The 144,179-nt window shown below is 41.7% G+C and overlaps 1 protein-coding gene across 1 annotated transcript; it reads left to right on the top strand.

Moving 5' to 3' along the window:
* The first annotated feature begins 48,306 nt into the window (after positions 1-48,306).
* LOC132815231 (chondroitin sulfate proteoglycan 5-like) lies at positions 48,307-142,973 on the top strand. The gene is made up of 4 exons (XM_060824044.1): positions 48,307-49,337; positions 98,401-98,589; positions 133,361-133,436; positions 142,818-142,973. The coding sequence occupies exons 1-4, from the start codon at positions 48,307-48,309 to the stop codon at positions 142,971-142,973; spliced, it is 1,452 nt and encodes a 483-aa protein (XP_060680027.1).
* Positions 142,974-144,179: the final 1,206 nt, after the last annotated feature.

Raw genomic sequence — 144,179 nt, 5'->3', positions numbered from 1 at the left:
CCTATTTTTTCATTTCTACGCTGGCTAGCACGTGGCACTGGTAGTAATCCCGAGATCACTACCTTTGAGGTCCTCCCCTTTAACTTCTCTCCTATAAGACCATAAGACATAGGAGTGGAAGTAAGGCCATTCGGCCCATTGAGTCCACTCCGCCATTCAATCATGGCTGATGGGCATTTCAACTCCATTTACCAGCGTTCTCCCCGTAGCCCTTAATTCCTCGAGAATTCCTAGTTCCCTGAATTCTTCTTTCAGGACCTCATCTCATTTTTTACTTATATCATTGGTACCTATATGCACCAAGACAACTGGCTGTTCACCCTCCCCTTTTAGAATGCTCTGCAGCCAATCAGTGACATCCCTGACCCGAGCACCTGGGAGGCAATATACCATCCGGGAGTCCCGTTTTTGGCCACAGAACTGTCTATCTACTCCCCTCACAATAGAATCCCTATGACTATGGCCCTATGAGTCTTTTTCCTGCCCTTCTGAGGGAGGGAGATGACCATAGGGGACACCTGCACTGCCTTCCTATTCTTTGTCTGCCTTTTGGTCACACATTCACTATCTCCCTCAGCAACTCTAACCTGCGGTGTGACCAGTTCACTAAACGTGATATGCACGACCTCAGCAACGCGGATGCTCCACAGTGAGTCAATCCAGAGCTATCATGTGGTCAAACAAGAGCTGCAGCCGGACACACTTCTTGCAAGTGTAAGAGTCAGGGACGTCAGCTCTCACATCAAGCAAGAGGCACATGCCACGGGTCTGAGGTCCCCTGCTGTTTTAAGCTTGGCTTTATATCAACTAACTAAAACCAAACAATGCACTTAAATATATGAAAAAGAAAGAATAAAAGCCTTACCTTAGCGTCTTTTTCATGTAGTATCTCAGGTTTAGCCGCTGCCCAAATATATATTAAGTCCTAACCTTCCCGGTAGCCCTTGCTTCGCTCCTCCTCCTCACCTTGCTGCTCTGTCAAAATTTATGCCTGCCATTTTTCAAAGTGGCTATTTGGATTTTAGTTTTTATTCAAGGAAAGTAAATCTAGTTTTTTCTTCATATTAAAGTAATCAAATTGTCTGGAATCATGTCAGAACGTTATAACCAGGCAGGGAAGAACTGGATAACAGTGATGTACGCTTTATACAATCACTTTAATTCCAGAGACACACAATGTATCTCATACTAAAAACTCCATCATTTTTATTAAGCTACTATTCTAAATCAGTTTGTTCAGAGATGTTATGATACATGTCTGGAGCAGGTGGAACTTGAAGCTGGGTCTCCTGATTCAGAGGTCAAGATGCTACTACAGTGGGTCAGTGGTCAGCATTGCTGCCTCACAGCGACAGGGACCTTGGTTTTGATTCCTGCCTCAGGTGACTGGCTGTGTGGGGTTTGTACGTTCTGCCTGTATCTGCGTGGGTTTCCTCCCACATTCCAAAGATGTACAGGTTAGGTGAGTTAGCCTGGCTAAGGTGCATTTTTTGGAGTAAATATAGGGTATTTGGGTGGGTGGGTTCCTCTTCAGAGGGTTGGTGTGGACTTGTTGGGCCAAATGGCCTGTTTCCATACTGTAGGGAATCTAACCTACACCACAAGTGCACCCTTCCAACTTACACCTTTTGGTTTGCTGCTACAATAACAAGTTTGTGAATCTTCAATTAATACCCACTGCATGAATGCAGTTAATATCCAATTGATAAACAATTAATCCTGTATTGCCTTTCCTGACTTCACATATAAATCAACTAATTGGAGACCATGGTGAATTCTTGGTGGTTAACAGGTGAAAGAATAAAAACACAGGTGATTAAAAACATTCGGAGGTGTGTTATAGCATCTATGGATAAAAGAGGAAATGCTTTTTAAAAATTAACATGGGGAGGGGGTTGGTTGATGTGCAATGGTAGTGTCCCTACCTCTGAACCAAGAGGCCTGGGTTCAAGTGCCATCTGCTTCAGAGTTGTGTCATAATATGCCTTAACAGGTCAATTACAAAATATCTTTTAAAATATCTGAACAATTAATAAAGGGGCACTTGTGGGACAGTGGGCTTGCTGTGTCATAACATCTCTGAACAGGATCATGTGAAAGTATCTAAAGAATTAACATGTGAGAGGGCTCTTTGTGATGGTAATGTCCCTAATTCTGGGCCAGAACACTCATTTCAAGTCCCACTGGCTTCAGATCTGTATCACAACATATCTGAAAAGTTGATTTAAAGATATCTGAACAACTAACACTTGTGAGAGACTATGCCTGGGAATGTACTTGAGGAGAAGGAACTGGATGTAGGGAGAGAACAGGAGAAATAGAACTTGGAGGGGAACCCATCCCCTGTGCATAACAAGCAGAGATATCTTCAGTAACCTAGCAACAATTGTGGCTCTCTGATATTTAGAGGGTGAGCTTTGAATTAATGAAATAAATTGTATATAATAATAGAAAGATATTTTGTTAATTTTCAGGTTTTTAGTAAGGAATAACTTGATTAATAAGTAAGGATTAATGAAAAACCAACAGGAATTATTTATGATCTTTTGAAGAAGTAGATGTCCATACCCATTAGATCTGTTATAAAACCATTAAGACAGAACTGCTTTATCTAGGTCAAATGCAGTTGCTGTTCATATCAATCAGTATTCAGTGGGAATAGAGGACTGGGGACTAACAGAACTTCACAACTGAATAATTCTGAGGATAGTTTTAGTAAGCTTGTGCCTAATGGCATGAGTTTTTCATGCAATTTCTGATTCTGTCACTGCACACGTTTGGAATTATTTGTATTCACATCTCTTCATCAGAAGGTTGTGAGTTTGAATTCTACTCCAGAGACTTGAGCTTATTGTCTCAACAGAAACCCTTGTTCAGTACTGAGAGTGTGCTGCATTGTCAGATGTCAGTACTAAGAGTGTGCTGCACTGTCAGGGGTCAGTACTAAGAATGTGCTGCACTGTCAGGGGTCAGTACTGAGGATGTGCTGCTCTGTTAGGGGTCAGGACTGACAGTGTGCTGCACTGTCAGGGATCGGTACTAAGGATGTGCTGCACTGTCAGGGGTCAGTACTGAGAGTGTGCAGCTTTGTCAGGGGTCAGTACTGAGAATGTGCAGCACTGTCAGGGGTCAGTACTGACACTGTGCAGCACTGTCAGGGGTCAGTACTGACACTGTGCTGCACTGTCAGGGGTCAGTACTAAGGATGTGCTATACTGTCAGGGGTCAGTACTGAGGATCTGCTGCACTGTTATGGGTCAGTACTGAAGGTGTGATGCTCTGTGAGGGGTAAGTACCGAGGAAGTGTTGCACCATCAGGGGTCAGTACTGAGAATGAGTTGCACTATCAGGGGTCTGTACATAGTGTGTTCTGCTCTGTTAAGTGTGAGTACTGAGGATGTGCTGCTCTGTCAGGGGTCAGTACTGAGAATTTGATGCCCTTTCAGGGGTCAGTACTGAGAATGAGCTGCTCTGTCAGGGGTCAGCACTGAAACTGTGCTGCACCTTCAGGGGTCAGTGCTGAGAGTGTTCTGCTCTGTTAGGTATCAGTACTGAGGATGTGCTGCACCGACAGGGGTCAGTACTGAGAGTGTTCTACATCGTCAGGGGTCAGTACGTAGTGTGTTCTGCTCTGTTAGGGGTCAGTACTGAGAATGTGCTGCACAGTCAGGGGTCAGTACAGAGAGTGTGCTGCTCTGTCAGGGGTTAGTACTGAGACTGTGCTGCACTGTCACGGGTCAGTACTGAGACTGTCCTGCTCTGTCAGGGGTTAGTACTGAGACGGTGCTGCACTGTCACGGGTCAGTACTGAGACTGTCCTGCTCTGTCAGGGGTTAGTACTGAGACGGTGCTGCTCTGTCAGGGGTCAATACTGAGAGTGTACCGCACTGTCATTGGTCAGTACTGAAACTGGCCTGCTTTGTCAGGTGGTCAGTACTGAGACTGTCCTGCACTGTCAGGAGTCAGTACTGAGGATGTGCTCCTCTGTCAGGGGTCAGTATAGAGAGTGTTCTGCTCTTTCGGGGGTCAGTACTGAGGGTGTGCTGCTCTTTCGGGGGTCAGTACTGAGGGTGTGCTGCTCTGTCAGGGGTCAGTACTGAGACTGTGCTGCACTGTCGGGATCAGTACTGAGAATGAGTTGCATTGTTAGGGGTCAGTACAGAGAGTGTCCAACATTGTCAGAGGTCAGTACTTAGTGTGTTCTACTCTGACAAGTGTCAGTACTGAGAATGTGTTGACCGTCACAGTCAGTACTGAGAGTGTTCTGCACCATCACGGGTCAGTACTGAGAGTGTTCTACATCGTCAGGGGTCAGTACTTAGTGTGTTCTGCTCTGTTAAGTGTCAGTACTGAGGATGTGCTGCTCTGTCAGGGGTCAGTACTGAGAATGTGCTGCGCTGTCAGGGGTCAGTACTGAGAATGTGCTGCGCTGTCAGGGGTCAGTACTTAGGATGATCTGCTCTGTCAGGGGTCAGTACTGAGAATATGCTGCACCGTCACAGTCAGTACTGAGAGTGTCCTGCACTGTCAGGGGTCAGTACTGAGAGTGTGCTGCTCTGTTAGGGGTCAGTACTGAGGGTGTGCAGCACAATCAGGAATCAGTACTCAGAATGAGCTGCACTGTCAGGGGTCAGTACTGAGAATGTGCTGCACTGTCAGGGGTCAGTACTGAGAGTGTGCCGCTCAGTCAGGGGTCAGTCTTGAGACTGTGCTGCTCTATCAGGGGTCAGTACTGAGGATGTACTGCACTGTCAGGGGTCAGTACAGAGAGTCTTCAACATCGTCAGAGGTCAGTACTTAGTGTGTTCTGCTCTGATAAGTGTCAGTCCTGAGGATGTGCTGCACTTTCAGGGGTCAGTACTGAGAATGAGCTGCTCTGTCAGGGGTCAACACTGAAACTGTGCTGCACTGTCAGGGGTCAGTACTGAGAGTGTTTTACACCGTCCGGGGTCAGTACTGAGAGTGTTCTGCACCTTCAGGGGTCAGTGCTGAGAGTGTTCTGCTCTGTTAGGTAACAGTACTGAGGATGTGCTGCACCGACAGGGGTCAGTACTGAGGGTGTGCAGCACAATCAGGAATCAGTACTCAGAATGAGCTGCTCTTTCAGGGGTCAATACTGAGAGTGTGCTGCACCGTCAGGGGTCAGTACTGAGAGTGTGCTGCTCTGGGAGGGGTCAGTACTGAGAGTGATTTACACTGTCAGGGTTCAGTACTGAGGATTTGCTGCACCGACAGGGGTCAGTACTGAGAGTGTGCTGCTCTGTCAGGGGTCAGTACTGAGATTATGCTGCACTATCTGGGGTCAGTACTGTGGATGTGCTGCACGGTCAGGGGTTAGTACTGAGAATGTGCTACACCGTCAGGGGTCAGTATTGGGGAAGTCCTGCACTGTCTGGGGTCAGTACTGAGAATGAGCTGCGCTGTCAGGGGTCAGTACTGAGAATGGGCTGCGCTGTCAGGGGTCAGTACTGCGGATAGCTGCACTGTGAGGGGTCACTTCTGAAAGTGTGCTGCGCTGTCAGGTGTCGGTGCTCATTATGAGCTGCTCTGTCAGGTCAGTACTGAGTATGTGTTGCACCATCTGGGGTCAGTACTGAAGGTGTGCTGCTCTGTCTGGGTCAGTACTGAGAGTGTGCTGCACAGTCAGGGGTCAGCACTGAGAGTGTGCTGCCCTGTCAGGGGTCAGTACAGACAGTGTGGTGCCCTGTCAGGGGTCAGTACAGAGAGTGTGGTGCACTGTCAGGGGTCAGTACTGGAGAATGTGCTGCACTGTCTAGGGACAGTACTGAGAAAGTACTGCACTGTCAGGTGTCAGTACTCAGAATGAGCTACTCTGTCAGGGGTCTGTACTGAAGGTGCGCTGCTCTGTGAGGGTTCAGTACCGAGGATATGCTGCCCATCAGGGTTCAGTACTGAGGATTTGCTGCTCTGTCAGGTGTAAGTATTGGGGATGTGCTGCGCTGTCAGGGGTCTGTCCTGAGGATGTGCTGCACTGTCAGGGTTCAGTCCTGAGTATGTGCTGCACCGTCAGGGGTCAGTACTGAAGGTGTGCTACACTGTCAGGGGTCAGTACTGAAGGTGTGCTACGCTGTCAAGGGTCAGTCCTGAGAATGTGCTGCGCTGTCAGGGGTCAGTACTGAGAATGTGCTGCGCTGTCAGGGGTCAGTACTGAGAGTATGTTGCACTGTCATTGGTCAGTACTGAGAATGTGCTGCACTGTCATTGGTCAGTACTGAGAGTGTGCTGCTCTGTCAGGGTTCAGTCCTGAGTATGTGCTGCACCGTCAGGGGTCAGTACTGAAGGTGTGCTGCGCTGTCAGGGGTCAGTCCTGAGAATGTGCTGCACCGTCAGGGGTCAGTACTCAGAATGAGCTGCACTGTCAGGGTCAGTACTCAGAATGAGCTGCTCTGCCAGGGGTCAGTACTGAGAGTGTTCTGCACTGTCAGGGGTCAGTACTGAGTATGTGCTGCACCGTCAGGGGTCAGTACTGAAAGTGTGCTGCTCTGTGAGGGGACAGTAACGAGGATATAAGGGGTCAGGGGTCAGTACTGAGACTGTGCTGCACTGTCATGGTTCAGCACTGAGAGTATGCTTCTCTGTCAGGGGTCAATACTGAAAATGTGCTGCACTGTCAGGTGTCAAGACTGAGAGTGTGCTGCACTGTCAGGGGTCAGTACCGAGAGTGTGCTGCACTGTCGGGGGTCAGTACTGAGAATGTTCTACATCGTCAGGGGTCAGTACTGAGACTGTGCTGCACTATCAGGGGTCAGTACTCAGAATGAGCTGCTCTTTCAGGGGTCAGTACTGAGAGTGTTCTGCACTGTCAGGGGTCAGTACTGAGAGTGTGTTGACCGTCACAGTCAGTGCTGAGGATATGCTGCACTGTCAGGGGTCAGTACTGAGGAAGTGCTGCTCTGTCAGGGTCAGTACTGAAAGTGTGCTGCACTGTCGGGGGTCAGTACTGAGACTGCTGCTCTATCAGGGGTCAGTACTGAGGATGTACTGCACTGTCAGGGGTCAGTCTTGAGACTGTGCTGCACCATCAGGGAGCAGTACTGAGAATGAGTTGCATTGTTAGGGGTCAGTACAGAGAGTGTTCAACATTATCAGAGGTCAGTACTTAGTGTGTTCTACTCTGATAAGTGTCAGTACTGAGAATGTGTTGACCGTCACAGTCAGTACTGAGAGTGTTCTGCACCATCACGGGTCAGTACTGAGTGTTCTACATCGTCAGGAGTCAGTACTTAGTGTGTTCTGCTCTGTTAAGTGTCAGTACTGAGAGTGTGCTGCACTGTCAGGCGTCAGTACTGAGAATGAGCTGCTCTATCAGGGTCAGTACTGAGAATGTGCTGCTATGTCAAGGGTCAGTACTGAGGATGTGCTTCACTGTCATGGGTCAGTACTGAGAGTGTGCTGCACTGTCATTGGTCAGTACTGAGAGTGTGCTGCACTGTCAGGGGTCAGTACTGACAATGTGCTGCGCTGTCAGGGGTCAGTCCTGAGGAGGTGCTGCACTGTCATTGGTCAGTACTGAGAGTGTGCTGCACTGTCATTGGTCAGTACAGAGAATGTGCTGCTCTGTCATGGGTCAGTACTGAGAATGAGCTGCTCTGTCAGGGGTCAGTACTGAAGGTGTGTTGCTCAGTGAGAGGTCAGTACCGAGGATGTGCTGCACCGTCAGGGGTCAGAACTAAGAGTGTGCTGCTCTATGAGGGGTCAGTACTGAGAGTGTGCTGCACTGTCAGGGGTCAGTACTGAGAGAGACTTACACTGTCAGGGTTCAGTACTGAGGATTTGCTGCTCTGTCAGGGGTCAGTATTGGGGATATGCTTTTCTGTGAGGGGTCAGTACCGAAGATGTGCTGCATTTTCAGGGGCCTGTACTGAGAGTAGGCTTCTCTGTCAGGGGTCAGGACTGAGAATGTGCTGCGCTGTCAGGGGTCAGGACTGAGAATGTGCTGCGCCGTCAGGGGTCAGTCCTGAGGATGTGCTGCACTGTGAGTTGTGAGTACTGAAAGTGTGCTGCACTGTCATGGGTGAGTACTGAGAATGTTCTGCACCGTGAGAGGTAAGTACTACGAATGTGCTGAACTGTCTGGGGTCAGTGCTGAGATTGTGCTGCGCTGTCAGGGGTCAGTACTGAGGTTATGCTGCACTTCCAGAGGTCAGTACTGAGACTGTGCTGCACTGTCAGGGGTCAGTACTGAGAGTGGGCTGCACTGTCAGGGGTCAGTACTGAGAGTGTGCTGCACTGTCATGGGTCAGTACTGAGGGTGTGCTGCCCTCTCAGGGGTCAGTACTGAGAGTGTGCTGCGCTGTCAGGGGTCAGTCCTGTGGATGTGCTGCACTTTCAGGGAGCAGTACTGAAACTGTGCTGCACTGTCAGGGGTCAGTACTGAGAGTGACTTACACTGTCAGGGTTCAGTACTGAGGATTTGCTGCTCTGTCAGGGGTCAGTATTGGGGATATGCTGCTCTGTGAGAGGTCAGTACCGAAGATGTGTTGCGCTTTCAGGGGCCAGTTCTGAGAGTATGCTTCTCTGTCAGGGGTCAGTACTGAGAATGTTCTGCACCGTGAGAGGTCAGTACTGCGGATGTGCTGCACTGTCTGGGGTCAGTACTGAGAGTGTGCTGCACTGTTAGAGGTCAACACTGAGAGTGTGCTGCTCTGTCAGGGGTCCGTACTGAGAATGTGCCGCTCTGTCAGGTGTCATTACTGAGACTGTACTGCATTGTCAGGTGTCAGTACCGAGACTGTATTGCATTGTCAGGTGTCAGTACTGAGACTGTACTGCATTGTCAGGTGTCAGTACTGAGACTGTGCTGCACTGTCAGGGGTCGGTACTGAGGATGTGCTGCTCTGTCAGGGGTCAGTACTGTGCAAGTGCTGTTCTCTCAGGGGTCAGTACTGACAGTGTACTGCCATGTCAGGGGTCAGGACTGAGAATGTGCTGCGCAGTCAGGGTTCAGTCCTGAGGAGGTGCTGCACTGTCAGGTGTCAGTACTGAGAGTGTGCTGCACTGTCACGGTTCAGTACTGAGGATTTGTTGCTCTGTCAGTGGTCAGTATTGGGGATATGCTGCACTGTCAGGGGTCAATACTGAGAATGTGCTGTTCTGTCAGGGGTCAGTCCTCAGAATGAGCTGCTCTGTCAGGGTTTAGTACTGAGTTTGTGCTGCACCGTCAGGGGTCAGTACTGAAGGTGTGTTGCTCAGCGAGGGGTCAGGACTGAGAGTGACTTACACCGTCAGGGTTCAGTACTGAGGATTTGCTGCTCTGTCAGGGGTCAGTACCGAAGATGTGTTGCATTTTCAGGGGACAGTACTGAGAGTATGCTTCTCTGTCAGGGGTCAGTCCTGAGGATGTGCTGCACTGTCAGGGGTGAGTACTGAGAATGTTCTGCACCGTGAGGGGTCAGTACTGCGGATGTGCTGTACTGTCAAGGGTCAGTACTGAAACTGTGCTGCATTGTCAGGGGTCAGTACTGAGAGTGTTCTACACCGTCCGGGGTCAGTACTGAGAGTATGCTGCACTATTATGGATCAGTACTGAGAATGTCCCGCTCTGTGAGGGGTCAGTACTTAGTCTGTGCAGCACCGTCAGGGGTCAATGCTGAGAATGAGCTGCACTGTCAGGTGTCAGTACTGAGGAAGTGCTTCTCTCTCAGGGGTCAGTACTGAGAGTGTGCTGCTATGTCAGAGGTCAGTACTGAGGATGTGCTGCACTGTCAGGGTCAGTACTGAGAGTGTACTGCACTGTCAGGGGTCAGTACAGAGAGTGTGCTGCTATGTCAAAAGTCAGTACTGAGGATGTGCTGCACTGTCAGGGTCAGTACTGAGAGTGTACTGCACTGTCAGGGGTCAGCACTGAGAGTGTTCTACACCGTCCTGGGTCAGTACTGAGAGTATTCAACACCGTCCGGGGTCAGTACTGAGAGTGTGCTGCACCGACAGGGTTCGTTACTGAGAATGTGCTACTCTGTCAGGAGTCTGTTCTGAGAGTCTTCTGCACTGTCATGGGTCAGTACTGAGAGTGGGCTGCTCTGTGAGGGGTCAGTACTGAGAAAGTGCTTCTCTCTCAGGGGTCAGTACTGAGGATGTGCTGCTATGTCAGGGGTCAGTACTGAGAATGTTGTGCACTGTCAGGGGTCAGTACTGAGAAAGTGCTGCTATGTCAAGGGTCAGTACTGAGAATGTGTTGCACTTTCAGGGATCAGTACTGAGGATGTGCTGCTCTGAGACTGTTCTGCATTGTCAGGGATCAATACTTCGAGTGTGCAGCACCGTCAGGGGTCAGTACTGAGAATGTGCTGTTCTGTCAGGGGTCAGCACTGAGAGTGTTCTACACCGTCCGGAGTCAGTACTGAGAGTGTGCTGGACCGACAGGGGTCAATACTGATGATGTGCTGCACCATCAGGGTTCATTACTGAGAATGTGCTACTCTGTCAGGAGTCTGTTCTGAGAGTGTACTGCCATGTCAGGGGTCAGTACTGAGAGTGTACTGCCATGTCAGGGGTCAGTACTGAGAGTGTGCTGCTCTGTCAGGGGTCAGTAGTGAGAATGAGCTGCACCGTCAGGGGTCTGTTTTCAGCGTGCACCTCTGTGAGGTGCCAGTACTGAGAGTGTGCTGCTCTGTCAGGGGGCAGTCCTGAGAGTGTTTTACATCGTCTGGGGTCAGTACTTAGCTTATGCTGCTCTGTCTGGGGTCGGTACTGAGGATGTGCGGCACTGTCAGGGGTCAGTACTGAGGATGTGCAGCACTGTCAGGGGTCAGTACTGAGGATGTCCTGCACTGTCATGGGTCGGTACTGAGAGTGTGCTGCACTGTCAGGGGTCAGTACTGAGAGTGTGCTGCACTGTCATGGGTTAGCACTAAGAATGTGCTGCACATTAAGGGGTCTGCAATTCAAGTACTTCTTGCATCTTGTCATCTCTGACTTATCAGGTGCATGGAAAACGTCTGACAGTACTATTTGTATAGAACACAGGGTTTTCTTATTATTCTGGCCAATATTTGAATATCACAGAAGAATATCTGGCTACATTGCTTATGTCTAGAGATGTTTTTTGATTTTTATTTAAAGTGTTGCTTTTCAGTAACCTTAAAATTATTTACAAATATTCGACTGCCTATCTTGGGGATGTGTGACTCCCAAATCTGATTTTGGAACCACATTTCTACAGAAAGGTTGATAGAAATTTGATCTCTCCTTGAACTGCAGAGGATGCTGCAACAGTCAGGGTTTCAGGACCAAGGGTGAGATTTTTTGTCAGTTAAAGTCATCAAGTGATATGAAATGGAGACAGGTCAATAGAGCTGAACTACAGATCAACTGTCATGTTACAGGTAATTTCCAATCAACCTGTTCAGGGATGTTACTGTACAACTTGGGAGCAGATGGCCTCCTACCTCAATTGCACCCATAAACATCCTGTTTGCAATGTTACAGAATTATGGATCAGGCTGGACAGACTGAATGGCCTATACCATTGCTGTGTTTCCAGTTTTATACATAGAAGTAAGAGGTTTACTTTGTTCTCGTAGAAGCAGATCAGGTGCTGAAGGAAATCCTGAGGCTTAAGTTGAGCTGAAATCTTACAGTGGCAGTTCGAGAATTTTTTTTTTGTAGATATTTTTATTGAAATTTAACATTTTTGCAAATTTACAAAAATAAACAAAACTCTCAAATACAAACATTGATGTACAATTAAATCATATATACAATAGTCATAATTTAACAAAGAAAAGAGAAAGAAAGAAAACAAAAAGAGAAAAAAAAAGAAATGAAAAAAGAAAGAAAAAAAAACTCAACTTTCTACTAATCTAACCTATAACTAACCAGACTGTATACCTAAGTCTCTTACATGCTCGGAATGTATAAACATCAAATATAATAAAACCCGTATTCGCGCAGGATTCCTCTCCCAAGGGGCCCCGGAGCAGCCCGGTCTGAAATCTTCACTAAATAAAAGCCCTTGTTAGGATAGCCGAAATATCTGCATTTATATAATTCAAAAAGGGCTGCCATATTTTCTAAAATAATTCAGTCTTTCGGTGCACCATATTTGTGAGGAAGTCTAGGGGGATATATTCCATAATTAATCTGTGCCAATTTGAAAGTCCAGGGGGGCCCTCAGCCACCCAGTTCACCAAAATATTTTTCCTTGCACAGAAAGAGAGAATAGAAAATAGTCTCTTCCCATGCATATCCAGAGATGAGAGGTTCGAAAAGCCCAAAAGGAGAGATACAGGGTCCACCCTAATTTCCGTTCCTAAAATTTCTGTCAGGGTATTTGCCACTTTAGTCCAGTATCTGCGGATTTTCTGACAAGTCCACAGACAATGTGCAAGAGTACCCACCTCTATTTTGCATTTGGGACACATTGGAGATGCTCCTGCCTTAAATTTTGCCAGTCGAGCCGGAGCTATATGGGGCCTATGAAGTATCTTTAGTTGGATAGCCTGAGTTCTGTTACAGATAGCAATTCTTCTAGCATTTTCCCAAATGTCATTCCACATATCCTCAGAGATTTCTAGCCCCAAGTCCTGCTCCCATGTTTTAAGCAGGTCATCCATGTCTCCTGAGACTCCATCATGTAGCAAATGGTATATAGTACTAACGGAGGATGCGCCCGCTGGTCGTAAGACATTACGTTCTCTGTCTGATTTATAAAGACTATCTATTAATGTAGTCTTCCTCTGTATATAATCTCGAACTTGGAAGTATCGAAAGAGATCCCCATTAGGTATTCCGAATTTCAGACGCAGCTGCTCAAAGGACATCAGGATCCCATCTTTAAATAGGTCCCCTAAGCATGAGATGCCCCTGGATCTCCAGAGTTTAAAGGTGGCATCTGTAATCCCCGGTTGGAATCCCCATGCGCCTACTATTGGTGCATGGGGGGATGTTTTATGTGAGTTACCCTCATTTTGCCGCATTATATTCCAGGCCTTAATTGTGTTTAATATTATTGGATTTTTACAGTGGTCTGTAATGATTTTCCTCTTATCTGAAAATAAAAGGTTAATAAGTGGGTATTTTACTTGGGAGGCTTCGATATCCAGCCAAATTGATTGTGGATCAGATGAAACCCAATCAGCTATGTAACTTAGTAGGGAGCTTAACTGATATTTCCTAAAGTCTGGGAAGTCCAGTCCTCCCCTTGCCTGTGGAAGCTGTAGCTTCTTCAGCTTAATAAGGGGCCGTCTATGGTTCCAAATAAAGGAGCCCAACCAGCCATATAATTTACGTAGGGCTAGCCTTGGCAGCATCAGCGGGAGCATTCTCATAGGATATAAGAGACGGGGCAGAACATTCATTTTAATTAATGCTATTCTCCCTAGCCAGGAAATCGGAAGGTCTCTCCATCGCTGGAGGTCCTGCCTTATCCTTTCCATTAATTGTACAAAATTAGCCCTATACAGCTGATCAAATACTGGTGTGATAAAAATACCTAAATATAAGAAGCCCTCCAGGGACCAACGGAAGGGAAAAGGGGATCCGTCCATTATGTGGGGTATCATAGCCAGACCACCCATTGGCATGGCTTCCGATTTTGAAAAATTAATTTTATAGCCTGAGAATGCACTAAATGTATTAATACCTTGAATTAGACGAGGCACTGACATTAAAGGATTACTGAGGAATAAGAGAATGTCATCTGCATAGAGGGTAATTTTGTGTTTACCTGTACCAATCCTCGGGGCCATTATATTAGGATCAGTCCGGATGGCTTCTGCTAATGGTTCGATTATCAGTGTAAACAACAATGGTGAGAGAGGACATCCTTGACGGCAGCCCCTACCCACACTGAAGCCATCCGATCTTAACCCATTAGTAATAACAGCTGCTTTGGGGTCATTATACAATGTTGAAACCCATTTGGTAAACACCTGTCCAACGCCAAACCTTTCTAATGTGTAAAATAAATATGACCATTCAACCCTATCAAATGCCTTTTCCGCATCCAATGAAATTACTACTCCTGGTATCTTTCCCTGATGACAGGCTTGGATCATATTCAAGACCCTTCTGATATTATTGGATGATCTGCGGCCCTTAATAAATCCCGTCTGGTCCTCCTTTATAATATATGGCAGTACCCTTTCTAGTCTTAGTGCTAACATTTTTGAGAGAATTTTAAAGTCTACATTTAGTAAGGATATTGGTCTGTAAGATGCACAATCTTCTGGGTCTTTTCCTTTTTTGAGGATAAGAGAAATATTTGCTTCTTTCAGCGTGGGCGGGAGACAGACCTGACTATGCGCAAAATTATACATATCCATAAGTGGGTCAACCAATATTCCTGTAAATTCTTTATAGAATTCAGCTTGAAAACCATCCGGGCCCGGTGCTTTTCCGCTCTGAAGTTGCCTAATTGCCTCAAGTATTTCTTGGACTGTTAAAGGGGTATTTAGGGCCGACACCTGTTCCGGAGTCAGGCCCGGGAAGGTCAAATTTTTAAAAAATGACTGCATCCTCCTAATCCTATCTTCACAATCCTGCGATCTATATAGTTCAGAATAAAATTCTTTAAAGGTCGCATTGATCTTTTTATGATCATGAGTCAGGGTACCTGTACTTTCCTTGATGGTCGGAATAGTTTGAGGGGCTTTCTCTTTCTTTGCAAGAAATGCTAAGTATCTACCCGGTTTGTCGCCATATTCATATAATCTTTGTTTCGCAAATAATATTTCCCTTTTAGCCGTTTGAGTAAGCGCAGTGTTTAAAGCTGTCCTAAGAGCTGTAATCCTCTGCAATTTTGTGATAGAAGGTCTATCAGCGTATGCTGTTTCGGCTGCTTTTAGGCGAGCTTCGAGCAGACGCTGTTGCTCTCCCTTCATTTTCCTCTGGGTCGCTGAATAGGAGATGATCAAACCTCGTGCATAAGCTTTGATGGTCTCCCACATCATTGACGGATTGCTAGCCGTACCAGTATTAATTTCTAAAAAAGTTTTAAGTTCTTGGGAGAAGTACTTTAAAAATTTGCTATCTTTTATCAGGAAGGGGTCCATACGCCAATGCCGAGCAGATGTCCCATTGTTCTTTACCTTAGTTTCCATGTATACAGCGGCATGGTCAGAGATTGCTATAGTACCTATTTTACAGGTTGCTATAGAGTTTAGAAAAATCGATGGGGCAAAAAACATATCAATTCTTGTGTGACATTTATGTGGATTAGAGTAGAAAGAAAAATCTCTACCCTGTGGATGGAGACATCTCCATACATCTACCAATCCTAATTCTTTATTCAGGTCCGCCAGTTGTCTAGATCTGGGAGATACTCCAGCGGCACTCTTGGGAATCCTGTCTATTTCCGGATCCATAATACAATTAAAGTCTCCCCCTATAATTGTATGACGGGCACCAAAGGCCATCAGTTTTGAAAAAGCTTCCGTTATGAATTTAAAGGGGTGTGCCGGGGGGCAGTATACATTTAAGATCCCATATTCCTCTCCATTTATGAGGGGTTTAATCAAAATATATCATCCAGATTCGTCTTTTATCTGATTTAGAATTTTCAAAGGGAAGTTCTTCCTGACAAGGATAACCACTCCCCTGCTTTTTGAATTAAAAGAGGAAAAAAAGGCCTGATCAAATCCGCCCTGTCGTAATTTTAAGTGTTCTTTATCCGACAGGTGTGTCTCCTGTAGGAGAGCTATATCAACTCTCTCCTTCTTAAGATTTGATAATATTTTCTTCCTTTTAACTGGCGAATTACTCCCCCTGACATTCCAGGTGCACCACTTAACCGACTGTTCAGCCATAATCATCTGGACAGATCCGAGACCCCTCGGGAGGGGAAACCCTATCTAGAACATCCCGAGCATGGAGCATACAAGATTTACAAAAGTAAAGATTCTCTGATACACTCAAAACAATATAACAAAAAACTCTTTCTAAGTATAAAAAATATAAAACATTCCGAATTGGAGATTTTCCCCCTTGTTCCCAGGGAGCGTCACTTCCTCTCCCACAGTCCATCTTACCCTCTTCCAACCAGTGCCCCACCCTTGACCCAGGTGTTCCTCAATAAAATGAGGAGAATTCAAATATAATATAAAGCTAGAGTTAACAGTGAACACCCCACCCCCACCCACACCCACATCTAAATATATTTGGGAATATTAATACCATATATAACTATAAGATTACAATCTCAACACGTAATACTTAAATATAATACCACAGAATAACAGGGGAAAGAAAAACAACCCCGCTCCTAAAAACAGAAGTAAAATAGAATAAGGTAACCACCTCCCCCCATCAACATTAACCAAACGCCCCAACATATATATATACATACACACATAGGGGGAAAGATAAGAAAAGATGAAGGGATGTAAACCAAAATAATGGGAAAGGCAGACCAGCGTCCACAATCTCTTACAGCTTATTTAAGAGAGTCCAAGAATTCCTTAGCCTTCTCCGGTGATCCGAAGTTATATATGGATCCTTCGTGGCTAAGGCGTAGCGTCGCTGGATATCGTAAGGAGTACTGGATATTTAAGTCCCTTAAACACTTCTTCGCCTCATCGAATGCCTTCCTCTTTCGGACCAAAGCTGGGGAGAAGTCCTGGAACAGCATGATCCTGGATCCTTTGTGGGTCATAGCTTGGGGATCTTTTCCCAGATTTCTTGAGGCTTCCAGGAGCATCTGCCTCTCCCTATAGCTCTGCAGCTGGAACAGGACCGGGCGTGGGCGCTGGGTTGAGCCGGGCCCACGTACTGTGACCCGGTAGGCCCATTCTACCCTTACCTGGCCTGATCCAGCCTGCAGATTTAAAAGTTGTGGCAGCCAATGCTCTAAGAATGCTGTCAGCTGGCCTCCCTCTTCCTGCTCGGGAAGGCCCAACAACCGAATATTTTTTCTACGACATCGATTTTCGAGGTCATCAATGTGGTTTTCGAGGTTCTGGACTCGATTCTCGAGAAAACGGATGTGGTCGGCTGTTGATTTTATCCCAGTCTCTGAGGCTGCGGCCTTCGACTCCACCTCTCTGACTCGGCACTCCAATTCCTGAATGTCTCTGCCCTGCTTCTGCAGCTCGGCTGATAGTGCTTCTCTGCTCTGCCGAGACTCATCGATAAAAGCATCAATCTTCGCCTCCCACCTGGCAAACATCTCCTCAAAGCTCATCTTCATTGGTAAATCTCCTGAAGTAGCTGAAGACACCTTTGTTGCAGCTGAAGAGGGAGAGGGTGGGGGAGGGGTCCCTGCTTTCTTAGAGCCGCCTGTTCCCTTCCCTTTACTCATTTTCCAGCTAGTATTAGACTATTTAAATGTACTAATAGGTAACTATTTAAGGTTAACAACTATTATAAATGGTTTAGTGAGTGTGGTGGGGGTGGATAGCCCACTTTTCCCAAGTTTTGGGTAGAGCACTGTGGACTCAGTCTTGCTGGGTCGCCGCCATCTTGGATCCCCCCCCCCCTCATTGTTGGTTTATTTTCTCCCTTGGCTTAACCTTTGACTCTCCCAGGAGTGGCTTAGGACTGTGAACCATGGGCTTGGGGCTACGGGTGGGATATTTTTGGTCATTGAAGTGTAACCACAGATATTATCAAATTGGATCAGGCTTCCCTGAGCGGCTGATCTTTTTCTTCCCATCATGTTGACAGAGTCCCATTGTTTGTGGCACACAGCTACATTCTCCAGCAAAACATACACTTCTTTTATGCAAAACATTGGTTATTAGAAATTACAATGTGCTGAAGATTTTTAGTCAGTTATGAAGAGGCTGCACTCTTCCTTGAGGCAAAAGTGAGGACTACAGATGCTGGAGATCAAAGTCTAGATTAGAGTGGTGCTGGAAAGGCACAGCAGGTCAGGCAGCATCCATGGAGCAGGAAAATCAATATTTCGGGCAAAAGCCCTTCATCAGGAATGCTGCCTGACCTGCTGTGCTTTTCCAGCACCACTCTAATCTAGACTCTGCACTTTCTCATCACTTCAGGCAGCCATTAAAATGCTGTCTGAATCAGAACCCACTGGAGCAACAATCCCACCTGTACATGTTGCACTAAGAGGAGATTTAACTGTCATGAATAATCGTGTATTTGTTTCAAAGCTTTGGCAGCAGTACCCAATATATCTAACAGCAACCTTGGCTGCTGGTGTCTCCAAGTGTGCAGGACAGTGAGGAGCTGTGTCACAGTGATTAATGCTGTAATCTCAGAATCTGGTGGGTGGAGATTCAAACCTACTTTAAACACCTCATTGTCAGGAATGGAAGAATGCCAGAAGTGCTGGTTTTGCGTGGCAGATATCTATTTTTGTTCCCTTAGACTTCCAAAGCACTTGGTGAAAAATAGAAAACGGGGAGGGAAGGGATATTTCTCAGAACCTGGCCAACAATTTATGCCATCAGCCAATGCCACAATGACAAATTCTCTCATTGTCTTTAGTGGAAATTAGCAGCCAGTTTTTTTTACACCAACGAGTGGATAGTTACACATTTTGGAATGTCCTGATGTTGACAAAGGCACGGTATATATGGATGTCCTGCCTTCTGTTTCATAGATGCTTTCAGCACAGCAGAAAGTAACATTGTAACATAAGACCAAGCTGCAGGAGTAGACCATATGGCCCTTCAACTCTGCTCCACCAATCAATGAGATTGATTTGATTTTAACCTCAAATCCAAATTCCTAGCCACCTTGGTTACCTTTCATGTTGTTGCTTGTCAAGAATCCCGTCTCTGCCTTACACTAGTCAAAGACTTTGCTTCCGTCATCTTTTCAAGAAGTGAATTTCAAAGGCTCACCACTCTCTGAGAGAAAAAACGAACATGCATTTCCTCATCTCTGATTTAAAAGGGAACCCCTGATGTTTAAAAAAATGATCCCAGTTGTTGACGAAATAATTCCCTTCACATTTACCCTATCAAAACTCATCAGAATCTTACATCTTTCAATCATGTTATCGTCACCTGTCGGCCTTTTTACCAGCAGATGTAACCCTTTCTCATAAGACAACATTCCCTTTCCAGATATTAGTCTGGTAAATGTTATCTGAATTGCTTTTAATGCACTTACATCCTTTCTTAAATAATGTGAATTCCATATGCATCTCACTGGTGCAAATAGCTGAAGTATTAACTCCTACTTTTGTATTCAGTTACCCTTGCGACAAATGGTAACGTTCTCTTAGTTTTCCCAATTACATGCTGTACCTGCATACAAGCCTTCTGTGATTTATACACTAGGTCACCCAGAGCCCCCTGCATCTCAGAGCTCTGCAATCTCTCACCATTAAGGTAGGTGCTTTTTTTTGTTCTTTCTGCCATTTTGTTCAGGACAGACATTTAACTCAACCATGCAAACCTGAAAACAACCATTACTCTCCAATGTGACGGACTCATCTTTGAGCTTAGGAGTTGGGACATCATGTTGAGGTTGTACAGGACATTGCTGCTGTGTGCAGTTCTAGTTGCCCTGTTTTAGGAAGGATATTATTAAACTGGAAAGGCTTCAGTAAAGATTTACCAGGATGTTACCATGAAGGGAGGGTTTGAGTTATAAAAATAGGCTTGGAATTTTTTTTGCTGGAGCACAGGAAGTTGAAGGGTGATCTTATAGAGTTTTATAAAATCATGAGGAGCTTAGATAAGGTGAATAGCAAAGGTCTTTTTCCTAAAGTACACAACTTCCAAGTGAGTGGGCATAGTTTTTAAGGTGAGAGGAGAAAGATTTAAAAAGGACATAAGGAGCAATTTTGTTTTCACACAGAGTAGTTAGTGTGTGGGACAAACTGCCAGAGGAAGAAGTGGATGCAGGTACAGTTGTATTCAAAAGACATTTGGATAAATATATGAAAAGGAAAGGTTTGAAGCAATATAGGCCAATGCAAGCAAGTGGGACTAGTTTAGTTTGGGAACATGTATGAGATGTTGGACTGAAAGGTCTGTTTCGATGGTGTGTGACTCTATTTGACTCTATGTGAAATTCTGAGCATCTCTCCTGCAGTAATTCTTGTTTGGGATGTACTTGTTGATGTTGGATGAGCTGGTGATCCAGAGAGCCTTCAACATGCTGCGTTGAGGCAGTCAGTTGCCAGAGGTAAAGCTGGGCAGCTCTTTGACAGAGCAGCACAGGCATGATAGACTGAATGATGTACTGTAAGATTCTGTCCTCTGAAATGACCTGGGGTATCTGGTGTGAGTCAATAGGTGGATAACAAGGGTCAATGGACCTGAAACATTAACTCTGCTTTCTTTCCACAGATGTGGACAGACCCACTGAGTGTCTCCAAATGTTCCTGTTTTTGCTGCAGTTCTTTTTTGGTTGGTTTGATAGATGTTTGGTGACACATTAGCAGGAGATGTCACTTGTGTTTTACACTAACATTACACTGATGGGGTCTCACAGTTTAATGGGACTAAAACCTGAACTGCCCTTCCTCTTTTTACTCCTTGTTCCTCACTGTGAATAGATTAATTTTTACTGACTTTAATTGATTTTTTTCCATGATATAATCCCTATTTATCATCTGTTAATGGATTGATCACAAGTTTAGATCACATGGAATATAGGAAGAACCAGCTACTTGGATACAGAAATGGCTTGAATGTAGAAGACAGAGCGTGGTGGTGGAGGATTGTTTTTCAGACTGGAAGCCTGTGACCAGTGGTGTGCCACAAGGATTGGTGTTGGGTCCACTATGTTTAATCATTTATATAAATGATTTGGATATGAACATGGAAGGTAAAGTTAGTAAGTTTGCAGATGACACCAAAATTAGAGGTGTAGTGGACAACAAAGAAGGTTACCTTAGAGTATGACTGGATGTTGATCAGATGGGTCAGTTGGCTGAGGAGTGGCAGATGGAATTTGATTTAGATGAATGTGAGGTGCTGCATTTTGGAAAGGCAAATCAGGGCAGGACTTACTCACTTAATGGTAAGGTCCTGGGGAGTGTTGCTGGACAAAGAGACCTTGGATTTCAGGGTTATAGTTCCTTGAAAGTGGAGTCGCAGGTAGATAGGATAATGAAGAAGGTGTTTGGTATGCTTTCCTTTATTGGTCAGAGTATTGAGTACAGGAGTTGGGAGGTCATGTTATGGCTGTACAGGTCATTGGTTAGACCACTGTTAGAATATTGCCAGCAATTCTGGTCTCCCTCCTATAGGAAAGATGTTGTGAAACTTGAAAACATTTAGAAAAGATTTACAGGGATGTTGCCAGGGTTGGATGGTTTGAGCTATGGGGAGAGGCTGAATAGGCTGGGGCTGTTTTCCCTGGAAACTGAGGGATGATCTAACAGAGGTTTATAAAATTATGAGGGGCATGGATAGTATAAACAAGATTTTTTCCCTTGGTTGAGGGAATCCAGTACTAAGGTGAAAGGGGAAAGATATAAAAGAGAACTGAGGGGCAACTTTTTCGTGCAGAGGGTGGTACCTGCGTGAAATGAGCTGCCAGAGGGAGTGGTGGAATAACAGCACAGCATTTAAAAGACATTTGGATGAGCACATGAATAAGAAGGTTTAGAAGGATATGGGCCAAGTGCTGGCAAATGGGACTAGATTAATTTTGGATATCTGGTTGGCATGGACGAGTTGGACCGAAGGGTTTATTTCCGTGTTGTATATCTCTATGACCTACAGTTGGATCTCTCTAGCCCAGCCATAGAAATAAATAAATGTTTCTGTAGCCTTCCCTATCCCCTTTCTCTCTTTCATACCTCCTCCTTCTCTGTTTTTTCACCCACTTCCTGCGCTGCTCTTTAGTCTCCTTTTCATCATTTCCTAAACAGGGAGACAATGTCTTCATCCCAGTCCGGTCTGACCCCTGTGTCGTGCTGCCTGAGACGCGTTAATAAATTCATCAAGTTCCACCCACTTCCCTCACTCTCCAGACCATGGGTAGGAGGGGAAGGGGATAGAGACACTGCAGATTCTTCTCGCATTCCCATTGCCATCGAGAAAGGGCGCGTTGCTAAGCAATTCGAGATGATGCGTTTTAAAGGCAAGGGAATGGTTGTCACATTCAGTCGGCATCGTCCGAGCTCGTCCCCATGTAAATCTACAAAGGGATTCCAACATTTGACAATGTATGTGTGTGCGTGTGAACATGTATGGGGTTCAAACCGTGAGAATGTGAGTGTGAATGTCAGTGTGTGTGTGTGTGAATGTGTGGGGCCGAATGTATGTGAGAACGTGTTCTGGACGAGAGTGCAAATGGAATGTGCATGTGAGAGAGGATAAGAGTTGAATGAGTGTGTGTGTGTGAGAGAGCTGTTGGAGGTTCACTCATCCATTCACAGCGACAAGCCTTTTCCCCACTGCCCAACATGAATCACTAATGATGAGGGAGCTGAGTGGTGCGCACCGCGCTCTGTCTGTCTGAATCAATTCAACGTCTAAATAATCCAGATTGCAGAGTGTAAACCGATTACTGTAATGCTGTTTTACAGGCGCCATCTCCCAGTCCGTCCACTGCAACAACGCTGAGTAAAGTGGGGCTTAGACTGGAGGGGTGTGTGGGAGAGTGAATGCTTGATGTGGGGTTAAGGCTAGAAACAGCCAGGGCGCGTCATAGCTACGTCTGCAGCACAGACACCGAGAGAGAGAGAGAGAACTAAACCCACAGATTAATTGGATTCTCATCTTCTCCAACAGTGTGTGTGGACCTCACCCTCCCCCTCCCCTACCCCACCCCCCCAAACAATCCAACCGAATTAAAACAAAAGATGAAGAAGTGCAGAATTTAATTTTTTTAAAAATAATATCAGAATAGAGAGAAGTTGGAAGTTTGGTTGCTTGGGAGCCGAGAGAATCGAGATATTCCAACATGGACAGGAGGATTGAGGGTAAACCCTGCTGCAGGCTGCAAGGCTGGCAGCTAATTCTGTTTGCCTGGGCTCTCTCCGTCCACTTCATGGAAGCGGCTATTACCGGTGAGTAACTTGTGGCAGTGACTGAGGGGAACCCATCCCTCCTGGGTGGCGAGCGTGGCGGTCATCACCAGCTTTTGTCTCTCCTTCTGATCAAACCTTCCTGCCTACAGTGTAATATATGGTAAAGCTGATGGTCCCAATGGTTTTTAAATGCCTCCACAGTCCAACTTGCTATAAATAGGATACAGGGATGGAGCTTCAATGGGATTGCAATATAATGTGGAGGAATGATTTAAAGGAGAGGGGGAGGTGGCGGTTCCACATGCAACACTTGCATCAAAGACACGGAAAGGAGCTTCATCTGGAACAACTGATGTATCTGAAATAATCAGATGTGGAACCAGTCCCTCCCAGCCTTCCCTGTGAGCTCTATATTATGAGAGCTATACTATATTGAATGGGTAGTCTCGGTTATATTCAGACTGGGCAATTTTGAAAGTACTGTATGTACATTTGACAATATCGATCGTGTGACCTACGTAAATTGAGCGATTATAGGTTGTAGATTCGGCAATGTAAATTCTATATAGCTTTGGCAATATGGTTTACATACCGATATGTATGGTCGAATAATATGGGTTATATACAGATTGGGTAATATGAGTTGTATAAAGGCTGACTTATATAGATAGTCTGTGATTGGGTAATATAGACTGTGTATAGGTTGGATTGGTAAATATCTACATACCAGTGAGGTTATATATGTTTATCTAGTTTGAATATATAGAGATTGGAATAATATAATTTGCATGTAGGTGAGGAATGCCAGTTACATAGATTGGGTACAGATATTTGCGTGCGAATTATGTATAAAGATTTTATACATCTTGGGAAATATAGATAAAATGTGGAATGGCAATATAGATTGGTAATATGTACCAAATACATATTGGAAAATATCAATAATATTTAGTAATGTGTACTGTGTTTAGATTCAGTGATGAAGATTGAATGGGTTGTATGTTGGAGTATCTGTTTTAAATGGTTCAGGTAGAATAATGTAAATTTGTCTTCTGTATTGTATATGTAAGTATCAATTGTTCAGTAATATATGCTGTATATTTAGACTGTATAAAGGTGGGGTGACCTAGATTGGTGGTCAGTTTAATAAATACAGAATACAGATTGGGTAGAGATCATGAATGCATTTTTTATACATATAATACAAAAACTGGCATTTGTTGATTGGGTTCTTACACAGATTGAGTCATAAATTATTATTGATTCCTATAAAAAAGTAATGATAATATTGCATGTTTGTGACTATTACCATCACACCTGATTTTTGCACACTGTGACATTCCCTGTATTCTAAACCACTTCTGATGGAAAAGATAACCAGCAGCTTTGTCTTTTTTTTGTTCTCTTTCTTGTTGCTGTGTTAGAATTTGCCAGTTAAGATGTCTGCTCTGTGTGAGCCAGTAATTTTTTTCTATATTGTAGCCAAAACCACCTTGGTATTTACTGATTCAGAACCATCTCATCCTTAAGAGAGACAGAGAAAAAAGGAGTTGAATACAGGGCAGAGGGGGTCCGCAGTCCTTGGCTGATACAGACTTCATGTAACATGTGCCTTGACACAAGGTAGTACATCTTCTGCACAACGTTGGATGATAATGGTACAGCTTCAGCAACAGTAGAATTCAACATGTCTCTGCCAATTATGATCATACAACCATTACAGTCATTGCACAATGCACGCAGACTCATACATTTGCCAAATACTCTACATATGCATCAAATAGACCAAAGTTAAGAATCCTATTTATCTACAATGTTTCACCATCAAACAGTCATTAAATACCAATGTAGAGTTACTGGGTGGGGCAGTGTGAAGTGGTGTGCACCTTTGGTCTCCTTTGTGAGATTTTGGATGGAGGTGGCTATATAAAGATTTCATCCACAGTGTGATTTGTACAAATGTAGTGTAAAATTTAGGGTTGCATAGAGATGTTATGTCGTTTGAGGAGTTGTATTATAGATACAGTGTATAGTTTGGGTGTCATAGAGTCCCAGTGTAAAGAGTTTGTATCACAGAAAGAGGCCATTCTGCTCATTGCACTGTCCACACTAGTTATTAAGCACCCATCTACTTCAGTATGTTTTTTCAGCACATGGCCCACAACTTGTATGCTCTGGTGCTTCATTGGATCATCTAAATACTTGTTGCATGTTGTGTTGGTTCCCCTCTTTATCACCTTTTCAGGCAGTAAGTTCTAGATACCCACCATACTGCAGTGAAAAATTCTTCATTGAATCCCTTTCAAATTTCCTGCTCTTAACCTTAAATCTATGCCTCCTGGTTATTGATCCCTCTATTGAAGAGAAAGCTTCCTATTTATCCTAACTACAACTTCCATAATTTTGTACATCTCAATCAGGTTTCCCTCACAATTTTTTCACCTCTGTCTTCAAAGGAAAATAACCCCAGCCTATCTAGTCTTTCCTCAAAGCTGAAATACTCCCATACAGGGGCACTACAAGTAGCAGGGGACCCAGCAATGAACCCTGTGTTATGCCATTGGACACAGGCTTCTAGTCACAAAAACAACCATTGACCATTACCCTTTGCCTCCTGACTGTCAACTAATTTTGGATCCATTTTGTCAAATTGCCCAGGATCCCATGAGCTCCTACCTTCTTGACTGATCTCCCATGTGAGAGCTTGTCAACTGCCTTCCTGAAGTCCATGTATACTGCATCCATTGCACTACCCTCATCCATAGTTCATCCCTACTGGAATAATGGCATATTGTTAGCTGTCCTACAATCTTCTCACAACGCTCCAAAGAAGATTTGAAAATTGTTGTCTCCTACAGCAGCGTGGGATTTATCTCACTTGGGCTTAAGGACTTATCCAATTTTAAGGCCGATAAATCACTAAAACCTCTTTCTCTCTATTGTATTTTGTTCAAGTATGTCACAGTTCCATCCTTGATTCAGATACTTAAATTGTTCTTCTTCATTCTGAATACAGATGTAAAGTACTCATTTAAAATCTGATTTGTGTCTTTTGGCTCCAGCGACCGTTTTCCATTGATGCCTCTAATGGGTCCAATTTTACCCTGGTTATCCTTTTGCCCCATATATTCTTATAAAATACATTTGAATTTTTCTTTGTTATCCTTGCCAATGTTTTCTCATGCCCTATCTTGGATTTGCTAATTTATTTTTATTTATCCCCTTATTTTTTCTAAACATCTGTAGCAATTCTAGTGTACTGAACTCACGGTATCTGTCGTAAGTGTCCCCTTTTTTCTAATCCAACCCTGTCTATTCCTCAACATCCAAGGTTCTCTGAATATTTAGTTCCACTCTTCATCGTTAACAGAAAATGTTGGTCCTGCCTTTCCATTTTCCCTGTTTGAATGTCTCCCACTGTTCTGGCATAGGTCTTCCACAAAGTAAGCGCAGCCATTTCTCTTTGGATCTTGTCTTATCATATTAGAATCTGCCTTGACCCAATTCAGAACCTTTATTTCTGTTTTCTGTTTGTCTTTTTTCCGTGACTACCTTGAATCTTGCTGAGTCATGGTTACTATCATTGAAATGTTCTTCCACTAAGCTTTCAACCACATGTCTGACTTCATTCCCTAAAACTAGGTCCAGCACTGCCCTTTTTCTTTTAGGACATTATACAAACTAACCCTAAAGATGTGCAAGTTAAGTGAATTGGCCATACTAAATTGCCCATAGTGTTCAGGGATGTGTCGGGGGTAGGTGCATTAGTCAGGGATAAATGTAGAATAATTGGGTAGGGGAATGGGTCTGGGTGGGTTACTCTTCGGAGGGTCAGTGTGGACTTGTTGGACCGAATGGCCTATTTCCACACGTTTGGGATTCTGTGATTCTATGATTCTATAACTCAAAAAAAATTCTCCTGGATACATTTTAAGAATTCTACCCGCTGTTATCCTTTCACACTTTATCTATCTGAATTAATATTTTAGAAGTTGTAATCTCCTATTATTATTACTTTTTTAGTTTTACACTTCTTTGAAATTACTTACATGTCTGCTCTCCTGTTTCTCCCTGACTGTTTGTGGTTGGTAATATAAACAACAGTGTTCAAAGGTGGGATGTATACCCAGGTAATGTGCCTGTGAGCATGTCAGAAGTGCGAATTTATCTATAGATGCAGTGTACAATTAGGTGATGATAAGCTTAGAATAAAATATAATAGTCACAGAAACTGACAGCAGGATAGAGGGCATTTGTTTCATAGTGACTGGTGGCTGATCCTGCCTAATCATGTTTCTCAGCTCTATGTTTGTAATCTTTTGAGTTTCAGTATTCTAAGTGCATATCCAAGGAGTTTTTAAAGTGATATGAGTGTTTCTGCCTCCAACACATTTTCAGGCAGTAAATGCCAGATCCCTACCATCCGCTGTGTGAAAAGATTTTTTCTGAGTTCCTTTTATGTCTCTGATGTTTTACTCTAAATCTATTCTGTCTTGTTACCTATCCCTAAACTGGGCGTTGATATCCACTCTATCCAGACCTCTTAATTTATTACTCTTCAAGTAGGTCTTTCCTCGGTGTCTAAACTTAACCTATCCAATCTTTTATCATCAATAAAATTTTCGAGTTCAGGCAACATGCTCATAAATCATCTCCATTGCAATCACATCTTTTCTATACTGCAGCAACTAAAACCGCAGACAGTACTTGAGCTCTGGTCTAATTCATGTTTTAATTAGTTCATCATCACCCCTCCACTTTGATGTTTTGTGCTTCAACTAATGAAAACATATATCCTATGTGCCTTTCTGGTCACCTTCTCCAACTGTCCAGTCAAATTTAGGAATCTGTGGACATGCACTCCAACATCCATCTATTCTCTACACTTCTCAGAATCGTACCATTCATTGTATATCATTTAGTCTTGTAACGTACAGATGTATTGTTCAGCATTGGGGTAATTTAGAGATGGGGGGGGGGTGGAGTCTGTTCGCTGGATGGTTGGTTTGTGAAGCAGTGTGATTCCAACAGCCTGGATTCAATTCCTATCACCAGCTGAGGTTACCATGAAGGACTCTTCTTCTCAACCTTTCCCTTTGCTGGCGTATGGTCACCCTCATCGTTAAATCACCATTAATTCTCTCTCTCTCTCTAATGAGAAAACAGCCCTATAGTCTGGTAAGACTGTGGTGACTTGACTTGACTTATTGATAAATTGTACAGTGTAGGATTATGTGCAGACATAATATAAATTATGGAATTGATATTCAGATGTACTGTGGAGTAGGAATCCAAATACACTGTACAGTGTGGGGATTAGTGGGCGGCACGGTGGCACAGTGGTTAGCACTGCTGCCTCACAGCGCTTGAAGACCCAGGTTCAATTCCCGTCTCAGGCGACTGACTGTGTGGAGTTTGCACGTTCTCCCCGTGTCAGCGTGGGTTTCCTCCGGGTGCTCCGGTTTCCTCCCACAGTCACAAAGATGTGCGGGTCAGGTGAATTGGCCATGCTAAATTGCCCGTAGTGTTAGGTAAGGGGTAAATGTAGGGGAATGGGTGGGTTTCGCTTCGGCGGGTCGGTGTGGACTTGTTGGGCCGAAGGGCCTGTTTCCACACTGTAAATCTAATCTAATCTAATCTAATTATATGCACATCAAATATACAGTGTGGGGTTATATATGGATATACTATATAGTCTGGGATGAGATACAAATGTAGTGTTCAATTTGGGGAAATATACTGATATGATGTACAAAAGGGAATTTATATACAGATGTAGCATAGGGTGTGGAGATGAGATGAATTCTACAGTGTGTTTTTTATGTTGATATAGTATACAGGTGGGTACAGCGTGTACAGATGAAGTGTGATTATGTACAGTGTGTGGTTATATCCAGCAGAAGTGTATATGTGAGTGGAACAGTCAGATGTGCTCTACAGTGTAGAGTTGTACAGATATTGTATAGTGATGGTGTGTTGTGGTTCACTAAGGGAAGCTGAGTGTTATGGCATTATGCACTTTTACCTGCTTCTTACAGTCTAGTGCTACAGATAATGATGGTAGAAGCTCTCATGTTCTTTCCATTACAACTAACCAGGAATTTCTCCCATTCAGGTTTGATAGCATCTGTGGAGAGAAAGCTGGGTTAACATTTTGCATCCGTGGTCCTTCTTCAGTGCTGAAGTTTCAGGTTCTGTTTTTCTTCCCGATTTCTAGCGACTGCAGTTCTTTCAGATTTTTGTTTACTCGACATTGTGAGGTTGTTATTCAAATGTAGTGTATGGGTTGGTGTTTATATGCAGATCTCGTGCATTGTTTGGGATTTATTTACATATGTTGTTTACTGAGTGGAAAAGCTACAATACTGATTTAGATCCATAGAATTATTTTGAATACCGAAAATAGCACTTTATCTTCTTTTCAATCCCAGCTTCTCCAACCATGCAACTGATGTTCCTCATTCTTAAGGAGAGAATAGGGCTCTATAAAGATCAATGAGGTTGTGTATGTGTGGAACGACAGGAGATGGGAGAGATACAAAATGAATATTTCCCATCTGTTTTAACTGAGGAGAAAGAAATGGAGGCAAGGGAACTCAGGGAAATAAATATTATTGTTTTGAAAGGAGAGGAAGTGCCGGAGGTCTTAAAGAAACATAAAGGTGGATAATTATCTGGGACCTGATCAATGATATGCCAGGATGATGTGGGAAGCTAGCGAAAAAATTGCAGGGCCCCTAGCAGAGATATTTGTGTTATCTACAGCCACGGGTGGGGTGCCAGAAACTGGAGGGTGGCTAATAGAGTCATATAGTCATAGAGATGTACAGCATGGAAACTGACCCCTCGGTCCAACTCGTCCATGCCGACCAGATATCCCAACCCAATCTAGTCCCACTTGCCAGCACCCAGCCCATATTCTTCCAAACCCTTCCTATTCATATACCCATCCAGATGCCTTTTAAATGTTGCAACTGTACTAGCCTACACTTCCTCTGGCACCTCATTCCATACACGTACCACCCTCTGCGTGAAAAAGTTGCTGCTTAGGTCTCTTTTATACCGTTTCCCTCTCACCCTAAACCTCTGCCCTCTAGTTCTGGACTCCTGCACCCTAGGGAAAAGACTTTCTCTATTTATCCTATCAGCATGCCTCATGATTTTATAAAGCTCTATAAGGTCACCCCTCAGGCTCTGATGCTCCAGGGAAAACAGCCCTAGCCTATCCAAACTCTCCCTATAGCTCAAATCCTCAAACCCTGGCAACATCCTTGCAAATCTTTTCTGAACCCTTTCAAGTTGTGCCTTTATTTAAGAAAGGCTGTAAGGAGAAGCCTGGGAACTGTAGTCCTGTGAATCTAACATCGTGGTGGGTAAGTTATTGGAGGTGATTCTGAAAGATAGGAGTTACATGCATTTAGAGAGGTAAGGAATGGTTAGGGATAGTCAGCATGGTTTTGTACAAGGGAAACCATGTTTCACAAACTTTATTGAATTTTTTTGAGGACATAACCAAAGGATATCAAGAGTTTGATAAAGAAAAGGAAGCATATGTCAAGCACTGAGTATTAGGGGAGTTTAGTTTGGATTAGTGTGAGGTATTGCACACTACTCAGGACCCTACCATTAACTGTATAAATCCTGCCCTTGTTTGTCTTACCAAACTGCAATAGCTTGCATTTATCCAAATGAAACCCATCTGCCACTCCATAGCCCATTGGTCCAATTAGAGTAATTGAGTCATAGAGATGTGCAGCACCGAAACAGACCCTTCGGTCCAACTCATCTATGCCAACCAGATATCCTAAATTAATCTAGTCCGACTTGCCAGCACTTGGCCCATCATTCCATACATGCACTCTCTCTTGCATGCAAAAGTTACTCCTCAGTTCCCTTTTAAATCTTTCCCCTCTCACCTGAAACCTATGCCTTTTAGTTCTGGACTCCCCACCAGGGAAAAGACCTTGGCTATTTAACCTATCCATGCCCCTCATGATTTTATAAATCTCTACCAGGTCACCCCCTCAGCCTTTGACATTCCAGGGAAAACAGCACCAGCCTATTCAGCCTCTCCCTGTAGCTCAAACCCTCCAACCCTGGCAGCATCCTTGTAAATCTTTTCTGAACCCTTCAAGTTTCACGACATCAATTGATCAAGATCCTTTTGTAATCTTTTTCACTGTCAACTATATCACTAATTTTGATGCCATCTGCAAACCTACTAAGCATGCGTCCAAACTTCTCAACCAACTCATTTATATAATTGACAAAGTTGGACTACTGCCATTCCCTGCTGGACACCCCTGAAAACTCATCTAGAATTGAAATATTAGCTCTCTCTCCGCGTTTGCTGCCCGACCCGCTGTGATTTCCAGTATTTCCTTTTCCCTGCAGAACACCACTGGTCACAGGCCTCCAGTCCAAAAAAACCCCTCCACCACCACCCCTCTATCTCCTACCATCAAACCAATTTTGTATCCATCTGGCAAGCCCTCCCTGAATCCCATGTGATATAACTTTACTAATTACTCTACCATGTGAAACCCTGTTGAAGGTTTTACTAACGTCCATGTAGACAGCGTCAACCACTCTGCTCTACCATTGCCAAATCAGTTTAAAACCTCCCCAACAGTGAACAAACTGACCAACAAAGATATTGAATCTATTCTGGTTCAGGTGCAACACCTCCAGCTTGTACAGATCCCACCTATCTCAGAAGCTGTCCCAACGATCCAACAATCTGAAGCCCCCCCCTCCTATACTATCCCTTTATCCACATGTTCCTCTGATCTATCTTCCTATTCCTATACTCAGTAGCACATGGCACTGGAAATAATTCAGAGATTACAGCCTCAGAAGTTTTCCTCTTTAGCTACTATCTAACTTTCTACATTTCTGCTGCAGGACCTCATTTTATTTGCCCATGTCATTGGTATTGACATGTACCATGTCTGCTGGCTGTCCACCTCCACCTTTAGAATGCCCTGCTTGCAACATTGTGACATTCCTGACTTTGGCATCAGGGAGGCAACTTAATATTCATTGGTTCTCCCCACTCTTCACTGTGGAGTTATATATAAATGTCATTGATATTGTATTTGTAAACTGACATTATGTGTATTGAGTGTGGCTATATACAGATGTTAAATGTGGGGTGGGAGCAGATGTAGTATATAGTGTTATGATGGAGGCTGGAGGAGTGTTCTGTCTCTCTTTAGTTCTAATATTCGATCAGTCGTAACATAAATGTAAACATTTTACTCAATTACCGTTATGGTCAATTATATAATTTATTTATATTAGGTTGAAAATAGAAAGACCCATTAACTAGATTTATTTAATAAGCAAAAACAATTCATTTATTATAATACAAACCTTATTCAGCAGAGATGTTAGGCCGATTAACATATGGCTTGAACGTTGAAAATATAAATATCTATTTTTCTAAATAACTCAACACACACATGCTTGTTAAATTAAAGAAGCAAACAAAAAGCTTGTCTGCAGAGATCTATTTTGTAAAATGTTTTTGCCAATAATTGTTAATTCTTACAGTTAACATATGAAATGTTCAAGATAACATCTGGGTGGCACGGTGGTTAGCACTGCTGCCTCACGGCGCCAGAGACCTGGGTTCAATTCCCGCCTCAGGCGACTGACTGTGTGGAGTTTGCACATTCTCTCCGTGTCTGCATGGGTTTCCTCCGGGTGCTCCATTATCCTCCCACAGTCCAAAAATGTGCAGGTCAGGTGAATTGGCCATGCTAAATTACCCATAGTGTTAGGTGTAGGAGAATAGGTCTGGGTGGGTTGCGGGTTGGTGTGGACTTGTTGGGCCGAAGGACCTGTTTCCACACTGTAAGTAGTCTAAAAAAAACCTGTCACCATTCTGTGCACATAGATGAGTTATACTGAATAGTTGTCACCAGGACATATGCAAATTTTCATTCAGCAGCCAATGAATTCTTTTGAATTTCTTTCATTCTTCAGTAGAGTTTCAGCTATCCTCGGATCTATGTATGATAGTTCTTTGACCTTTGGGTGATAGTCTTTGTTTAGCCATTGCTCTGGTCACTGCACACAATAGAAAATACCTGAAACTTGTTCTTAAAATTGTTCTGTCTGTTTAACCTCAACTTGACCTTCCATGATCATAGACGAAGCCACAAACTTCTCTTCTGCTAAATCATTCTCCAAGAATAAATCGACTCTATCCACAGATAATTTCTTAACTACCCTGACCACCACTAATCTAGATAACAAGTCACACTCCAATTGGACTTTGTGCAAGAGAATTGAATTATACTCTCCACCTCTCTCATTTATCAACACTTTGGCATGTATTGAACTCTCTGGAGGCAATCTAAATCCTTCTGCAGCAGCAGAGTTTAAAATCTCCTTATTCCTCTGTAAAATTATGAGCTTCGCAGTATCATTTGAAGAAATCTTCATTTCAGACAAAAATTCTTTATATATCTCATCTAGCCCATGTACACCTTCTGCACGCACAGCAGTGAAAACAGAACAGAGAATAGAACAGTAGTATTTACCTCCAGTCTGTTTGTGTAATTAAAACTACAATTTGATTCAAGGCATTTTCGTTTTGAATTTCCTTTTTGGACTCATTCTTATAAACTTCAGTAAGCCTGTGGGTTTTCCTTGCATCTTCCAGCATTTTGAAAACATGTATTCCATGAAAACACATCAGCTTTTGATTGTCACCTCCACCATCAGTATTTCCCTTTCTGATCTAAGGAGTCTTGGTGCATTCTCAGCTATCTGTTCTTTATCTTAGCTACTTCCTTATTTTCACAATTCTTCTTTCGATGCCTTTCAAATTTATGAAGGTGACGGAAAAAATGTTTAGCTTTATGGATCAGCTCTTAATCATCAGCCATTACTGCTGCCTATCTAGCAGTTGCAACCCATTGATCCTCAACAAGGGTTTGTATCATGGTGGGAAATTTTTAAATTCTTCTAAGAAAATAATCTCTTTAAAGATTTCACATGTGATTTCAGCTTCTAATGCTTATATCAAATGTCAAAGTGACATTGCTTAATTGTTTCAAATTCAATATACATTGGTCCAAGTTGTTTCTTTACATTTCTAAACATTTGCTGATATGCCTCAGGCACTAAATCATAAACAGACTTTTATTTTCTCAGTGTCACAATCTCCTTTGACAGTGTAGCATAAATTTCCTGTTCTTTATTTGTCAACTTACAGTCATAGAGTCATTGAGTCCTACAGCATGGAGACAGGCCCTTTGGCTCAAACTGGTCTATGCCAATCAAAATGTCCATCCATGCTAACCCTATTTCCCTCCAGTTGGTCCATATCCTTCTCAACCTTTCCTATTCATGTATTTATCCAAATGCCTTTTAAACGTTGTTAATGTACCCACCTCAACAGCTTATTCCATATGCATACCATCCTCTGTGTAAAAACATTGCCCCTCAGGTTCCCATTTATTCTTTCTCCTTTTACCTTAAACTGATGCCCTCTAGTCCTCAATTCCCCAACCCTGGGAAAAAACAGTGCATTCTTCCTATCCATGCCTCTCTTGATCTTTTGCACTTCTATAAGACTCCCCTCAGTCTTAAACATTCTAAAGAAAGAAGTCCTAGTTTGTCCAACTTCTCCAAAAACTCAGTCCCTTGAGTTTTGGCAACAGCTTTGTAAATTTCTTCTGCACTATTTCCATTTAATAACATCCTTCCTATAGCAAGGTGACCAAAACTGAACACAATATTCCAAGTGTGACCTCACCAATGTCCTGTACAACTGCAACATAACTTCCCAACTTCTATACTCAATGCCCTGACTGATGAAAGCTAGTGTGCGAAAAGTCTTCTTTACAGACCTGTCTACCTGTGGCTCCACTTTCAGAGCACTCAAAAGTCCCTCTGTTCTATTACATGTCTTAAAGCCCTGCCATTTACCATGAAACTCCTGCCTTGATTTGACTTTTAAAATACAACACCTCATTCTTTTACTTCAAACTCTGTTTGCCATTTCTCAGCCCACTTCCCCAGCTGATCAAGGTCCTGCTGCAATTTCTGATAACCTTCCTCACTGTCCATGATACTGCCTGTTTTAGCAAAGGTACTAATCATGCCTTGTACACTCTCATCCAAATCATTGATATAGATAACAAACAGCAATGAGCCCATCACTGACCCCTGAGACACTCCACTAGGCCTCCAGTCTGACAAGCATCCTTCCACTATTACCTTCGGCTTCCTATCATTAAGCTAATTATGTATCCAATTTGCCAGCTCTCCCTGGATTCCAAGTGATCTAACCTTCCAGAGCAGCCTACCATGTGGAATCTTATCAACCAGATATCCCAACCCAATCTAGTCCCACCTGCAGCACCCGGCCTATATCCCTCCAAACACTTCCTATTCATATAGCCATCCAGATGCTTTTTAAATGTTGCAATTGTACCAGCCTCCACCACTTCCTCGGCAGCTTATTCCATACAGGTACCACCCTCTGCGTGAAAAAGTTGCCCCTTAGGTCTCTCTTATATCTTTCCCCTCTCACCCTAAACCTATGTCCTCTAGTCTGGACTCCACAACCCCAGGGAAAAGACTTTGTCTATTTATCCTATCCATACGCCTCATAATTTTGTAAACGTCTATAAGGTCACCCCTCAGCCTCCGTCACTCCAGGGAAAACAGCCTCAGCCTGTTCAGCCTCTCCCTGTAGCTCAGATCTCCCAACTCTGGCAACATGCTTGTAAATCTTTTCTGAACCTTTCAAGTTTCACAACATCTTTCCGATAGGAAGGGAACCAGAATTGCGCAATATTCCAACAGTGGCCTCACCAATGTCCTGTACAGCTGCAACATGACCTCCCAACTCCTGTACTCAATACTCTGACCAATAAAGGAAAGCATATCAAACACCACCTTCACTATCCTATCTACCTGCGACTCCACTTTCAAGGAGCTATGAACCTGCACTCCAAGGTCTCTTTGTTCGGCAACACTCTATAGGACCTTACCATTAAGTGTATAAGTCCTGCTAAGATTTGCTTTCCCAAAATGCAGCAGCACATCGCATTAATCTGAATTAAACTCCATCTGCCTCTTCTTAGCCCATTGGCCCATCTGGTCAACATCCTGCTGTAATCTGAGATAACCTTCTTTGCTGTCCACTACACATCCAATTTTGGTGTCATATGCAAACTTACTAACTGTACCTCTTATGCTCCAAATAATTTATGTAAATGACAAAAAGTAGAGGGCCCAGCACCGATCCTTGTGGCACTCCACTGGTCATAGGCCTCCAGTCTGAAAAACATCCCTCCACCACCACCCTCTGTCTACTACCATTCAGCCAGTTCTGTATCCAAATGGCTAGTTCTCCCTGTATTCCATGAGATCTAACCTTTCTAATCAGTCTCTTATGGGGAACCTTGTCAAAAGCCTTACTGAAGTCCATATAGATCACATCTACTGCTCTGCCCTCATCAATCTTCTTTGTTACTTCATCAAAAAACTCAATCAAATTTGTGAGACATGATTTCCCATGCACAAAGCCATGTTGATTATCCCGAATCAGTCCTTGCCTTTCCAAATACATGTACGTCCTGTCCCTCAGGATTCCCTCCAACAACTTGCCCACCACCGAGGTCAGGCTCACTGGTCTATAGTTCTCTGGCTTGTCCTTACCACCCTTCTGAAACGGTGGCACCACATTTGCCAACCTCCAGTCTTCCGGCACCTCACCTGTGACTATCGGTGATACAAATATTTCAGCAAGAGGCCCAGTAATCATTTCTCTAGTTTCCCACAGAGTTCTCGGGTACACCTAATCAGGTCCTGGGGAATTTATCCACCTTTAACCATTTCAAGACATCCAGCACTTCCTCCTCTGTAATCTGGACATTTTGCAAGATGTCACCATCTATTTCCCTACAGTCTATAGCTTCCATATCCAGTTCCACAGTAAATACTGATGCAAAATATTCATTTTAGTATCTCCCCCATTTTCTGTGGCTCCACACAAAGGCTGCATTGCTGATCTTTGAGGGGCACTATTCTCTCCCTAGTTACCCTTTTGTCCTTAATATATTTGTAAAACCCCTTTGGATTCTCCTTCATTCTATTTGCCATAGCTATCTCATGTCCCCGTTTTGCCCTCCTGATGTCCCTCTTAAGTATACTCTTACTGCCTTTATACTTTTCTAAGGATTCACAGGATCTATCCTGTCTATACCTGACAGGCTTCCTTCTTTTTCTTAACCAAACCCTCAATTTCTTTAGTCATCCAGCATTCCCTATACCTACCAGCATTCCCTTTCATCCTGACAGGAATATACTTTCTCTGGATTCTTGTACCTCATTTCTGAAGGCTTCCCATTTTCCAGCCGTCCCTTTACCTGCGAACATCTGCCTCCAATCAGCTTTTGAAAGTTCTTGCCTAATACCGTCAAAATTGGCCTTTCTCCAATTTAGAACTTCAATTTTTAGATCTGGTCTATCCTTTTACATCACTATTTTAAAACGAATAGAATTATGGTCACTGGCCCCAAAGTGCTCCCCCACTGACACCTCAGTCACCTGCCCTGTCTTATTTCCCAAGAGTAGGTCAAGTTTTGCACCTTTTCTAGTAGGTACATCCACATACTGAATCAGAAAATTGTCTTGTACATACTTAACAAATTCCTCTCCATCTAAACCTTTAACACAATGGCAGTCCCAGTTGATGTTTGGAAAGTTAAAATCCCCTACCATAACCACCCTATTATTCTTACAGATATTGGAGATCTCAATTTCCCTCTGATTACTGGGGGGTCTATAATACAATCCCAATAAGGTGATCATCCCTTTCTTATTTCTCACTTCCACCCAAATAACTTCCCTGGATGTATTTCCAGGAATATCCTCCTTTAGCACAGCTGTAATGCTATCCCTTATCAAAAATGTCACTCCCCCTCCTCTTTTGCCTCTCTTTCTATCCTTCCTGTAGCATTTGTATCCTGGAACATTCAGCTGCCAGTCCTGCCCATGTTTCCATAATTGCTATGATATCCCAGTCCCATGTTCCTAACCATGCCCTGAGTTCATCTGCCTTCCCTGTTAGGCCCCTTGCATTGAAATAAATGCAGTTTAATTTTTTAGTCCTACCTTGTCCCTGCCTGCCCTGACTGTTTGACTCACTTCTGTTCTCAACTGTACCAGTCTCAGATCGATCTCTTTCCTCATTATCTCCCTGAGTCCCCCCCCCACCCCCACCACTTACTAGTTTAAATCCTCCCAAGCAGTTCTAGCAAATTTCCCTGCCAGTATATTAGTCCCCTTCCAATTTAGGTGCAATCCGTCCTTCTTGTACAGGTCACTTCTACCCCAAAAGAGATTCCAATGATCCAAAAATGTGAATCCTTCTCACCAGCTCCTCAGCCATGCATTCATCTGCTCTATCCTCCTATTCCTTCCCTCACTAGTTCATAGCACTGGGAGTAATCCAGATATTACTACCCTTGAGGACTTCCTTTTTAAAATTCTACCTAACTCTCTGTAATCTCCCTTCAGAGTCTCAACCTTTTCCCTTCCAATGTCGTTGGTTCCAATGTGGACAATGACCTCCTGCTGGCCCCTCTCCCCCGTGAAAACATTCTGCACCCTCTCTGAGACATTCTTGATCCTGGCACCAGGGAAACAACACACCATTCTGCTTTTTCTCTGCTGGCCACAGAAACGTCGGACTACAGAATCCCCTAACACAATTGATCTCTTGGAAGCCAACATACCCCTCGTTGCATTAGAGCCAGTCTCAATACCAGAAGCTTGGCCGTTTGTGCTATGTTCCCCTGAGAATACATCATCCCTACATTTTCCAAAACAGCATACCTGTTTGAAATGGGTATATCCACAAAAGACTCCTGCTCTAGTTGCCTACCTCTCTTACCCTTCCTGGAGTTAACCCATCTATGTGACTGTATCTGAGACTTCCCCCCCCCCCCCCCCCCCCCCCCTTACTATAACTGCCATCCATCACATACTGTAGCTGTTGCAAATTCCTCATCGCTTCTATTTGTCTCTCCAACCGATCCACTCGATCTGATAAGATTTGCATCCAACAGCATTTATGGCAGATATAATCCGCAATAACCCTTAAATGCTCTTTAAACTCCCACATCTGACAAGAAGTACATATCACTGCAAAGGCCATTTTTGCTCCTTCACAATCTACAGATCCAGAAAATAACACCGTCTTATTCCTCTACAAACACCGCCCCAGATTAAATTAATATCTATGGCTTATATTTTAATCAAGAGACTTATCTCCAAAGACATATAATCAAGAAAGAATCCACTGTACCCACTACTGCAGTCTTTCTATTGGACAGACTTAAAACAACAATTAACTTATCTGATTCTGTGCTGCAAACATTGCCCAACAGTTCCTCCAAGATTAGTTGTGAATTTCACTGTTTGTTAATTTTCCCAGACACACTCCGGTGTCCAGCGATACACAAATTCAAACAGCAAAGGCAGTAACTGTGCAGGTTTTCTCTCTCTCCCTCCTGCACTATCGTCACCATGTCCTTCCTTTGTCTGCCCTTCTCCCTTTTAAAACTGCTGTTTTGACTTTTTTTCCCAAAGTTCCAAAACAATGCAACAACATACAAAACAGTTGTCCTTCTGATTTTCTTCTTCAATAAATCTGTGTATCCTTACATACCTCCAGGGATTCCCTTGATCCAAACCATCTGTACCTGAGCCATGTCTCCTGATTTTTTCTGGTCAAAGCCTCAATATCTCTTGTTACCCAGGGTTCCCACCTCCTGCTAACCTTGCCCTTCGACCTGACAGGAACTTACTCTGTAACATCCAGTTTCCTGTTGCCTCATTCATTTGTCTCACTATTTTCTCAAAAGACATAAAGAATGCCTCCATGTCCACTTCCTCAAAGTAAGGTAGGGTTGGCATACAATTCTTTACAGGACTTTAGATTGTGACTCAGATTCTTGCCATCAGATGCTGCATCATCACTTTGACTTTTTTAAAAAACAACATTTCAAGGAAATATTTATGATCTCTCTCTTCCTCATTTCTTTCCCTTTGCAATTCTAATTCTGGTTTTCTGAATGGGTGATGTTTTGCTCTGCAACTGCAACTGACAGGGTACCCTTCGTTATTCAGTGCTTCCCAGGGGCTGAAAAATTACACCATGTTCTTCGTGACCTGCAACACATTATCAATGAGGATGAGCACCTCACCAAGACCTTACTTGCCTTTAAACAACCGCCAAACCTCAAACAGATCATTGTTCGTAGCAAACTGCCCAGCTCTCAGGACAACTCCATATAACCCTGTCACGGCGGACGCTGCAAGATGTGTCAGATTGTGGACATAGATACCACTATTACGCGTGGGAACACCTCCCACCTTGTACATGGCAGGTACACATGTAACTCAGCCAACGATGTCGATCTTATACGTTGCAGGCAAAGATACCCAGAGGCATGGTCCACTGGGGAAACCGAGCAAAGGCTAGGACAATGGATGAATGGGCACCGCACAATAATCAACAGACAGGAGGGTTCCCTCCCAGTTGGGGAACACTTCAGTGGTCCAGGACATTCAGCGTTGGACCTTCGGGTGACCATTCTCCAAGGTGGGCTTCGGGACAGGCAGCAGAGGAAAGTGGCCGAGCAGAGGCTGATAGCTAAGTTCGGTACCCATAGGGAGGGCCTCAACCGGGACCTTGGGTTCATGTCACATTAAAGCTGATCACCATTGCACTACACACACACACACAGATATTCCTACACACACACACACGTACTCACAACCCCCACCACAGACAGATAGACAGACAAAGACCCACATGCACACATATATTTTGTGGGGTGAATTTATATTGTAGAGTTACATTGCACTTTGCTCAAAAACTGCATATATTCATGTAGAACTCTGAGCTCAAAAACTACAGGAATTTATGTAAAACTCTGTTATCTCACTTATTAGATTAGAATCAATCTAAACATCATGGCATAGACAAAGAACACAGGGGGCTAACACCTTCAACATATTGTCTAGCTATCACCATTGTTAGCAGCTAACCCAAGAATGCAACTTTAAAAAGATTTACACATAAAAGAAGTGAAACTATCACTGTATTCTAACAGATGAAAGGCTTAACAGACAATCAGTTTTTCAATGTATAATTTCAGTTACATCACACTGCAAATTTTTGCTATAAATTCTGTGTTACGATCGAGCCCTCCACTATCACCTGATGAAGGAGCGTTGCTCCGAAAGCTCGTGGGCTTCCAATTAAACCTGTTAGACTATAACCTGGTGTTCTGTGATTTTTAACTGTGTACACCCCAGTTCAACACCGGCATCTCCAAATCATTCCATCACTATGCTGAGAGTAGCAGTATGAGTTACCTACCATATGCAATGCAATGATTTGCAAAGATCCATCGATGGCACTTTGAAACCCATGACTATCGTCATCTAGAAGGACAAGGACAGTAGATACATGGAAACAACACCACCTGCAAGCTCCTCTCCAAGCCACTCTCAATCCTCATTTGGAAATACGTTGTCTTTCCTTCACTGTCATTGGGTCAAATTCATGAAATCCCTCCCTCGTGGCATTGTGAATCCACTTTTAGCACATGTACTACAGCAGCTTACAATCACCTTCTCAAGAGCAACTAGAGACAGATAATAAATGCTGGCCCAGCCAGCAATGCCCACATCTCATGAATGATTAAAAAAGTGAACCTATGTGTCTGCTCTGCCAGTCAATGAGATCATTAGCTGATCTAATAATCCGCAACTGCACATTCCTGCCTTTTTCCTTAATCCTTGGATGCATTATTGATTAAAAATCCTTATCTCACGTGAAATATACTTAATGACCCAGCCTCAACAGCAGTCTATGCTAAAGCACTGCACAGACTGACTATCCTCTGAAAGAAGAAATTCATACTAATCTCTTCCTTAACTGCGTGACACTTTACACTGAGGTTAAGTCCTCTGGTCCTAGATCTAACACAAGTGGAAATGACCTCTCTGCATTTACCTTGTCAAGTCCCTTAAGAATCTTACATGTCTGATTAGGTTTCCTCATAATTGTAAACTCTAATGAGTACATGTACAACTTACTCAACCACTTATCATAAAGTCCCTCCATACCCAGAATCAGCCTAGTGAACCTTTACTGCACTGCCTCAAATAGCAGAATATCTTTCTTTCAATGAGCAGATCAAAGCTATTCACAGCATTCTTGAGTGAGCTAGTACTTGCAGAAGTTTAACAAAATTTCCCTACTTTTATACTCTATTCCATTTGAAATAAAGGCTAACATTCCATTTGCCTTCCCTATTACCAGCTGAACATATATGCAAGCTTTTTGTTATTCATGCATGAGAACTCCCAAACCTGGCTATGCTATGTTGCATATATTCAACATTACTCCTTGCTCCTGTAAACTTTGTACCTATTAATAAAGCTGAGAATACTGTATGTTTTATTAATTGCTCTCTTAACCTGTCCTGCCAGCATCTGTGATCTGTGCACATATACACCCAGTTCCCTTTGCTCCTGATATTACTTGATTTGATTTATTTATTGCCACATGTATTTTTTTACAAAATGCAGTGAAAAGTTTTGTATGGTATTGCAACTCACTGGCGCCATCTTAAAACACAGAAAAATAATAAACCATGGAATATAAAGACAGAGAAATGAATAAATAAAGAAAACGTGTTCAACTTTACACTCATCCTTGTTAAGTACTCCGCCATGTTCCGTGGATCTGGTGCCCAGGCCCCGGTCTCCTTCATCGTGTCGCTGCCACTGGAACTAAAGTCATCACTCAATAATGTCACCTCACCTCCACCAACATCCTAGCCACTATGAGTCCTCAATGGGCCTCACTATTGCAGACATCACTGATGACCCAACGGCCCAAATTCGACTCTGTCACTGCAATGAGTCTACTTCTGACTCACCTCACTGATGCAGCCACTGCTGGGTCTCGTACTGGGCCCAAACTTGCCTCCACCACAGCCCCCATTAATCTGCGCTGGATGCAGATGCTGGTGGGAACCCAAAGTCACCTCTGCCCCAGCAGCCATGAGTTCTGTGTTAGGACCGTCCCATCGATGCAGAAGCTGCTGGGAACCCAGCACCGTGGGTTCATCTGCTGCTGCCACCATGAGTCCGTGCTGCTGGGCCTGTTCGATTCCAAGCTGGGCCTGCTTGAGTCCACACTAGGCTCACCTGCCACTGCCAAAGCCATAAATATAATAAAAGAGAAGTGAAAAAGAAAAAAAAAGAGAAAAACAACAACAAGAAATGAAACAAAAAGAAATGTTGGTGGATCGAGCGAGCCCTGGGCTCAGAAGATTTACTCCACTGTCATTTTACTGGAAGATGATAAAGAACAAAGAACATTTACAGTCCAGGAACAGGCCCTTCGGCCCTCCAAGCCTGTGCCGATCCAAATCCACTGTCTAAACCTATCTCCTAATTCCTAAGGATCTGTATCCCTCTGCTCCCCATCTACTCATGCATCTGTCCAGACGCACCTTAAATGAATCCACCGTGCCTGCCTCTACTACCTCTGCTGGCAATGCATTCCAGGGACCTACCACTCTCAGTGTAAAGTACTTGCCACGTATATCCCCCTTTAAACTTTTCTCCTCTCACCTTGAACGCTTGACACCTTGTGATTGAATTCCTCACCCAGGAAAACAGCTGATCTCTATCCACCCTGTCTATACCCTTCATGGTTTTGTGGACATCAATCAGGTCACCCTCAATCTCCTTTTTTCGAATGAAAACAATCCTAACCTACTCAACCTCTCTTCATAGCTAGCACCGTCCATACCAGGCAACATCCTCGTAAACCTTCTCTGCATCCTCTCCAAAGCATCACATCCTTTTGGTAATGTGGTGACCAGAACTGTACATCGTATTCTAAATGCAGCCGAACCAATGTCTTGTACAATTTTGACATGACCTGCCAGCTCTCATACTCAATATCCTGTCCGATGAAGGCAAGCATATTATATGCTTTCTTGACCACTCTATCCATGTGTACGGCCACCTTCAGGGTACAATGGACCTGAACTCCCAGATCTCTCTGCTCATCAACTTTTCCCAAGGCTCTTCCATTTACAGTATTGTTCACTCTAGAATTAGATCTTCCAAAATGGATCACTTCACATTTCCTAAATTGAACTCCATCTTCCACTTCTCCGCCCAACTCTCCAATTATCTATATTCTCCTGCATTCTTTGACAGTCCCCTATGCTTTCTGCTACTTCATCAATCTTCGTGTCATCTGCAAACTTGCTGATCAGACCAACAGTGCCCTCTTCCATATCATTTTTGTATATCACAAACAACAGTGGCCCCAACACTGACCCCTGAGGAACACCACTGGTCACCTTTCTCCATTTTGAGAAACTCTCACTACTCAACTACTACTCTCTGTTTCCTGTTGCTCAACCAGTTCTTTATCCACCTAGCTAGAACACCCTGCACACCATGTGACTTCACTTTCTCCATTAGTTTACCATAGGAACTTTATCAAATGCCTTACTAAAGTCCATGTATACGACATCTACAGCCCTTCCTTCATCTATCAACTTGGTTACTTCCTCAAAGAACTCTATTAAGTTGGTAAGGCATGATCTCCCCCGCACAAAACCATGTTGCCTATCACTGATAAGCCCATTCTTTTCCAAATATTAATAGATCCTTTCTCTCAGTACCTTCTGCAGCAACTTTCCCACCACTGATATCAGTCTTCTGGTCTGTAGTTACCTGGAATATCCCTACTTGAACAGGGAGATAATGTTAGCAACTTTCCAGTCCTCCGGCACTTTACCTGTGTTTAAAGATGCTACAAAGATATCTGTCAGGACCCCAGCTATTTCCTCTCTCACCTCCCTCAGCAACCTGGGATAGATCCCATCCGGTCCTGGGGATTTGTCCACCTTAATAACCTCTTGCCTACCCAACACATCCTCCCTACTTATGTCAACACAATCCAGACTAATCAAACTTCTATCTCTAATCTCAACGTTCACAATGTTCCTCTCCTCAGTGGACACTGATGCAAAGAATCTCACCCAATTTCTCAGGTTCATCACCCAGCCTTCCTTCCTTATCCTTTAGTGGACCAATCCTTTTTCTAGTTATCCTATTGTTTCTTATATATGAATAAAATGTCTTGGGATTCTCCTTGATTCTGCTCGCTGAAGTTATTTCATGACCCCATTTAGCCCACTTGATTCCTCATTTAAGGTCTCCTGATATTCCTCCAAAGCCTGTTCTGTTCTTAGCTGCCTGGACCTTATGTATGCTTCCCTTTTCCTCTTGGCTAGTCACACAATTTCTCCTGTCATCCACGGTTCACAAATCTTGCCTTTCCTATCCCTCGTTTTCAAAAGGACTTACCTATCCTGCATGATCTTCAACCTATCTTTGAGAGTCTCCCACATATCAAATGTGGACTTCCCTTCAAATAGCTGCCCCCAATACACATTTCCCAGCTTCTGCCGAATTTTGATATAATTGGTCTTGGCCCAGTTAAGTACTCTTCCCTTAGAACCACTCTCATTTTTGGCAGGAGTGGGTACTGCGGATGCTGGAGATTAGAGTCCAGATTAGAGTGGTACTGGAAAGCACAGCAGGTCAGGCAGTATCCGAGGAGCAGGAAAATTGACATTTTGGGCAAAAGCCCTTTTTCAGGAAGGGCTAATGGAATCAGGAATGTCCCTGATGAAGGGCTTTTGCCTGAAATGTTATTTTCCTCCTCCTTGGATGCTGCCTGACCTGCTGTGCTTTTCCAGCACCACTCTAATCTTGTCCCCACTCTCATCTTTGTCTATGAGTATTCTAAAACTTACAAAGTTGTGGTCACTATTACTAAAGACATCACCTATTGCAACTTTGATCACCTGGCCTGGCTCATTCCCCAACACCAGGTCTCATATGGCCCCTTCCCTAGTTGGACTATTGATATATTGCTCTAGAAAACTTCCCTGGATGCTCCTTACAAACTCTATCCCATCCAGACCTCTGACAATAAGTGTATCCCATTCAATGTTGGGAAAATTAAAATCTCCCATGATAGGATGATGTTCCTGCACCTCCTTTAGAATTGTATCCCTTATTTTATCTTGTGTTTCAATGTTTTCTATTTCAATAGCACAAGTCCACAAGGTTTGATGAAATGTTCCTTTTCAATCCCAAGACATTTTGTTTCTCAATCTCCTTTCTCCATACTGTTTGACACCTCTCAGGATGTTTAGTACACTAATTACACAGTCTCTTAGTTACTGGTTAGGGACAACAATTTGCTGTGGGAGAAAATAACTAGCTATTTTCAGACTTCAGATCATTTTACTGCAGAGAGGTAGAGTCTCAGAACTTGCTCTTCCAGCAATTAGGAGGTTCATCCCTCTATTATAATCAACCAAGCTGTTCACATGCCCAGCAAAATCAGAGACCTGTGTCATCCACAACTGGTTACATCCACAATCTATTACAGGCTAATTCTCAATGTAGGCACCCCGGTATTGTGCTGTTTTATCCCACCTACTCCAATGCTTGTAAACCACCAGTGCAAACAAAGCTTGCATTATTATCAATTATTTGTTTTTAAAAGTGCAGTAATTCTTCTCTCTATCCCTCGGTGATAAAATAGTCCTTTTACCATTTTACTTCATAACAGAAACACAGAAAAAGTGGTCAGTACGAGTGTCTTAAAAATGTTCCTGTGTCTTTAAAGCCACTTTTAAAAAATCCAAGTATCTCTTCAGTCTTTTCTAAATGAATCACTGCCCAAAATACTTTATACAGGAATCCTAAAAAAATGACTTATGAATGAAGCATCTTCATAACAACACAATGTAGCTCTATACAACTCCAGTGTTCAATCTGAGTTGGTTAAATAAAGTTGTAATGTTCAGTGTGATGATATTCAGATGTGGTGTATATTTTGAGTTTTATACAAATGTAGTGTACAGATGCAGACTGTAGTTTGGTATTGTATTAGGGCTTACATTCACATCTATGCAGCAATTAATGCAATTTATCCAATGTATATCGATATATATGTAGTACAAATGATAGATATAAAAGTGCCCATTGTACCCATACTCACCTCCTGCCTCCCAAATCCAATCTACCATTTGCAAGGTGCAACTCGGAATGTGATGGAAAACTCCTCACTGACCTGGATGAGTGCAGCTCCACCAAGACTCAAGAAGCTTGATGCCATCCAGGACAAAATAACCAGCTTGACTGGCACCACATCTGCAAACCTCCCTCCATCACCGATACTCAGTAGTAGCAGTTTGTGTTGTTTATTAGATGTATGGCAAAAAATCACCAAAGCACCTTCCAAACCCATGACCACTTTTATCTAGAAGAATAAGGACCGTAGATATATGGGTACTGCCTGCAAGTTCTCCTCCAAGCCACTCACCTGAATTGAAGATATATTGCCATTCTTTCACTGTCACTGGGCTAAAATTCTGGAATTCCCTCCGTAAGGGTAATCAGGGTTGCAAACAGCAAATGGACTGCAGTGATTCAAGAAGGCAGCTCACCACCATCATCTCAAGGGTAACTAAAGGCAGACAATAAATGCCATCTCATGAATGAATTTACAAAAATATACAAGTTCATTCACAGATTATTCATGAAAACATTGTTTGTCAATATAAAGTATAACTTGTGTATATTTGTGCTTACAATCTCTTAAATATGATCAGACATTTACAACTGTATGTGCATTTTAGTAAGATGTATACAGGTACTAACATAGAATGATCATACTAAACATTAGTTCAGTTCAATTCTATATAGATGATGACTAGCCTGTTGAATGACTTCAATAATTTCGACTTACATTTCAGATTTTCACGGTACATTGATTTTGTTGTGCAGCATGTTTCTAGTGGACAAATATTATGTTCTCTATAATCAACTCATATAATTGCATCAATAAGGTAGTCATCAGAAACTATTAAACAAAATTCCCCTCATACTTAAACTTTATGCACATAAATATTTCTGTTGGGCATACTCTTGTATTCTGGTGTATTGTATTACCTATTCATTATTTATGGATACATTGTGTAAATTTTATACACATTTACTCAATGACATCATGTTATCCGTCCTACCTCATTCCCAATCTGCTCTGCTCTATTTCAGGAAAAGATGATACAGCATCTGCCTTCCCCACTGAGGATACTGCTTCTGCTGTGCTAACCATCGAGAATTCCTCATCTCTCACCCATTCCCATTTCTCAGAAGCTCAGACAGCTTCTCCTATATCTCCCCACAAGGATTCCCCTAACATTCCCATTGTCCCCAGCCAGTCTCCTTGGTCAACATCTGGTGACCTCTCCCAAAGTCTAGCAGATGCTTTTGTGAAGAGCTCCATGGTAGAGCAGGCCCAGAGGGAGGGACTGGATGATGGAACTGGAAGTGGACAGGTGAGTTGGGAGCAGGGAGCAAATGACAGCCACTTTATGTCAGAGGTTCAGGGCGGCTTAAGGGTAACCTCGCCGCCTCTGGCAACTGATTTGGATCAGGAGTTTGGGGGTTGCCTAGGCTGCCAAGGAGCTGAGCAGGAACTGGAGGAGGAGCCACCCAGCCTGACAAGCCCATCCACTCAGCAAGTTGCAATCCCTGGCTTAGACTCAATAAAAGTGGTAGAGGGAAGTGGAGAGACTTTTGGATCAACAGGAAGTACCACTGCATTCAAAGAGAAGCAGGACACGAAGTTGAGCTTGTCTGAAGTGGCCACCAATGTCACAACCCAAGGAGCAGAAGTGAGCACAGATTATACCCGGGTAGACCCCCTGGGTACCACTCCTGCCCTTCAGCCCTTGACAACACATGAGCCCTCTCAGGTGCCTACAGACTACAATTATGACTCTAACAATAATACAACTATTGGCTCTTTTGACAAATTTCCCATCATTGATGCTCCAGACATTCCCATGACCTCATCCAACATAGAGTCCACAGAAGATTATTTGCCTGACCTACCTGCCTTGACAATTGGTCCTGATGTCAGTATCTCAGATATCAAAATGACCACATTATATTATTGGGAAGAAGTGTCTATTGAGCTGGAGGATGAGAATGAGCTCAGGCTGACCACAGTCTCTCCTAAGGTACAGACCATGTTGATGAAGGAAGAAGCCACAAACATACAGACTGTGCCCAACCAGGACTTCCGATCAGAATCTTTCCTGAAGGAAAATGCCTTCACAGGCTCCTCTGACTTAGAAAGCAGACACGATGCTAGCCTGTCACCACCTGTTCTTGGAGAAAATGGGACTGAATGCAAACTGGGATATGTGAAGCAGAATAAGTCTTGCAAGTCCATTTGTGACATGGTCCCAAGCTACTGCTACAATGGCGGACAGTGTTATGTCATGGATAATGTTGGAGCGATTTGCAGGTAAGCAATTTTATTTGTGGGTTGGATTTGAATGTGTGAGCTAGTCCAACGTCAATAAATGCAATCTTTGTGAGTCTCACATCATAAGTTTCAGATGAAGAAGGCCCACTTTACTAATACCAGTCCTACATCCTTTTCACTGCAGTATTCACATTCACTCCAGCAGGCTTGGTTCAGCTTGAGCAGAAGGGTGACACTTCTAACAAAACAATATGTTCTGAAAGGTTGGCCAAATTTCTGCACTCAAACCATGGAGTGGGGCCTTGAAACAGTCATCAGCTGACCCAATTGCATTCCTTCAAGGCTCAGCTCTGAATATTACTGGTTGGAAAACAGATGGTAGTGGGTCAGCTGAGCGTTCTACACCATGTCCTGTTTTCCTTTCCTGGTGCCTGTTTTCACTAATTAGGTACAGTTCAAATTGACCCCTTGTTTCCAGTTGTCAGCAAAAATTGATGCTGGCTTTGCACACAAGCTTACTCCCTGCCTCAGTTGTTACGATGGAGAGGCAATGAGGGACTGTTTCACATTCCTCACCCCTCTATCCAGATAAGCTCAGTTCACGAACCTCTGGTTCATTACTTCTCAGATCCCAATCACTGTGATGGTATATTACTTGAGTGTGTTACCCAGAATGCATTTATTAGTTATAACTGAAAGGAATTGAGTGGAGAGCTTGTTTAGCAGATTATGTTACACAAAACATAAGACAGTAAGTATTAACCTATTCGATTGCTCAGACTTTTCTAAACTTTCCCTGAAATGACTTGCAGTTTGCTCCCACAATTCTTCACATGTACGGTAGCTCTGGATCAGAATGGAATGGTTTGTCCATCACTGGTTACCTATGAATGTAAGAAAATCCACAGTATGGCTCCTCAGTCTCATTGCAGCCACTTTACAGGTACCCACAAAGATTATTTCATGAGACATGTAAGTCTCCTCATTTACCTCTAATAAAAATAAATGTCTTGCAATAATGTTGATATCTTGCTAACCCTTAGAGCACCTTAATAGAGGATAGAAATCTTCTGTTTCATACATACAACTAGGTATTGCATGAACCGTTTTAAGGACTGGATTTGTTCTTTCTGAAGGTGTGTGTTGGGTGGGAGTGCCTCAACAGGAGAGACGAAAGTAAATATTAATGGAATTGCTGTATCTGGGTTGGGAATATTCAATGGACAAGTGTAGAGAGATTTTAGCCATAAACATCACCTGTGTTTTGAAACACAAACAGAAAGTGCTGCAGAAACTCAGCGGAGTCTGGCAGTTTCTGTGGAGAGAAAAGCAGAGTTAGCTCTTCGATTGCATTTATGCCAGTTGCACTGTGGGATACATGGAACATTCCTTGTTCCATTCCTGCTCAGGGCCCTTCCACAACTCCTTCTCGAGTACATCCATGACATGATTAGTGCTGCTTCTCTGTCTCATCTGGAATTGCAAAACATTTATCAATTTGTTTCAAATTTCCATCCTTCCATCACCTTTACCTGGTTCACCTCTGACTCCTCCTTTCTCTCCCTTGACATCGCTGCTTCTATTTCTGAGGGGTTGGCTGGCCTCCAACATATATCAATATATTTGGAGTTTAATACGGATAAGTGCAAGGTGTTGCATTTTCATAAGACCAGGGCAGGACTTACGCAGTTAATGGTAGGGCCCTGGGTAATGTTGACAGACAGAAACACTTAGGGGTGCAGGTGCGTCAATCCCTGAAAGTTCCCTCACAGCTAGACAGGGTGATGAAGAAGGTGTGTGGCATGCTTGTTACATTGGTCAGAGCATTGAGTTCAGGAGTTGGGACATCAAGTTGCAAGACAATGGTGAGGACACATTTGGAGTACTGCATACAATTCTGGTCACCCTCTGAGAAAAAGGATGTTATTAAACTGGAAAATGTGCAAAAAAAGGTTTGCAAAGATGTTATCAAGGCTGGAAAGTTTGAGTTACCAGGTGAAGCTGGACAGGCTGGGACTTTTTTCTCGCTGGAGTATAGAAGGTTGAGGGGTGACTTTATAGAGGTTTATAAAATCATAAGGGACATGGATAGGGCGAATAGCCAATGCCTTTTCCCCAGGATAGGCTAGAGAGCATATGTCTAAGGAGAGATGGGAAAGATTTAAAACAGACCTGAGGGGCAACTTTTTCGCACAGAAGATGGTGCGTAAGAAGCTGCCAGAGGAAGCAGTACAGGCAGGTAAAATTACACCAGGTATAAGACATTTGGACAGGTACATGGATAGGAAAGATTTAGATGGATATGGGCCAAACACAGGCAAATGTTTGGGACTGGTCGGAAATCTGGTCGGCATGAACAAGTTGGGTTGAAGGGTCTATTTCCGATTTGTATGACTCTATGACACTACAAACCCACCAGCTCCCACAGTTACCTTGATGATACATCCTGACACCCAGCTTCCTATATGGACTCCATTCTATTCTCCCAGTTTCTCCATCTTCATTACATCTGCACTGATGATGCCCCCTTAAACAGGGGGTCTCAGATATGTCCACCCTATTCTATAACTGAGCATTCTGTGCTATCGTGGTTGACTATGCCTTTAGCTGTATATGACCCATTTTCTACACTTCTACCCTAGCCTCTTTCATTTCCTCCTACAACAATCTTGTTCTCACTTTCCACCCCACCAGGTTCTGTACTTCCAAAGATCATAAGCTGCCATTTCCACCATCTCCAACAGGATGCCTCTACCAGATACATATTCCCCTCCTCTCCCTTGTCAGCATTCGGCAGGAACCATTCCCTCCAGCCATCCTACTCCAATCCTCCACCACTCCATGCCACAACAGCACCTTCCCATGATACAACACTTGCCCATTGACTTCCTCCCTTCTCACCGTTCAAGGCCCTGGACACATCTTCAAGGTGAAGTAGTGATTTATCTGTACTGCACTTGATCTAATTTCCTGTATTTGCTGCTCACAATGTAGTCTCCTCTACACTGAGGAGACAAAGCGCACATTGCGTCACCTTTGGCAAAAGCCTATGGTCTGTCCATAAAGGTGACTCTGAACTCCCAGCTGCCTGCAACTTCAACATGTTCTCAGGCCAACATTTCTGCCTTGGGTCTGCTACAGTGCACCATTGAGGCTCAACATAAACTGGAGGAACAGCACTTCATCTTCCATGTTGGTACCTTACAGCCTTCAGGACTCAACAATGAGTTTAACAATTTCAGAATGTGATCACCCTCCTCCATATTCATTATTCCCCTCACACCCCCATACAACCTGTTCTGTATAGGTCGTCCCCAGCACAGCCAACCCATTTTTAACTATTCACAATTCCTGTTAGCATGCATTCAGCATTAATCTCTCTCCCAGCTTATCATCAGCAACTCCTTTGTCTGCTTTGACTTTGCTTTTTTTTCCTCTCTCTGTCTCTGTCTCTGGAGACTCCCCACTCTTCTTCCTCCACCACCACCATCAGCATAAATACCATCGTTTCCCAGCTGCTTTCAGTACTGATTACATGTCACTGGACCTGAAACATTAACTCTGCTTTTCTCTCTGCAGTTGCTGCTGGACTTGATGAGCTTCTCCAGCACTTTCTGTTTGTGTTTCAGATCTCCAGCAACCAAGATCTTTATTTTGTTTTATCTGTGTTCTGCCTGACGTGGGAATGCTTTGGTGTTGTCAGCCTGGTATAGGCATGATTTGGATGTGCCGGTGTTGGACTGGGGTGTACCAAGTTAAAAATCACACAACACCAGGTTACAGTCCAAAAGGTTTATTTGGAAGCACTAGCTTTCGGAGTGCTGCTCCTTCATCAACCACCTGATGAAAGAGCAGCGCTCTGAAAGCTAGTGCTTCCAAATAAGCCTGTTGGTATGGACATCTTAATGTAAATGATTAGATTCGATTCCCTACAGTGTGGAAACAACAACAACAACATTTGGCCCAACAAGTCCACACCAACCCTCTGAACATTATCCCACCCAGACCTATTCTCCTACATTGTATCCCCTGACTAACATACCTAGCAGTGCACAATTTACCTGGTCTGCACATCTTTGGATTGTGGGAGGAAACCAGAACACCCAGCTGAAACCTGCACAGATATAGGGAGAATGTGCAAACTCCACACAGACAGTGGCCTGAGGTTGAAATCGAACCCAGGTTCGTGGTGCTGTGAATCAGCAGTGTTAACCATTGTGTCACTGTGCTGTCCATCTGCAAAGTCAATTTTCCACATCCTGAAAAGCTTTAACCATTTATAGAACTGGGTTAATAAAAAAACATCTATTTATTAACATCAAAAGAGTGTACAGGCAAGATGTGAGCTTGATATTGGTTGGAAAGGGGTTGTTGAATGAAATCATACAGGATGTGCATATAACCAATTATTAACACTGCCGAGCATTATTACCAGGAATGTAGGACTGATTAAGTAACCAAATGTAGTTACCTTCAGAGATTGTTGGATGTGTATAGATTGGTTCATGATGTAAGCCCTAAATTCCAAAAAAAGTGTTCAATAATGTAACACACTGGTAATGTCCCTACTTTGGACTGGGAGGTCTGGGTTCAAGCTCACCTGCTTCAAAGATGTGTAATCATATCTCTGAACAGGTTGCTTCGAAAAACTGGTTATGTAAAATGTGGTATGGGCAGTTATTAGACTAGAAACATTCAGATCTAATTGGATTGTGGGGCAGTTATTTTAATGGGATATTGTAGCTCTGGATGTAAGCTTGCTCGCTGAGCTGGAAGGTTTATTTTCAGACGTTTCGTCACCATACTAGGTAACATCATCAGAACATTGTAGCTCTGGATGTGTAGCTATCTAAAATCATAGGAGTGATGTGTTCTGAAACATCAGGAGATTTAGTTAAATTGAGGTTCCATTTGACTATTTTTAGATGGCCAGAATTTCCAATAATTATCTACCTGGAAGGGACTTCAGCAGAATCACTCATAACTTCATTGGATATACCAAGATGCATGCAGATATGGGTTAGCAGTTAAAACCATTTCAATCAGTTAAAGGCTGAATTAGATAGTTTAAGGAATAGATTTATGTGTGACTTAATCTAAAGAAGTGCAGTGTCATTGACACTTTGAGGTGAGAAAACTCCCGGAATGATGATATAAATATACTGTATCATAAAATCCCTACAGTGTGGAAGCAGGCCATTCTGCCCATCAGGTCTACATGAACCGTCCAAAGAGCATCTTATCCAGACCCACCCTATTCCTGTAACCTTGCATTTCCCATGGCTAATCCACCTAGCCTGCACATTTTCTGGATACTATGGGAAATTTAGCATGGCCAATCCACTGAACTTGGACTGTGGGAGGAAACCAGAGCATCTAGAGGAAATCCTCGCAGACATGGGGAGAATGTGCAAACGACACACAGACAGTCACCCGAGGGTGAAATTGAACCTAGGGAGTGTAAATCGATGAGTGTTAATTGACTAAAAGTGTACAAAAAAAAATGAGACTTGTGGGAAAGCAAAAGTTTTATGTTGATCTGTGTAAAACACTGAATACAAAATAGTAATGATTATGTTTAGGCTATGTGATGCTGAGGGACATTTGAACTCACCGTCTTTGGCACTCACTTTGCTGAAACTCAGACACACAGCAAAACAGATGAACAGAAAGTGTAAGGGCAGGAGTAGGCCAGTTATCCCTTTGAACTTCCTTCATCTTCAATAAAAACATGGCTGATCTCTTATCTCAACTCCACCTTCTTACATTATCCCTACGTTTCTTAATTCCATTAGTTCCCAAAGATCTCACAACCTCAAACTTGGATATATTCAGTAACTGTATATGCAAAGCTTTCTAAGATGGAAAATTCCAAAGATTCCCAAATTATAGAGTATAAGACTTCTCCTCTCAGTCCTAAATTGCTGACCACTCATTCTGAAACTGTGACTTGGTGTTCTAGGTGTGCTGGCGAAGAAATTTTCTCAGCACCCTAACCTGCCAAACCCTTTAAGAATATTGTGCTTCAATTAGATTACCTTTCCTTCTTCTTAACTTCAGGGAATATCAACTTAATCTACTCAATCTCTCTTCCTGGGATAATGCCACCTTCCAGAACATTTTAGGCTAGTTAAATTTTGTCTGCTGTTACTGAATGAAAATCTGTACCAGGAGCACGTAAGTGAAAAGTTATTTAATTGTGACCAATTATGACCCTTTGCACATGGTGAAATATGGGGAATGTGTCAAGACAGGTCGACGACGGTCGAGCAGTGGATGCGGTGTATGTGGACTTCAGCAAGGTATTTGATAGGGTTCCCCATGGAAGGCTCATTCATAAAGTCAAGAAGTATGGGATACAGGGAGATTTGGCTATCTGGATTCAGAAGCGGTTGGCTGACAGAAGGCAGAGAGTGGTTGTAGATGGAAAGTATTCTGCCTGGAGGACAGTGTTGAGTGGGGTCCCACAGGGCTCTGTTCTTGGGCCTCTGCTCTTTGTAGTTTTCATAAATGACTTGGATGAGGAGGTTGAGGGTGGGTTAGTAAATTTGCAGATGAAGCAAAGGTTGGAGGTGTCATTGATAGTACAGAGGGCTACTGTAGGCTGCAGTGCGACATAGACAGGATGCAGGGCTGGGCTGAGAAATGGCAGATGGAGTTCAACCTGGATAAATGTGAAGTGATACATTTTGGAAGGTCAAACTCGAATGCTGAATATAGGATTAAAGACAGGATTCTTGGCAGTGTGGAGGAACAGAGGGATCTGGGTATGCAAGTGCATAGATCCCTCAAAGTTGCCACCCAAGTGGATAGGGTTGTCTAGATAGCATATGGTGTTGTGACTTTCATTAACAGGGGATCGAGTTTAAGAGCTGCAAGGTTTTGCTCCAAGTCCATGGTGAGACCACACTTGGAATATTGTGTTCAGTTCTGGTCCCCCTACTATAGGAAATATACACAGGCTTTGGAGAGGGTGCAAAGAAGGTTTACCAGGATGCTGCCTGGACTGGAGGGCTTGCCTTATGAAGAAAGGTTGAATAAGCTTGAACTTTTCTCTCTGTAGAGAAGGTGAAAGAGAGGAGACCTGATCGAGATATACAAAATAATGAGAGGAATAGATAGAGTCAATAGTCAGCGACTTTTCCCCAGGGCAGAATTGACTGGTATGAGAAGTCATAGTTTGAAGATATTAGGAGGAAGGTATAAAGGAGATTTTAGAGGTAGGTTCTTTACACAGAGAGTTGGGAATGCATGAAATGCGTTGCTAGCTGTTGTGGTAGAAGCAGAGTCATTGGGGACATTTAAGCAACTGCTGGACATGCACATGGATAGCAGTGAGTTGAGGGGTGGGTAGGTTAAGTTACTATATTTTACATTAGGATTAAATCTCTGCACAACATCATAAGCCAAATGGTCTGTTCTGTGCTGTACTTTTCTATGTTCTATGTGTCAGTGAAGATATAGAAGATGGGTGGCCAGGTTGATGTTACATCTTGGAGCTCAGTTATCGGGATAGCGTCAGCAGTTACAGCTGTTACTTTGGAAAAATTCAGTGTTATTGTGGATGTGAATTAAGCTTTCAAAATAATGTGGGGCTTGGATTTAGCCCCACTAAATTAGTTGTTTCAGATAGAAGTGATGTAATTGGAGGACATGCTTATAAAATATTAAAGGATTCAAAATGGTTCCGCTGGGTCTATTGTTTAAAACAAATAGAGGTGGTGGAATTGCAAGGCATGCCAGGAAGTCATAGAAGAAGTCAAAGAGGGTTAGAGGGCAGGAGAGAATCATTGCCGTTTGAGACAAGCTGCAAGGTGCCTTGGCTGGAGTTCCTCCACTCCTTGAAAAGGAACTTCAAAGCTCCCCTGGAGGATAGAGCACTCCTCACTGTAGGCGATATGTTCCACAGTGTGAGTCGTTGGGTTATTGTGGCTTCCTGGAATTTTCTCAATTAGGGAGCTGGTGAGGAACTTTATGGGAGCTTTCCTGAATTAACCTTAGTAATTTTCCTTCCATTTACTTCCGCTCTGTGCAGTGAGAGGATTGGAGCAATCTGGATGATCAGATGCAGCAGGCTCTGTAGACCTGATGAATTTTTGTGAGATTGTAGATTTTATCAAATTTGGTTATGTTGTTCCTTTTGTGTCCCCATCAGTCTCATCCCCCCAATTGACCATATAATCAAAAACCTGCAGCTTGAAAACCATTTGAATGGAAATTAATAAATTAACAAAAATAAAACCATTTTCTACATATTCAAGTAAATGTGAAACTGTAATAGTGTGTTTCCAAGGTTTTGATCTGTTGCCAGATTTGCTAAAATATTGGTATTTTAAATTACATTTTGATTCCTTTTCTTGAGATGAACCCCACCTACCCACATTTTCACCATCACCTCCTTCCCACGAGAACTCCAAACTGATTTGTGACTCTGATCAATTTCACTGACTACTTCAGTGCTCTGCAATTAATTATGCCACAGCTTGGTTCCATTTTGGGTAACAACAGTTCTCCTTCTGCCCCTCATGTTCTCATTTTTAACTTCAATACCATAGGACCTGAACCATTCACCATACACAACAAATTTCTCTGAACAAATTTGTGATGCTTTTTCATACTCTGAGGAATCGATTCAATGATTCATGCTTTTTCTGTACAAGAGGCCTCCATTCTCTGTCATCCTGCTTGTAGCAGCATATGAGGTGGAATGTGTGGCTGAACAAAGATTGATCCACAAACTTGGATCTTGATGGTGTTCCACTTTATTGAGTGTTGTGTACATATCCCACTGTGTGTGGAGATGATACATCCACAACATTGTGAACGATTTAAGTCCACAATGCCCAGCAATCTCTCTCTGTTTCTCTCTTGCTGTCTCACCTTGCTTTTTTTTTGTTGTCCTAAAGCTCCTTGAACTAGTTTCACCATTCAAAGTTTCACCATGCCATTTGGGGTGGCACGGTGGCACAGTGGTTAGCACTGCTGCTTCACAGCGCCAGCGACCTGGGTTCAATTCCCGACTCAGGCGACTGACTGTGTGGAGTTTGCACGTTCTCCCCGTGTCTGCGTGGGTTTCCTCCGGGTGCTCCAGTTTCCTCCCACAGTCCAAAGATGTGCAGGTCAGGTGAATTGGCCATGCTAAATTGCCCGTAGTGCTAGGTAAGGGGTAAATGTAGGGGTATGGGTGGGTTGCGCTTCGGCGGGTCGGTGTGGACTTGTTGGGCCGAAGGGCCTGTTTCCATACTGTAAGTAATCTAATCTAACTCATGATTGATCGGTGATCTAGCCACTTTGCCCCATAAAGTTGCTTCACAAAAATCTATCAATCTCAGAGCTATAGTTAACAACTGATCAGCATCTTGAACAAAATTTCAAAGTTCCACCGTACTTATAGATATACTTCCTAATTTCACTCCTGAAAGTTCTGTCGTAGTCATACAGCATGGAAACAAGGTCCTTTGGCTCAACATGTCTATGCCGACCAAGTTTCCTAAATTAAGTTAATCCCATTTACCTGCGTTTGGCCCATATACCTTTAAATCTTTCCTATCCATGCACTTGTCCAAATGTCTTTTAAATGTTGTAACTGTACCCACTCTACCACTTCTTCTAGTAGCTTGTTTTATATATGCACCACCCTCGGCATGAAAATCTCACCCCTCAGGTCCCTTTTAAATCTTTCCCCTCTCACCTTAAACCTTTGCCCTCTAGTTTTGAATTCACCAACCAATTGGGAAAAGACCTTGGCTATTCAACTCATCTATGCCCCTCATGATTTTATAAATCTCTGTATGGTTACCCCTAACCCTCCTACTCTCCAGGGAAAAAAGTCTCAGCCTATCCAGTCTCATCCTTATAACTCGACCTTTCCTGCCTCAGTAACATGCTTGGAAATCATTTTTGTACATTTTCCAGTTTAATAACATTCTTCCTATAGTAGGACAAACAGAATTGTAGGTAAAAACTACTACTACCTGGTCAGGTCCACGCCCCCCTACAACCCACCCTCCCATCCTGGCACCTTCCCCTGCCACTGCAGAAATTGCAAAACATGTGCCCTCACCTCCATCCAAGGTCCTAAAGGAGCCTTCCACATCCATCAAAGTTTTACCTGCACATCCACCAATATCATTTATTGTATCCGTTGCTCCCGATGCGGTCTCCTCTACGTTGGGGAGACTGGCTGCCTCCTAGCAGAGCGCTTTAGGGCACATCTCTGGGACACCCACACCAATCAACCACACCGCCCTGTGGCCCAACATTTCAACTCCCCCTCCCACTCTGCCGAGGACATGGAGGTCCTGGGCCTCTTTCACCACCGCTTCCTCACCACCAGATGCCTGGAAGAACACTTCAACCCCAGGGCATCAATGTGGACTTCAACAGTTTCCTCATTTCTCCTTCTCCCATCTCACCCCCGTTCCAAACATCCAGCTCAGCACTGTCCCCATAACTTGTCCTATCTGCCTATCTTCATTTCCACCTATCCACTCCACCCTTCCCCTGCCCCTGACCTATCATCTTCATCCCCTCCCCCCACTCACCTATTGTACTCTATGCTGCTTTCACCCCACCCCCACCCTCCTCTCATTTATGTCTCCATCCTTCAGGCTCTCTGCCTGTATTCCTGATGAAGGGCTTTTGTCCGAAACGTCAATTTTACTGCTCATCAGATACTGTCTGAACTGCTGTGCTCTTCCAGCATCACTAATCCAGAAACAGAATTATACGCCATACTCCAAATGTGGCCTTACCAATGTCTTATATATCTGTAACATGATGTCCCAACTCCTGTACTCAATGCTGTGACCAATGAACGCAAGTGTGCCAAATGCCATCCACCCTGTCTACCTGTGATGTCACTTTCAAGGCATCGTGTACCTGCAGCCCTTGGTCTCTCTATTCAACAGCACTTCCTAGGACCCAATTATTAACTATGTAAGTCCTGCCATAGATTGTCACCTCACATTTATCTGAATTAAGCTTCACCTGCCATTCCTCAGCCTATTGGCCTATTTGATGAAGGTCCCATTGTACAGTTGGAAAACCTTCTTCATTGTAAATTATGCCAACAATTTTGGTGTTATCCGCAAACCCAGTAACCATGGCTCCTGTATTCTCATCCAAATCGTTTATATAAATGATGAACAACAGTGAACCCTGCACCTATTCTTATGACACGCTGCTGATCACAGGCCTCTAGTCTAAAAAATAACCCTCAGTCTTCTACAGTCAAGCCAATTTTGTATACAATTGACTAGCTCTCCCTGCATCTCACATGATCTAACCTTGCTAACCAGTCTCCCATGCAGAACTTTGTTGAAGGTCTTTCTAAAGTCCATGTGGACAATATCTACCACTCTGCCTTTGTCTATCTTCTTTGTTACCTCTTCAAAACAATTAATCAAGTTTGTGAGACATGATTTCCCAAGCACAAAGCCATGCTGATTATCCTATTCAGTCCTGCCTTTCCAAATGTCTCAAAATGTTTTGTTAAGCCCCAGATCAAAACTCCACAACCAGCAGAATAATTTCTTTATCTTCCCTGTATGTGTCATTTTGTAAAAAAAATTAATCAAATCACCATTTAATCTTCTAAATGTCTGGAACTACAATGCTAGCCTGTGCAATCTGTCATAATTTAATCCTTGATGTTATTATTCTTGTCTGTTTACAATATTGCCTCTTAATATTTGGTGTAAAGTGCTGCCACAAATTCTCCTTTCTATATTGAGATTAAGGGCCTGTTTGGTTAACAGCGGTAGAGGAGGAACCACTCGTTAATGTTAACAAGAAAATATAGTTTATTGCATGATAGCAATAGGGATGAGTGACATTGACTCATTAGGCATAATTACTAAGATTCTCAGGAGCAAAGGTGACACATCTGACCCCATTCAGATCTTGAGCTGGACTCCCAGACTCGCCATGTAGATCTGTAGTATTATCAGGCAGGATGGAGCCTCCCGGAGTCTCCCATATTAACCCTTGAAGAACCATAGGCTTCGAAACACCTCTGCAATGATTTTTGCCCATAGATTGTATATAAATATTCATGTGTATAATGACTTTTACATTTACCATTAACCTATCTCCCTGCAAGTCTCTGACTTCATAATTTCATTATTGTGGACATGGTTCATATCCCACTACTTTCTATTTATGTGTCTGTTTAAATTTATTTTAAATGTTGCGATTATATTTGCTTCTATCATCTCTAGCAGTGCATTCAAGTAGTTTACCATGCTCTGAGTAAAAAACTTAGCCTACCCATCTCCTTTAAACTTTCCCCTCTCACACTAAATATGTACCTTAGTATTTGACATTTCCACCCTGGAAAAAAAGGACTTCCAACTATCCACCCTATCCATGCCTCTCATAATTTTATATACTTCTATCAAAGTAGCTGGACATGCATAGAGTTCATTTGGCAAACTCAGGGATAATGATTGAAAAGTTGCGAGCATCATTTGCAATACATGGATTCCCGCAGTATTGGTCATGGACAATGGGACGTCATTTATCAGCAAGGAATGCAAGCAATTCCCAAAATCGAATGGCATTCAGCATGTTCGGACAACTCCATACTATCCACCATCAAATGGTCTGGCAGAAAGAGTGATCCAAATGTTGAAGGCAGGCTTAACAAAACAGCCTGCAGCTTCAGTCAATACCAAACTGTCCCATTTCCTGTTTGATTATAGGACCATCCCTCACGCAATTACAAAAATAGCTCCAGCAAAACTGCTGATAGGGAGAAGACTCTGCACCAGGTTAAACTTGACATTCCTGGTCCTAAGGGTAGAGGCTGAAATGCCATCAGGAATGCCAATGCTGGCCACATGATTCCTCTAAACAGTTTATTCTAAGCAAAGACCGTTTACTTCAGGGGACAACGTTTGGTGCTGGAACGACAGAAATGTCCCTGCATGGGTACATGGCAAGGTCAATGTGAGGTCAGATCCTGTGATATACAATGTTTGGGGAGGTGAGGCAGTCCCTAACAAACCTGAAGACTGCTACCACACAAACAGGCTGAAGCAAAATATACCTGGCCCCTCAGAACAGCCAGAAGGACCGTTAGAAACTGGGTTTCCCCCTCACTCTGTGTAGAGTTGAGGAAATCTCAGAGTCTGAGATGGATGCAGCCTCGGTACATTACCATTGGAAGAAGAGAGAGAAACTCTCCTGAGATGTTTCAGACTCAAGAGATGGGCTATGGTCCAGTACATGCTATCTGTGTCAGAGTCCAAGTCAGAGGAACTGGACCTGTGATGAAAATGTCGCAGGAGGAGCTCCCTGAGAAAGACCAGGCCTCCATCCCCAGATATAAGGGGGAGAGACGTAGTGATTTGAACCAGGTGGATCTTATTGACTTGGGGGTTCTTACCCTGGGTCAGTCAGAGAGCACTGGCTGACATAGAAACAGTGTGTGGTGCTGGAAAAGCACAGCAGGTCATGCAGCACCTGAGGAGCAGGAGAATCGATGTTGCAGGCAGGTGTTGCAATGTTCCCCCTGTCAATCTTCCTTCCCACCTATCCGCTCCACCCTACCCTCCGACCTATCACCATTACCCCCCACCTCCTTCCCCCACTGCACTCTCAGCTACCTTCCCCCCAGCCGTTCCAACCCTCTCTCATTTATCTCTCCACCTCCAAGGTTCCCTGCCTCATTCCTGATGAAGGGTTTTTGCCTGAAACGTTGATTCCCCTACTCCTCGGATGCTGAATGACCTGCTATGCATTTTTAGCACCACACACTCTCGACTCTGATCTCCAGCATCGGCAGTCCTCACTTTCTCTTATATAAACAGAGGATTCAGAGTCTTCTCACTTCAGTGACTGACTCTTTGCTGGCTGTCCACAGACAGTGTACCATGTACATATAGATAAAGAGTGACTTGGTGACAGAATACTGCCCTCTGTGAAGTTGTTTCAACCTTTTTTACACCTTCTCCAAAGTCCCCATATCCTTCCTGTAGTGTGGTGACCAGAACTGCACACAATACTTAAAATGTGGCTTAACCAAATTCTTATGCGACTGCCATATGACTTGCCAACTTTGATACTCAATGCCCCAAATGATAAAGGTAGCCATTTTGTATTCATTCTTTACCACCTTATCCATTATGTTGCAATTTTCAGGGAGCTATTGACTTGCACCTCAAGATCCCTCCATATACCAATGTTTCTAAGTGCTATCTGTATCACTAGTTCTGATAGATCTTTTTTGGAAGATGAAAAATTGAAACGTTACTCTTGAACATGTCAATTCATCATGTGGCATCAAAGTCAAATCTGTTTATCAGTTGGTTCAGTGGGTTAATTAGCTGCCTGAACAACTTCAGTTAAACATTCCTCAATGAGCTCAGATTGTATTGCTCATCCTTGACCTCAGTAGTTCCATCTAGATAACTTTGTTGATGTCATCTTTATGAATCTTCTCCAGTGAGGATTGGAATAGAAATATCTCCATCAATCCTCTGAAGTTGTAGACTTGCTTCCTTTTGACAATTTGAAACAATCTCTTTTGCCAACACAAGTAATGTCAAGAAAATTCTCTCTTTCTGGGTTCCACCTTGAGTCTAGGAAGCCCAATGAAATCTTCTACTGGTTGTCCCTTGAATATTTGAATTATATCAGTGCCTGGACAAGTTAATCTCTTGGAATTTGTTGAACTCCTCTGCTACCTGTAAAATATTGAAGTCAAGATATACATATAGGCTCAAAAGTAAAAATTGTTGATTGTAATTTTGTACATGTTAAACTCTCATGCTTTGTGTTACAATATTACTAATAGCATATCTTTACTTTTAAGAAGTATTCCACCTGGAGTATGTATTTTCATCTCTGTAACTTCTGTTTCTTCATCTATGGTATTTGACCCGATAGGACAGTTATACTCTCCCATATCAAGCTAAACATCAGTGTGATGTCCAATGACATAAATTAATGCTGTGGACCTTGAGTCAGTTGAGTCACCAATTTTCATTTGGGATTCTTCTGGGATTTTGTTCTGTCACATTGACAAATATCTATGAGTAAACATTTGGCTTTTTGCTGCTCTGAAGCTGGTTCCACCTTCTGCATATCTCCTCAAAATGACCTGTTGTTCTATATATGTACCATTCTTTTATCATAGTTGGGCATTGCTTTTGGCTGTGAAGATCTTTCATTCTGCAGCACTGACGCTGACCGAGTAGACGTTGTTTGATCTACTTTGAGTTAGCTTATCACGTGTGTCACATTTTATAAAGTGGATGGATTCTGTTGCTCTCCTGTGTTAAGGTTGCCATTTTCTCTCAAACATCTTCCTGGTTTCTGCCTCCAGTACAATTTATATCACTTTCTCCAAAGTCAAATCTTTGGATCTTTGGCTTGTAGTAAATTTGACAACGATTTCATTACTAATTTCAGGAATTCAGTCCCTTTTAAATTCTGATTTTCAAGCCCCACTGCTGTAATGTTTTACTAATATAGAGAGGTAATTAATTAAATTGTCTATGAATTCTCCTGGATGCTGAAACCTTCCGCTAAATGTTGCTTTTCCAATCTGTTCTCAGATTGAAATAATTCTGAAATGTTGTTGGAACTTCTTCAAATAAGTCTTCTGTATATTTTGGTGATTTATAATGGCCTTCTTTGTATGTCCAAACAAACATCATCACATATTTTCTTGTGCAGTTGAGAATTAATATTTAATTTCAAAACACTTGTGTTTTATTCTAAGAGGTCCAATCTCCTATTCTTGTTTGACCCATCTCCGGCATTACGTCTTCAATACAGCATTGTTTCTCCTGCTATTGTTTTGTAGTGTTACATTTTTTTAATACTTGAAAGTTCTTTTAAATATGCGCATTTTCAATGCCATTTGTAATCAGCTGGTTTTTAAGATATTAATTTTGTGGTATCTCAATCCTGTTTTAATTTGCTTGTTTTAAAGCTTCTTCAAGCCTTTAAACTCTATTATAGCAATGCAGTGTGCTTTTCCTTGCTTACAAACATGCAAACTCTATAATAGCAATGCTGGATTATTTTCTTACAAAAAAATTTTAATTTTGTATTATGACAATTATTTAAAATTTAATAGCAGCACATATACTAGTACTGCTTGCTGGTGTTTTTGCTGCCCTTTTTGTAATCCAAGTTATGATTTCCCACTTTCAGTGGACAAGATGGAAGTTTCCTGCCTTCTGCAATCTGGACTGAGTTTTCCCACGTCTTCATGGGCAACTGGATGCATTACTGCCTTTCACAATCTAATAGACAATGCACGTTCCTGTCTCTGATTTTTCTATTTAACTTCTGTGGCTGTGGTCTGAATCAATCTTCCTGTCAAATCTTGTTTAAATTATGTATCTCCTGATGTTATCACAGTCCTAAAGTCCTTCTGACGTCTTCACTCAAACATTGGGTTCTAAATCTTTTATATTATCCTCCTGTCAAATTAAATGTGCCATACAATATTCCAATGTTGTGGGTTCAGTCAATATTAATTTAAAAGACCTTGACTTAGCTACTGAGCCATGCATGTTCGCTCAGTATGACAGTGACACCTGCTGTGAATGGTAAGTGTTCCTTGTTACCTTCCCAGCCTGGCCCTTTGCCCTGTTAATTTAAAGTGTTTTTTTCTTGTCTGCAGAGACCTTTAACTTTAATCCTGGAGCTCTGAAATGGTTGCTTCCCAGCCAAACCTCGAATCGGAACTGCCCTTACAGATCCTTCTTCTCTAAGGACTCTGTAACTGCCAAGTGTGAGTAGTTGTTTTGCTATCTCACTAGCTGACACTGTCCTTTCTTTGCCTCTAACCAGCTCTGAGGCTAGAGAACTGCTTTTACCCTGCCTTTCTTTCCACAAATCCGCTTCTCTCCTCAAATGCTTACAACTGCTGACTGACTGACGATTCTTAAAATAGTACTGTCCTTAAAGTGAAAAACTCACTAATCCTCTGATCATTATTTTTCTCCTGGTTTGAATGGATTTTTTTCACCATTGTTATCTTGAAGTATTTATGTAATGGTCCTGTCACTGATCACAATCTCATATTTTTACAGAGCCAAAACTTGCTCAACCTTCTGCTAGCTGAGGTAGAGTTCACCATTCCTCCTTCCTGTGGTATATGTAAAGACCTGTTTAGGTAACCTCATATGTTGTAGAAAACCTTGAGATTCTCCTTAATCTTACTCACCAGTGTTTCACATGCCCCCTTTTTGCTCTCCTACTTGCTTTCTTAAGTTTTGTTTTACGTCATTAGGGCCTCCATTGATTTACTCCCTTTGTATTTGTTAAAAGCCATTATTTTCCTTTTTATTCAGTCCTGAATATTCCTCAGTATCCAGGGTTCTCTGGGCTTGTTACTTGTACATGCCACCCTAAGAGGTGTCATCAATTCCTTTTTGAATGCTGACCACCATTGTGCTGCAGATTTGCCTACAAGTAGCTATTTCCAGTCTGCTTTGGCCAGATCCTGCCTTATTTTAATAAAATCTGCCTAAGACCAATTTAAAATCCTTTATTGCAGATAATTTTCTCCTTTACATTAACAAACTCTTAAAACATACAATGTTGTGGCCATTGTGACTAAAATGCAACCCCAATACGACTTTGAACACTAATCTGGCTTTGTTACTCAGAATTAGATTCACGACTGCACTGCCCATCATTGGGCTTTCTACATGTTGATATAAAAAGCTCTCTTGAATGCAATTCAAGAAATCTGTCTCATATAAACCATTCACACTATGACTATCCCAATTCATGTTGGGGAAGTTGAAATCCTCTAATATAATTACGCTTTATTATTGTTTTTGGACACCTCAGTAACTTGTCTACATTGTGTCCCTTTATTGCCCACAGATTGTTTGAGAGCCTTTAATACACTCACAGCAATGTGACTGCTCCCATTTTTACTTCCAAACTCTAGCCATAAAGCCTCATTTGAAGAGCCTTCCAAGATATCAGCCCTCCTTAGGGTAGTAACTGACTCCCTCATTAATAATACTTCCTCCTCTTTTACACTTTCTCCTGCCATGCCTGAAGATTCTGTACCCCAGAGTATCGAGCTGCCAGTCCTGCTCATCCCTCAACCACATCTCTGTCCTGGCAACCGTATTGCAATTCCACATGTCAATCCATGTCCTAACTCATCTCTCTTACCAATAATACTACTAGTATTAACAGGTGAGAGTATCTCTCACCTTAATCTCTTGAATCTCAATCTGGATAATTCCCTTTGCCTTGGTTCCTTTACTAAAGTGTGCTGTGCTCCTATTGTATTAACACTCTGTGTCCCCTCCCCATTCCAAATTCCTCCCAATAGTACCAGCGAATCCACCCATAAGCACGCTAGTCCTATTCTGGTTCAGGTGCGGATTGTCCCTCTTCCCCAGGGAAAGTCCCAGTGATCTGGAATCTAAAACCCTTCCTCCTGCATCAACTCTTGAGCCACACATTCATACTCCCGATTCTCCTTGCAAAGTGGTGAATGTGGTCTTCAATCCCACAATCTCTAATGTGCTAAGTTAGCACTTTAATATTTAAATTAATTCCCTCACTTATTTGTCTTTACTAGTCAAGGCATTGAATACAAGAGCAAGGAGGTTATGATGGAGCTGTATATGACACTAGTTAGGTGATAGCTGGACTGGAGGCAGGTTAGCTCTGTTGGTAGGAGGCTGGTTTGTGGTGTAGAATGATACTAGCAGTGTGGGTTCAATTTCCATACCAGCTGAGATTCCCATGAAAGCCTCACCTTTTCAACCTCACCTGAGGCATGGCGACCCACAGGTCAAACTGTCTCTCTCTCTAATGATAATGATTTTAGCTTTTTGCTGTTGTGTGAATTTCTTGTCACCACACTATAGGAAGGATGTGATTGCACTAGAGAGGGAGCAGAAGAGATTCAATAGGAAGCTGCCTAGCCTGAAACAATTCAGCTATGAAGAATGACTAAATAGAGGGGAATTGTTTTCTCTTAAAGCAGAGAACACTGAGGGGGGGGGGGGGGGGGGGGGGGATAAGTTTGAGATATCTAAAATGTAGACAGGGAGAACCTTTTTTTTTAGTAGACAGGTCAAGAAACAGGGACATAGTAAAGTGCTGGAGGTTGAGAGAAGATTTGAGGAAATTGTTTATCGCCCAGATGGTTGTAGGTATTTGTAACTCACAAAAAGTAAGGAGAATGGATAGGTACTCAAATCACCAGAATATGTCCAGTGGTGTCCCAGAAGGCTCTGTGTTTGGGCCTTTGTTATTAACATGATTTATTAACGATTTGGATAATGCATTGCAAGTCATATATGCATATTTGCTGATGACACAAAGTTATGTAGACAGTGTAGATGATAGCATAAAATTACAAAGACATATTGATAGAATAGGCGAATGTCAAAACTGTGATAGGTGGAGTTCAATGTAAGCAAGTGTGATATTATCTATTTGGACCTGTGAAGGATAGATCAGGCTACCTTCTCAGATGGTATGAAGTTAAATGCAGTGGATATCTAAAGAGACTTGGGGTTCAGATGCTTAAATATGTAAAATTCCATGAACAGGCGCTGTAAATAATCAAGAAAGCTAATGAAATGTTGGACTTTACATCTAGAGGACTGGAGTATAAAGATGCAGAAGCTTTGCTGCAGTTATATAAAACCCTGGTTAAACAGAGTACTGTGAGCAGATCTGGCACCACACCTTAGGACATATTGGCCTTGGAGAGAGTACAATGTAGATTTACAAGAATGATACCTGACTTCAAGATTTGTGATAAGGAGAAATTATATAAATTAGGCCTGTTTTCTCTAGAATTTGGACAGTTAAGTGATGAGCTGATCAAAGTATTCAAGATATTAACTGGAAAAAACAGGGTAGACGAAGATAAACTTTCCATGGTTGGGGATTCTAGCACTAGGGGCATACTCTGAGAATTAGGGCCAGACCATTCAGGAGATATCCTAGGAAGCATTTCTGCACATGAAGGGTGGTAGATGTTAGGAACTCTCTTCCACAAATAGCAGTGGATCCTTGATCAGTTGTTAATTTTAAATCCGAGATAGCTAACTTTTTATAATGCAAAGGTACTGAGGGATATGGGCCAAAGGAGTTAAGCCACAGATCAGCCATGATCTCGTTGAATGATAAAATGAGCTCGAGGGCCTACTCCTTCTCCTTTTTCCCATGTTCCTGTGACATCACATCATTTGTCTCATCCTGCCAATCGAAGTCCCTGTTAATTATTCAGATTCGCACACTCCTGCCACTTGTTCAATTTCCAAACCAAGTCAATAATTTACCTTCAATTTCATGAGACTCAGTTTCAAATAATAGTGTCTAGTGAGAAGATTTATCAAACATGTTCTGAAAATCCATAAAACTATTCTCATTAGCTGACGGCACAAGGGTTAAGAAACCCATATAATTCTGAGAAAAGGATGCAGGTATAATATGAAGAAGACCTTTGAACTTGCTTTATTGTCACAGGTACTTAAGTATAGAAGTACAGTGAATACGTACAATGTCGCCACACACAGTGTTGTCTTCGGTATGAAGGTGCCAAGGCACAAAACTTAGGTACAAGTAGCAACAATGAGACACAAATATCAGAGTAAAGCATTACCATTGGTCTGAGTGTAAGTAACAAAAAAAAATTAAAAATTAACATTAGAGTCCTTCCTAGTATTAAGTGGAAACATAAAGAAATAAGGGTAAAAGTTCAAGTCTTTCTTAAGGGCACTCTCTGCAATGGCTAAGTCTCCTCTGCTTTGGCCTGCTCTCTGGGAAACCTCGGGCTTCCTGCTCTCGATGCCACAGATGGCGGGGACCTTCCTCACCAACACTTTGGGCTTGCTCTGTGAGACTCAGGACCCACAGCTGCTCCACACACCGGACCTCTAGACCCTACTGCTCCAGGCCCACAGCCGGTCCACACACTGGGCCTCCAGCTGACTCCACTTGCTGACTCACAGTGATTCCATTTAAAATTTAAAGTGCCAACAGTTTGTACGAATGACGTATGTGATGATATGATGGAGAAAGTTGGTATGGACAGGCTAAAAATGAGTCTCCTGTTAACCTGAAAGTTTGAAATGGCCAAAACTTGCCTGTCCAATTCTTTTGCAATTACTCTTCCAATGGGACGTGACGTTTCAAGGCTTGCATTTGTTGTGCATCCGTAATTGCTTTTAAACTAAGTGGCTTGTTAGGTTTCACTTGTAAATATTTCAGGTTAGAAACAATGTGTTTTTAAATTGACTGTTTATTGAATGCTGATGTTAAGTTTCCAGTGTTGTACTTTCCATTCTGGGACATGACTGTATTTGCAGACTTGTTTGGACTTCTTTCGACACATTTAGATTGAGATAAGATTAAAGTTAGATTTATAATGACATACATATGAAAATAGAGTGAAAAGTGTTTTTTCATGAGTTATATGCAAAGTGTCACCGCGCTCTGGTACCATCTTAAAATATAATATGCAAGATTTTACTACAATAGAGTTCACCTTTCTCTCTTCTCCTTGTTTCTCCTCCGCTACTCCTCTAGTCACTGCTTGACATTGGCTGGAGTCTCTGTAATGGACTCTGGGTTCTCTGTAATGGGCTCTGGGTCTTCTGTAATAGGATCAGAGGTCTCTGTAATGGGTTCTAGGGTCTCTTTAATGGGCTGTGGAGTCTCTGTAATGGGCTCTAAGATCTCTGTAATGGGCTCTAAGATCTCTGTAGCGGGCTCTGGGATCTCTGTAATAGACTCTGGGATCTCTGTAATGGACTCTGGGGTCTCTGTAATGGGATCAGAGGTCTCTGTAATGGATTCTAGGGTCTCTTTAATGGGCTGTGGAGTCTCTGTAATGGGCTCTAGGTCCTCTGTAATGGGCTCTAAGATCTCTGTAACAGGCTCTGGGATCTCTGTAATGGGCTCTAAGATCTCTGTAATGGACTCTGGGATATCTGTAATGGGCTCTGGTGTCTCTGTAATGGACTCTGGGATATCTGTAATGGGCTCAGGGGTCTTCGTTATAGGCCTTCACTGCTGCCACTCTGCAGCTGCTGCATTCAAGATGGAGCCAAGCCTGGGGATGCGCCGGTTCCATACCTCTCCTTCCCCATCTGATGGTCTTCTAGGTGCTGCTGCCAATTCCTTCTATCCCTTTCACCAATGGTCCTTTGGGTACATGGGCCTAGCTGTGGACCTGGAGCTTCGGCCAAGACTGGGAGTCCAGGCCAAGTGAGTAAGCCTGACACCTCCTCCTCACTCACCAGGAGACCCCAGGTTGGAGTGGAGCCATATCTGGCATGTCCTGGCACTGCTGCCAGTGGCCTCCTCCTTTACCCGCCACTCTCCGGGCTTTAAAGATAAAGGAACAAAGAAACAAAACGGAAAATAAAGAAAGAGAAAAGAAGAAAAGAGGGGAAAAAAAACGAAGATAGATGGAAGCAGACGAGGCCCAGGCTCAGTCCTCCTACTTTGCCACCATCTTGATTATAAAGGACATTGTCTGAGATCACTCTCAGTGAGGATAATGAAATAGTGGAAGTAAACTCAAAGTCCTGTCAGGATTCTGTGAGCCAACACCATGAAATTAATCCATGTGTGGACAATAGCGCAACTGTCTTTAGGCCATTCATTTTCTTACCTTGACTGTCCACTGCAACCCCACCACATCCAGAATGTCATGTCCTGCCAGCTTCCAGTCCTCCATCTCTTTTTCTCCACAATGCTCTCTTCCTGCTGACTTATCTTGCTGACCCTAAGCCTCCAACCAAGCTGCCATTCTCTTGGTCCCCTTCCTCGTACTACAGAGTTCAACAAGGAAAACATCTGATCTCAGGCATAACCTCATAGCACCCACTGGTGCATACCACCAATAAAGGAATGTGAAATTGTTAACATGAGATGCTTGTACATTGCTGGCTTTATCTTGAAGGTGGGACATGATTAAAATAAGTTTTGCACCAATGACTATATATGGCATGCCAGTGTACTACAGGGCGGGAAGCTGCCTTGGGATGGTATGAGGCTCAACATGCTGCAAACATATTACTAACTTAATTTGTGCTTCTCAATCTATTGCTGGGAAATGAAATATTCACCCCAACCTAACTAAATCACCTCAAATGCCACATTCCTCTCTCTTGCAGCCTTCACAAAATCCAACACCACTACACCCTGCCATGATTCTATGTAAATAGCATTTATAGACAATCACCTGTCAATTACTTCAATCACCTCTACAAAAAACTCAATTAACAAATCTATGCTGGGTATCTCTGATCAGCCGATCAGTTTCTAGGTATTCAACTACTCTAATCTTAGTTATAGACTCTCATAATTTACTGATGTTAGATGTTGGATTAACAAGACCTTATCACATTTTTTAAAATAATGGATTGAAATGCACCATTTTCCAATTGAAAGGAAAGGTTCCCAAATCAAGAAAATTTTGGAAAATTACATAAAAGGGACATGTATATTGTGCACGCTGACTTCATAAAAATCCTGGAAAGGAAACCAATCTGTTCTTGGGTATTTGTCACTTTTTAATTACATTATTTTCTTCTGTCAAATTTTTATATTAATGCAGTTTGAGTTCTTTCCCTAATTCAGTATTGCCTTCTTTGGGACATTGGACACACTATCATTTTCCTATTCAATATACCTGTCTTTCTTTATTTCATTCACAATACCACTGCTATCAGTTTTCAATGGATCCACATTATTACTGATTACTTTCTCTTTCCAAATCTATTGAAAGACTTTTTGTGTTGATTTTATAGAACTTTCCATACTCCCTTTTCATATATTTTGTGTTTTCTTTTTGTCTACCTTTGTGATATTCTGCATCACATTAAGATATTTTAACTTTACCATTCCACAGATTTTCTATTGTTTTATTCATTGAAAGAGCTTCTAAGTTTAGAATCAGAATCCCTACAGTATGGAAACAGGCCATTTTGCCCAACAAGTCCACACTGACCCTTTGAAGAGTATCCCACCCAGACCCTTTCCACTACACTGATTATGAATACGAAAAATAAACATAGTTTTTTCCCCGGGGTGGGGAAGTCCAGAACTAAAGGGCAGAGGTTTAGGGTGAGAGGGAAATGATATAAAAGAGACTTAAGGGGCAACCTTTTCACTCAGAGGGTGATACATGTATGGAATGAGCTGCCAGAGGAAGTGGTGGAGACTAGTACAACTTCAACATTTAAAAGGCATTTGGATGGGTATAGAGGGATAAGGGCCGGGTGGGACTAGATTGGGCTGGGATATCTGGTCGGCATAAGCAAAGGGTCTGTTTCCACGCTGTACATCTCTATGACACACCTAGCCTGCACTCCCTGAACATGACAAGTAATTTTCCACAGCCAATTCATCTAACCTGCACACATTTAGATTGTGGGAGGAAACATGCACAGATACAGGGAGAATGTGCAAACTCCACACAGATAGTTGCCTGAGGCTAGAATTGAACCCAGATCCCTAAGCACTGTAAGGTAGTAGCACTAGCCACTGTGCTACCTTTGTCTTGCTTTCATTCTATTCATCTGTTAATGAAGTTGACATGAACTAAATTCAGATTTGGTAGCCATTGTACATTTACTCTTTCAAACATCACAGCCTGGACTTTCGATATTGAGGCAGGTAGCTTAAGTCAGGAAATTTTCTTACTTGTTCAACCTGCCTCAGTTTAAAAGGTTCTGTTACAACCTTTGCTCCAAGGAGGCAAGACAGAATAGAATTAGACCTCAGAAGCAAATTATGAGTGACTTGGGGATGGGTTACTGCCAAACCTGTCTGGGTAGAAGGTATTTTCAAGTTCAAAGTTGTTTTAAAAGCTGTAGGCATACTAGGTCTCATCTTCACACCATTTCATCCATTCGATCCATTTCCCACAGATATTATATGCCACTTCATAACTAGCCATACCACCTCCATGCTACTTCATACTGCCATTCCTCTCACCACCACCACCACCACCACCATGGACTCTCATCCTTTAGCCGCAATGGGCAGGCCTTGGGCATGTGGAGAGGGCAAATAACATTGCTTTCCCTCATATACATTTGTAAGGGAAAAAACCTTGCCCTAATAGTAAAACAGCTCGAAGAATATAAATCCCTTTATCTGTTGTTAAAAAAAACTTATATTTAGTAATCCCGTCAAAGACAGCTAATAATTTAATAACCTGTTTAAAGTGTCAATCACCACATGAAGGCAGCCACCTCCCCCACCTTTCTACTGATACAATTGCTTCCATGTCAGCAAATGCAATGTATTTTCATAAATCTTTTTGAGTCAAAGTCAAGTTACAAGTGCTAACACAGCTTTCTGCTTATAGTAATTAACACCAATTTTAGAGAGTTAACTATGTAAGATTCTTAATAACAGTTAATTAACAGTTTTAAAAGTTTCAAATTAAATTATGAAATTTAATTGAATTTACTTTTAAGATTGACACATGCACTGCTCACCATAGTCAACAAATTCCCCACTTTCAAATTATGTTTATATTGCATTTTATGACTACTTATGGAAAACTCATTGCTTTAATTGCTGATTTGCATTTAGCACTGGACCACAAATTAAAACAAGTGCATTTGCTTTTTAGTGTCTTGATTTTTTAAAATTCATCCTTGAAATGTGAGCATCACAGGTTGAGGAGAAAGTGAGGTCTGCAGATGCTGGAGATCAGAGCTGAAAATGTGTTGCTGGAAAAGCGCAGCAGGTCAGACAGCATCCATGGAACAGGAGATTCGACGTTTTGGGCATAAGCCCTTCTTCATGCCCGAAACGTCGAATCTCCTGTTCCTTGGATGCTGCCTGACCTGCTGCGCTTTTCCGGCAACACATTTTCAGCATCACAGGTTGAGCCAACATTTATTGTCCATTACTAGTTGCCATTGAGAAGTTGGTGCTGAGGTGTCTTCTTGAACTTCTATAGTTGGTGTCCTACATTAATCCACACTGCTGTTATAGAGAGAATGTCAGGATTTTGACCCACTGACTCTGAATAAACAGTGATATATATTCCAAATTGGGATGGTGAGTGACTTGGAGGAGAAGTTGTGATGGTGTTCCAATGTACCTGCTGACTTTCTCCTTCTAAACGGTCATAGCAGCGGGTTTGGAGGGTCCTGCCTTGGATACAAAGGTTTAAGGAAAATTGATTTTGACTCATGCAAACTGGCAGAAACTAAGCAGTGTTGCTTGGGCAGTTAAAATGGAGAGAGGTGGCTAAGGCATTTCTTTTCCTCCCTGATCTGACAGGTTGCAATTTAAAGTTTGGCAAGAACAGCCATCCCAAACTGTTACAACACAGCAGTCAACCCTTCTGCTAATTAAACCAAACACACAGAAAAGCTCACCTCACCTTGTAATCTATTAAAGTATGAGTGACAGCGAGCTCCCGAAATTCCACTATTTAAAGAAAATATCAATTTTATTCTTTAACTCTAACAGTGAATATTAAGCAACAACTATTTACAACTCTAAGCCTCCTTTCTCCTAACTGCTTGTTATCTGCCTCCAACAAAATACTGGTCCCATAAGTGCTCCTATTAAAATTACATCAATTTAATTTTCAAAACCAGATGACAGCTGTCATCAGCTTCATGTGTCTTCCTCTGGCAGTTGATCTCCCTGCGTTGTCTTTGGTCTTTTGCTGCAAAGATATTTAAATGAAAAAGGTACCTTTGATGGAGAGTGTTTGGCTAGCAGTAACTCTGACGATGGTAGTTCGTTGCTCACTCTCTGGCTAACTCTCAAAATGCCAGCTTATTTATACCCTAAACATTAGATTGTCTCATTGGTTCAATGTTGTCAAAACAGTAAAATTCGAATTTGATTGGGTTTTAGTATCATGGGGCATAATTTAAATTGATTGATTAAAGTCAAACTATAGTGAACATAGCTGCCAACTGTTACATATTTTCGGGTGCCTGTATTTACTCTCTCTTAAAGGTACAATACGTGCTTTCAACCTCATAACACCCCCTTAAGAAAACGTGAACCATCATGTTAAAAAGATAGCTTTTTTTTTCTCCAATTCATAACCCCATTACAATGGAATGCATATATTGCAACCTGCATCATGTACGATTTGTAAATTAAAAGACTGTAACATAAGATTCCAATGAAATAGTCTCATATTCTTGTTTTTAAATCATTCGAAGAATGTAAGAAGTTTGTGATCCAAGTACACAACTGTCTCTGACATGTTGTTCATCACAGAAACATTAAAATGTTGTAAGGCCAGTTCCAAACTTAATAATTCCTTTTTAATGGTAGAGTATTTTTTCTGGTGAGTGTTGAGTTTCTTTGAAAAGTAACCAACTGGCCATTCAATTCCATCATGATCTTCCTTTTGCAATACAGCTCCAACTTCTAAATCACTAGCATCAATTTCAATTTTGAATGGTTTCAAAAAATTTGGTGTAGCTAAAACTGGTGCGGTGGTTAATACTGCTTTTAAATTGTCAAATGCCTCTTGGCATTGTTTTGTCCACTGAAATTTGTGTTCTTCTTCAGCAAATCTGTTAGTGGAGCGACTACGCTGCTGAAGTTTGGAACAAACTCCTGGTAGAATCTGCTTAGTCCCAAAAATTGAAGCACATCTCTTTGAGGTTGATCATTGAAATTCCTGGATGGCCTTCATCTTAGCGTTCCTTGGGGTCAACTGTCCATGACCAATGTTATACCCCAAGAATTTCACTTCAGTTTTTACGAATTCTGTTTTCTTTAAGTTTATTACCAGTTTTGCTTCTCTTAATCATTCAAAGAGCTCTGCCAACTGTATCCTTTGATCTTTCTGTGACTCACTAAAGATCATTACATCATCTAGATCCAAAGTTAAAAATCACACAGCACCATGTTATAGTCCAACAGGTTTACTTGGAAGCACTAGCTTTCGGAGCACTGTTCCTTCATCAGATGATCACCCTGATAGACTGCACAGTTTGTTAACCCAGCCACAACTGTGTTCAAGAGTCTTTGGAATATGGCCGGTGCATTGGTCATTTCAAAGGGCATCACTTTGAATTGATAAAACCAATTTGGGGTTACAACCGCAGAAATTTCTTTTGTTGACTCTGATATAGGTACTTGCCAATAACCATGCAGTAAATCCAGCATTCCATCCACTTCCTTCTGGACCTGTGTGGCTTTGAAAAGATTAAGTTTGTAGGGGTGTTGTTTTATGGGAACAGCATTCCCTACTTCTACCTCATGCACAATAGCATTAGTCCTCCCCAACTTATTCCTGCATATGTCCTCATACCTTTGCAACAAACCTTTCAGCTGAATTCTTTGCTCCTCAGGTAGATAGCTCACTAACCTATCCTACACCTCAAGGACATCCTCGTTGTTTCACATAATTTGTGGTACATCAAACTTCACACATTGATTCTTCACTATGTGGAGCAGTAACTAACACCTGTTTCTCCAGTTCTTTCTCTCTGGTATAATACGGATTCAACATATTCCCATGACATGCCTGGTACAGTTGTTTTTCTATCTGGTTTCATTACCAGATAGTTTACCTGACACCTTTTTCACAATTTGAAAGGGGTTTCTTACCATGGGTAACAATACTAATATGCCATCCCCACGGGAAAATGTCCAGATTTCAGAGTTTTTAATCTACCACCTATTTCATTCTATGCTATGCCCTATTCAGGTGCAGTTTAGCTAACTCACCTTCCTGACTAAATCTCTCCCTCACCTCTGATACATAATCCAGATGTGAGATCTCCGACTTTGGTCCTGTCAATTTTTCTTTAATTAATTTCAAAGGCCCTCTCACTTCATGTCCAAATATTAACTTAAAGGGTGTATTCTGAGTAGATTCATTTGGGGCATCTCTAATGGCAAACAATACGAATGGGATACCTTTATTCCAATCATTCGGGTAACCCTGATAGTACACTCTTAACGTGGTCTTCAAGGTCTGATGCCACCTTTTTAAAGCTCCCTGGGATTCAGGATGGTACACACTTGATTTAAAGTGCTGTATGCCTAAGCTATCCATGACTTCCTTAAACAGCCTAACAATAAAATTAGACCCTTGGTCTGACTCAATATCTGGGCAGCCCATACCACATGAAGAAAGCTATTAACTCCTCTACGACTCTTTTTGTATTAATATTCCATAATGGAATTGCCTCTGGGAGACATATCTGTTATGGTTAACAAGTACTGGTTCCCACTTTTAGTTCTCAGGAGGGGGCCTACACAATTAATCATAACCCATGTGAAAGATTCTTCAAATGTGGGAATTGGCCACAAAGGTACAGGTTTTATTACCGCCTGTGGCTTACCCACCATTTGGCAAGTATGGCATGTTTGGCAAAAGTTAACCACATCCTTATGCACGGCAGGCCAATAGAAATGCTTTTGTACCTTAGCCTGAGCCTCCTACTGGTAATTTATATGCTACCTGTAACACTTCCTCTCTGTTTCTACCGGCAATACTATCTGGTTCAATTCTGCTCATTTCATCTCTGTACTAACCTGCTGTGGTCTTCATTTTCAACTTAGGATTCTATTTTTAAGATAATAACCCTCAAGAACATTCTCTGCCTCCTTCTCTGAGTATGCATCAACATATATATTTATATTGTCTCATCTTTTTGTTGTAATTCCATTAGCCTTTCAGGACTAAACACTTCTTCCTGACCCTCTCCCTGTTCAGGTTTTTCATGAACCATTATGTCAGACAGGGTGTCTGCTAACTGAACCTCAACTTTTTCATCTTTCTCTTTAGTTTCTGCTTCTGGCTGTGACTTATAATATAGGATCTTGTTACTACACAGTTTGAGAAAATTCCAGGGTATTTTTCTTCTATAATTCTATTCTTCTATAATTAGAGGCTGATTGGATCCTCTATCTCTGAAAGTTATGACTTCTTTCCCTTCTCTCCCTGTTTTTTCTGAGTAAACTTTACCCACAGAGGTGAATTCTTTATAGAGATCAGGCACTAACTCCATAGCCAGCCCCTGCCTAGGCTGTGAACTCTCCAACAGCTCCTCAACTTTTCTTGGGGTTTCCTTTACTATTTTAACTAATGCCACTGGCTTAGTTTCATTTACCAGATCTTTTCCCACAGTGCCTTTCTTTAACAACTAACACTGTGACTTTACATGTCCCACCTTCTGGCAGTTCAAATACCTTTTCCTGGTGCCTTTCTTAAATCATTAGCAGTGTAATTTTTGGTGTCCTACTCCATTCCAATGAAAACACCAGAGGCCTTTCACCTCCTTTCCACCCTCTTGGGCTTCTATGTTAATCTGTGGTAAACAATTATCAGTGTTCTCTACTCTTCGTTTTGCAGTGTAGGATCTTCCCTTCTCTCAATTTCTATCCATCACAGGATGAAATTCTTGCCAGAAACTGAACTTTGCCTTATGCACCAATGTATATTCATTTGCCATCTCTGCTGCTGTTCTCCCTTCTTGAATTTTCTGTTCATCCAAATGAATTCCTATCATCTCTGGAAGTGAGTTTTTAAACACCTCTAGCAGAATAGTCTTTCTTAGAGACTCATAGGTCTTATCAATTTTTAAGGCCTGCACCCATCTATCAAAATTACTATGTTTAATTCTTTCGAACTCAACATAAGTCTGATCTGGTTCCTTCACTGTCTACACACTTCTGGTACCAAATCATATGCACTCAAAATAGCCCGCTTGACCTCTTCATAATCTCTTGAACCCCTCATGTGACAGTGCTACAAATATCTCACTAGCTCTGCCTACCAGCTTAATCTGAATTAGTATTAACCACAAGTCCGCTGACCACTCCATCTGCCTAGCCAATTTTTCAAATGAAATAAAGAAAGCTTTGACAACTTTCTCATCAAAATATGGCAGTATTTTAACATATTTGTATATATCACTATGTTCTTTCTTCATTGCCATCCTGTTAACTTGACTTTCCTAAGTCACAACCTCTGAAGTTCAAATTCTCTCTCCTTTTTTTTTCTCCTTTTTTTCTCTCCCTTTTTTCTCCTTCTTTCTGTCTCTCTTGTTTTCTTTCTTCTCTCTTTCTTTGTTCAGCTAAGAACCTTCTCTCTTACTTTTTCCTCTCTCTTTTTCTTCTCTCCCCCTCTCTTCGTTTGTTTGTCTTCTAACTCTTTTTTCCTCAATTGTAAGTTAGGTTTTTCTAACTCCACTGCACTTGTCCGTTTCTCTGACACACCAAAGTCTTTGAGTAATTCCCTTACAATTTCAGCTTTACTTTTGTCCTTGGTTAACCTCAAATCTAACCTCTTTGCTAATCCTAAAGGTATGCTCTTTTTCTGTCCTTTAAAATTTTCTTTTAGGAATCTTCTTCAAACCCCAGAAACTCTTTAGCAATCTTAAGAGCCATTTCTCTCACTTTTAATTTAACCATTCTCAGTAACCAAAATTAAACAAATTGTCTCATCTGTGTTTTATATAATGATCTAGGACACTAATAGGCAAGTGTTTAAAATCTGCCAAGATCTTTTGTACCCGAAATCTATTCAAATCTGTCCAAATCTCTGACTGGATCTGTCTAAATCTGTCCAAATCACGGACCCGAGCTCCCAAACTGTTAAGACATAGTGGTAAATCCTTCTGCAAATTAAACCAAACACACAGAAAAGGTTACCTCGCTGCATAATCTGTTGAAATATAAATGATAGAAACTCCCCAAATTCCACTATTTAAAGAAAAATGTCAACTTTATTCTTTAACTCTAACAGTGAACATTAAACAACAACTATTTACAACTCTAAGCCTCCTTTCTGCTAATTGCTTATTATCTACATCCAACTCTATAACAAAATACAGGTCCCATAAATGCCCCTATTAAAATGACATCAATTTAATTTTCAAAACCAGACTGTGGCTGTTGTTGTCAGCATGTGTCTTCCTCTGGCTGTAGATCTCCCTGGGTCATCTTTGGTTTTTTGCTGCAAAGATATTTAAATGAAAAAGGTACCTTTGATAGAGAGTGTTTGGCTAGCAGTAATTCTGACAATGGCAGTTGGTTGCTTGCTCTCCAGCTAACTTTCAAAGTGCCGGCTTATTCATACCCCAAACATCGGATCATCTCATTGATTCATTGTTGTTGAAACAGTAAAATTCAAATTTGATTGGGGTTTAGTATCGTGGGGCATAATTTAAACTGATTGGTTAAATTCAAACTGTTGTGAACATAGCAGCCAAATATTACTTATTTTCAATTTTTCAGTACTCTCTGAGATTGCTAGTCGGTCATATGACAGGTGCCTGCATTCACTCGTTCTTAAAGATGCAGTACACACTTTCAACTTCATAACACACCAATAAAATAATTAAACCATGTGAACATAACCCCAGCAATATTTGGTAGTTCATTGGAGAAATTTGGGAAAGTGGAGCAGATACCGTTTAAATAAAATTAAAATATATGTTTGCTTAGCATCTTGTTAAATTCTTCGTACATTCCAAAGCTATTCACTTTGAATGGATCACAACGAATAAAAATAGAGTGGAAGAACAATACCAGCAACAGCAGGAAATCATTAGGTCAGACAACAATAAATATAAATACTTAGAAAGTTTATGGATCATGATACAAATCTTCAAGATCAAACATCTATTGGTAGAAAGCCATCCAGATAGATTAAAAGGAACATTAAATTTAATGGTAAACCCCCCTCACCTCCGGGATTGTACATAATTCAAAAACTACATAGACTTAGAAAGCACTAAATGCAGGTTTTATTGAATTACTTATTTGAATGGATAAAATCCCTTTCAACTTCATTCTACATATTGATCAGGAATAAAGCTGCAAACATCCTCAACTCAAAGATCTCATTGATATTATGACATATGTAAAGAAAAAGTCTTCTCAGTCAAAATCCTGAAACTCTCTCCCTTACAGCACTGTGGTTGTATTTACACTTCATGAACTCTGACAAGTCAAGAATGCAACTATATCACTTTCTCCAGAGCAATTAGGGATGGGTAATAAATACTGGCCCAGCTAGTGACACCCACGTCCTGTGAGCAAATAAAAAAAACATATTTATCTTGCACGTTTTTAAAATTCAGGAGTTTCCAAGCAGATTTTTTTTAAGCAAAATTAAGTCATTCTATGTACTAACCAATGATTATGTGGTAAACGTGGAAGCTAATTTAAGCACAGTGGTACAAAATAATCTGATTTAGTGATGGTAGTTGAGAGACAGATACTTGCCAAGACATCAGACATAACTCTACTGCTTTTCTTCATAATAACGCAATAATGTTTTAAACATTTGATAATAGGACGTGAGGTTACTGACTAGATGAACATTTATTAACATTTACTGGACAGTATGGTGGCTCAGTGGTTAGCACTGCTGCCTCACAGTATTAGGCTCCTGGGTTTGATTCCTGCCTCAGGCGACTGTCTGTGTAGAGTTTGCATGTTCTCCTTGTGTCTGCGTGGGTTTCCTCTGGGTGCTCCAGTTTACTCCCCACAATCCAAAGATGTGCAGGTCAGGTAAATTTGCCGTGGTAAATTGCCAAGTTGGGTTAAATATATGGTAGGAGAGTGGGTTACCCTTCGGAGGGGAGGTGTGGACTTGTTGGGCCAGAGGGCCTGTTTCCATACTGTAGGGCATTTAATCTTATTAACCAATTCTTGTTCAGAAGGTGATGATGGACAGCTGGTGAAGATTATCGAACAATACCATAGGAAGGGATGTTCAGGATTTAATATCAACAATGATATGTTTCCAAGACAGGGTGTTATTATAATCCTAGCTAATGTTACAATCCCAGCTGCTATTATTACTGGACAAGTCAAATCCCAGACTGAAATCTGATTTGATAGATCATATTTGTTTTGTTATCATTTTAGCGAGGTGGTCTGTCATCGAAATTCAAGCACTCATTGTTGCAGATTTGCTTTTAACATTAAGACAAAAGTTTATTCAACAAAAGAAATGAAGATCAATAAAATAAGCCTATCAACTTAAAATTGACACAAATTTAAAGATTTTACAGCATACAATAAAATATAATCCCATTAATCTCAAAAACATTATTTTACTGATCCTTGCAGATAAAAACACCTCTGTGTAGTACAAAAGCACCCTGTACTGTACACACACAATAAGAAATATAACCTATCTCTGACACCTCAGTAGGCTTAAGTTAACTGTGACTTCAAATCTCAGTCTGGAAAATCCCATAACCACTTCCTGGAGTTGGGTTTAAATATACTCAGTTTTAAATATCTGCTTCAGGATTTTATCCAAACACTTCTAGTTTAGGTCCTTTACAAAACTCTTTACTCTGTGGTTTTTTTTAATCTTCTCTCTTTTTCAGAAGCACTGTTTTACACATTCATCAGCATCCAAGACTTCTGCAGAACTGTCGCAAGCTAGCTAAAATGACCTTTCTTTCAAGCTATGGCTATTTCTCCAAAGTTTAATAAAAACTGCTGAAGTTTCTAACTGAAACATTGATGCATAATTACTCTCCTGAAGCAGGCAAAAATCCGTTATGTCCTGGAGGCAAATCCTCTACCAACCCTTTTAAAAGAAGTCACACTGATTACAGATATACATTAATCATTTGCCCCAACTTGGCATTATCTTCAGACAGAAAACCCATGTGTCATTAAATCAAAATTCAAAACTTCAAATGTAAAACTAAATGATATTAAAATATGTACAAATTGCATTCCCTACTTCACATCTCTCATCAAAAAAAAAAATAAAATGTATCCTTAAGAGGCATTTTCATTATATATCAAAAATTAGCTTAGCACCACTTCTGTCATAAAAGTAATTACGTATTGACATCAACTATGCAACAAATCACACAGCAACCACACTTCACTTCAGTTCATAGGTACCATTTCACACAAGGTCTTGGACATGTGCCCTCACTCAAGCATCTGCTATAGCATTTTCTTTTCTAAATGCATGAACCATTTTCATATTATACAGTTGGAGAATTAAATTCCTTTGAAATAATCATATGGTCTAAGAAAATCATAGGATTGTGGTCTATATAAATGACTATTTATTTCAAGATGACGTAGAGTGGGCACAAGGCTCAATGCCTCTTTTTCGGCACTTAGATATTCTTGCTGTCATGTCTTTTGAAAATGACTGACTGGACATTCAATCACCATCTCAGAATCTTGCAGTAAAACTGCACCCAAATGGTTGGCATCCACAGCCAGTTTGAAGAGCTATCCGTAGACCCAGCCCATTTGCTTAATGTTGGATCATGTGCAGAAAGCTGGAGGAGGACCCTAAATTGGTCAACACTCTTAAACAGCTGCAAAAGCAATGTCAGCCCAAATGATGCCATTCTCCACTGTAAGATATTATGATTCTATCCACCCAAGTCCAGAAAGGGAACCTTGGAATGAACAAACAAAAATTCCTTTTCTATCGCAACATTTTAAAAATCCACTCTTTGTGCTAGTTAATGTGCTTATTTTAATTTTTAATCTACTACTCCAAACAAAGTCTTCACATGAGGTTGAGTAATGGAGAAGGGATAGTGATATCTGCCAATCTCCCTTCCCACCTCTCCACTCCACCCTCTCCTCTGACCTATCACCTCCATCCCCACCCACATTCACCTATTGTACTCTTTGCTACCCTCTCCCCAGTCCCATTCCCCCATTTATCTCTCCACCCTGGAGGCTCCCTGCCTCTATTCCTGATGAAGGGCTTTTGCCTGAAATGTTGATTTTCCTGCTCCTTGGATGCTGCTTGGCCTGCTGTGCTTTTCCAGCACCACTCTGATCTAAACTCTGGTTTCCAGTATTTGCAGTCCTTACATTTGCCAAAAAAAAAGGGATAGTGATGCTGAGTCAGGTTCCCTGGAGATCCGAAAAGCTTCAGGGAAGCTGATATCTCAGCAACCCAAGAATGCCTTCAGGCAACATTTATTGTTGAGGATGTTGATTAAAATTAGAAGCTCTTCTGAGAAGGAAAAGGAAGAGGTATTAAGGAACATCAGTAGTAACATTTGCATCAACATGGAAGCAATTGACAAGGTAGACATCTGTTTTCCATCCTTGGTGCCTTGATTTGAGTCTTCTCTTTGAATTGCTGCAGTCCTTGTGAAGGTGGCGTTCTTACATTACCTTTTGAGCGCATCTGAGAAAGGAATCCCCTTGTTCAAGCATAATATGGTGTTTTCTGAACTGAACTGTAACAAAACTAATGGCTTAATGTGTTTGTACAAGCTGTCACAAACCCCAAAATTGATACATCTTGCTTGATTAACACTCCACAGAGTCTCTTAGATCTTGATGGCAGCCAAATGTCTTTGTGGTACTAATAAAGTAGGTCACTGTTCCAGAATGACCTTTTGACCTTCTTTTAAAAATAACCCTCAGCATTAACCTACATTTATTTGACTTTCTTAAAACAATCCAGATTCCAAAAACGGTCATAAATTATTTTACATATTCCTCATTACTGTTGTGAAGGGGTGGAGGAAGAGAAGAATAAAAGTAAAGGTCTACAATATGGTAGGCAGCTGAGGAGAAAAGAGGACAAAACATTTTGTAGTAATGAGTAAAGTAAAGATGTTGTGTCCAGATGGGAAAAGCTGATTGACAGTGAAATAACTCCACTGAAGTCAGTAAATGACCCTTTACTTATATATGCATAATACTTGACACTGGTAGAGAATTGGAACAGCAAGCACTAGGGAACCTATGGCCATGCTTGCAGACTGAATGGATGTATATATTGCAAAGCAGCTGAGTCTGTCTTCCTAATGTAGAGGTCTTAGGTTTGATGCCTAAGAAAACAGCAGTTGTGATGCTATAATTGACCTGGATTAGATGAAGGATTCTGTTTGTGATCTGTTCATATATGTATATTAGTGGAACTCTTGGCAGAGTTCAATCAATATAACCATCATGTTGCAATAGACAGTCTGAGGCCACATCTCAAGATCAATCACCTGGACTGTTGGATCCTGTCAAACTAAATTCCAACAAGAATCAGAATTAGAAGAAGAGTACAGAAATGCAAATTACTTACATCTACCTTAAAAGAGAATTTGTCTTAAATTTACAGAGGCCTATAGATCCTGGTTGACATTAGTATGAAAATGAAAAATATTGCAGCTAATATCTTCCATTACTGCAAGTTGACTAGAGGTCATTTGTTTGATAGAATGACATAAAACTTAGATATTTTTATCAACATTGTTGGGTTTAGTTGGGTAAGAGTTGACATTAAAATTTAAATCAATAATGATCTAATTAAGTATTAGAACAGGTTAAAAGGGCTGAATGGTCTTCCCTGGTTCCTTTGCTTTCAACTGGGACAGTGGGGCATTGTAGACAATTCCGTCTCATCCAGAGAAATTAGGCAGCTAAGAGGCTGTAATATTGACCCTATGAGGAAAACAAAAACAAATAACTTCCCTCTTACCTCTCTTGGGTGGGTGAAAAGGCATGTCTTTTGAAGGAAATTTTTTAAACCTTTTGTGTATTGTACTTTTTAATAATAAGTACGAAATAATCTTTTGAGTATATTTAATTTGAAAGAAAAGATCATGTTTACTCACAATACCCCAAGATATAAATAGAATGAAATGTACTTATTTCCTCACGTGCACAGAAACACACTCCAATATAAACAAAGATGGATTCCAGAGATCAAGCATACATTAAGGTTATTGACAAAGTTTTAGAAGTAAGTCAATGCTTGCATTTCACTCCTTTAAGATGCCTTTTTTGCATGCGCGGAGGGTTTTATCCCCTGGTTCTTGGATGAGCGTACTTGTGTTTTAGATAAAATTGTGGCAAAGTTTCAGTGGAGACAAATCTTCACAGGTTAAGACAAATCTCTTTCTCACTGGCTAAGTTGACTGGTTGTTCAGGCATGATTCTGTTGTTCTTGATGGAGAAATAGCCCTCTTGTTAGTTTCGAGACTGACGTGATTCTGCCTAGTTCTTGGAATAATGAGCTCTGTTATCTCAAGTCAGTTTTGATCAATGACCCACCTGATCAACACATGTATTGTCTTTATGTTTCAAAATTAGCAAATTTAGAAATTTGCATTTGATTTATTATCACTCAATTCTAATTTGAGAAATTTTCAGAAGCAGATTGACTCATAAGTTAAATTCTTTCCGTGCAGAAATCATAAACAGTAGTCACCTGACCCTCAGCAACTTTTGTAGCGACATATTGCCCAATGTTAAAAGCTAAATTGACCTAAATCAGTACCTTGAGTTTATGGATGTGATATACTTCCTGGAAATGACACAGAGTTAATGTTTCAGGTTGATAACTTTTCATCAGAACTGGGTTTGCTTTTGTGTTAACCTTATTGAGAGTAATAACTGCAGTTTGAGATGTGACCAGGCAAAGTTGCTTGTGTTCTAGCTTGCTGAAATTTTAACCATCTTGTCTGTAAGACAGCACATCATATGCTTGGAAACACAGTCCTCTACAAATTTTTTCATTCTTAGTTTGTTCAGAGAAGAAGAGCTACCACTTCTACATCTTCTGGTACACAAGTGGTTCGAGCTCCACACTATTCATTTGATTCTTTGTTTTGTTTCAAATGGGTGAGAGTTTTCCATTAGTTTAGCCCACCATCCAGTCTATTTCCTTATTGCACTCTTACTTCTAAGTTGGAAAGTTACAGCCCCACTTATGAGTCTTGACATGTACAGCTCTGCAGACCTATTATATTTAGAGAAAAAAAATTAGGCAGAACAGAGAAAAAAACGCACTGTAAGGCAAGGATTAAATTCAATGACAAACAAATTGACTTCTCACAATTCATTTGAAGACATGCTGATGAGATCTGATTGCTGACAGATGCCGTACAATAGCAAATTTTCAAATTCAATTGAGAAACATTTAAAAGTCCTGATTATTGAAACGTTATTAATTTGTTTGAAACTACCCCACTGAGATAGCTATAGAGAGTTCCAAATTCTCACACTTAATAAGAAAAACTATTCTGTCTGTCCTTACAAATGTCTTCAGCAACATCCACAGCTTCAAGGTGTGCTTTGAAAAAGCCTGCCCCAGTGTGACAGCAGCATTTATCTACTAGGATTTTCCATGCCTTTTCGCTCAGCAATTAAAATAATAAAGTTCCATCAAACTTTTCTCTGATAACTTTGCTAGACACTGCTTACCAAACTTACTTGTTTAATGGCAAGATTAACTATACTTTCCTTTAACATTTGGTCTTCAACTTCGAGAAAACACATGATAAATTAATTGCAACTCAGTAATATCCAAATGTGTTCACAATTCAATTTTCATAATCCATAAATACATATGTTCCCACCAATTTTGACATTCTAAGAACTTCTAAACTGAACATTAATACAAAAGCTGAGCAAGTATATGCATTTCTCTACACAATTAAATGTATAGTAAATTATGTTATTGTTTGCCAAGAGTACTGAAACACCAGAAAAATTTGAGATGTATTGGAAATCTTTGACAATTATTTTAATCCTGGAACAGATATGATTCTTGATAGGGTAAGATTCAATAAACGAGCAAAGTGTTTAGATGAATCCGTAGCTGATTTGTAGATCTCAGTTATCTGTAATAATAATAGGGTGGTCATGGTAGGGGATTTTAACTTTCCAAACATAGACTGGGACTGCCTTAGTGTTAAGGGTTTAGATGGAGAGGAATTCGTTAAGCGTGTACAATAAAATTTTCTGATTCAGTATGTGGGTGTACTTATTAGAGAAGGTGCAAAGCTTGACCTACTCTTCAGAAATAAGGCCGGACAGGTGACTGAGGTGTCGGTGGGGGAGCACTTTGGGGCCAGTGACCATAATTCTGTTAGTTTTAAAATAGTGATGGAAAAGGATAGACCAAATCTAAAAGTTGAAGTTCTAAATTGGAGAAAGGCTAATTTTGACGGTATTAGGCAAAAACTTTCAAAAGCTGAGGCAAAGGGACGGTTGGAAAATGGGAACCTTCAGAAATGAAATAACGAGAGTCCAGAGACAGGATATTCCTGTCAGGGTGAAAGGGAAGGCTAGTAGGTATAGAGAATGCTGGATGACTAAAGAAATTGAGGGTTTGGTTAAGAAAAAGAAGGAAGCATATGTCAAGTATAGACAGGATAGATCGAATGAATCCTTAGAAGAGTATAAAGGAAGTAGGAATATACTTAAGAGGGAAATCAGGAGGGCAAAAAGTGGACATGAGAGAGCTTTGGCAAATATAGTAAAGGAGAATCCAAAGGTTTTTACAAATATATTAAGGACAAAAGGGTAACTAGGGAGAGAATGGGGCCCCTCAATGATCAGCAAGGCAGCAAGGAGCTGCAGGAGATGGGGCAGATACTAAACGAGTATTTTGCATCAGTCTTTGCTGTGGAAATGGACATGGAAGATATGGAATGTAAGGAAATAAATGGTGACATCTTGAAAAATGTCCATATTACAGAGGAGGGAGTGCTGGATGTCTTGAAATGCATAAAAGTGGATAAATCCCCAGGACCTGATTGGGTGTACCCTAGAACTCTGTGGTAAGCTAGGGATGTAATTGCTGGGCCTCTTGCTGAAATATTTGTATCATCAACAGTCACAGGTGAGGTGCTGGAAGACTGGAGATTGGCTAATGTGGTGCTAATGTTTAAGAAAGGTGGTAAGGACGAGCCAGGGAATTATAGACCAGTGAGCCTTACGTCGGTGGTGGGCAAGTTGTTGGAGGGAATCCTGAGGGACAGGATGTACATATATTTGGAAAGGCAAGGACTGATTAGGGATAATCAACATGGCTTTGTGCGTGGGAAATCATGTCTCACAAACTTGATTAAGTGTTTTTAAGAAGTAACAAAGAGAATTGATGAGGGCAGAGCGGTATATGGACTTCAGTAAGGCATTCGACAAGATTCCTCATAGGAGACTGGTGAGCAAGGTTAGACCTCAGGGAATACAGGGAGAACTAGCCATTTGGATACGGAACTGGCTCAAAGGTAGAAGACAGAGGGTGGCCGTGGAGGGTTGTTTTTCAGACTGGAGGCCTGTGACCAGTGGTGTGCCACAAGGATTGGTACTGGGTCCACTACTTTTCATCACTTATATAAATGATTTGGATGTGAACACAAGAGGTATAGCTAGTAAGCTTGCAAATGACACCAAAATTGGAGGTGCAATGGACAGCGAAGAAGGTTACCTCAGATTACATCGAGATCTTGATCAGGTGGGCCAATGGGCTGAGAAATGGCTGTTTAATTTAGATAAATGGAGGTGCTGCATTTTGGGAAAACAAATCTTAGCAGGACGTATACGCTTAATGGTAAGGTCCTAGGGAGTGTTGCTGAACAAAAAAACCTTGGAGTGCAGGTTCATAGCTCCTTGAAAGTGGAGTCACGTGAAGAAGGCAGTTGGTATGCTTTCCTTTATTGGTCAGAAAAGATTTACAAGGATGTTGCCAGGGTTGGAGGATTTGAGCTACAGGGAGAGGTTGAATAGGCGAGGGCTGTTTTCCCTGGAGCTGAGGGATGACTTTATAGAGGTTTATAAAATTATGAGGGGCATGAATAGGATAAATAGACAAAGTCTTTCCCCTAGGATGGGGAAGTCCAGAACTAGAGGCCAGAGGTTTAGGGTGAGAGGGGAAAGATACCAAAGACACCAAACGGGCAACTTTTTCATGCCTAGGAAGGTGTGTATATGGAATGAGCTGCCACAGGAAATGGTGGAGCCTAGTACAATTTAAAAGATATCTGGTTGGATATATGAATAGGAAGGGTTTGGAAGGATATAGGCCCGGGTGCTGGCAGGTGGGACTAGATTGGGTTGGGAGATCTGGTCGCCATGGACGAGTTGGACAGAAAGGTCTGTTTCCATACATCTCTATGACACTATCACTCTATGACGAGTGATGTGATGATAGTCAAGTTCAAGTGAGATTGGATTGTTGTAGACATTGGTGAGGAATCATTGTTAGATTTATTATGTAAAAAATGCCTCATCTGATGAAAGCATTTCAGTTAGTGGCAGAAGCAGAGGTATGAAAATAAAATAGATGAATCCATGAAGGAGAAGATTGAACTTGGCACAGGATATATTTGAAATCTATTCCAATATAATACAAAAGACAAATCCGACAAGAAAATGCATTGGGTAAAACAGCCTGCAGGTACTATACTTCCTGTCAAAGCTGGAGAGGAAAGAACATTCAAAGAGGTAAACAGTTATAAAGAAAATCAAATATTTTCTAGTAAGAAAGTAGATCTCTTCCAGAAAATAAGCTGATGCAGGACATAGCCACAGAAAAACAAGGAATAAAAAGAAACCATACAAAGAGATAAATGAGGAAGAACAATCTTCAGGAGAAGATAAATTCAAATTTTCCCAGGGAAAATTACCAGATCAAACAATTTGCCACACTAGTTATGAAAATATGTATCTACAAATTTGAAGATGGGCTACAGGAGCTAATGTCATAAAATTATCAGCTAGTGAGCTTTGGATCACAAAACATTGTTTACAGACAATAGAAATTCAATTATGTGCTCAGCGGACATTGCGTTTAACATTACACTCCTGTCACAAATAAAGTTCCAACACTAATACTGAAAATTTAATTCGTAACTTATCAGCCAAGGATTTTCACATTTGAGTAAAAAGATGTGCAATGGTTCTCAATTATCTTCAAAAGTGGAAGAACATAAAATATAAAAGGACAAGAAAGTGCCGATGTAAGATTTTGCTGGACTCTGTAAGGTCATGACAGCATCATAACAAACCTGCAGTTAGTTTTGTTGAGTTAAAAATTGTTTCCTATAGTAAATGAGATAGAAAGCTGTGACTATAGTGGTTTTGCTGAAATGTTCCCAACTGTTCATAGCTCCTTGAAAGTGGAGTCATGGGTAGATAGGATAGTGACGAAGACATTTGGTATGCTTTCCTTTATTGGTCAGCGTATTGAGTACAGGGGTTGGGAGGTTGTGTTAGGCCACTATTGGAATAGTACGTGCAATCCTGGTCTCCTTCCTATTGGAAAAATGTTGTGAAACTTGAAAAGTTTCAGAAAAGATTTATAAGGGTGTTGCGAGGATTGGAGGATTTGAGCTATAGGGAGAGGTTGAATAAACGAGGGCTGTTTTCCCTGGAACCAAAAAGTTCAGATTCCAAGTGGCAACAAAGTTTGAGAAGCATATGAGTGGATTGCACTGCTGCATCACAGTGCCAGGGATCTGTGTTTGATTTCATCCTCGGCTACTGTCTGTATGGAGTTTGCACATTCTCCCAGTGTTGGTGTGGATGCTCTGGTTTCCTCACACAGACCAAAGCTGGCCAGGTTAAGTGGTCTGCCCATGCTAAATTGTCCCTGATGTCCAGGGATGTGCAGGCTAGGTAGATAAGTCATGGGAAATATAGTGTTACAGGATAGGGGACGGTCAGTGCGGACTTGATGGGCCAAGTGGCCTGCTTCCACACTGTAGCGATTCTGTGAATCTTTATAAGCAAAGTGGCAGAAACGGAATCATCTACCTTACTTCAGAGGGTGTATTACGACAGACAATGGAAGCATCTGCAACTGAATTTAACCACCTTGACACATAGCACAGTGAACAACTATCTATTCCAACTTCAAGCCTGTCACTAGGAGCTGGGGTGAAGGGACAAGTTGAAGTAAAATGCCTGACCACTCCATTTTCCAAGGAAGAATCCCCAACAATAGGACAGGGTAACATAACAAGCAAGAATGAATCTCTAGGTATTGCAAATAAGGAAGTGGTGAGCTGAAAATGTGTTGCTGGAAAAGCGCAGCAGGTCAGGCAGCATCCAAGGAACAGGAGATTTGACGTTTCAGGCATAAGCCCTTCTTCAGGAAGAAGGGCTTATGCCCGAAACATCGAATCTCCTGTTCCTTGGATGCTGCCTGACCTGCTGCGCTTTTCCAGCAACACATTTTCAGCTCTGATCTCCAGCATCTGCAGTCCTCACTTTCTCCCCAAATAAGGAAGTGAACAAGTTGATTACGCCAATCATCCAGTCACTGAGAGGGGAGACGGAAGGCCAAAATACTCAAGAAGTTGAATAATTATCTTATTCAAGAAGTGGAAAGAGAACCAAATTCTATTAACACAAATTGAAGATGTAGTCAATGCAATTCCATGGAAGACACCACGATGAAAAGACAAATAACATGCAAAAACCTGGGATGTTGCAAAGAAAGAAATTGGCTGATGTAACAGGGATCACACAACAGCAATAAACAATAATCATATATTGTTGACTCCTCCACAAAGGAAATACAAGTGATTAAAGGCCCTCCAGTTCAAGAGAGAACCATAGACTTCACATTGTCTGAAAGACAGTCCAATTAAACTACCTTCACGCCAACAAACTTACTTTACGTATCCAAATGATGTGGAGGTTTCATTCTTATCCCCAAATATGTTCTCTTTAGTCTTGGAAGACTGGTAAAGACTTTGGGGAAAATGGAGTAGTGGTAAATGTGAATATATATTTAAAAAGCAGTAATTGTAGGAGGGAAAAAAAGACTTGCGGGGAGATGTTGGCCCCAATTTGTGCCAGGACAGAGAGTGTCCCATCCTCGCAAGAATGCTGGGAGGAATCTCATCCACAATTCTCATCCCTGCACCTGGACTCTGTCATTTTCATAGTGGGAAGATTTTGGGGCTAGTTTATATTTCATGCATGTCCAATTTCTGGAGAAATCTAGCCATATACGTGACCAGCTGCTTTCTCTGAAAATGGATTTCGTGATCCCTGGAGTGTGGAACCCAGAGTACGGAGATTAGACCAGATTTGAACAGGCCACTTCTCAGTGCTATTCTTTTGGATGGTCAGGGTACTTCTTCGATGAGCTGAGGCACTCCTACAGATATGGGCATTAGGGGCATGGATCTTTCTTGTGAAGGGGATATCTGGTATTCTTTCTAGTTGAGAGTCAGGCGGGGATAAAAGTGTCCTTTATGATAGTTAACATCAGGGAAGATTGGGCGTAAGTAGTGCATAAACAGTGAGCCATCTTTCCACCTTTTCCTAACTTGTTGTTCTTCCTACATAACCAGATCCCTTTACAATTCAAGTCTCAAGCCATGACATCCTGCAGCCATATCTTTGCAATGGCAACCAAATGTATATTTATTTTTCTTTGCACTTTCGATTCTCATTTACTTTGTTTTGAATGCTATGTGCATTCAGATAGTGTTTCATTATATCGCTTTTTTGTAACTTCGTATCTTATTGTTGGTTTCCTCTTAGATTTTTTATCTCTATCCTATCCTGTCATAGTCTGTTTGCCTTTATCAGTATTGGTGCAAAGGGAAGAGAATGGGTGTGAGGGGTAAATGTTGAAGAAATGTTTTATATATCTCAATCTTTCGGATTTGGCAGGATGCATTTGGTGCAGGTGAGATAGCTTTGGGAGAGATAAGGCATCCTTTGGGATTATGAAAAGGAATGCTAGTGTATAAAAAATGCATAAACCTGCAAATTTGTCAATAAACTGTTTAAAAATAGGCAGTTAAAATGCTCGCTCATTTGGAAGTGTCTGGTAATATAAAACCATTATAGGAATTGGTCTGCATGATTGATTCGATAAACGTTTTTTCACAATGGGGTGCCTGTTGATGGTTAGCTCCATCTGTTAATGAATGGAAATGTTCACTGATGTAATGTTTTTAAGTATTTCAGTGAGGGAAGTGTTAACCACAAGTGAAATGTTTGTTCACATATTTCATTGAATACTTAAGTGAAATGTCTGTTTTCATAACAATTATTTTGAAATTTCACTGTCTTCGAGGCTTGTTTATTATGAGATTGTGCTTTTTTGCAAGAGTGATCTACCAATCAACTGGGAAGTTTATTTTCTGTTGTGATGCCTCCTGGTAAATGCCCATGCTGAATAATAGGCGTGTTCATAGAACACCCACAGTGTGCAAGCAGGCCATTCAGCCCATAGATTCATGCTGATCCTCCAAAGGCATCCCACACCATCCCTCTTGCCCTGCATTTCCCATGCTAAAGCACTTAACATGCACATCTTTGGATTGTGGGAGGAAACCAGATCACCTGGAGGAAACGTATGCAAACACAGGGAAAATGTGCAAACTCCATGCAGACAGTCACTCCAGGTTGGAATCAAATCCCTGGTGCTGTGCAGTAGCAGTGCTGACTACTGAGCCACCATCACCTGGTGAGTTTGTGTTGAGTTGGCATAGAGGATATTAAAAAAACTATACGAATGATGGTTTTTTTTACCTGCAATGGAGATGGAGCAGTGCTCCCATCTGCATAGTTTCGGTCTCATTTTGGCAATACACACCTCCCATGTTTTGGCGCATAACCTGAGCCCTTCTGAACCATATGCCCAGCACTTTCAGGTCATCTGTCCTGACGGTGAAGGGTATAAAGGATCGGTTGGCCCAGAAAGAGCATGGCCTCATTCTTACCTTGGCTCCTGAAACCAGTTCAAACTGGTCACTGATGATCATGACTTTGTGCACTGACAGCAGGTTCAAGCTGAAAATGGTGATGTCATCCATATACAAGGAAGCTTCACCTTCAGGCCTCCACTGCCTGGAACAGTCACCCCTAAGGGCTCACATCCTTCCAGATGGATTTGGCAAAAGGTTCTATACAACACACAAACAAGGCAGCAAAGAATGAGCAGTGATCTATTCTGGTCTATCCCCTGAGCTTGCACCACTGAAGTCACATGAGCCACTTTGACTTCCACTTCATCTGGAAGTCAAAGAAGGACTGGGTGGGGAAGAACATATCCAATGTTACTTCACCCTGATGGCCACCTTTGTGTGCGGCTGCATCAAGATGTGTGTAGACCCTCGGTATGCAAACGTTAAGTGCCACTGCATACTGTAGTTCTACCTGTCCCTAGTGTAATGAAGGATGGGCTTGGCCTTGTTGCCAAGGGACATTCCAAGGTTGGACTATTCTGTCTCATCAGTCCCACTAGGAAGAATTTGTAAAGGAAAATACCTTTGACCACAAGTCCATCAGAAAGTGGTCAGCATATAGCAGCACGGTGGCACAGTGGTTAGCACTGCTGCCTCACAGCGCCAGCGACCTGGGTTCAATTCCCGACTCAGGTGACTGACTGTGTGGAGTTTGCACGTTCTCCCCGTGTCTGCGTGGGTTTCCTCCGGGTGCTCTGGTTTCCTCCCACATTCCAAAGATGTGCGATTCAGGTGAATTGGCCATGCTAAATTGGCCGTAGTGTTAGGTTGGGGGTATGGGTGGGTTGCGGGTCGGTGTGGACTTGTTGGGCCGAAGGGCCTGTTTCCACACTGTAAGTAATCTAATCTATAGTGTTCTTGAGATCCTGCAGGAAAAGGAGAGGTTGATCCTTTTGGGTCTGTTCCCTGAGCAGACTGTCAAAGTCATTTCACAGATTTCCTCATCGCTAGAACTTTCCAACAAGCACTTACTTGGTGTGAGAAGGGCACTTACTGTGAGATTCTTTATGTACGCCCAATCTCGGTGTGCCACTGCATGTTGCCCTCGAAGCAGTTGTGAGGAAGAAAGGGGAGCTGCTAGAGACAAACCTCCTTCTGGAATGTGCTTTGCAAAGGAATTCTGAAGAAAGATGCAATGGCTTTTGTTGAGGTTCATTCCGAGCAGCTCCATGATGCCAGATTCTGTGCTCTATGGTCTGTTCTCTGGGACACACACCGAGACTGCACCTGGAGGACCATCAGTTTGGTGAAAGATGCTCTTTGGCCTGCCCAAAACTTATTGGTTTTCCTGTGAAAAGAGTTGATGTCAACCGAATGTTGCAGATTGGCACATGGCAGGCTCCAGGATTATGTGCTGAGGGACGCACTAAAGCTTGTTGGCAGCTGCCACCAAAGCACCATGGGGAAAAACCCCTGTTTAAAGTCTTTCTGCTGAACTTAGTAGGGGTCTGTTTAATTATCAGACCCTTTCAGTGCCTTCAATATTTGTAAATATAGCCCTGTGTAAGTAGGAAATTGGCTTTTGATTACAATTGCAGAGAATGTCAAATTTCCAATTTTTGTTGTTATTCATATGCAAAGACTGTACAGAAATGCTTCAGTAACTGTGTATGTATATAAAGACTTCTTGTGAATAAAGTAAACTTTTGCAATAAGAAAAGGATGATTGGACTGTATGGGGTACGAGGGACATGAGAAATAGCTATAGGAATGTTCAAGAGATAGGAGGGGCTATGGATGGATCATAAAAAGTGAATGATTAAGATCGTGAGAGCAGGAGGAATATTTTCTGTTTAAATAATTACTTTTAAACTTTATACGCAGTATTAGAAGCTCTACATAATCTTCCCACCCAATCTGAATAAGAACTGAATAACCTCTGAGGACCTTCCAGGATTGTCAATCCAGCTCACACATTTCTGGATCAAAATTATGAGATGTAATTGGCTATTTATAAAGATTAGGATTGCAAAATCTGGATCTTCCCCTAACTCTGCACATCCAACCTGATCACAAAAATCAGGGCAGCTGTATATGGGTCTGAATGGGTTAATACAAATGCAATAAGGCACCATCCACTGTGTTGATGTCACAAGGACTTGGTTAGAGTGATCTGAGTGCTAATGTGCTCCAGAGCCTGTTAGTAGTCTTTTTCAAGTGATCAGTAAACTATTGCAGTAATACAATAAATTTCCTGTCGTTTACTTGAACAAGACTCTTATAAATATCACACAATACCAGGGGTTGGTCCAACAGGTTTATTTGGAAATACATGCTTTTGGAGCACTGTTCCTTCATCAGGTAGCTAGCTCTGAAAGTTTGTACTTCCAAATAAACCTGTTGGACTATAACCTGGTGTAATGTGATTTTTAACTTTGTCCACCCAAGTCCAACACTGGTACCTCCACATTAAGAGTCTTTTAGTTGGATCACATGAGTATGATTCTTCTCAATGGACCATTGAACCTTTGGACTCAACCACGTTGGGCTTGAGGAGTGCCCACACACAGCAATTACCATTATGAATTCTTGAGAGGGTTATAATCAATAATAATTTCAGATATATTTTATAATTTTGTCATTAGTCACCTAAGCGTTGTCAAGTCTGGAAGAGGCTGGAGCCCAAATGTTAATTTTCATATTTACATAGCAATTTGTTCTTCCCATAGATGTAATGCTCAGGACTACATCTGGCACAAAGGGATTCGATGTGAATTTATCATCACAGAGTTCCAGGTGATGTGTATAGCTGTTGGTTCCTCGGCAGTGGTGATCCTGCTCCTCTTTATGCTCACTGTCTTCTTTGCAAAGAAGGTGTACTCCTTAAAAACTGAAAACAAAAAGCTTCGGAAGAGGAGGTGAGTATAGTGAAACCATCCCTCTGGAACAAAGGTAATGATGAGTACATCAAAAAGTGTTTTAATAATTTTCATTAAAATAACACCAGTATCGGATCTGATCTACTTTTCACTCTTTCACTTTTCAAACCTTTTTTTCACTTTTTGTCTTTCATGTCTTTATTTTTATCTCTTTCTGAAATATTTCTTTTCTTCTCTATCTCTGTGTCTTACATGGTTGCTTTAGTATGTTTTCTTAATTACTTTTCACTTATCGTATTCTTCCTGACTCACTTTCCTCTGGTATTTGTCTCTCAATCTGAGGGATAGGGAGCATAAGACAGTGATCCGGTTAGTGAGAGGGACAAGTTGCACACACTTGAAGGGATTCAATGGAGAAGTGGTAATATCACCGGACTGGTAACCTAGAATCCCAGGTGATTGTTCTGGGCATATGGGTTTGAATCCCATCTTGGTTAGGTGATTGAATTTGATAACAAGGTAGGCTAATTGTTGCAATATTTTGATTAATAAAAATCCATCTGGTTCTTTAAATCTCTTTGAGAAAGGAAATCTGCCAACCTTTTCTGGTATGGCCTGTATGGAGGAACCTCGATTATCCGAAGGACTAGGGTGAGGAGTATTTCGTTCGGCTAATTGAATGCTGGATAACATAGTTAGCCAAGCATCGGGACCTTGCGATTTTGCTTGGATAATCCGAAATTCGGTTTATCAAATGCTGGATAATCGAGGTTTCTCAATATATGACTTCAGTCCAGAATAATATGGTTGACTTTTAACAGTCATCTGGGCAAATTAGGAATGGATAATAAATGCGGTCCTAACTAACGATGTCCACATAGAGTCATAGAGCCATAGAGATGTACATCACGGAAACAAATCCTTCGCTCCAACTCGACCATGCCGACCAGATATCTCAACCCAATCTAGTTCCACCTGCCAGCACCCGGCCCATATCCCTCCAAACCCTTCCTATTCATGTACCTATCCAGATGCCTTTTAACTGTTGCAATTGTACCAGCCTCCACCACATCCTCTGGCAGCTCATTCCATACACGTCCCACCTTCTGTGTGAAAAAGGTGCCCCTTAGGTCTCTTTTATATCTTTCCCTTCTCACCCTAAATCTACGCCCTCTAGTTCTGGACTCCCCCACCCGAGGGAAAAGACTTTGTCTATTTATCCTATCCATGCCTCTCATGATTTTATAAACCTCTATATGGTCACCCCTCAGCCTCCGACGCTCCAGGGTAAACAGCCCCAGCCTGTCCAGCTTCTCCCTATATTCAAATCGTCCAACCATAGCAACATCCTTGTAAATCTTTTCTGAGCACTTTCGAGTTTCACATCATCTTTCCAATAGGAAGACCAGAATTGCACGCAATATTCCAATAGTGGCTGAACCAATGTCCTGTACAGCCGCAACATGACCTCCCAACTCCTGTACTCAATACTCTGACCAATAAAGCATACCAAATGCCTTCTTCACTATCCTATCTACCTGCGACTCCATTTTCAAGGAGGTATAAATCTGCACTCCAAGGTTTCTTTGTTCAGCAACACTCCCTTGGACCTTACAATTAAGTATATAAGTTCTGCTAAGATTGCTTTCCCAAAATGCAGCACCTCACAATAATAACACACTCCTAGTGACTCCCTGTCAATAATAACACATTCCTAGTGACTACCTGTCAATAATGGCACATGCCCAGACAAACCTTGTCAGTAATAATACACCCCTGGTGTCCTGCTGAAAATAATAACACACACCTGGAGACTATCCTGTCAAAAATAATACTATCCCAAAGCCACTCTGTCAATAATGTCACATGGCTGGAGACATACTGTAAATAGATGGGTGGCACGGTGGCTCGGTGGTTAGCGCTGCTGCCTCATAGCACCAGGGACCTCGGTTTGATCCCTGCCTTGGGTGACTGTCTGTTTGGAGTTTGCACATTCTCCCCGTGAATGTATGTTTCCTATCACAATCCAAAAGATGTACAGATGAATTGGTCATGCTAAATTGTCCAAAGTGTTAGGGACATTAGTCAGTGGTAAATGTAGGGGAATGGGTCTGGGTGGGTTTCTTTTCGGAGGGTTGGTGTGGACTTGTTGGGTTGACAGGCCTGTTTCCATACTGTAGGGAATCTAATCTAGTAACATATGAACCATTCACATGAACATACAAATTTGGAGCAGGGGTACATCTGCTCTGCATTTTTAAGGTTACAGCTGGTATAGTTACTCTATGTTCATGCCTATGTCTTGTAACCTTTAATGCCTTTTACAAATCTAACTATGTTCTTATTCTTGTATTAAAAGGGTAGCTGTTTATTTTTAAACATTGATTGGTAGTTCTAGATTCTCCCATGTATCCTATCAAGACCCCTCAGGATCTTATGTCAAGTCAACCTTCACTCTTCTAAACATCCAAGCCTAGGTAGTTCAACATTTCCTAATAAAATACCCCGTTTAATGCAGGTATTACCATTTCAGAGTTGCTACCAATGTATTTACATCTTCCTTAAATAGACGACCAAATTTGTCCATGGCACAATATTGTATAGTACTCCAAATGTAGTCTCGGCACTTTTCTGTTTAACTGAAACATAACATTCGAGGATAGCAAATGTGGTTCCCCTGTTCAAGAAGGGGAGTAGAGATAATCCTGGTAATTATAGACCAGGATTATAGACCACTTCAGTTGTTGGTAAAGTGTTGCAAAAGGATATAAGAGATAGGATTTATAATCATCTAGAAAAGAATAATTTGATTAAGGATAGTCAGCACAGTTTTGTGAAGGTTAGGTCGTGCCTCACAAACCTTATTGAGTTCTTTGAGAAGGTGACCAAACAGGTAGATGAGAGTAAACCGGTTGATGTGGTATATATGGATTTCAGCAATGCATTCGATAAGGTTCCCCACAGTAGGCTATTGTACAAAATGCGGAGGAATGGGATTGTGGAAGATATAGCAGTTTGGATCAGAGGGTAGTGGTTGATGGGAAATGTTCATCCTGGAGGACCAATTCCAATACCAAACAACCCAGATGGCCTCCTTCCTCAAAGACCGCAATTTCTCCTCAGACGTGGTTGAAGCTGACCTCCACCGCATCTCCTCCGCTTCCCGCTCCTCCGCCCTTGAACCCCGCCCCTCCAATTGCCACCAGGACAGAACCCCACTGGTTCTCATCTACCACCCCACCAACCTCCAGATACATCGTATCATCCTTCGTCATTTCAGCCACCTCCAAACAGACCCCACAACCAAGGATATATTTCCCTTCCCACCCCTATCAGTGTTCCAGAAAGACCACTCCCTCCGCGACTCCCTCGTCAGATCCACACCATCCACCAAGCCAACCCCACCCCAACACCTTCCCCTGCAACCACAAGAAATGCAAAACTTGCGCCCACGCCTTCCCCCCTCACTTCCCTCCAAGGCCCCAAGGGATCCTTCCATATCCGTCAGAAATTTACCTGCACCTCCACACACATCATTTACTGCATCCGCCGCACCCGATGTGGCCTCCTATACATTGGGGAGACAGGCCGACTACTTGCAGAACGTTTCAGAGAACAACTCTGGGACACCCGCACCAACCAACCCAACCGCCCCGTGACTGAACACTTTAACTCCCCCTCCCACTCCGCCAAGAACATGCAGGTCCATGGCCTCCTCCATCGCCAGACCATGGCAACACGACGCCTGGAAGAAGAGTGCCTTATCTTCCGCCTAGGAACCCTCCGACCACAAGGGATGAATGCAGATTTCTCCAGCTTTCTCATTTCCCCTCCCCCCACCTTTTCTCAGTCCCAACCCTCAGACTCAGCACCGCCTTCTTGACCTGCAATCTTCTTCCTGACCTCTCCGCCCCCACCCCCTCTCCGGCCTATCACCCTCACCTTAACCTCCTTCCACCTATTGTATTCCCAGCGCCCCTCCCCCAAGTCCCTCCTCCCTGCCTTTTATCTTAGCCTGCTTGGCACACTATCCTCATTCCTGTTCTATGTTCTATGTTCTAACCTTCCTACTTTTGTGTTTAGTATCCTGTGCAATAAATTACATTCTATTAACATTCCTAATTACTTGTTCTAAGACGTAAGGTAGTCTTGTAAACAAATAAAGCTTGCCAAAAAATAAAAAAAACTTGAATTGGGGGAAGGCTGATTTTAGAATTCGACAGGATTGGGCCAAAATGGACTAGAAGCAGCTATTTGTGAGAAAATCTATATTGGAACAGCAAGAGCCTTTCATAAAGGAAATCGTGAAAGCATGGGGCCAACTTGTGCCTGTAAAAGCAAAAATTGGGACCTAACATTCCAGATAATTTTGGGCGGCACGGTGGCACAGTGGTTAGCACTGCTGCCTCACAGCGCCTGAGACCCGGGTTCAATTCCTGACTCAGGCGACTGACTGTGTGGAGTTTGCACGTTCTCCCCGTGTCTGTGTGGGTTTCCTCCGGGTGCTCCGGTTTCCTCCCACAGTCACAAAGATGTGCGGGTCAGGTGAATTGGCCATGCTAAATTGCCCCTAGTGTTAGGTAGGGGGTGGATGTGGGGGTATGGGTGGGTTGCGCTTCGGTGGGTCGGTGTGGACTTGTTGGGCCGAAGGGCCTGTTTCCACACTGTAAGTAATCTTAAAAAAATTCTGCATGAGGGATTTACAGGCTTGAAAAAGAAAAGGAAGCTTGTGGTGGATATTAAGGGCTCAGTATTACAGAAACCCGAGAGGGTTACTCAAAAAGGAAATTAGAAAGTCAAATGGGGGCATGATAAAACACTGGTAGATAAAATAAAGGTACTTTATGAGAAAATTAGGTCAAGAGGATAACCAGGAATAGAATGAAACCTATTAAGGATCTAAGTGGCAAGCTGTGGGTAGAACTGGAAGATATAGGTGAGGTTTTAAATGAGTACTTTACATCAATATTCGTGATAGAGAAGAATGATATATGGCTAAACTATAGACCAATGAGTCTAACATTGGTGGCAGGAACTGTTCGGAAAAATTTTAAGGGACAGAATTAATCTTCATTTGTAGAGGTAAAGATTAATCAAGGATAGTCAATACGGCTTTGGCTTTGGGAGATCATATCTGACAGACTGATTAAGTTTTTCAAGGAAGTGATTAGGTTAATGGATAGAAGTATTGAGGTGGATGTGTTCCACACAGACTTCAGTAAAAGTTTGACAAGTTCTCAACTGGGGACTGGTCAAGAAGATAAGAGTTCATGTGAATCAGGGCAATTTGGTAAATTGGAACCAACATTGGCTGAATGGCAGGATGCAAAAGGTGATATCTGAAGATTGCTTTTGGGATTGGAAGCATATGTCAAGTGAGGTACTGCAGGGTTTCATGCTGGGTCCCTTGATGTTTGTTGTAGACATAAATGTGGAGATGATTTGATCTGTAAGTTCATCGATGACATGAAAATTGGTAGTGTGAATAGCGAGGAAGAAAGCCTTAGACTATTGGAAGATATAGACTGGTTGGCTAGATGGACAGTTCAATGGAAAATATAATTCAAACCTGTAAAGTGTGAGGTGATGCCTTCTGAGAGCTAACAAGGCAAGAGAGTACTTGATTAATGATAGAACCTGAGAAAGTGCATAAGATCAGAGGGACTTTGGAGTGCATGGTCACAGATCCTTGAAGGAAGCAGGACAGTAGATAAGATAGTTAAAATAGTATATTGCTTTTATCTCTCTACCCTTCAGACTCTCTGCCTGTATTCCTGATGAAGGGCTTTTGCCCGAAACGTCGATTTTACTGCTCCTCGGATGCTGCCTCAACTGCTGTGCTTTTCCAACTCCACTCTAATCTCGACTCTGGTTTCTAGCATCTGCAGTCATTGTTTTTACCTATTGCTTTTATAAGTCAAGGCATTGAATGCAAGAGTGGGGTGGTTGTGATGGACCAATATAAGATATTGGTCAGGCCTCAACTGTGTGCAGTTTTGGTTACTACACTATTGAAAGGATGTGATGTAGTAGTGAGGTTGCAGAGGAAATTCACCAGAATTTTGGCTGGGCTGGAGTAATTTAGCTATGAATAGATATTAGATAGGTTGAGAGTTTTTTTTGCTTACAGCAGACAAGGCTGAGGAGGGACTTGATTAAGGTGTAGAAAATTATGCAAGACATAGTCTGGGTAGATAGGAAGAAATGTTTTCCCTCAGTGGAAGCATCAATACCCAGGGGCCATAAATTTAAGGTGAAGGGCAAGAGGGGATTTTAGGAAGAAATATTTCACATAGAAGATGCTGAGTATTTGGAACTCACTGACTAAAGGGCTTGTAGAGGCAGGAACCTTCATGACATTGAAGAACTATTTAGGTGATCACTTGAATGCCATAGCATATAAGACTAGGAGCTAAATGCTGGAAAATAGGACTAAGGTAGATGGGTGCTTAATGGCGGGTGTGAACACAATGGCATGAAATGCCTTTCCAAGCTGTAGACATATATGACTCAATGACTCCACCTGCATACTAATCTCTTGCAATTTATGTGTGAGAACATCAAGATCTGTCTTCTTCTCAGACCTCGAATACTCTCACTATTAGATATTACATTTTTTATTCATCCTGCCAGAATGGACAATCTCACAATTCCTTATATTATACTCTATTTGCCAGAACTTCCACTCACTTCACCTGACTAAATTGCTTTGTTGCCTACAAACTTATGAACAAGGAACAAGTGTAGGCCACTCAGCTGCCTTAAAAATATCTAAAAATTCTGCATCTACTGCCTTTTGAGGAAGGGAATTCCAAAGACTCTCAACTAACTGAAAGAGGGTGACTCTCCTTATAGCTCTCTTATGTTCTCTTCACAACTTAAATTCCTATCTATCATTGTAACATCAACAAATTTAGCAACCATACCTTTGGTCTGTTCATGTAAATAACTCATAAAAATTGTAACTAAGTTGAAGCCCTGCACTGACCCCTGTGGCACACACAATTCATTGCATCTTGCCAACCAGAAAAAGACCCTTTTATACCTTGTCAATTTCTTGTTAACTAACCAATATTCTATCCATGCCAATATGTTACCCCCCCCCCTCCACCATAAGGTTTTATTTTCCAGAATAACCTTTGATGTGGCAGCTTATCAAATGCTTTCTGGACGTCTAAGTATAGTACATCCAGAGGTTTCCATCATTCCAAACATGTTACTTCCTCAAAGACCTCCATTAAATTGGTTAAACCTTATTTCCCTTTCACAACATCATGTTAACTCTGCCTGATTATGTTGAACTTTTCTAAGTTCTCTGCTATAATGCCTTTGCGTAACTTCTAATATCTTCCATATAACAAATTTTATATTAATTAGCCTGTTGCTTCCTGTTGATATATCCAGCTGAGTCAGCTTTTATTGCCTATCCTCCTGGTGAAGGGCTTATGCCTGAAACATCGATCCTCCTGTTCCTCAGATGCTGCCTGATCTGCTGTGCTTTTCCAGCACTATACTCTCGACGCTGAGCTCCAGCATCTGCTGTCCTCACTGTCTCCTCTCAGAGACACCCTGTCAATAGTAACACACTCTCAGAGAAATGCTATTGATAAAAACACTCTCCCAGAAACATCCCGTCAACAATAACACATACCTATTGACACCCAATTAATAGGAAAATACTCCCAGACACATGCTATGAATTGTAACACTTTCTTTTGGTGCAGGACCTTAGAGATATCCTTCAATATAAGCACACACTCAGAGATATTGTTAACAGTAACTCATTCCATTTGACCCCCTACGAATATTAACTTACTTCCTCTCACTACATTAGTACTCTATCAGTGTTCATATTATTCCCTCACCCTCTGCTTATACCATACCTCTCTCTCCCTGAATTCATATTGCTTCTCTCCTTCAGTCAGTATGTACCTGGTCTATTCCTTCATCACTCTAGGTTAAGTCACTTCCATTGAGGTAGATTTGCACATCCTCATATTGATTCTGGTGATATCCGCAACAGCAAAGGTTCCATTGCATTTGTTATATCTGAATACCCAAACTGGTTTAGTGTTCCAAGAACAATTAAAATAAAAATACAGGAGCATCCTTTAAGCATTCAGTATTATGGAGAGCTTCATTTTTCAGAGATTCTGGTGATACCTGTCATTGAATTTCCCCTATGCAACAATGACATGAAAAAGTGAACTTAGCACAACAGGATCCAAGCTATATTACTGATTGGAAATAGGTCTCTCAGTGGGATGTTTATCAAGTCTGTGCAGGATGCTCATTAGCACAGAGACAGACAGGGCTCTCTGTGTGATCAATTATGAAAGAGCGGTTTATGTGAAATCTAATTAAGGAATCCTGTCATTATTGACCTTTCTTGTTTTCCCTGCATGATGAAGAGAAACAACTTTCAAAGCAAATGTTTCACAATCTCTTGCCAATCAAGGTTATGTCAGTTGGATGCAAAAATATAATGCTGGGAATTGCTTGAGAAGGGATTAAGTAGGCGTGAACCAGCCTTGGTCTGTGGTTTCCATGGAGATGAATGGTGAATAGCTGTTCAAAATTAGCCAGGGATTCAATGAAAGATTTTTGTACAAACTATGTTTTCTATTCTAGTTTTATTGCATTTTCTTCTGAGACTATGAGAAACCATTCCCATCCTGTCCTTATATACTGTAACCTTCATTTACACACACTTTTCAAGACCAGATATCAGATAGGATCGAGAAATAGCAAAAGCTTGAGGGGCTAAATGGTCAACTGCTGTTCCTGTGTCAAAGAGGCAAGCAGACGTTGCAGCACTAACTAGGCACCTGAACCTTGGAATTCCTTGTTCGATTTTGATTAGATACTCACAATGTAAAATTATTAGACTGCTGGGGTGGACTGCTCTGAAGATGCTTCTTTCCAGAATATAGTTTCATTGTTCCTGGGGCTACCATTTGCATTTCTCACCATCCAGCCACCATGGATCTCACACATACCTAAATCCTATTGGGCTATTTGTCACAGGGCATGACAGTCAAGTCTGATGCTAACCCCTTAACTAGTTCCCACTTTCCAGCAAATGCCACAGAAGAGTGACCAAGGACACAAGCTTAAGCAGTTACTTTGCAAAGTGTATGAGCCCAGTAGTACTGAAGGTAATTACAGTTATTGGCGGTCATAGAATCATCCAGCACAGAAACAGACCCTTTGATCCAATCTTCCATGTTTACCAGGTTTTCCAAACAAAACTAATCCTATATGTCTGTGTTTGGCCCAAATTTCTTGAAACCTCTCCTATTCATGTGCCTGTCCAAATTTCTTTTAAATGTAACTGTACCTGCACCCACCATTTCCTAAAATATGGCATGGAAACAGACCCTTTGGTCAACTCATCCATGTCCACCATATATCCTAAATTAGTCTAATCCCATTTTCCAGCACTTGGCCCATATCCCTCTAAACCCTTCCTATTCATATGCCCATCCTGATGCCTTTTAAGTGTTGTGATTATACCAGCCTCCAACTTCCTCTGGCAGCTCATTCCATACACAAACCACCCTCTGCATGAAAGCATTGCTCCTTAGGTCCTTTTTAAAGCTTTCCCTTCTCACCCTAAACCTATGTCCTATAGTTTTGGATTCTCCTAACCCAGTGAAAAAACCCTTGGCTATTTATCCTATCCATGCCCCTCCTGATTTTATAAAACCTGTATAAGGTCACCCCTCAGCCTCAGATGCTCCAGGGAAAATAACTCCAGCCTATTCAGCCCCTCCTTATAGCTCAAACCTTCCAACCCTGGTGACATCCTTGCAAATCTTTTTTGAACCTTATCAAGTTTTGCAACATCCTTCCTATTGCAGGGAGCCCAGAATTGTATGCAGTATTCCAAAAGTGGACTAAATAAAGTCCTACACAGCTGCAACATGACCTCCTAATCCCTACACTCAATGCACTGACCAATAAAGGCAAGCATACCAAACACCTTCTTCACTATTGTCTCTACCTGTGACTCCACTTTCAAGGAACTATAAACCTGCACTCCTAGGTCTCTTTGTTCAGCAATATTCCCCAGGACCTTACCATTACGTATAAATCCTGTCCTGATTTGTTTTTCCAAAATGCAAAACCTTACATTTATCTAAATTAAACTCCATCTGCCACTCCTCGAGCCCATTGACCCATCTGATCAATATTCTTTTACACTCTGAGATTACCTTCTTCACTGTCCTCTACACTCTAATTTTGGTGCAACCTGCAAACTTACTAACCATACCTCCTATGTTCATATCCAAATCAATTATATAAATGACTAAAAGCAATAGACCCATCACCGATCCTTGTGGCACACCACATGCCACAGGCCTCCAGTCTAAAAGGCAACCCTCTATCACTAACATCTGTCTTCTACCTTTGAGCCAGTTCTGTATCTAAATGGCTAATTCTCCTCATTTTCCTTGTGATCTAAGCTTGCTAACCAGTCTACCTTGAGGAGTCTTGTTGAACATCCATATAAATCATGTCTTCTGCTCTGCCCTCATCAATCCTCTATTTCGAAAAACTCAATCAAGTTTGAGACATGATTTCCCCATGCACAAAGCCACTTTTACTCTCCCAAATCCATCCTTGCCTTTTCAAATACATGGAAATTCTGTCCCTCAGGATTCCCTTCGACAACTTGCCCACCACTGCCGTCAGGCTCACTGGTCTATAGTTCCCTGGCTTTGCCTTACCTCTGACAGCTCATTCCATATACATACTAACCTCTATGTGAAAAAGTTCTCCTTCAGGTCCCTTTTTAAATCTTTCCCCTCTCACCTTAAGACTGTGCCCTTTAGTTTTGAATTTTCCTACTACAGTGGCAGATTGCTGGAGACCTCCTGGAGTTGACCCCAGATTCAAGCTGACTCTGAGGAAGGAGAAATCCAATCCCTTGTTATACGTTAATCGTCTGACTCAGCACAGACTGAGGCAGGAGATGGTAGTGTTGATATTAAGGCCCACATTTTTGCTCCAGTGCAGAAGTTGGGATATTTTCCAGCTCTGCAGGCCTGCACAGGAAGATGTGCCCAGACATGTTGGATTTTCCCTCCAGGCTGGTGGGCTTCCCAAGCTCACGTGTGGAGACAGCTGAGTGCACAGGTGGGTTGTGTGGAAGATACTGTGTTAAAGTTCTTAGAAGGTTGACTCAATTGAGAAACAGCCCTCAGCACCCCCACCCCTTCACACACTCTCCATCCCCTAACCATGCCTAACCCCAAAAACATTCTAAACCAATGTAGGCCCCCTTATCCACACTAATGCCTGCTCATACTCTCTATGTCAATCTCCCGCTCTTTAATAATGCATCCTTCGTCTGTCTCTTTCCACCCTCTATTTCTCTATCTAAGGCCGCTCATTCCCAATCCACCAGCATACACTGCTTTACCCATCTGTTTGGTTTATCGTACTTTCCATACCACTCTCAGTCCCTCTACCCATTGCCTCAACACCTCATATCCTCTGTGCTCCTATATAACCTGATAAATGCTCCTCATACTCTATATACTCAAAGGCCCTTCATACCCCATAGCCCAACCCAGCCCTCCTCTCTTCCCATTATCCTTTATAGCCCCATGCCAAAATAGTGCCAGCATATGCTAAATCATGGTTCTTACTGACTACCCTTTTTCCTTAGCCACTTCATGTCAGGTCCCTAATATCTACTAGAGGTCATGCTGACATAAAATAAAATTGTCTCTAATAAAACTGTGTCCATTTATGATGTCCTCTTTTTTAAAAAAGACACTCATTCATTTAAACAAAATCTCAGTGCATTATGATTCCTTCACTTAATTATTTATGAAATACACTTCCATCCTTACCTTGTTTAAAAAAAAAATTACTCGTGCTTAACCTCTTATGACAACAAAGATTTCTAGTCTATAACAATTTGGAGCTATCAGTCAAACTGTTGACTTAGCAGAGACCCTCACGGTGACAATTTTATATTATAAAATCCATCATGCAGTGCAAATCCTTTAATGATAGCTCTCAGTTAATTGTAATTGTAATATTTGTTTATAATCCTTAAATTTCTATTGTATTTCTTCAATATTTTAGAATTTGTTTTATTCGTTGTCTTATTTATGAACTGTTATGAAGATGTGGATGAACTGTACCTTTGCAAGAATTAATAGTTAGCAGTGACAGCACCAAGTGTTCTCAATAAGAAACAATGCTACATCTTCATAACAGAATGTAGGCATTTAAGAATGTGTACCATTTCAATTTAGTAATGGCCTAGATTTGTTTTCAGTTGAGAAGGTCCTGGTGTACCAAACTGTTCAGTGTTTATCTCACATTTCTTGACATATTTTATATTGCAAGTTATATAAGCTAGGAATAAACAATACTGTGCACATACAGGACATCTTTTCAAACTGTGTATTTTTTTTTTCAGAGCAAGAAATGACTGAAGTAATATAACCCTAGATTTAACATTAATTTCCATGACATATGATTCATTGAAAGTCATTCCACTTACATTTGTGATTTTCTGAAAGGCAGCCATAATTTGATGTCGGGACTTACTTCTATTGATAGTTAGAATGAATTTTAACAGTTGAAAGTTGTTAACACCTATGGCATCTCAAAAAATATTTGTGTCTTTGTAATACTTTGGCATTTTGACAATTCTCTGACATCTTGACAGTTCTTTGACAGCCTTGACAATTCCAATAGGCTTATGTAGTTTTCACACACATTCATGCCAACCTTTAATGATCCCAAGGTACACTTAATCTATTTCTACTGGTAGCTTTCCTCTCCCAAAGTATCTAGGACCATATTCAAAAGGCGTACTTTACCTCTCCAAAAGGGTATCCTAGCTATCTAAATGAATCCACAAGTTTCATACCTGATTCTAACAGGTTTATTTACACATTTTGAGTTTCAGATGCTCTACCTCACCAAAATTACGTATGAGTAGATGCAGCTGTTGACTTATATGGATAGGTGACGCCAAGAATTGAACTGCCTGTTTCCCCTGGGTAGGGGATGGCACTTCCAGATTTTGGGCTCTCATGGCATTTTTGCTTAGATGGAGAGCTTCTGGATCTGCATGAAGATTCAGTCCTAATTTACAATCTACTGAAAGTTGATTTCCAGTGAGAACGTTGCTGAATAAAACAGATCTATTTCTATCTCTTATAGTAATTAGTATCAAATGGTATAAGGATACTCAGCTAGTAATCCAGGGTTTGCTACTTCAGATTCCTCCAGAATACATTATGTAACTAAACTCTGTAAAGCTGGTCATTCTTGGGGAGGGTTCAGACAAAATGAACTTTAAACCTGAAAATTATGTTCAAACCCCAAATGGGGGTCATTAACAAGGAAGGGAACCTTTAACCCTATGTATGACTCCAGTCTCACATGATGTGGTCGATTCTAAAGATGACTATCCACCATTTTTAAAGATTTTACTGTACCCCTCTTGTGCTAAGTCCCATTCTTGATAGCATCATTGAGCGCTCAGTAGATAAATTAAGGTACAACTTAGAGAGGCTCAGATTCAATTCTCAATTAATCTGTTTTTAGTAATTCTACAAAAGCTGCATTTATACTCAATTTACAAAACAAAGGTGCAAACTTAGTATAGTTGACAGCCAGAGGGCCTTTTGGCTGGTGGAATAGCCACATTGAGGAATGGTACTTACATAACTACATGGCATCATAAAGCCAGCCAAAGCTTGGTCAGTGCTTGGGGTGGTCTTTGATTATAGTGATGAAACCAAAATCTTGGGAATTGTTAAAACAAAGGGGTTCAAATTGTGGGGTAAAGACAATATGAGGACCCATTTAACTTATGGGACTCTAAGCCTTTGAAATCCAGGTCCTCAGCAATTCAGCCCTGAATATTCTTTTCATTTTGTTTTGTTTTACAGCGAGTGGGTGTTTCTAGCTGGGATAACATTTAATGCTCATCCCTAATTGCCTTTGAGAAGGTGGTGAGCAATTGCTTCGTGAAATGCTGCAGTCTTTGCCATGTAGGGACTGCCACAGTCCCGTTAGGGTGAACGTTCTAATATTTTGACCCAGTGATGGTGAAGGAACAATGATATTGTCCCAGGCAGGATAGTGTGTGATTTGGTGAACCTGCAGGTGGAACTGTTTCTACACAGTTGCTGCTTTAATGCTTCTAGGTAGTATAATTAGCAGTTTTAAGAAGTGCTGTTGAAAATGTGTTGGCAAATTGCTGCATTTCATCTTATTGATGGGAAGCAAAATTGGATGTGATGGAAGGAGTGAACCTTTAACTTGGTGCATGGGTTCTGAACAATCAGACTGGATAATGTTAAGTTATCTGAGTATAGTTGCAAACCTGCAGTCATCCAGACATGTGGAGAATACTCCATTTGCATTTCTTTATTCTTGTGTCTTCTGTTCATGATGTTGAGCCATTCATTTCAGAATAAGCAACCTCTGATCTGCTCCTCTCCCAACAATATGATGGTCCGGTAAGGTTTCTGCTCACTGGTGATCCCAGATTGTTGATAGTAGTGGATTCAAAAATAATAATGCCATTGATGTATTGGGGAGATAGTTAGACTCCATCTTGATGGAGATGGTTAATGTCTGCTATTTGTATTAGTTGTACTTGTCATCTAACACCTTAAGCTGGATATTTCCAGGATACTGCTGTGTATGGGAAAAAGTGTTTCGTTATGTGAGTGGATTGTATCCTGAGGCATGGCAATCTGTTCCAAATCTTGGCAATCCAACTCTGAGTTTGGAAGTCCAACCCTAATTCTTCCTTCAGCTTTGGACCTTGGCAATCCAGTCATGACTGCAGGTAATATCACCTTTGAAACTCGGACGTCTAGATTCTATTTGTGTTTATCCATTATTAGCTAGTTTGTCCTGCTGGTACTTTATGGGTCTAAAGATTTAGAAAGTTGTTCTCAGGGCTGCTGTATGATTGGTAATTGAAACCTAACCAGAATCTCTCTGTTGCACCTTGACATATTTGGGATTAAAGGAATCAAAGAATGCATCATGTACAGTCAGAGGCTGGCTGACCACTGTAATTACTTCTGAATAGGCTAAACAGCCTTCCTTAATGCATCTTTATTTTGATCTCAGCTGGGTATTGTCTTCTGAATTAAGGAAGGAATAACCAGTCCCTTGTAAATTTTATGAACTGACCTGCATTTCATATATGAACAATAAAGTCAGGCGAAAGGAAGGCCACTTTGATGAAGAGTAGCATCCCATCTTAACTTTCTGCATGGTTGACTTCACGATTTGGAATCTAGGTTAGGAAGAATGAGAGAAGAGATTGAAAGAGGCAGAAAAATATTAAATGCAAGTGCAGTGATTGTAATAATGTCAGCCAGATGGACCTCATAGAATATGAGTTCCCTGATTGGGGCTGCTAATTTGGTCCAATCAGGGAGTCCTGGCTGACAAATATAAACAAGAGTGTCAGAGAGTTGGCTCACTCTGTGAGTTGTCTGTGAGAGAACTGAATCAGTATCAAGGACCTTCCATGTTTAAACAGAGGGTGACTTGGTGATGGATGCTGGCCTCTGTGGAGTTATTTCAGTAGCAACAAGAGAAAACAAGCTCCTGAAGAAACTCATTTGCAACAGTTATCTTTGAGTTGGGTTAAGCATTTCTGGCATCATGCCATCATTTGGAAAGCTTGATTTGCTTAACCCTGCCATCGCAAATTGTGCCCGGTATGTGAACCAAATGAGTTATGTTTTCCAGACAAATGACATTGGGGCAGATGAAAAGCAATGGATAATTCTACCATGTGGACCTGCAGCTCTTGTGGTTATTAGAAGCCTAACTTTCCCTGAGACACCAGATATTAAAACTTCTTTTGATTAGAAAATGCATGCCTGAAAAGGGTCCTAACTAAATATCCAGAAGTTTTTCAGGAAGATCTACGGGCTATCAAAGGAGCCAAGGCCACTTGTGTGTTGACCAGGAAGAAATTCCACCATTCTGCAAGGCCTACCCATTGCTATTTGCCTTCCTTAAGCAAAAGAATCATCAAATCAGTCCAGTTTACAGAATGGGCAGTAATGGTTGGCCAAATTGTGAAGGTTGATGGGTTGGTTTAACAAATGGTTAAAAGGTTAAATGGAAACAAGACAGCCATTTGGGGCATTGTCAGCCTGTGAAATGTTTCAGTGGATGATGGAGAACATTTTACAAGATCAACCCTGATCGCCATTTATCTAGAGGATGTGCTAATAACAGGGAAGACCAATAAGTTCGTAGAGAACTTGAAGACATTTGTTAGACATTTCTCCCAGGTGGGGATACACATCTGAAGGGAAAAATGTGTTCCAGGCAACCCAAGTATCCTACTTAAGCTACTGAGTCCACGAGACTGGGTTACACCTGTTGGAAGGTAGAGTGAGAGTGATCAAAGGTGCTCTGGCTCCCAGGTCTGTACTTGAGCTTATGTCTTTCCTTGGATTGGTGAATCCTGGCCTCTTTGTATCAAGGGGTTGCACGGTGGCTCAGTGGTTAGCACTGCTGCCTCACAGCACCAGGGTCCCAGCTTCAATTCCAGCCTCAGGTGACTGTCTGTGTGGAGTTTGCACATTCTCCCCGTGTCTGTGTGGGTTTCCTCCAGGTGCTCCAGTTTCCTCCCACAGTCCAAAGATGTGCAGGTTAGGTGAATTGGCTGTGCTAAACTCCCCCTAGTGCTAGGTGCATTAGTCAGAGGGAAGTGGGATTAGGTGGGTTACTCTTTGGAGGGTTGGTGTGGGCTTGTTGGGTCAAAGGGCCTGTTTCCACACTGTAGGGAATCTAATCCAATCTAACTCTTAAAAAAAGGGTCTGTCTTGGAAATGGTCACATAGCCAAGCCATAACCTTCACGGAGGTGAAGAAACAGTTATTATCCTGTAAGGTGTTGACACACTATGATCCAGTGCAAGAACTGGTATTGACATACAATGCCATATACGGCATCGGAGTAATATGAGCTCGTTGATAGCCCAATGGAGAGGAATGTCCAATAGTGTATGAATCTAGGACTTTTGCTAATGCAGAGTGTAAATATGCCCAGATAGAGAATAAAGGTTGGGCAGTCATATTAGAAGTCAGGAAGTGCCAGAAATACCTTAAATGATGTAAGTTTATAATATTAACAGAACACAAATCCCTGCCGGATTGACGTAAAGAGACCGGGTAATGCCACCCATACCTTCAGGCTGAATTCAGCAGTTGGCTGTAATATTATGTGTGTATAATTACAAGTTGGAATGCCATCAGGAATCCAAGGATGCAAATGCAAAAGCAGTCAGCTGCCTTGCGCAATCAGATACGCCATTGGTGGTACCCCCGCTGGTAGAGTCCGTAATGGTTTTAAATTTTCAGGACACACTTCCTGTCACAATTGACAATATCAGACTTTGGATGCAGCAAGATCCTGTCATAGCAAAACTGAGGCAGTTGGTGGTGATGGGGGAAACCGTAGAGCTGTCACATAAAATGAAACCTTTTTGGATGCAGAGAGACCAGAACACAGAACAGGACAGCATGAGAAGCAAGATTGCCCTGAGCAAAGCTCACCACCAGATACTGGCTGAACTCCATTAGGGTCTTCCAGGAGTTTTCAAAATGAAGATGTTGGCGACATGTTAGACTGATGGCCTAGATTGGATACAAACAGAGCTGCATTGGTGAGGCAGTGCCCAGAGTGCCAACAAGGACAACAATTGCTACCAGCAGCTCCCACAATTCGTGGGATTGGCTGGGTACATGTTGACCATGCAGGGCCTTTCATGGTCTCAATGCTTTTAGACATTGTAGATGCCCACTCAAAATAGCTACACATCCACAGAGTTCATTCGTCAAACACAGGAATGATGTTAGAAAAACTATGCACATCTTTTGCAATATGTGGACTGCTGCAAGTGTTGGTCAAAGAAAACAGGCCCACTGTTTACCAGCAGGGAATTCGAGTATTCCTAGAGTCAAGTGGTATTTGTCATATAAGGACAGTTCCATACCATCCATCATCCAATGGTCTGGCAGAAAGAGCAGTCCAAACTTTGAAGGCAGGCTTAAACGAACAGTCTAAAGTTTCTCTAAATACTGAACTATCCTGGTTCCTACTTAGATTATAGGATCACCCCTTATGCGACTATAGGCATAGGTCCAGCAGACTTGGTAGTGGAGAGAACACTCTGCAAATGATTAAATCTGACTTTCCCTAGTTCAGGGAGGGCGAAATGATGTCAGGAACTTCAGATACAAGACTCTGGTAAGCAAGAGAGACAGTTTACTTGAGGGGATGGAATTGATGTAGGAACTACAGGATTGGCCCTGCATGGCTAAGAGACATGGTAGAAGCAAGGTCAGGTCCAGTGATATATGACATCTGAGTAAGTACAATGGTCCTAAACATGCACATGGACCATATAAAGCTGTAAACTTGCAAATGATGTGGGAGCAAAATGTTCCTGGCTCCTTGTCTGCCATTCCAATTGTTCCGGAACCCATGGGTTCTCCCTCTCCATCAAGTGTTGAAGATACCTCAAATTCTGACACAACAGATGTTGCTTACTTGATGTGTTTGCTGCCTGAAGAAGAAAATAAATTTCTTCCGAGATGCTCTGGGCATAAGAGACGAGCTACCATGTGTTACACACTGCCTGCCTCAGAGACAGAGCTAGAAGAACCTGACCTGGTGCTGAAATGCCCCAGGAGGAGCTACAATAAAAATCAGCTTATATCCCTGGGCTCAGACATGGAGGGATGTAGTGATTGTAGTGAGGTCAGTCACGTGGATATCATTGAATATGAGTTACCTGATTGAGGCTGTTAATCTGGTCCAGTTAGGGAGCTTTGGCTGATAGATATAAACAGGAGTGTCAGAGATACTGCTCACTCTGAAAGTTAACTCTACAGAAGCTGGATCAGTGTCAAGGACTTTTCACATGTAAATAAGGGGGTCTTAGTTACAGGAAACCAGCCTCTGTGGAGTTAAATCAGGAAGAAAGTAGATCCAGTAGCTAAAGGGATCAAGGGATATGAGAGGAAGGCAGGGTTATGTTATTAAGCTTAATGATCAACCATGATCATATTGACTGGCGAAGCATGCTTGAAGGGTTGAATGACCTACTCCTGCTCCTGTCTTCTATGTTTCTTTGTGATACATGTAAGCGGAGAGAACAAGATAAATGCACATCATAACTTTCAATTACATACATATCAGTATGTGTAGGCCTAATAGACATAGGTTCAAACTATTAAAGACAAAATATTGCTGAGAAATCCTTCACCACATGGAGAGTGATGAGCACTTGCAGTTGACTCCTAGAGAGAAAAGTGGGAACAGAAATCTTGGACTGAGTTAAGAAATAGTTGAATGCTACAATAATAGAGGATAAGGGTGTGCAAGGAAAGAAGAAGTAACTAAATGACTCAATCAGAACTGGCAAAATAATTTTAGTTTACAGCCACCTAATGGTACTATATAGTGAATTCTATACAGTATCATTAGGTTTCCCTATTCTGCACTGTCATTTTGAAATAGAAAAATTATGATTGCATGCAGCTCTCCACAATTTGTCTTATCAATAAGTAAGGTGACACTTTGGCTCTCTGTTGGAATAGAGTCAGAGAAGTTTCACAGAAGGTTTGAATTAGTTCCAAGTTTTCCTTTATAATGACTTAGGAGCGTTGTGAGAAGACTTTGGGTCTGGGTGGGAGGACGCCCTTGAGTGATCTTGATGGTCTGATGATCTCAATGGATCTCAGGTCCCTAACCTATCTGATGATCTTGCTATCCCTCACATGAGAAGTACAGAGGCTATGACTAAGAGGATCTGTGTTCACATTTCACCATGGTATCTTGGATGGTTTAACTCAATGAATTGGGATGGCGCTAATAAGAAATTTGATTGTGAAAGCAATTGGGTATGCAAACACAATAAATCCACTCTTCTTCACATGAAATCAGTTTCTGTCTACATATGACTTCTGCCTCACTGTACTTATAGTTTTACTGGCTGAGTAATTGTTGCCATTTCTTCAGGGAAAAGTATCTTACGTATTGGCCTCCTGGTTGTCCAGTGATGCATCAGATACAGAGCAGCATATGTTCAAATGCAACAAGATCTGGACAATATCCAGGCTGGTGCTGAAAAGTGATAAGTAACATTCATCTCATCCAAATGCCAGGCAATGACCATTTCCAATAAGAGAGAATCTAACCATTACCACTTGACATTTCAATGGTGTTACTATCACTGAATTCCTCCACAATCAACATCATTGTGGTTACCATTAATAAGAAACTGGAATTGCCACATAAATGCAGTGGCTACAAGAGCAGGTCAGAGACCAGGATTACTGTGGCAAGTAACTTACCTAAAATTCTCCAAAGCCTATCCACCACCTACAAGACACAAGTCAGCAGTGTGATGGAATACTCCCCACTTGCCTGGATGGATGCAGTTCCTACAACACCCAACAAGCTTAACACCATCCAGAAAAAAGCAGCCTGCTTGATGGGCACCACATCCACAATCATCCACTGTCTTCACTGCCAATGCTCAGGACACACTTCTGCAGGAAGCACTGCAGACATTCTCCAAGGATCCTTAGCCAGCACCTTCCCAACATATGACTACTTACATCAAGAAGGACAAGGGTAGCAGGTAAATGGGGACACCACTACCTGCAAGTTCCCCTCCAATGACCACTTCTCCATTTCCTGTTACTCAGGCAATGTTGTATCCATATTGCTCCTGACCCTTTTATTTCATGAGCTATAATTTTTCTATCAAGTCTTTTGTGTGGTACTGTATCAAATGTCTTCTAAAGATCCATATAGCCACATCAACAGCATTACACTCAACTATCTTCTCTGGTACATCTTCAAAAAAATTCTAGCAAGTTAGACATGATCTCCCCTTTAGAAATATCTGCTGGCTGTTTCAAATCAATCCATCTGTTTCCATGTAACCCATTCACTGCATTTATTAACTTAATGCAACTCCTTAGTGCTGTGGAAGTGGGGGAAATCGACCAATGTTGCTTCTGTATTCAAAGGTGATGCATCGAGGGAGCACTTTACTGTATGCATCTCAAAGTCTTCTCCATATAACGAATTATTGTGAGTGCAGTGACAGGCGACATACATAGGTGTCATATTGTACAAGTAACATGCCACAGACTGAAATAAGAATGATCTATGCTGGTTTAGATTGAGGAAGAAATATTAGATGAAGCCTGGAAGAACACCTTCATTTTTGTTTTAAAAAATGTTACGTAAGGCTGCTCTTACAACTTAACTGTGGACTTGAATTCCCAACTTTTAACTACCAGGTGTTTACATTAAATGTGATATTGAGTGTCATGCAGAGACAATGCTTCATAAAGTTTTGCCCCACTTATTTGCTCCCATGAATAGAATATTGTGATCAGCTGAGATAACAATTCATTTGCAGATGCACAGATTCAGGGATTAAAAACACTTCCCCAGTAACACAGTAAAGTGCTTTCAAAAAATCCTTTTGTGATCAGGGCACCTCCCCCACATATTGAATCAGTACCAGAGAAATTTGAGGAGGGCCCCACTGCCTCCATGCATTTCAAGTATTGAAATAACTTGATCCATTTTCTCATTTGTTTATATCTCTCAAAGAACTAGTCTAGCTCTTGACTTTGTATGTTGATACCAAATAGATGATAGCAAGTTGATATTTATTTTATATTGTCTCAATTTTCACTTCCCTTATAACTTCACTGACCCATTTATTCTCCAATGATCATGTGGGGATATAGCTTTTATGGTGCAACCTAGGGAGAAATTTAATGCCCCTTGAGTTTGGTGTGCTGGGAGACATTATCGGGTGGAAAGATGGATTTTTCTATCAAGTCTGTTTTTCTATCAAGGGGAAATGAGGAAACTGTTGAAGTCCACATTGATGCCCTGGGGTTGAAGTGTTCCGAGGCGGAAGATGAGGCATTCTTCCTCCAGGCGTCAAATATCTTCTGAAGATCTATGTACATGACATCAACAGCAATACACTCATCTACCTTCTCTGTTGCCACTTGCCTGGATGGGTGCAGATTCTGGATTACTGGTGCTGGAAGAGCACAGTAGTTCAGGCAGCATCCAAGAAGACGTTTCGGGCAAAAGCCCTTCATCAGGAATAAAGGCAGAGAGCCTGAAGCGTGGAGAGATAAGCTAGAGGAGGGTGGGGATGGGGAGAAAGTAGCATAGAGTACAATAGGTGAGTGGGGGAGGGGATGAAGGTGATAGGTCAGGGAGGAGAGGGTGGAGTGGATAGGTGGAAAAGGATTTAAGCAGGTAGGACAAGTCCAGGCAAGTTCTGTAGAGTTAGTGGATGTGCAGGTAAAACTGTGATGGTTGTGGAAAGCTCCTTTAGGGCCTTGGATAGAGGTGAGGGAGGAGGTGTGTGTGCAGATTTTACAGTTCCTGCGGTGGCAGGGGAAAGTGCCAGGATGGGAGGGTGGTTTGTAGGGGGGCATCGACCTGACCAGGTCGTCACAGAGGGAACGGTCTATGCGGAAGGCGGAAAGGGGTGGGGAGGGAAATATATCCCTGGTGGTGGAGTCTTTTTGGAGGTGGCGGAAATGTCGGCGAATGATTTGGTTTATGTGAAGGTTGGTAGGGTGGAAGGTGAGCACCAGGGGCGTTCTGTCCTTGTTACGGCTGGAGGGGTGGGGTCTGAGGGTGGAGGTGCGGGATGTGGACGAGATGCATTGGAAGGCATCTTTAACCACTTGGGAAGGGAAATTGAGGTCTCTAAAGAAGGAGTCCATCTGGTGTGTTCTGTGGTGGAACTGGTCCTCCTCCTGGGAGCAGATACGGCGGAGGCGAAGGAATTGAGAATACGGGATGGCATTTTTGCAAGAGATAGGGTGGGAAGAGGTGTAATCCAGGTAGCTGTGGGAGTTGGTGGGTTTGTAAAAAATGTCAGTGTCAAGTCGGTCGTCATTAACAGAAATGGAGAGGTCTAGGAAGGGAAGGGAGGGGTCAGAGATGGTCCAGGTAAATTTAAGGTCAGGGTGGAATGTGTTGGTGAAGTTGATGAATTGCTCAACCTCCTCGCGGGAGCATGAGGTGGCACCAATGCAGTCATCAATGTAGCGGAGGAAGAGGTGGGGAGTGGTGCTGGTGTAATTACGGAAGATCAACTGTTCTATGTAGCCAACAAAGAGACAGGCATAGCTGGGGCCCATTTCCGACATTTCCACCACCTCCAAAAAGCGCCGACATTTCCGCTAACTCCAAAAAGACCCCACCACCAGGGATATATTTCCCTCCCCACCCCTTTCCGCCTTCCGCAAAGACCTTTCCCTCCGTGACTACCTGGTCAGGTCCACGCCCCCCTACAACCCACCCTCCCATCCTGGCACCTTCCCCTGCCACCGCAGGAACTGTAAAACCTGCGCCCACACCTCCTCCCTCACCTCTATCCAAGGCCCTAAAGGAGCCTTCCACATCCATCAAAGTTTTACCTGCACATCCACTAATATCATTTATTTGTATCCGTTGCTCCTGATGTGGTCTCCTCTACATTGGGGAGACTGGGCGCCTCCTAGCAGAGCGCTTTAGGGAACATCTCCGGGACACCCACTCCAATCAACCACACCGCCCCGTGGCCCAACATTTCAACTCGCCCTCCCACTCTGCCGAGGACATGAAGGTCCTGGGCCTCCATCACTGCCGCTCCCTCACCACCAGGTGCCTGGAGGAAGAACGCTTCATCTTCCGCCTTGGAACACTTCAACCCCAGGGCATCAATGTGGACTTCAACAGTTTCCTCATTTCCCCTTCCCCCACATCATCCTAGTTCCAAGCATCCAGCTCAGCACTGTCCCCATGACTTCTCCGGACTTGTCCTACCTGCCTATCTCCTTTTCCACCTATCCACTCCACCCTCTCCTCCCTGAACTATCACCTTCATCCCCTCCCCCACTCACCATTGTACTCTATGCTACTTTCTCCCCACCCCCACCTTCCTCTAGCTTATCTCTCCACGCTTCAGGCTCTCTGCCTTTATTCCTGATGAAGGGCTTTTGCCTGAAACATCGATTTCGCTGCTTCTTGGATGCTGCCTGAACTACTGTGCTCTTCCAGCACCACTAATCCAGAATCTGGTTTCCAGCATCTGCAGTCATTGTTTTTACCTGGATGGGTGCAGCTCCAACAACACTTACCAAGCTTGACATCATTCAGAACCAAACAGCCTGCATGAATGGTATCACATCCACAAATATCCATTGCCTTCACTGCCAACATTCGAGACATACTGCTGCTACTAACTAAAAGATGCACTGCAGCAATTCTCCAAAGATGCTTAGACAGCACCTTCCAAACCCACAAATCTCACCATCACTCTGATTCAATCCATGATAGAAAAACCTTAAAAGTGCAAGCAATGCTCGCTTAAGAGCCAGACCCACTATCACTGTTAGTAACCAAATGGCAGGGACAGGGAGCTTGCTATAAGGGAGGGCACAGAGCAAATCTGTCTATGTTTGCTTGCAGGCTCCCTAGGAAGTGTCCATCATTCAAAGGCACTAATACACTGCCTGATTGATGGACCTAGCATTGGACTGGGAATCCAGCTGAGAGAACTCTGGCCTTGCAGTTGACTGCTCTAACTGAATGCCACAGGACACTTACTACAAGCATTTACCCATATTCTTGGATCCTCGGCCTTTGGTGTTTTCTGCAGCAGCCTCCTCAGTGATATTAATATAAAGCTGCTGGGCTCTGATCAGCAGTTCCCAGTGGGTAGGATTTGCATTCCCATTGCTCTTGATTGTAGAAAAGCTTGTCGCTGTCCACTGAAATGCTGAATGGCATTTAAGGGGCTTCCATAAAAGAGGCAGGCAACACCCCTCTGCCAGCATTAAATATCAACCCGAGTTCGAAGTGGCTCTCATTTTTATGTGGGCAAGGTTTCAGAAAATTAATCTTTAATTCTGGAATACTCCAGGACAATTTGGGAATTGGTAACCTTGCATCATGAGCGTAAATCCTATTTGATTTTCTCCTGCCTAGCTGAAGAGGACTGAGACTGAAGGAACATCTGAGAAATTGGACCAGCTCTGCATCCCTACTCTCGACATTTGGCTGATATACTGGTTGTTTGTTGACAGTGGGGAAGGTCAGGATATCATCTCATTTTCTCCAATAAGTTCTTCAATGCTTTTAGATGAACACTGCATCTGCAAAGGAATCTATGGACTGTTAGCTTGATTCAGCAGCAGCAATGTGATAGACTGCATTCTATAAATGTTGATCCAGTCAGGTCTGTTTATCTTGAATAGTTGTTCCCACTTACAAACATCTATTATGCAGTGTTACAGAGTAGCTTTCAAGTATTTTTATATCCTCCACAGATACAGAATAATCTCAGGAAGGATGTTCCCGATGACTGGGGAATCCAGAACACATTGTCACAGTCTAAGGATACAGGGTAGGCCATTTAGGACTGAGATGAGGAGAAATTTCTTCACCCAAAGAGTGGTAAACCTGTCAAATTCTCTGTCACAGAAAAGATTGAGGCCAAAGTATGAGTGTTTTCAAGAAGGAGATACATATGGTTCATAGGGCCAAAGGGATCGAAGGATATAGGAGAAAGTGGGAATAAGGTATTACAGTGGATGATCAGCCATGATCATGTCGAATGGCAAAGCAGGCTTGAAGGGTTGAGTGGCCTATTTCAGTTCCTATTTTACTATGTTCTGGATTTCTACCACTTTCCCAGTTGTCAATGTACAACAAAAGATGTAAGGGCTTCCTCTGTATCTGTCCCATGTTGAGTGGTTGATGGGAAATTGTTGAGGGAACTTCACTCTGTGTTTACAGAAATGCATTTTACATTATATAATTGTGCCCTGGAATACAATAGTGGGGCATCTACTTGTTTTCACTTTTGAAGCAGTCACCTTTATAATGGAAGAGTCCAGCTGAAATTGTGGACTTTCAGCACAGAAAGAGAGCCAGCTACTGTAAGAAGCAGCAAGTAAAATTAGAATATCAGTCTGCAACTTAACATTACTGGGTGAGCCAGAATGGCTGCACATTTTCCATTTCCTGGTGCTATGAAAATGAAAGGGGACATAAGAAAGAATTGAAATTTCTTCCAGTCTCAGTGGCAAAGCTATGAGGTCACTTCAAAATTGAGAAAAAAGCCTTACTAAGTAAGAGGAACAACTCTGCTCGCAGCGCTGGGGAAAGTATGCTGCAAGCATGAAATGAACTCTAGACCTCACTGAAGAGTAGCAAAGGCAGGCCTGAGAGATACTGAAGGCCTTGAAGGCAGAATTTGAACTCTATACCAGGAAATGATTGCAGAAATTACAGCAAAAGGTTCAAGAGCAGAAATTGATTGTAAATATTACAGAGGGCAGCACACAAAAGAAAGGAAAGCATGTCTAGTATGGAAAAAGCAGTATTCTAATTACATTGAGTGGAAAGAGTTTGCACACAGGTGTTTGACTGGAAAGAAGGAAAGTAAACCTACAAAGAATGTTCCTGGAGAAATTACAGGTGGCACATTTTATGAATCACTCTACACAAAAGTTTGGCATCATCACATCCAAAGGTGATAAATAATTAAGACTGTTAGAATGATGACTGCAGAAGCAGGGCATCAAACAAAGAATGTATCAGATAGATACCTGTGTGTTTCATACAATTTCATGAGCTTTGCAAATTTGTGCAAAGTGACTCAAACTATGACCCAAAAATGAAACTTTTGATGGTAAGGATAAAGCTATATAATGGAACAATCCACATCTGCTCGTCTGTGATGTGGAGATACAGTGAAGGAAACCATCACAGACCTTGATTTGAACTTAAACTGATGGCTGGAGAGATCTCACCAGATGACCCTGAAGTTGAAAAAGATAAAGGTGCGGTTGAAAATGCCTAAAGTCAAGCACATGTCATGTTCTGACAGCAAAAGGTCTTCGCCCAATCCTGATAAAGTGGTAGCTATAGCATACTACAATGATCAACAGATGTGGTAGAAGTGCAATGAACTATCTAGCAAAGTTCTGCCTAATTAGAATGTGAACCTCTAAACAAGCTCATAGTTAAGGATGTGCAGTGGTATTGGGACATTGAACAGGAAGCAGATTTTACTGGAGTCAAACAACTAGTATTGGCAACACCAGTTCCTAGATGATATGATGTCAATGATGAAGGCACCTTGCAATGTGCTGCCAGTACAATGGAACAAGGCAAATAGATGCACAAAACAGACATGACGATAAGAGCAGTCTGTTTAAGAAGCAAGTTGAGGATGCTAAGACAGAATGTAAAATCTTCAGATTCAAGGAAAAGCCACAGGTCAACATGTTCTGGAAGCCACCAATTCAGCAAAGACATTGAATCTGAAAAAGAAGCATCTTGCTTGAATCAAGAAAACTATTCAGCACGATGTAATACATCAAGTGCAGGAGGTAGTGATGAAAGGATAGACTGAAACCATCAAGGATGTACCTTTTGCGACAAAAATGTAATGGGCATACATAAATGAATGAAGTGAAAGCCCAGGTGATACAAAATAGAGTCATTATCCCTCAGGAGAAGAGATTAGTTATTTGGTGAGTGTCTGGTAAGTAAAGGTTTATTTCTGAGATTCAAAATAAAATAGCAACTCATGGTAAGGCCAATAAAATATTCTAAAACAAATGCATTTAAATAATATAATTATGTATTAAGTTAGAATGCTTGAAGGATGGCAGGAGGTTGATGTGTTATAGCTGCAGCATGGGGGAGCTCCTGGATGTTTGTGTGATCCAGGGCAAACACTTCTGTGGTAAGTGTTTGAAATTCAAATAGCTTCAGGTCAGGGTTTATGAACTGGAGGCTGAACAACAGACATTGTGCAATACCAGAGAAATGGATGTTACCTGGATTCATTGTATCAGGAGGCAATCACACTAGTTAAATAGAGTAATCTGATTTGGTCAGTGTTGATGGACAGAAGAATGTGACTGCATATGAGTGAGATAAAGGGATCCTGAGGGCAGGAGCTTCAGGATTTGGAATTGATCAACTGGTTTGAGGTCCTCCAAATGAGATTGAGGGTTGCAGTCTGATAAACTGGTTATAGCACCACAGTACAAGAAGCCATTCAAAAGGGGAGACCAAAGAGAATTGTAATGATAGGAGATGATAGTACAATGAGAAGAACTAGTACAGTACTCTGCAGTGAGTCTACTTGTGTTTTATTCCTGTTCCCAAAGCTTGGGGCATCTGCTGGAGAGGAACTTGTAGCTGTAGAGGGAGGATTCAGTCCTCATTGACCATATGGATATGAATGACATTGGCAGTACAAAGCAGGAGGTTTTGCATAATCAGTATGGGGAGCTAGGAATCAAATTAAGAAAGCAGGACATTAACGGTCAGAACTTCTGGATTTGACAAATTAGATTAAACTAATAAATATATGGCTCAAAGCCTGGTGTGGGAGAAGTGGATTCCAGTGCAGGCACAGTACTGGTGTGTGACAATGCTGCTTCTTTAATAAGGCTATATTGTCCTTGATTTTTGTTCTCAAGATGGGTTGTAAAAGGCAGAGGTTACGATTTGTCTGGATATAGGGACCTAACAGATACTGCCTGAGGCAATGATCTGTGTAAAGGTTTTTTGGGTTTTTTTTAAAACAATTGTTCAAGGAAAGGAGAGTAACCATTCTCCCAGTTCAGGGCATTTTTTCTGCTTTGGTTTGGGTTTTACCAAGCACTTTGTCTGAAGCTGCTTATCAGAAAACTGCTGGTAATAGAAAAGCAGCTACAGTGAAAAGAAGTCTCGCCTGAACTCTCTCTCTGACATGTATCATGCCTGTAAGAACCTGTGTTTGAATTTGCCGTTTGCCAAAGGGTGTGTTTATGTGATGTTGTAGGAAATTGGAACAGCATCATTAAGTTGCGATAGAGTCAGTTGGTATTTCAGATAGGTTGTTATTCTTTATTCTGTTCTCTTTTGTTCGTGTTTAATTCTGTTTTTGCTTAAAACTGAGTGGTTTGACCAGCTGCATCACTTCTGGAATATCCACCTTAAACACCTTGTGCCTAAAACAACTAAAAAAATTAGGGTCTGGGCTACCTTTTTAAAACATTTTGAGGGGGTCTGGCCTGGTACATAATAGGGGAAAGTGAAATCTTCCTGGAATTGTGCTGGGTCGGTGACCTTGCAAACTGCATAACCAGAGAAGTTGTCAGGATTTCAAACTAAATAGCAGGGCAAGGGATCAAGTTTGGAAGATGTGGTAGTCAAAAAGTAGAAACAAGGTAAAAGAGAAAGATACTACCATCACAAATTATGAACAGATCATGACAGGTAATGAACATATTGAAGGTATGATTGATAAATTTACTAATGACACAAAGACAGGTTTTAAAGTAAGTTCTGAAGAGGACATAAAGGTACAAAATATATGGATAGGTTTTGTAAGTGGGTGAAGTTTTGACAAATAAATTATAATGTAGAAGTGTGAAATTGTCCTTTATTTAATTCACTCATAGGTTGTGGGTGTCACTGGCTGGGTCAGCATTTACTGCCCATTCCTAGTTGCTCTTGAGAAAGTGGTGGTGAACTACCTTTTTGAACAACTGCAGTCCATGCTCTGTGAGTAGACCCACAATGCCCTTCGAGACAAAGTTCCAGAGTGTTGACCTAGTGACACTGAAGAAACAGTGATATATTTCCATGGTGAGCAACTTGGAGGGGTACTTGCAGAGGGTGGTATTCCTGTACGTTGTTGCCCTTATTCTTCAAGATTGAAGTGGTCGTAGAGTTGGAAAGTGCTGTCTAAGGAACACTGGTGAATTATTGCTACGTATTTTGTATATGGTACACACTGCAACTACTGAGTGCCGATGATGTAAAATGTGGATGTTTGTGGATGTGGTGCCAATCAAATGGGCTGTTTTGTAATGGATGGTGTCAAGTTTCTTGAGAGTTGTTGGAGCTGCATTTATTCAGGCAAATGAGGATTTTTCCATCACAATCATGACTTGTGCCTTATCAAACATGGAAAGGCTCTGGGGAATCAGGAGGTGAATTAATCACTGCAAAACTTCTAATCGCTGATTTACTCTTGTAGCCACTGTATTTACATGGATAGTCCAGTTCAATTTTTGGTCAATGGTAACTCTTAGCACTTTGATAGTGGTGGCATCAATTTCTGGTCAATGTCATTGAATGTCAAGAAGGGATGGTTAGATTGTGTCTTTTTGGAGCTTATTACAAGTCATTTGTGTGGTGCAAATGCTACTTGCCACTTTTCAGCCCTGGCATAGGTATTGTCCAGGTCTTGCTGCATTTAGCGGAGACTGCTTCAGCATCTGCAGAGTTGTGAATGGCTTTGAACATTGTGCAATCATCAGCATACTTTCAACCTTATGATGGAGGGTAGGTCTGATGAATCAGCTGAAGATGATAAGGCCTCGGGCACTGGCCTGAGGAATTCCTGCAGAGATGTCCTGGAGCCAAATAGACTGACCTCCAACAACCACAACCTTGTGGCAGATATGACTCCAAAAAATTGAGTTTTCTCCCAATTCCCATTGTCTCCAGTTTTGCTGGGGCTCCTTGATGCCACATTCAGTCAAATGTAGCCGTGATGTCAAGGGCAGTCACTCTCAGCTCACTTCTGTATTTTTAATTTTTTGTCCAAGTTTGAACCAAGACTGTAATGAGGTCAGGAGATAGGTGACCCTGAAAAAACCCAAACTGGGGATCACTCAACAAGCTATTGTTGAGCAAATGCTTTTTGATGACACTTTCCATCACTTTACTGATGATCAAAGGTAGACTGATGGGGCAGTAATTAGCCAGGTTTGATTTGTCCTGTTGCTTGTGTACAAGACAAACCTAGGAAATTTTCCACTTTGTTGCACAGTGGCCAGTGTTGTAACTATACTGAAGCAGCTTGGCTAGGGGGGCAGCTAATTCTGGAGAACAAGTCTTCAGGAATATTGAGAAAATGTTGTCATGACCCATGATCTTTGCAGTATCCAGTACCTCCATTCATTTTTGGATATATCATGGATGAATCAAACTGGCTGAGGACTGGTAGCTGTAATGCTGGGAACCTCTGGAGGAGGCCAAGATGGATCATCCACTTGGTATTTCTGGCTGAAGATAGTTTAGAATAATTTAGCCCTATCTTTTGTGCTGGGCCCTCCTATTGGTGAGGATGGCGTTACTTGTGGAGCTTCCTCCTTGAGTGAGTTAATTGTCCATCATGATTCACAATTGGATGTGGCAGGATGGCAGAGCTTAGGGAAATAGATGGTGACATCTTGCAAAATGTCCATATTACAGAGGAGGAAATGCTGGATGTGTTGAAATGGGTAAAGGTGGATAAATCCCCAGAACCTGATCAGGTGAACCCTAGAACTCTGTGGGAAGCTAGAGAAGTGATTGTTGGGCCTCTTGCTGAGATATTTGTATCATCGATAGTCACAGGTGAGGTGCCAGAAGATTGCAGGTTGGCTAACGTGGTGCCACTGTTTAAGAAGAGTGGTAAGGACAAGCCAGGGAACTATAGGCCAGTGAACCTGATGTTGGTGGTGGGCAAGTTGTTGGAGGGAATCCTGAGGGACAGGATGTACGTGTATTTGGAAAGGCAAGGACTGATTAGGGATAGTCAACATGGCTTTATGCGTGGAAAATCATGTCTCACAAACTTGATTGAGTTTTTTGAGGAAGTAACAAAGAGGATTGATGAGGGCAGAGCGGTAGATGTGATCTATATGGACTTCAGTAAAGCATTCGACAAAGTTCCCCAGGGGAGACTGATTAGCAAGGTTAGATCTCAGGGAATACAGGGAGAACTAGCTATTTGGATACAGAACTGGCTCAAAGGTAGAAGACAGAGGGTGGTGGTGGAGGGTTGTTTTTCAGACTGGAGACCTGTGACTGGTGCAGTGCCATAGGGATCGGTGCTGGGTCCTCTACTTTTTGTCATTTACATAAATGATTTGGATGCGAGCATAAGAGACACAGTTAGTAAGTTTGCAGATGACACTAAAATTGGAGATGTGGACAGCAAAGAGAGTTACCTCAGATTACAACAGGATCTTGACCAGATGGGCCAATGGGCTGAGAAGTGGCAGATGGAGTTTAATTCAGATAAATGCGAGGTGCTGCATTTTGGGAAAGCAAATCTTAGCAGGACTTATACACTTAATGGTAAGGTCCTAGAAAAGTGTTGCTGAACAAAGACACCTTGGAGTGCAGGTTCATAGCTCCTTGAAAGTGGAGTTGCAGGTAGATAGGATAGTAAAGAAGGTGTTTGGTATGCTTTCCTTTATTGGTCAGAGTTTTGAGTACAGGAGTTGGGAGGTCATGTTGTGGCTGTACAGGACATTGGTTATGCCACTGTTGGAATATTGCATGCAATTCTGGTCTCCTTCCTATCAGAAAGATGTTGTGAAACTTGAAAGAGTTCAGAAAAGATTTACAGGATGTTGCCAGAGTTAGAGGATTTGAGCTATAGGGAAAGGCTGAACAGGCTGGGGCTGTTTTCCTTGGAGCGTCAGAGGCTGAGGGGTGACATTATAGACGTTTACAAAATTATGAGGGGCATGGATAGAGTAAATAGGCAAAGTCTTTTCCCTGGGGTCGGGAGTCTAGAACTAGAGGGCATAGGTTTCGGGTGAGAGGGGAAAGAGACCTAAGGGGCAATTTTTTCACACAGAGGGTGGTACATGTATGGACTGAGCTGCCAGAGGAAGTGGTGAAGGCTGGTGCAATTGCAACATTTAAGAGGCATTTGGATGGGTATAAGAATAGGAAGAGTTTGGAGGGATATGGGCTGGGTACTGGCAGGTGGGACTAGATTGTGTTGGGATATCTGGTCGGCATGGATGTGTTGGACCGAAGGGTCAGTTTCCATGATGTACATCTCTATGACTCTATTCTGATGGTTGTGGAATTGCTTAGCTTTGTCTATCACTTATTGCTTATGCCATTTAGCTGGCAAGTGGTCTTGTTTAATAGCTTCACCAGGTTGACACATAATTTTTAGACAGCCTAGTGCTGCTCCTGGCATGTCCTCCTCCACTCTCCATTGAACCAGGACTGATCCTCTGGTTCACTTGTAGCGGTTGAGTCAGGGATATGCCAAGCCATGAGGTTGCAGAATTGTATTGGAGTATGATTGTGATGGTGCTGATGGCCCACAGTGCCTCATAGATGCCTACTCTTAAGTTGCTATATCTGTTTGAAGTCTGTCCCATTTAGCTAGGTGTTAGTGCCACCCAACACAATATCGGATGTTCTCAAATGTGAAGGAAGGACTTTATCTCCAAAGACCGTACAGTAGTTACTGTTATCAATACTGTCACTGGCAGATGATCTGTGGTAGGCAGATTGGTGAGGATGAGGGTAAACATGTTTTTCCTCTTATTGGCTCTGTACCACATGCTGCAGACCAACAGTAGCAGCTGTGTCCTTCAATCATTAGTGGTACTGCTGTGCCACTCCTGGTGGTCATTGAAGTCCTCCATTCTGAGCCCTGCTCACCCACAGTCTTTCCTCCAAGTGGAAGTCAACAAGGAAGAGCACTAATTCATCAGTTGAGGGAGAACATCATGGGCCGAACGCCCTGTTCTGTGCTGTATTGTTCTATGTTCTATATTCTAACGTTACATAGTAATCAGCAGGAAGCTTTGTTGCCTTTACTTGACCTGATGCCATGAAACATCATGGCACCCAGAGCCAAAGTTGAGAATACCCCGGGTAGCTCCTCAAGACTCTGTATTATTGTGTTGCCATCACTCCTGGATCTGTCCTGCTGGTGGGACAGGATATACCAGGAAGTATGATTCTGTAAGTCCATGCCAGGCTCTTCCTTAACTAGTCTGACACAGTTGGCCTGATACTGGGAGCCCACAGATGTTAGTAAGCAGTACTTTGCAGTTGTTATTTCTTTTGCCTTGTCTGTCTGGTTTAAATGTTTTTCTGAGACATTCTAGCAGTCAGGTGACCTGCTGGGCCATTTCAGAGTGCAGTTAAGACAAACTTGTATTGCTATGATTCTGGAGTCATATGTAGGCTAGATTTCCTTCCCTAACTGGTATTAGTTTTCTTGTTTTATCAATCTTTGTTTCATGATCATCATTAGACTTTTAATTTCAGAGATTTTTTTTTAAATTCCATGGTGGGATTTGAACCTGAGTCTCTGGAGTACCAGTCAAGTGATAACTCCACTATGTCATTGCCTCCTTATTTAAGGAAAAGAAAATTGAAAACCAATTGTTAAAATGGCAAGAGTTTAAGCAGGCAGTTAGAGTCAACCACATTGCTGTGACTTTGGAATTACATGTAGATCAGAGAAGGCATAATTGAACTGGATGGATTTTTCCAATAATCAACAATAGTTGCCATCACATGAGCTGGTTGTGTTTTATTGAACTCAAAATTCATATCTGTCACGGTGAGATACAAACCCATGATCCCAGAACATTACCCTGAGAGGAGTTTTGGGCTACTAATTCAATGACTTTACCATTATTCAATCTATCATTTGGTAGGTGTAACCCCTGTCACCTGCATTAAAGTCTGCTCATCTCTCTTTGATGCAGCCAGAATTAAAAACTCATTTAATGAACAATGACTTTAATGAAAGGCAGAAGAAATTTCTCGCAGTGGCCACACTATGTGAACTGTTAATTGAACATCCAGGAGTCAGAAAAATCAACATAATTCACAGGTGAAATCTGTCCTTCATGGTAATTTGTATGAATGTAATATATTAAAAGAAACATTCTCCCTTTTTTTTCAGCAAATACAGGCCTCAGCTGGAACAGCACAATGATAATTTCTCTCTCTCCACCATTGCTGAGGGCTCCCAAGCAAATGTAAGAAAATTATGCACCATTTCATCTAATGTTTTTCCCCATGATTATGCATTGGTTTGCATTTATTGCATTATATATCAGGTAATCATTTTTCATGTATATTTTCTAAATGCCTCTGATCCCACAGTGAGAAGCAAAGTCTACCAGCCATTCAGAGCAGGTCTGATCTTACATCAGAATCCCCTGGCATATTGAAGGAGTTTTAACACAGCACTTCAGAAAAAGTAAATCTGATTGAAGTCAGAGGAAGTTTTCTGTGCTGAACAGTAATTGAATTCGACGATAAGCAATTATAATAGTGGAAATAGGTCCAAGATGGTATATTCAAGGAAGATGTTTTCAGAGATTATTGTTCTCATCTGATCTTACTTCAGTGGCAGAGTGGTGAAAACGCAGAAACTGCTGACTTGTGGAGTTTTATTTTTCTTCTTGGGAATCATGCGTACAGGCCAGGAATTGCTCAACCAGTTCAGAAACAATTAGTTTTATGTGTGACTTATGTAACATATTGTTGGAGTGGATAACAATAGCTGGTTTCCTTCCCTAAAGGACATCAGTGAAGGCATTATGTTGGATTTCTATGAAAATCTAACTGAACTAGGTCATTTAGCACATCAGGACTGTGCCAGCTCTTGATGGAATCTTCCAATAATTCCCACAACCTACACCTTACCCATAGTCCAGAAGGGGCTCCTTTTCAAAGATATATTCAAATCTCCTTTGTAAGTTACTATTCAATCTGCTTCCTCCATTTTTTGTGTGGAAGGATTACACAGAATGGTGGAAGATTGGTTGTACACTGGAGCAGTTCTTGAAGAAAGGCAAAGACCATTCTTTATAAATTGTTCCATTTTGAACATTTCATTGCATTTCAAGACTCTTTCAGGCCCTTGGCATAAATCTCTTGTCACAAACTTAAGGATACTGCCAAAGACCTCTGCACATGGTCTCCAGGGAATGTCTAAAAATGTTCCATTATATCCTACTCTAACCTCATATCCACTACTCTAACATTATATCCATTTCTAACCTCAGCTGGCTGCAGGTTGAATCATTTTAGGAAACCACTGTGCCAGGGATATAGAAAGTGTATCTGTGCAGTACAAAGTGGATACACATCGGTTCATGTATCAGCAGATTTTGACCCAATAACACTAAAGTAGAACAGGAAACTATAGATTGACCAGTATTTTAAAAAGAAATTGTTCATGGGACTTGGGGGCAGTACTGGGTAGCATTTATTGTCCATCTTATTTGCCCTTGAGAAGGTGGTGATGAGCTACCTTTCTGAACTGCTGCAGTCCATTTGCTGCAGATAGACCCACAATATTGTTAGGAAGGGAGTGCTGAGAAACATCCACTGTGATTCATAGTTAATCATTGATGTTTAATTTATTAAGTAACCTATTAATGCCTTGGTTATACAGGATTAGGGTGCCTAGCTGTTCTCAAGCAGTCCCTTGGGATGATTTGTATTTGCTCCAGTTCACTGGACTTTGAGATGGCTAATAAGCGAATGCACAACCTACAGTCTCTGCCATATGTGAAGCAGGCAGTACATGTTGGGCAAATAAGTGGTTGGTAGTTGTGCATGCTATCCATAATGTCTTGATTCCAAGTTCCTGACTGGACTTCGCCTCTCCATTTCAGCTGGTCACAAGCCAGGAACTCCCATGAGTCTGCAGGGAGATGCAAATCTCTTTGGGGATGCTCTGAGGGCATGCCAAAAGTCTTTCCGTTGTTCTCCTGGGAGTCTCCTGCAGTGATCAAGTTCAAATTGAGAAATTACTTCAGGAATATTGTATCACACATGTGAGCAACACATCCCACTCAGCAGAACTGACTTTTATAGCACCTTGATGCTGGCCAAGTTGCCTTAGTAGAGGATGCTGCTGTTGAACTGCCTTGCTTGCCACTTGATCTTGTGAAGGCAGTGCTGATAGTACTTCTTTGAAATGCTTTGAAGTGCTGCTGTAGCCTGTTCTGAAGTGCATAGCAGCCTAGTATAACCTGTTAACCATCGATTCAGTCAGCAGTGACGCTAAGTATCTAGCAGCCCTAATCTGGAGTTCAAATCCTACAATGAAAATTGTTGAATGCATTTTATAACTTTTGGGCTGACACCAAAAAACTTTAAAAGGTTCCATATTATTGTAAAATCCGAATGGTCGAACCTACTCTTCACAGAAGGAAACCTACATCACTTACCTACATGATATTCCTATTCTACAAGTTGTGTTGATTTTTTAAAGTAACAGGGTCATGAGTAATGAATAATAAATATGGTCTTGCCAATGTTACCCTCGTCCTGAGGACAATTTATTAATGTACCATCTGGTTTGATAATGAATAATGGAGCCAAGAAGATCTTAGATACAAGGTCTCATTTATCTTAAGTTTATATTAATTTACATCCATTATTTATATTATGATTCTCAACTTCGGTAATAGAGTCAGACTGAAATTCTTTCTTTATCCAGAGCAGGAAACATATTTTGCCAAGTTACTTGCTTATGATCTTTGAACGCATGCTTACTTAGCACTCAAAAGCACGTTTGTTGTTGGTTGAGAACTAAATCAAGTTTGACTCCCTTGATGAATTAATGGGTTGTCGACACTCAAAAGCATAATGGAAAATTAAAACACAGGACAGCCCAGGAAGAATGAGAGCGTTAAAAGGAGAAAGGAAAAAAAATCCTAGTCATCTGAACTGCATTTTACTGGAGTAAAATCAATTCATATTGAGATACAGAATGTATAAACTTGGCTCAAACTGGTTAAATGACTTAATATGTTCGTTCTTCTCTATTGCAACAGAATACGCATAAACTGCTAAATAGTTCTAAACTTGCAGTAAATTAAAAATGAATAAATAGAATAAATATGAAAAAGGTGAAATGGGGCTTTGCCTTTCACTTTTGTAGAAAATTGATAGTAATTTATGCTTGCTTAAGAAACTGAAGTTCGAGGAACAGATTGGCTGATGCTAAAGTCCAGAAAAACATATATCCCAACCCAACTCCCAGGTTGTTCTTCCAATGTGTACAAAATCACAATGCAACAGCTCCTTTCCCATGCTTTCATATTGTTTAGAATCACAATTTACTAAAACCCTTTCCATGGAAAAAAGACCCTTTTCACCCAATCTAATTATTCTGGGGAAAGCAGTGGTGTAATCATATTGTCACTGGAACAGGTCTATGGTGAAACCTGAATTAAATTAAAATCTGGAATGTAGAAACCTCCTATCTAATGGTGACCATGTAAACCACTGTTGATTGTTGATCTGGTTCACTAATGTTCTTGCCATCTTACCTGGTCTGGTCTACATATGACACCAGACATATGTCAATGTGGTTGACTTCTAACTGTCCTCTGGGCAATGAGGGATGGGCAATAAATGCTGGCCTAGCTCGTGAGATCCACATACTATGAATGTGTGAAATAAATAAACCCTAAGGAACAAATGCGAACTATTTCATTCCCATTGTTTATAAATCGAACAGAGCTCAGCCCTCATGTTAAATCTATGTATACACAACTCCAAAGGAGCAAGTCATGCCCTAATAACTCACATATTTTGGATTCACAAATCTTATCTCACTTACTTGCATTAACTAGATTCCTAACAGAACAAACCCTGTCCCATTTACTCCCATTGTCTACATTTCAAATGGTACAGCCTCCATCCCAAAGCCATCCATTGAATAAAATTAGATTTGACAACCTCTTGCAATTCAGTTTCACTGCATGAAATTCCAATTTATATACATCCCAATGAGCTTTGATTTATGTCCTTCCATTTCCCACTCTACAGAATAGAAAGTCCCTTGTAAAGTGAGAGATGCACTAATCAGAGCTTGATTGTATTGCTTCCAGCTAAAGCAACTCAACTGAGTTGTGGCACCACTGAAGCATTGCATCATCATGTGATTGTCCCACTTTAACTTCATGTCAAAATCTCATTCCTGAATCTTAGATTGGGAATCTAAGAAGGGGATGGGATTCTCATGTTAATTCTTGCTGGCTTTTATTGTTCAATTATCCTGCAGCTTTTGAAGTTTTAACTTCATCCTTAAAAAGGATATTTTCTATATGTGATGGCATTTGAAGTTGAAGGGAGAGAGTATCTTGGTGAAGTTGCAATTACGAGGGAGTGGTACTGAGCAAACTAATGGATCTGCAGGCTGACAAGTCTCCAGGTGAGCTTGTCAGAGATGGCTGGTGTGAAAGTAATTGCATTAGGGTTCATTCTGCAAATTGCATCATATTCTAGTAGGGGCCCATTAGATTTGAAAGTAGCAAATATGATTTTTGTTTTAGAAGGGATGCAGAAAATATAAGCCAGTGAGGTTGACATCTGTCATGAGATAGTTATAAAGTCATACAGCATGGTAACAGACCCTTTGGTCTAACTCTTCTGCACTGACCAGACATATTAATCTGACCTAGTCTCATTGCCAGCATTTGGCCCTCCATCCCTTCCTATTCATATACCCAACCAGATTTCTGTTAAATGTTGAAAGTTTATCGACCTCCACCACTTCCTCTGGCAGCTCATGCTGTACGTGCACTATCCACTACATGAAAACAGTTGTTGGAATAGACCTTTAAAGAGGTTAAAATTGGGCACTTAGAAAACATCAAGATAATCAGGATGATTCAGTGTGGTTTTCAGACAGGGAAGTCATGTTTAAACAATTTAGTGAATTTCTTTGATGGAGTAATGTACACCTGGGATATAAAGCATGTTGATGTACTATACTTGGATTCCCAGAAGGGATCAAGGGCATGGTAGGTAAATTTGCAGATTCTATAAAAAGAGAGGAAAGTACGTTGTGAAGATTGCAGATGGGTATACATAGGTTGAGTGAGTAGGCAAAATCTGACAAAGAGTATATAATATGAAAAACATGAAGTTATTCACTTGGACAGGAAGGATGAAAAAGCAGAGTATTACTTAATTGGAGAATGACTGCAGCGAATCAAGGTGTTCTGGTGCATATTACCAAAAGTTAGTTTTCAAGTGCACTAAGTAATTAAAAGAAGAATGGAATGCTATCCTTTAATACATGAGGAATTGAACATAAAAGTAAGGATGTTGTGGTTCTGTTATGCAGGGCACTAGTAAGACCACATCTTTAATATTGTGTTTAGTTTTGATTTCCTTTTTTAAGTTAGGATTTAGTGAATTAGAGGTGTTTCAAAGGAGGTTTAGTAGATTTATACCTGGAATGAGAAGGTTGTCTTCTGAGGAAGAATGTTTGTTAGACCAGCATTGTTTCCATTGGAGTTTAGAAGAATGAGGTGTGACTTGATTAAGTAGTATAAGATTGTGAACTACTTTGACAAGGTCAACATGGAAATGATGTTTCTGCTTATGGGATTGCTCAGAACTAGGATCACGGGGGGCCGAGGCAGGTTTTTTTTAAGCAAAAGATAGATGGATTCTTGTTACACTGTGGAACCAAACATCAGGGCTAGATATAAAGGTGAAATTTGTGTTCCAGCCCTCTGTGGTAAAGTATGTTACAGATTCACTACCCTCTGAGAGAAGAAATTCCTCCTCATTGCTGTTCTAAATGTGTGAGCCCTTTCAGATTATGCTGTCTGGTCCTAAAGAATTCTACAGGTGGGAACAAACTCTCCTCATTGATCTTCTTATGCCTCCTGAGGATGTTAAATACTTCAGCGAGATCTCCTCTCATTCTTTTAAATTCCAATGAGTACAAGGCCAGTCTACTCAATCTCTCCTCAAAAGACATTTCCTCTGAACCCAGTATCAGCCAAGCGACCTTTCTCTTGACTGCCCCAATGCCAGTATATATTCCCTTATACAGAGCAACAAAAACCATTCATAGTATTCCAGTTGTGGCATTGTATAGTTTTAGCAAGAATTTCTTACTTTTTATATATTGCTTCCTTTGAAATAGAGGTCAACATTCATTTACATTCCCATTACCTGTTAAAATTGAATACTTGCTTTTTGTGATTTTTGCACAAGGACATATATATATATATATATATGTCCCAAATCCCTCCTGCTGCAGCTTTCTGCATTCATCCTCACTTAAATAATACTCAGCTCCTCTATTCTTCCTGCCAAACGCAATATGTATGTTTTCCCACATTATATTCCATCTGCTAAGGTTTTACACACTTAATATCCAGTCTATACCACTAAAAACTGAAAGAACTGTGCATGCTGTAAATTAGAAATAAAGACAGAAATTTCTGGAAAAGCTCAGCAGGTCTGGCAACATCTGTGGTAACAAATCAGAGTTAAATTACAGGTTGAATGACTTGTCCCCAGAACTGATAATAGCTTGAAAAATATTAGTTTATATGCACAGATAGAGTGGGGGGAGGGGTAAGGAGTAAACGATATGTAGGGTCGACCCCAAAGAGAGAAAAGGACAGTTGGACAGGCAAAATATTGTTTAACGATCTGGCTGGTGGGGGAATAGCTGCTAATGAAGACTGTCAGTGGCTAACAATGTGTTATGAATAACAGTAGACTATGTGATAACAAGGCCTAGTGTATGGAGATTGGGTTAAAGACGTGGGACAGCTCAAACCCTGAAGTTATGGAACTCCATATTGAACTCCAGAAGACTGCAGGGTCTCTGAGTGGAAGATGAAGTGCTGTTCTTCCAGACTGCATTGAGCTTTGCTGGAGCACTGCAGCAAGCCTGAGACAGAGATGTTGTTCAGGGAATAGGGCGGTGTGTTGGAGTGGCAGGCAACTGAAAGATCAGGGTCTTTTATGAGGTAACCAGGCCTTGTTATCACCTAGTTTACTATTTCACACAACTCATTGTTTGCCACTATCAGTCACCAATAATAATTCATTCTCCTAGCCAGATTGATCTCCACTCCTATGTTTTTCACCTCCCTCCACCCTATCTTCTGCATATGAACCAACATTTTCATAGCTACCATCAGTTCTGAGGCAGGGTCACTCCAACCGAAACATTAACTCTGATTTATCTACACGGATGTTGCCAGACCTGCTCAGCTTTTCAAGCAATTTCTGTTTTTGTTTGAGTCAATATCAATATTCCCTCTAAGCCACTCAACTCCAAACTTCTATCCATGGCGATCAGTGTTTGCCCATCATTCATTGCATTGACTTCCAGTTCCAAATCACTCGGTTTCAGAGGCCTGTGCAGTCAGCAACAGAGTTCGAGGGAACACTGGTCTATACCACTCTATAGATACCTTACGTCATCCTCACTACTTGGCTTCCTGCCTTTTTTTTTGTGATTCATAAACTTGGTTATAAAACATTCATTTTCCTCATCCAACTCATGAATATATTAAGGCAGTCCCTGGGTTGCAAATAGGTTCCATTCCAGATTCTGCTCACAAGTTGATTTGTTTGCATGTTGGAATGCAATGCAGGACATTATATAGCCATTTATAAGAACAAGAAATGATTATATGTTGGGTCTTTAAAATGTCATCCCTATATAAGATTGCATTTCTGAATAGAAGGATTTGTAAGTCAGACATTTGGAAATCGGAGACCCCTGTACAATGTAAATAATTGTGGCCCAGCACTGATCCCTGTGGCACTCTAGTTACAAGTTGCCATTCTGAAAATTCTCCCTTTATCCTAACTCTCTGTCTTCTACTGGTTACCCAGTATGCTATTCGTACTAATAAAGTAACCCCAAGAGGTGGGCACCACAGGGAGTGGAGTGCTTTATTTCCCCCTCCAACTCTATTTTGATTCAATCTCTGCCCTCCCCTTTACTTTTTTGATCATGCAACATTGCCCTTTGATGAGAAGAGCATTGCTTGTCACTGGCCACTTGGGTGTTTCCTTTCTTCCTGGTGGTGGAAATTGAAAAAAAGATTTGTACACCTGCTGTCTTTCACTGTGTTGCACACCTGCACACACACAACATGGGTGCTGGGGAAAATATAAGCACTACCGCAGTTAGGCAGTAGTATGGGGGTAAAACAAGAAAACAAATAATAAAAATAATAAACTAACCCCAACACCATTGCCAATGCTTCCTGCTGTGTTATGGTTTTTCATCAGAGGAGAAGTTCTTGTTTCTGTTTCCACCCTCTCCAACACTCATCTCTACCCTAATTTGGAGGTGCTGGTATTAGACTGATGTGGACAAAGTTATAAATCACACATCACCAGGTTATAATCCACTAGGTTTATTTGGAAACGCTAGCTTTTGAAGTACTGCTTCTTCATCAGGTGGTTGTGAAGCAGAACCATAAGACACAGAATTTATAGCAAAAGATTACAAGGATACAATGATACATTGAACAAACCTAGATTGTTAAGTCTTTCATCTTTTAGAATGGATTTGCTTGTTTTGGTTCTTTAATATGTAAATCCCAGAACTTCTTTTAAGTCACATCCTCAAGAAAATTTAAGGTTTTATTACAAAAGGTGACATCTCAGCTCAGACAATGTCTTAAAGGTCTGAGCTTAGAGTCTGTCTGTATCCCAATCTTGAGTCAGACAGGTTCTATTTGCAAAGTGGAATTTACAAATATATGGATTGATGCCTGTATTTACTGCTTGCAGGTTCTGCATTTTTTGAGCAAAATAGAATGAATCTGCAAATATAATTCTGCAAATACAAATTCACCCCATAAACCTATATGTGTGTTACTTGCGAGATCTACGTTCCATTTTATTAATTAACCCATTACAATTGGCTGTAATGTTACATTGACCTGCATGCAAATTTATTGGATTCTCATTAAAGAAAACTGTTCACTTTCCATCCTGGATTATAAATTTCCCATAAATGCTGTGATAGGCAGCAGATATTTTTCACGGTCAAACATGATGTGTGGGAAAACTATGTTTGTGCATCATTTCCAGAAACAACATATTTAATTCTTTCCTTCTGTTCTTCTTCCTTGTATATGTATGTGTGCATGTATTTGGATGTATTTATGTCCATACGTCTGTGTGTCTGTGTTTATTGTGGCATCTGTATGTTTGTGTCTGTTTATGTGTTTGTTTGTGTCTGTGTGGTTGTGCTTCTGTCTCAATGTGTGTCTATGTCTGGTCAACTGTATTTATGTGTGTGTGTGTTTATGCATGTATTTGTGTCTGGACGTATATCACTATGTGTATGTTTATGTGTTTTTGTATCTGTGTGTATATCTGTGTGTTTGTGTATTGATAGCTTTGTGTGGGCATCTATGTGTTTGTGTATATCTGTCTATTTATGTGTGTGTGTGCTTGTGCGCGCGTGCCTGTTTTTTTTTGTATATGTCTGTGCCTGTGCGTTTGCCTGTGTGTCTATCTGAGTATGCATGTGTGCTTATATGTCTATATGTTTACCTATGTAAATATATCTGTGTGTGATTTTTGTTTTACAAAATTTCTATCTCCAGGATGATGTGAACGGACAAAATAAAGCTCAAGAATCATTAAAAACTTGCCCGAAAGATGGAGATTCACTCAATGTGCAAAACAACTGGACACCAAAACATGACAACAAGGAAAGTGCTAGTGCAGAGGTAAACTCACTACAGAATAACATGATGTAAAACAATTGCAAAAGTGTCCATTTTTAAAAAAAATTACAGTTTTTCCCCTGCCTTATGAAACGCTTAGCATGCTTTGATGTATTTTATATAAATATATATATGAAAAGAGAAATAATTACAAGAAATCCTTTGTTATTTGTTTGACAAAAAAGACAGAAAACAGTGAAAAAATTTCCTGTCCTCAACATGAATTGTGACCCCAGCAACCTTGCTTTGATTGACCATTTATTGCAGTCTGATGGTGTGATATACGTTTGCTGCTGAGTTTTGTACTTAGCCACCCTGGCTATATTTTTCTCTCTCTTGTGGAATTTTTGTTTTGACCTTTGAAAATTGGAAAACAAAGATGTTGAGTACTGAAATAAATCTTTTTAAATTTATTGGTAGCGTGTGTGGTTGTGTTCATTTCTTTTCCCTCTCTTTATGGTTAGGAAGTTTGCATGAGGTTTACATCTGCCACTTTTACCCAGGGAACACAACTGTGAAGTTGCAAAAACAAACTGCAAGAAGACATACAGGGTTCTGATTTAATGTCTCATCCTAATGATGGATGCTCTAACAGTGCAGTATTGTCACCTCTCTTCTGCAACTTGGGTTGTTCTCAGCTTCTTTGCCATGATTGTGCCTTTCTATGCTACTGGTGCTTGCCTGCCATTGTTCAGTCAGGAGTGGATGAAGCATAACATTTCATGTGCTCAGGCATGGCCAGCCTGAAGCAGGAGTTCCCTGCTGATCGCAGAGAAGCTTGGAACAGGGTTTCCTGCATTGCAAGATGGAGTAAGATGTAAACAGAGAGAGGAATTAACTCAAATAATAGTGTTCACTTTGCATGTGAGGTGATGTTGGACTGATACCTGCATCGTCCAAATAATTTTTCGTTGGAGCAAAAATGGCTTGGAGCAATTGTTCAGACACTGTGCTGGTGTCAGATGTCCATGTGCATTAGCGCACATACTTTTTTCCAAAGCATTTTTAAAGTAAGTGAAATTTATGGTTGAAATATGTCAAAGCCGTTCCACCCAGGTATACCACCAGATTAAATTAAATATAGAATGCTGTTTGGTGCAAGTAAGTATATAGAAATTAATCTAATCTTAGCAGCATGCATTGAGAAGACCAAAAGGTGTTTGAAACCTGTTTAAAGATATGGGTTTTTTTTACAGATAAAGATCATCTGTGCTTTTTGATGGAAAATGAACAGAACAG

This window comes from Hemiscyllium ocellatum, chromosome 4, assembly GCF_020745735.1.
Source record: "Hemiscyllium ocellatum isolate sHemOce1 chromosome 4, sHemOce1.pat.X.cur, whole genome shotgun sequence".
NCBI lineage: Eukaryota > Metazoa > Chordata > Chondrichthyes > Orectolobiformes > Hemiscylliidae > Hemiscyllium > Hemiscyllium ocellatum.
This window is presented reverse-complemented; position numbering and strand designations above follow the sequence as displayed.

Excerpts from the sequence above, each read along its gene's own strand:
- LOC132815231 (XM_060824044.1), top strand. The coding sequence starts at position 48,307 with ATGGTAGAGCAGGCCCAGAGGGAGGGACTGGATGATGGAACTGGAAGT. Across the intron at positions 49,338-98,400 it reads AATGTTGGAGCGATTTGCAG|ATGTAATGCTCAGGACTACA; the intron begins GTAAGCAATTTT and ends TTCTTCCCATAG. Across the intron at positions 98,590-133,360 it reads AAAAAGCTTCGGAAGAGGAG|CAAATACAGGCCTCAGCTGG; the intron begins GTGAGTATAGTG and ends CTTTTTTTTCAG.